This window comes from Mus musculus, chromosome 11 (assembly GCF_000001635.26).
Source record: "Mus musculus strain C57BL/6J chromosome 11, GRCm38.p6 C57BL/6J".
In the NCBI taxonomy this organism is placed as follows: domain Eukaryota; kingdom Metazoa; phylum Chordata; class Mammalia; order Rodentia; family Muridae; genus Mus; species Mus musculus.
The window spans coordinates 11,783,558-11,927,641 of record NC_000077.6 but is presented as its reverse complement, the minus strand read 5'-3'; the positions used below and the strand labels follow the sequence as shown (position 1 = coordinate 11,927,641).

General features: G+C 43.3%; 2 protein-coding genes, 2 long non-coding RNA genes and 1 other non-coding gene across 16 annotated transcripts; 3 read left to right on the top strand and 2 right to left on the bottom strand.

Annotated features, from left to right (window-relative positions):
* The first annotated feature begins 13,893 nt into the window (after positions 1-13,893).
* On the top strand, positions 13,894-14,021 carry Gm25058. The gene has a single exon (XR_003949915.1).
* Positions 14,022-29,497: 15,476 nt separating this feature from the next.
* On the top strand, positions 29,498-113,541 carry Ddc (dopa decarboxylase). Of its 5 annotated transcripts, none has more exons than NM_001190448.1 (15): positions 29,498-29,630; positions 46,992-47,200; positions 51,284-51,397; positions 54,389-54,508; positions 62,614-62,748; positions 63,848-63,991; positions 80,940-81,006; positions 88,150-88,244; positions 91,833-91,900; positions 98,464-98,540; positions 102,774-102,793; positions 105,349-105,447; positions 108,250-108,351; positions 112,214-112,431; positions 113,125-113,541. In NM_001190448.1, exons 2-14 carry the CDS (start codon positions 47,000-47,002, stop codon positions 112,412-112,414), a joined length of 1,443 nt encoding a protein of 480 aa, NP_001177377.1. In that variant the 5' UTR covers positions 29,498-29,630; positions 46,992-46,999; the 3' UTR covers positions 112,415-112,431; positions 113,125-113,541. The 5 variants fall into 5 exon arrangements, with proteins under 5 accessions (NP_001177377.1, XP_006514552.1, NP_057881.1 ...); XM_006514489.2 differs by lacking the exon at positions 29,498-29,630 and adding an exon at positions 30,484-30,503; NM_016672.4 differs by lacking the exon at positions 29,498-29,630 and adding an exon at positions 37,234-37,304.
* On the bottom strand, positions 42,321-59,519 carry 1700042O10Rik (RIKEN cDNA 1700042O10 gene). Its single transcript, NR_045178.1, has 4 exons — positions 59,443-59,519; positions 56,486-56,678; positions 44,563-44,685; positions 42,321-43,002 (listed from the first exon to the last, which is right to left on the bottom strand). It is a non-coding gene; the product is annotated as an RIKEN cDNA 1700042O10 gene (long non-coding RNA).
* Gm51937 lies at positions 81,827-91,288 on the bottom strand. 3 transcript variants are annotated; one of them, XR_003949846.1, is made up of 2 exons: positions 90,476-91,288; positions 81,827-89,473 (listed from the first exon to the last, which is right to left on the bottom strand). It is a non-coding gene; the product is annotated as a predicted gene, 51937 (long non-coding RNA). The 3 variants fall into 3 exon arrangements; XR_003949847.1 differs by having other exon boundaries at positions 81,827-89,033; XR_003949848.1 differs by having other exon boundaries at positions 90,569-91,288.
* A 5,117-nt stretch (positions 113,542-118,658) lies between the features above and the next one.
* On the top strand, positions 118,659-127,354 carry Fignl1 (fidgetin-like 1). 6 transcript variants are annotated; one of them, XM_030246214.1, is made up of 3 exons: positions 118,659-118,747; positions 121,427-121,683; positions 124,579-127,269. In XM_030246214.1, exons 2-3 carry the CDS (start codon positions 121,667-121,669, stop codon positions 126,638-126,640), a joined length of 2,079 nt encoding a protein of 692 aa, XP_030102074.1. In that variant the 5' UTR covers positions 118,659-118,747; positions 121,427-121,666; the 3' UTR covers positions 126,641-127,269. The 6 variants fall into 6 exon arrangements, with proteins under 6 accessions (XP_030102074.1, XP_011242039.1, NP_068691.2 ...); XM_011243737.1 differs by having other exon boundaries at positions 118,669-118,757; NM_021891.3 differs by having other exon boundaries at positions 118,680-118,747; positions 121,427-121,546; positions 124,579-127,354.
* Positions 127,355-144,084: the final 16,730 nt, after the last annotated feature.

Sequence of the window (144,084 nt, the reverse complement as noted above, 5' to 3'; positions counted from 1 at the left end):
AAAGGCACTGACTACACCTTCCAAAGGACTGAAGTACAAATCCCAGCACCGACATGGCAACTCACAACTGTCTGTAACTCTAAGTCGGACAGTCTCACCTAGACATACATGGAGGCAAAATGCCAATGCACAAAACAATAAAAATAAAAATTTTTAAGAAGCCCAAACTCTCAACTGTGGACTCCTTTAAAATGAAAAATAAATTACATACTTTCATTTTAAGAGGAATGAACCAGGACATAGTCACAAACAAAGCAAAACCAAAATTCAACAGTGTAAATTAAACCCTGTAGCTCACAGTTGCGAATCTGGGCTGCACCTTCACAATGACCTCTCCTGGCCTCACAGTGCCAAGCCTCAGCTGTTCTCCGAGACCCTGCATGCCTTCAAAATCAGGAGCACCTAGGAGACTCTTACACATCTCGAAATTCAGCTGCCAGCATGAGATGAAACCTTGGTACTCTCTAGGCCACAGTATTTGTGTGCTAACCCTGAGGAAAGAATTTCAAAAGATTTCACCTCAATGATACTAGTCTCCTCTTAATACTGGTTTCCTCTTAACCATAGCTGATTTCTCAGCTCCAGCTGACCCGCAGCAATCGTCCAACTAAAGCAGCAGTCTCAACACGTGGGACATGACCCCTTTAGGGTCGAATGAAACAACCTTTTTACAAGGGCCATGTATCAGATATCCTGCATATCAGATATTTACATTACAATTCATAGCAATAGCAAGACTGCAGTCATGAAGTAGGAACAAAAATAATTTTGTGAGGGGTCATCACAACATGAGGAACTGTGTTACAGGGTCAGCATTAGCAAGCTTAAGAACCACTGCAGTGAAGCAAAGCTTTCACTCCAGTCGTCCTGATCTTGTCTTGATCCTGGAGGACTGATTCGGCATCCCTAGCTGACCACACACTCCAGAGGATTACTTTAAATCCGCCACATGAACTGCCCTGCTAGGGGCTCTGAGAGACACTCAAACTTCCTTCTGAAGTTTCACAAGCCAGGCCTCCATTGTCTGAACTTTGTAGAGCATTGCCTTCTAAGCTCCCACAATAGCTTATTAGGCTCTGAGAACTCAATGGCTTTTCCAGGCCAACGTTCTGAACACTTCCACAATCAGCACTTCCCTCCCACCCTACACCCGGATGATGGGATACGGAACATGGTCAGATCTGCCCCGGTATCAATTGATGTGATAAGACTCAAAGCAAGACCAAAAGCAACTTGGGAAGGAAAGGGGCTTTTCCAGTTTATAGTCATTCATGAAGGGAATCAAGGCAAAAGTTGAAGCAGAGACCATGGGGAAACACTGATTACTGACCTGCTTGCTCTTCCTGGCTAACCTCAAACTCGGAGATCCAGCTCTCCACCTCCAGGTCTGCCTTGAAGTGCTGGGATTAATAGTATGCACCACCACCACCACCCAACTTGTCTGCTTTCTTAAACAACTCAGCACCACCTGGCCTGAGATGGCAACCCCCATAGTACAATCCTGAGATTTGCCAGAGAAAAACCAGTTTCACTATTTTGGGCAGCATTTAAAGCAAGCTTTATTAAATATTAAATACTGACCAAGAGGTGGACTTGGATCAGGACCACTCCCTGGAATTTTCCAGATCAATGGCCTCATCTATAAGCAGTGGCTTCTAAAGGCAAACCCATAAGCCATGGTGCTTTCCCATCAGGCTTTGATTGCTTTCTGTTATTTTTCCAGAACCACAACTCCCAGTATTTCAGGAAGGTACCTGGTCCTTTGGCAGGTGGAGCTTACAGGTTAATTTTGGGCATTACAGATAGGCCCTCCCACATCAACCAAGGAAAAGCCCCACAGACTTGTCTCTAAGCCAATCTAGTGGAGGAATGTTCTCAGATGCCTCTAGCTGGTGACCATAACAAACTAACTAACTAACTAACTAAACAACCAACACTAGCTTTATGTGTCATCCCATCATCCACCACCGTGGTGTGGCTGCTATCAGAGCCCTGGAGAAGCAGTAAGATGAAAGTGAGCCAAGTGAGCCATGCCAGTCTCAGCCCCAGAGGGCATCCTCAGGATAAGTGGCAGATTTTGAGAAGCCATGAAAGACCTTGCACAGTAAAGGGAGTTGATATCATTTGTCCTTTTCTGATAGATTGTGTGTTTGTTTTCTGGAATACAGGGCACACCTTCCAACTATAGGTTTGATTCCTTGAACTAATTCATGTATTACTTCTGGGTGTTTTGTTGTTGTTATCGTTGTTTTGGCTTGCTTTAATTTGGTTTATTTTTAGTTTCTAACTAGTACTAGAGATGAAACCCAGCACGGCACACATGCTAGGCAGGCACTCGCTCTTCCACTGAACTATGTTTCCTTTTTTTTTGGTTTTTCGAGACAGGGTTTCTCTGTGTAGCCCTGGCTGTCCTGGAACTCACTCTGTAGATCAGGCTGGCCTCGAACTCAGAAATCCACCTGCCTTTGCCTCCCGAGTGCTGGGATTAAAGGGGTGTGCCACCACGCCCGACTTGAACTATGTTTCCAAGCCCTTAGTTCGGTTTGAAAGAGCTCAACTGTTTGTGTATTGGATCACTTTTCCCTGCTGCTCCTGGCATCTGCTCTTCCCAAACCCTTTACTGTCAGTTCTCCTCTTTGCTACCTTCTCAACTACTCCTTGATGTTGGTACACAAAATAAATCAGCAAGCCCTGTGACAAAGGGCTGTGTGGATAGCTCAAGGCGATTATAATGGCTCATCTCATTAAATCCTCTCTCCCACACGTGGACTCACACCTTCCAGATGGCTCTCCTGAAAGGCTTTCCAATAAATTTTACAACCGGAAAAACATTTTTACTTGGTTTTTCCATTGAATATTTATTAATCAGATGTCATTTTGGAGGCTTGTTATTTGAAATAAAAGTTATTGCCAGTTCTTTTAATAATAAAATCTGTTGGAATTATAGCCAGACCTCTGTATCAACCAATCTCAGTAGATTTAACTAAGCCTGAACTGAAAATGTTGCACTGTTGCTCATAGAGGTTACATGATATTAAATATTTATAGCCTCCCATTTCCTTATTCCCTATGGTAGGTATATATATATATATATATATATATATATATATATATATGGCAACCTTTATATTAGATACTATAAGTATTCTATTGACAATATTAAGCTTACAAGAGGATATATTTAGTGTATACACAGATATGATGTCATTTAGTATATGAGACCTGAGACTATACAGATTTGAGTATGTGCAGGTTTGTTTTATCTATAGAACATATTGAACCAATCCCCCACAGATAAACAGGGACAGTACTGTGTGCTTTCTCACATATACACTGATGTCTGTGAGGTGCAGCACAGAATGCTAAGGGAAGTAAGTGCAAACGGAAGCTCTGGGTCAGAAGGGAAATTCATCTGGAAGGTGAGTGATTAGCATCATGAAGATGAAGTCAGGCAGCTGTGGCGCACACCTTTTGATCCCAGTGCGTGGGCAGTAGATGCAGGTGGATCTCTGAGTTGGAGGTCAGCCTGGTCCATAAAGCAAGCTCCAGGACAGCTAGAGCTGCACAGAGAAACCCCATGGGGGTGGGGGGCAAAAACAAAAGAAGATGTGTGACCCTCTCTTCCCCTCTGTTAGTCACCAGTCTGCCAGGACAAAAGGAGAAGCAGGGGGCAGGGTACAGACAATGGAAGGATGATTGACTTCTGGGGTCAGCTTCAGCAAGACAGCTTAACTTTATTGGAAATGAATGAGGACTATATAGATTTGGGGAATGGGTAGGAAATTTTAAGATATATATTATTGACTAGGGTGGACACCTGGGAATGCTTCATTTATATGAAGAGGAACTCTTACTAGAAGATAAGTTGAACCTGTAATCTGGCCAGAGGCTATAGGACTTTCCTCTTGTTTGTTTGATTGATTGATTGATTGATTGATTGATTGATTGATTGATTGATTAATCTGGGGGGGGGGTGGGAAGGACTAACTGGTCAGAAACTGTACCTAGTTATCACAGGGTGGGAAGGGCTAATCAGGATTTATGTGCTGAATCATGCTGTACTTGCAAGAAGCTCTGTGCATAGTCATCTTCTAGATACAGTCACACCCTTGTGCTTAAACATGCTCTCCAGATAAGATCAGGCAGAGAAGAAACAGCCTTGCTGAGAAAAGGAGCCCTCCGTTTTGCACTGAGCTTGGACATGGACTGCAACCTTAAATAGCACGGCCTTCCAACAAAGATGGACGTGGCCAAAGGTGGTCTTAGACCTTGTGTGTTCTGTCCAATGATACCAGTAGCCCATAGAACTTCAAATTCATATTCCCACTAATTAGACAGTAAAAGAGGGCCATGGTATCCCAAAGGCACAAGACAAGAAAAACAAGAAAGACTCCAACTCAAAACAAGGTGGAAGGTAAGACCCAACCCTTGAAAGATGTCCTTTAGTGTCTACACACACAATATGCACACATCCATGTTCACCATACATACACACACATCATTAAGTAATTAACTAAAACCAACATAGTAGTGTGTTCCTGCAGTCATGACTCTAAGAAGATAAGATCAAGGCCAAGAAATTCTTTATCCTCTGCCCAAAAAGAACCCAAATACATAAAAGGAAAGCTTTAGCCTCTCAATTTCTCAGCTCTGTTTTTAGTTCTAAGTAGCAACATTGAGCTAGTGGCTGTGCAGAGAATGCAGAGGGTATACTCATCATCACAAAAGGGTCAATTAAAAGGCACCAGTCTAAGTGAGACAGTGAAACATAGAAGTAGCAATGGTGGATTGGAGTGAGCAGTAAGTGATTCATTGGAGAATCTGCCCACACTGTGACTTGCCCAGTTGTCCAGAAAAGCTCGGCTCTAGATTTGAGAGTAAGGACTTTCCACTTACCCATCCCATCCTACAGGCGAGACATGGCTGGGTCAGATTAATTCACATTCTAATGGACTACCTACTACCCGGATTCAACTTGGTCTTTTTACTCTCTTCTAATAAATGAATGACAACGCTTCACAGCATAGGTGTATATTAGATGCAAAATTCAACTGTTTGGGCCTCCTCTACACAGCTCTCTGAAGAAAAACAGCCCCAAAACATGCTTCCTAACTGAATGTCAGCCTTTCCAGAAGCAAGTGGGGAGCAGAGATCGAAAAGGTAAATTTTATATTTCTCAAGATAGGCACCTCTTCCCCAGGACTGCTATCCATGGGAGATCTCTCCAGACTCAGAGGAGCTGAACTGTCTCCGTATAGAACACACTGGCCTGTACAAAGGCAATTGACATAACAGCTGGAGTGAGAGAAAAATATTGGCTGGCAGAACTTCCCAAAAGATGTCCTTGCCAAGGGTTGAAGAGATGGATCAGTGGTTAAGAGCACTGTCTGTCCTTCCAGAGATGCTGGGTTCCCCAGCACCCACATGGCCACTCACAACTGCTTGTAACTTCTGTACCAGGGTATCTGACATGCTCACACAGAATACATGCCATCAAATCACCAATACACAGAAAACAAAAGTAAATTATTAAAAATTTTAAAAATAAAAATAAATAAATAAAAGATGGCCTTGCCTTGGCAACTGCATTTGAAATAGGGATCATAGTCCAGGGTGTGGCTCAATGGCAGAGTGCTTCCTTGGCACCATAACATTCATCGATGAATTGAGTTAAAGCAGATTTGATGCTTCAAAAGTTATTTAGGCAGAGCATAGTGGTGTTTTCTGTTTTGTTAGTTTTGGAAGGCCAATTTACCTCCCCGGCCTCTTTCAAGTTTGAGATTCTTGATGCGTTTTGAATTGAGAAACAGGCACTAACCAATGAGTCTTTAATTTGTGCATAGAGTGAAGTACACTATTTTTAATTTTACTTACAATCTGGCTCCAATATACTATTGTGGTAGCATTCCACAACTGTAACAAAGTACTGAAGATAATAATTTAAAAAGAGGAAATGAAGCGGGTGGTGGTGGTGGTGGTATATGCCTTTAATCCCAACACTCAGAAGATAGAGGCAGGGTGATCTCAAAGGCTAGCCTGGTCTAACACACAGTGAGTTCCAGGGCAGCCAAGGGTACACAGAGAAATCTTGTCTGGGGAAAAAAGGAAATGGTTATTTGGGCTCACAGTTTTGAAGGTTTTACAATGAGCTTGGGTCAAACCAGTATGTCATAGAAGGGATGCATAGTGCCTCAATGAGGTTACCTCGTGGTGGACAGGAAGTGAGATCAAGTGGTAGGGGGAAAGAGAGAGAGAAAGAAAAAGAGAGGGAGGGGGAGAGAGAGAGAGAGACATTGCCCTTCAAAGAATTAACTTCCTTCCTCTAAGCCATACCTTTTAAGTTTTATAAGATTTCCCAGTTGGCTGGGGCCTTTGGGGGATATTGTTGATAATTAGCATGGTGCATTCAGTGATAACATATGCTTGGCATACTTAAAGGCCTGGGTTCAATACCTAGCATATTTTAAAGGAGTATGTAGGTCAAGCTTGCCATACTCCTGTAATTCCAGCACGTATGAGGCTGAAGCAGAAAGATCAAGTGTTTGAGGCTAACTTCAGATATATTGGGAGCTAGCGATTAGTCATACTGAAATGCATACTGAGACCCTGTCTCAAAAGGACAAAAAAAAAAAAAAAAAAGGAGTAAAGAGCCATATTAACTGGTGACTAGCAAAGGAACTCTGTGTTGGTCTCACTCATTCCTACAGCCCTAGGTACGAAGCAAATACCAGACTCTCGATAGTCCTGCTCTCTAAGTTCTACTCACCTAGCTCCATTTCAACATAGGCATCTGTACTGATTGGTTCTGTGTCAACTTGACACAAGCTGGAGTTAGCACAGAGAAAGGAGCCTTCCTTGAGGAAATGCCTCCATGAGATCCAGCTGTAAGGCATTTTCTCAATTAGTGATCAAGGGTGGGAGGGTCTATTGTGGGTATCGCCATCCCTGAGCTGGGAATCCTGGGTCCTATAAGAAAGCAAGCTGAGCAACACAGGGGAAGCAATCCAGTAAGCAGCAACTCTCCATGGCCTCTGCATCAGCTCCTGCCTCCTAGTCCCTGCCCTGTGTGAGTTCCTGTCCTGACTTCCTTTGGTGGAACAAACCCTTACCTCCTCAACTTGCTTCTTAGTCATGATGTATTGTGCAGGAATACAAACCCTAACTAAGACAGGCATCCTAATTCTAGCTTGGTTCATCTCCCAGGCCAGGCACACATAAAATAAATTCTTTAAAAAGCTGCAGAAGAAGAGAGTTTGTCTATGGAAGGCTGGTAACAACTATCTAAGTTTCCAGTAGCATGCATCTTCTTCACCTTTTAGGTATTAGTATGACTGAAGAAAACAACAGAAAACTGAATGCAGGTATCTCTGAGAAAGAGCATCCACTGTGATCAAGTTGGCTTTATCCTGAAGGGGCAGAGATGGTTGAAAATGCCTAAGTCACTCTGTGCACAGGTCCCACCAGGAGACAGCTGGTCTCCCAAGAGTGCTCTCACTCCCAGGTTCAGAGGTGAGATAGCCACTTTCCAATAACAGTCTAAAGTGGGACCGGCTAGGAGTGTACAGGGCACAGGAACAGTGGAGCAGCTGAAATGGGATCCTTCTGGTCACCATCTGTACACAGGTCCCGCTGGGAGAGAGCTGGTCTCCCTGGAGTGCTGACACAGGCTTACAGGCCGGCCCACGGGAAGGACATGCTCCAGGAAGAGACAGCAAGACGAACTAACACCTGAGATAACCAGATGGAGAAAGGCAAGCACAAGAACCTTACCAACAGAAACCAAGGCTACGTGGCATCATCAGAACCCAGTTCTCCCATCACAGCAAGTCCTGGATACCCCAACACACCAGAAAATTTAAGATTTGAATTAAAAAAATCACATCTCATGATGATGATAGGAGATTTTAAGAAGGACATAAATAACTCCCTTAAAGAATTACAGGAAAACACATCCAAACAGGCGAAGGAATTGAACAAAAACATCCAGAATCTAAAAATGGAACTAGAAACAATAAAGAAATCACAAAGGGAGACAATTCTGGAGATAGAAAACCTAGGAAAGAGATCAGGAGTCATAGATGCAAGCACCACCAACAGAATAGAAGAGAGACTCTCAGGTGCAGAAGATACCATAGAAAACATTGACACAACTGTCAAAGAAAATGCAAAATGCAAAAAAGCCCAAACCCAAAACATCTAGGAAATCCATGACACAATGAGAAGACCAAACCTAAGGATAACAGGTATAGAAGAGAGAAAAACAAAATTACAGAAGAAAATTTCCCTGACCTAAAGAAAGAGATGCCCATGAACATACAAGAAGCCTACAGAAAACCAAATAGATTGGACCAGAAACGAAATTCCTCCCTTCACATAATAATCAAAACACCAAATGCACAAAACAAAGAATATTAAAAGCAGTAAGAAAAAGATCAAGCAACATATAAAAGCAGACCTATTAGAATTACGCCAGACTTCTCGCCAGAGACTATAAAAGCCAGAAGATCCTGGGCAGACGTCATATAGACCCTAAGAGAACACAAATGCCAGCCCAGGCTACTATATCCAGCAAAACTCCCAATAACCATAGATGGAGAAATCAAGATATTCCATGACAAAACCAAATTTATACCATTATCTTTCCACAAATTCAGGCCTTCAAAGGAGTTTAATAAAAATAAAGTCACTGCATACCCAAACTTATGGGACACAATGAAAGCAGTACTAAGAAGAAAACTCATAGCTCTGAGTGTCTCCAAAAAGAAACTGGAGAGGGCATACACTAGCAGTTTAACAACACACCTGAAAGCTCTAGAACAAAAAGAAGCAAATATACCCAAGAGGAGTAGATGGCAGGAAATAATCAAACTCAAGGCTGAAATCAACCAAGTAGGAAAAAAAAAAAAAGAACTGTACAAAGAATAAACAAAAACCAGGAACTGGTTCTTTGAGAAAATCAACAAGATAGATAATTCCTTAGCCAGACTACCCAGAGGACACAGAGACAGTATCCAAATTAAAAAAAAAAAAAATCAGAAACGAAAAGGAAGACATACCGCCGGGCGTGGTGGCGCACGCCTTTAATCCCAGCACTCAGGAGGCAGAGGCAGGCAGATTTCTGAGTTCGAGGCCAGCCTGGTCTACAAAGTGAGTTCCAGGACAGCCAGGGCTGTACAGAGAAACCCTGTCTCAAAAAACCAAAAAAAAAAAAAAAAAAAAAAAAAAAAAGAAAAGAAAAGGAAGACATAACAACAGAAACAGAGGAAATCCAAAAAAAAATCATCAAACCCTACTACAAAAGCCTATACTCAACAAAACTGGAAAATCTGGGTGAAATGGACAATTTTCTAGACAGATACCAGGTACCAAAGTTAAATCAGGATCAGATAAAACTATCTACATAGTCCCAAAACCCCTAAGGAAATATAAAAGCAGTCATTAGTAGTCTCCCATCCAAGCCGGGCGTGGTGTCGCGTGCCTTTAATCCCAGCACTCGGGAGGCAGAGGCAGGCGGATTTCTTAGTTCAAGGCCAGCCTGGTCTACAGAGTGAGTTCCAGGACAGCCAAGGCTACACAGAGAAACCCTGTCTCAAAAAACCAAAAAAAAATTAATAATAATAATAAATAATAATTTCCCAACAAAAAAAAAAAGCCCAGAACCAGATGGGTTTAGTGCAGAGTTCTCTCAGACCTTCCAAGGAGACCTAATACCAACTCTACAAACTAATCTACAAAATAGAAACAGAAGGTCCTCTACCCAATTCATTCTATGAAGCCACAATTACTCTGATACCTAAACCCCACAAAGACCCAACAAAGAAAAAGAGAACTTGAGACCAATTTTCCTTATGAATATCGATGCAAAAATACTAAATAAAATTTTCACAAACCGAATCCAAGAACACGTTAAACTGATCATCCATCCTGATCAAGTAGGCTTCATCCCAGGGATGCAGGGATGGTTCAATATACGGAAATCCACCATATAAACAAACTCAAAGAAAAAAACCCGACATGATCTTTTCATTAGATGCCGAGAGAGCATTTGACAATATCCAACACCCCTTCATGAGAAAAGTCTTGGAAAGATCAGGAATTCAAGATCCATACCTGAACATAGTAAAAGCAATATACAGCAAACCAGTAGCCAACATCAAACTAAATGGAGAGAGACTTGAAGCAATCCCACTAAAATCAGGACTAGACAAGGTTGCCCACTTTCTCCCTACCTATTCAATATAGTACTTGAAGTTCTAGTCAGAGCAATTAGACAACAAAAAGAGGTCAAAGGGATACAAATTGGAAAGAAAGAAATCAAAATATCACTTTTTGCAGATGATGTGATAGTGTACTTAAGTGACCCCAAAATTCCACCAGAGAACTCCTAAACCTGATAAACAGCTTCAGTGAAGTAGTTGGATACAAAATTAACTCAAACAAATCAGTGACCTTTCTGTACTCAAAGGATAAACAGGCTGAGAAAGAAATTAGGGAGACAACACCCTTCACAATAGTCACAAATAATATAAAATACCTTGGTGTGACTCTAAGCAAATGGAAGATGTGTATGAAAAGAACTTCAAGTCTCTGAAGAAAGAAATTGAAGAAAATCTCAGAAGATGGAAAAAGCTTCTATGCTCATGGATTGGCAGAATTAATATAGTAAAAATGGCCATCTTGCTGAAAGCATTCTACAGATTCAATGCAATTTCCACCTCAAAATTCCACCTCAATTATTCACAAAGTTAGAAGGGCAATTTCCAAATACATTTTGACTAACAAAAAACCTAGGATAGCAAAAACTATTCTCAACAATAAAAGAACTTCTGGGGAAATCACCATGCCTGACCTCAAGCGGTACTACAGAGCAATTGTAATAAAAACTACATGGTATTGGTACAGTGACAGGCAGGTAGATAAATGGAACAGAATTGAAGAGGCAAGAATGAACCCACACACCTATAGTAACTTGATCTTTGACAAAGGAGCTAAAACCATCCAGTAGAAAAAAAAGACAGCATTTTCAACAAATGGTGCTGGTTCAACTAGCAGTCAGCATGTAGAAGAAAGCAAATTGATCCATTTTTATCTCCTTGTACAAAACTCAAGTCCAAGTGGATCAAGGACCTCCACATAAAGCCAGATACACTGAAACTAATAGAAAAGAAAATGGAGAAGAGCCTCGAGCACATGGGCACAGGGAAAATTTTCCTGAACAGAGAACACCAACAGCTTATGCTCTCAGATCAAGGATTGACAAATGGGACCTTATAAAATTGCAAAGCTTCTGTAAGATAGGATAAAACAGCAACCAAGGGGTTGGGAAAAGATCTTTACCAACCTTACAACAAATAGAGAGCTCATATCCAATATATACAAAAACCACGCCGGGCAGTGGTGGCGCACGCCTTTAATCCCAGTACTTGGGAGGCAGAAGCAGGCGGATTTCTGAGTTCGAGGCCAGCCTGGTCTACAGAGTGAGTTCCAGGACAGCCAGGGCTACAGAGAAACTCTGCTTCGAAAAACCAAAACAACAACAACAACAACAACAACAAAAAACAAAAAAAACAAAAAAAAAACGCAAGAAGTTAGACTCCAAAGAAACAAATAACCCTATTAAAAAATTAGGTACAGGGCTAAACAAAGAAATCTCAACTAAGAAATACTGAATGGCTGAGAAGCACCTAAAGAAATGTTCAACATCCTTAGTCATTAGGGAAATGCAAAACAAAATATCCCTGAGATTCCACCTCATACCAGTCAGAATGGCTAAGATCAAAAACTCAGGTGACAGCAGATGCTGGCAAGGATGTGGAGAAAGGGCAACACTCCTCCATTGCTGGTAGAATTGCAAGATGATATACAAACACTCTGGAAATCAGCTTGGCAGTTCCTCAGAAAATTGTACATAGTATTACCTGAACACCTAACTATACCACTCCTGGGTATATACCCAAACATATAGCAAGGACACATTTTCCACTATGTTCATAGCAGCCATATTTATAGTAGTCAGAAGCTGGAAACAACCCATATGTCCTTCAACAGAGGAATGGATACAGAAAATGTGGTACATTTACACAATGGAGTACTATTCAGCTATTAAAAACAGTGACTTCATGAAATTCTTAGGCAAATGGATGGAACTAGAAAATATCATCCTGAGTGAGGTAACCCGACCACAAAAGAACACACATGGCATGTACTCACTGATAAGTAGATATTAGCCCAGAAGCTTGGAATACCCAAAATACAATTCACAGGTGACAGGAAGCTCAAGAAGAACGAAGACCAAAGTGTGGATAATTCAATCCTTCTTAGAAGGGGGAACAAAATACCCATGGGAGGAGATACAGAGACAAAGTGTGGAGCAGAGACTGAAGGAAAGGCCTTCCAGAGACTGCCCTACCTGGAGATCCATCCCATATATAGTTACCAAACCCAGAAACTATTGTGGGTGCCAACAAGTGCTTGCTGACAGGAGCCTGATATAGCTGTCTCCTGAGAGGCTCTGCCAGTGCCTGACAAATACAGAGGTGGATGCTCTCAGCCAACCATTGCCTGAGAACAGGGTCCTCAATGGAGGAGCTAGAGAAAGCACCCAAGGAGCTAATGGGGTTTGCATCCCCATAGGAGGAACAACAATATGAACCAACCAGTACCCCCAAAGCTTCCTGGGACTAAACCGCCAACCAAAAAGTACACATGGAGGGACCCCTGGCTCCAGCCATACATGTAGCAGAGGATGGCCTTGTAGGTCATCAATGGGAGGAGAGGGCCTTGTTCCTGTGAAGGCTCAATGCCCCCAGTGTAGAGGAATGCCAGGACCAGGAAGTGGGAGTAGGTGGGTTGGTGAGCAGGGGGAGCGGGGATAGGATAGGGAGTTTGGTGCTACACTCTCTGGTCGAGTCAACTGGACAAGCCGAGAGGCTTAAAAGTCACTCATGAGGCAAAAGAGTTTCAAGGAAGCTCTCCTCCTGCAGTCTAGCGTTCCCTACCCATACAGTAATTTTTCATTCCCGCGTTCCATTCCCGCATTAGTCTAGTGTATGGATCCACGTACTCTCTTTCAATATCTTCCTATCATAAGTGCCTTTTAAGATTGAATTCTGACATAGCTAAAGCCGTCTGCCAGTGTTCCAACAGTCCTAGTTCGTCCTTAGCAAGACCTTGGGTTTGGAATTCAGTACTGCCCCTGGTATTATACTATCTCTTTGAGTAAAAGTTAGGTCACTGCCCTTCACAGGAATTTACCATCACTAAGGAAGAAAGAAGTTTCTGACCGTAGGAGAAACCAGGATAGATATTTAGAATTATAGCTGAGTTACACCTATATACAGGAATTTACAATGGTTTAGGAAGTAGATCAGGCTGTGGTTTTAGAGTATTGCATTATTCATGAGATGGTTAGTTAGAACGGAACTCCCTAGTTAGAACCATGACTTCGGTGTGAAAGCCCTTGCCCTAGGAGTGAAAAGTTCTCACACCTGGCTTCTAAGACTATAGCTGACCTTAGATAGAGCTGACTCTGTCTCAGTTATTTTATTGCCCAGTTCCTGCCAGTCTTTGCGTTTTCATTCCTCTGTTATGTGTAAGAGTCATTAAGCATCCGGTTACCTCATTTGTACCTTGCGGGTATGTCACCCAACTTCTTTATTGTCTTCTGCATAAAAAGTCTGATGCTTGATTTGGAAAATACATTCAGATTCCACACAAACTCTCCTGTGTGTGTTTTTCATTCATCCACGCTTTGCCCACCCCCGTCGAGAGACCCCGTTCCACACAGACACAGGGACCCAGAGAGTCTGCGACAGTTTGGGGAGAGGAAACCAGGAAAGGGGATAACATTTGAAATGTAAATAAAGAAAATATCTAATTAAAAATAAAGAGGCTGCTGGAGGATCAAGGAGGCTGAGTCTGATGAAGCAAGACTTTGTTGATACACTCCTCCTAGACAAAAGGGTGGGGAGAGCAGCCCGTACTGGAGAAAGCCACAGGGCTCACTGTGCTACCCAACATTTTCCAGGACAAATAAATTAATAAATTAAAGAGGCTGGGCGGTGGTGGCGAACGCCTTTAATCCCAGCACTTGGGAGGCAGAGGTAGGTGGATTTCTGAGTTGAAGGCCAGCCTGGTCTACAAAGTGAGTTCCAGGACAGCAAGGGCTATACAGGGAAACTCTGTCTTGAAAAAAGAGAACAAAGCAAAACAAACAAAAGAATGCATAAATCAATAGATTCAGTAAATTGAGTAGAACTGAAAGACAACAACCATATGGTCATCTCAACATGTGCAAGAAAAAAGTCCTTTGAAAAATCCAGCATGGTTTCATGTAAAAGTCCCAAGGAAAATCCGACTAAGGGGAACACAATAAAGGTTCAATCTGACAAGACCACAGCCCACATCTTAAATGGAGACAAACTCGGAGGAATCAAGAATGAAGATTCCCATTCCTCAAGGATGTAATCCCCAAGTGGTTGTCCACACTCCAGTTCGGGTCCTACATCCATGCACACACAGGAACATTAATTAGACTCAGTGGGTTAAAAAGAAAAAAAAAAGAAATTGGGAAGAAAAGGTTGGGGTGGGGGAGGAATAAAAAGGGGCCTAGCAGGGAAGGGCTAGAGGGAGAATTTGATAGAAATGCATTATTTGCATATATGAAATTCTCAAACTTCTTTTTCTAATAAAAGCTTCTTGATCCTGGCCTTCCTATCTAAAAGTGGTCCATAAATTTCCTTTGAGAAGCCGGGCATGGTGGCGCACGCCTTTAATCCCAGCAGGCAGGTGGATTTCTGAGTTCAAGGCCAGCCTGGTCTACAAAGTGAGTTCCAGGACAGCTAGGACTACACAGAGAAACCCTGTCTCAAAAAAAAAAAAAAAAAAAAAAGTAATAAACATTCTTAACATTTGAGTTAGGTCAAGATAATATAAAAACAAATCTACAAAAGTCTTTTTCTCAACCGAAAAAAAAAAAAAAAGAAAATACAAAACTTACAGCCGGGCGTGGTGGCGCACACCTTTAATCCTAGCACTCGGTAGGTAGAGGCAGGTGGATTTTTGAGTTCGAGGCCAGCCTGGTCTACAAAGTGAGTTCCAGGACAGCCAGAGCTACACAGAGAAACTCTGTCTCGAAAAACCAAAAAAAAAAAAAAAAAAAAAGAAAAGAAAAAAAAATAAGTCTTTTTCTCCTGTCACTTTCTTCCATGTCATTTCTACCTCTTTAATGTAATACTCCAAACTCAAATCTTTTTCTTTATGTTAACCTGACACCAGGATGTGTTATTCTTTGTTAAAGTAGAATATAAGTTCTCAAGCCAATTTACTTCTTAGGGACTGCTTCTTTTATAGAAAGTCCTCAATGTACATATGTACAATGTCTTATACTCAAATAAAATTTGTATGTTTTTTTTAAAAATTAAAGATAATAAGAAATGAGACAGGGGTATCTACTCTCGCAGCTCCTTTTCACTCTAGCACTTAAAGCCTTAACTAGAGCAATAAGGTAAGAGAAGGAAATTAAATGGGTATTGTTAGGCAATGATCTCAGGTCATGAGGGATGGAGTCAGGCTGTCCCAGGCAACAACTCCTAGCCATTGGAAACAGCTTAGCTCCAGCATGACTGTTCCATTGCACCAGCAGGAGCAATGTGCCCAGGTCTCAAAAAGATCCCACTCAGCTCACCAGTCAAACCATGAAAACAATTAGCCACAACCTTCCAGTAGCTATGCATATGTACCCCCCAGCCCCCTAAAAATGTGCTTAACTTCTAGTCTGAAGAATGTTTGTGGTCCCTTGATGTTACGATAAAACCACCTTGGCCTATTGAGATTGAGTCTATCTGCTTCTCTGCCTCATTTTTCTTTTCTTTCTTTTTTTTTTTTTTTTTTTTGAGACAGGGTTTCTCTGTGTAGCCCTGGCTGTCCTGGAACTCACTCTGTAGACCAGGCTGGCCTTGAACTCAGAAATTTGCCTGCCTCTGCCAAGTGCTGGATTAAAGGCATGTGCCACCACACCGGACATGCCTCATTTTTCTTACGATACACATAGGAAAAGAAGGTAAATTATCTCTAGTTTCAGATGATCTTATAAGTTCCATAAAATATCTCAAAGATTTCATCAAACTTCTAAAAGTTTAAGAAAAGAGGCAGGATACAAAACGTATCATAAAAAATCAGTAGCCTTTCTATAATCTAACAACAAACAATTTGAGAAAGGCAATGTGAAGGAGTTGCAGAGACAAAGTTTAGAGCTAAGACGAAAGGATGGACCATCCAGAGACTGTCCCACCCGGGGGTCCATCCCATAATCAGCCACCAAATGCAGACACTATTGCATAAGCCAGCAAGATTTTGCTAAAAGAACCCTGATATAGCTGTCTCCTGTGAGGTTTTGCCAGTGCCTGGCAAATACAGAAGTGGATGCTCATAGTCATCTATAGGATGGAAAATAGGGATCCCAATGTAGGAGCTAGAGAGAACACCCAAAAGCTGAAGGTGTCTGCAACCCTACAGGTGGAACATCAATATGAACTAATCAGTACCCCCAGAACTTGTGTCTCTAGCTGCATATGTAGCAGAAGATGGCCTAGTCGGCCATCATTGGGAAGAGAGGACCCTTGGTCTAGCAAACTTTATATGCCCCATACAGGGGAAAGCCAGGGCCAAGAAGTGGGAGTGGGTAGGTAGGGTAGGGGGGGGGGTATAGGGGGACTTTTGGGATAGCATTTGAAATGTAAATGAAGAAAATATCCCAAAAAAAAAAGAAAAAGAAAAAAAAGAGAGAGAGAAAGGCCATGTGGATACTCCCATTCACAATAACCTCAAAGAAGAGGAAGGGAAGAGGGGAGGGGAGGGGGGAAGAGGAGAGAAAAGAGGAGTTCTAATGGAGACATGGTTCAGCTGTTAAGGGGCTTCCACTTCCAGAGGATCCAACCTGGACTCCCAGTGCATGTGTCGGGCCACTCATAACTGTCTGTCACTCCATCCCCAAGGACCCAGTGCCTCTGGTCTCCATGAGCATCTGCATTCATATGCAAGCCCACACACATGCTACTCCCTCCATGATTAAAATTAAAATAACCCTTTAAAATATAAATCTCTAGGCATAAGCCTAACTGAGGAGTGAACGGTTTTAACAATGAAAACTATTAAGTCTTTGAAGAAAGAAATTGAGGAGGATAGTAGAAGATGGGAAATCTCCCATGTTCACAGGTAAGAATTAACTGGGAAAATGACCATTTTACAAAAGACAATTTATAGATTTGATGCAGTTCTAATAAAATTCTCATTATCTTTTTCATGAAGAGAGAGAGAGAGGAAAAAACACACAAATTCTGAAGTTTATATGGAAGCTCAAAAGACTCTTAGGTAGCCAAAACAATCCTGAGGGGGAAAAAAGGTTAATTATACCAGATTTCAAGTTATATTGCAGAGTCTTAACTATAAAAACAGCATGGTATTGACACAAAAACAGACATGTAAATCAGTGGGACAGAAGAGAAGATCCAAACTTAAGTGCACATAATTACAGCCCAATATTCAACAAGGATGCCAACATACATACACACTGGACGGAAGGCGGCATCGTCAACTATGGCACTGGGAAAACTCAGTATGTGGAGAAACTCAAATGTCCGTATGTAGAACAATAAAATTTGATCCTTATCTCCCATCCTACACAAAAAAATCAACTCCAAACAAATAAAATAATTAGTGTGGAAATGTAAAGTTCTGGGAGCACTCAAAGGAAACATAGGAAGTTCCCGTCAGGAAACAGACACAAGCAAGGACTTGCTGAATAGGACTCCATTCACATAAGAGTTAATGAGAACAACTGACAGGAGGGACTCATAAAAATAAAAACTTCTATACAGCAAATCAAACAGTTGAGTGAAGAAGAGTCCAGCAAAGTGTGTGGGGGGGGGAGGGGGAGGGCTTACCAGCTGTATGTCCAATGGATAATTAATATTCAGAATATATACATTAAAAAACAAAACAAGCCTGGCATGGTGGTGCATGACTTTAATCCCAGCACTCAGGAGGCAGAGGCAGGCAGATTTCTGAGTTTGAGGCCAGCCTGGTCTACAAAGTGAGTTCCAGGACAGCCAGGGCTATACAGAGAAACCCTGTATCAAAAAAAAAAAAAAAAAAAAAAATTAAGGAAACAGATTATCCAATCAAAAACTGGATTGTACATACAACCACTCTGGAAATCAGTCTGGCGGTTCCTCAGAAAATTGGACATAGTACTACCGGAGGATCCCGCAATACCTCTCCATAGTTTTATAAATAAATAAAAAATGCTACTAACTCAGTGTTCAACGGCCTTAGTAATCAGAAAAATGGAAATTAAAACGATTTTGTGATTTCATCTTACCCCAGTCAGGATGGCCAGGGCTATACAGAGAAACTATCTCAAAAACAAAAACAAAACCAACAACAAAAAAAACAAAGAAAAGCAAGCAAGCAACTGACAACAAATGTTACAGAAGTGGGTAAGGGGGAGGAAACTGTGTTTCACTATTGATGGGATTACAGCTGGCAGTAGTGGCACATGCCTTTAATCCCAGCACTTGGGAAGCAGAGGCAGGCAGATTTCTAAATTCGAGGCCAGCCTGGTCTACAGAGTGAGTTCCAGGACAACCAGAGCTATACAGAGAAATTGTCTCCAAACAAACAAACAAACAAACAAACAAACAAATGAGGGCAGCAGCTATGGAAATCACTGTGGAGCAGTCTCAAGAAGCCAGAAATAGATCTACATATACCCCATTCTATGTAACTTCTTGTGATACGCCCAAAAGACTCAAAATCCTACTCCAGAGACACTCTCAGCCATGTGCGTTGCTGCTTTATTCACAATGGCTAGTAAATTTAAGCGGCTTAGCTGTCCGTCTATTGATGAATGGGTAATGAAAACGATGCACATACACACAATGGGATTCAGCTCTAAAGAAAACTGAAACCATGAAATCTGGAAGTAAACGAATGGAACTGGAAAATCTATTACGTGAGGTAACCCCAAATCTCCAAAGCCAAACGCCACATGTTATCTCTTATTTGTGGATCTTTTTTTTTTTTTTTTTTTTTTTTAGATTTATTTATTTATTATATGTAAGTACACTGTAGCTTTCTTCAGACACTCCAGAAGAGGGCGTCAGATCTTGTTACAGATGGTTGTGAGCCACCATGTGGTTGCTGGGATTTGAACTTCAGACCTTCGGAAGAGCAGTCGGGTGCTCTTACCCACTGAGCCATCTCACCAGCCCTTATTTGTGGATCTTAACTCTAAAGTTTTCGGCTTGACTGGGAGAGTAGAAACTGTCCAGGCTGAAGAAAACGGCATTTCCCAAAATTCTGGCAGTTAGACAAAAGCCAGCATTCCTCAGGAACTTGTGAAACTGGTTCTCACTTGCCAAAAGGAGTGATTCTCCTTAACAGCAGCAAAAGGGAATGGCTCTGCATTAACACATGTCTGTGATGCATGTCGACAAATCAAGGTGTGTGTGTGTGTGTGTGTGTGTGTGTGTGTGTGTGTGTGTGTGTGCTTGTAAGCTCCCTCCAGTGTACTTGGTCTATACATCAAAGTACTCATAAATACCTGTTATAATATTTCAAAGCCCCCCATTCCAACTCACAGGCTCGCTTTTCTCCCAGGAACCCATCCATTCCTGTCTAATGTGGAGATTAGTCCTCCTCACCCTTCTCTCTGGTTGGCAGACAGCCTTAGCAGTGTAGAATAAACGTCTCCCCTGTTCCACCCACAGAGCAGCTATTTCCTGAGGACTGAGCAGCTATTTCTTTACTGAGTCCCTGGCATTAAGAAATGAGCCATTGGGGAGGCTGGCAGAAGAAGTGCTAGAGACAGGAAGAGTGGGAATATGTGCTGTGAAGTGGAAAACGGAAAAAACAAGCAAAGGACTTCATGGGGGGTGGGGGGTTAATACAGAGGGAGAGGGAAGGAGGCAGAATAAGGAAACCTGAAAAAGCCATAGGGAAATCTATTATATGATAAGCTTACTTAAATATATATGATAAATACATATATAAGTCTGTGAATCAATGAAGTCACCCCATACGAGGAATATTGCTTTCCCCAGGAACCATAGACTAATGTGAAAAAAGAAAAGAAAAAACAGAACCAGGTAAGGAACCACTTCCTTAGAGTAGTTTGATGTGGGAGTTAAAGAGTCACCCCTCCTCCCCCAGTCCACCCCCCACTAAACAATACAAGCTACTACTAGTGTACTTGGCTAACGCTTGATTTGCCTTCTAGTGCTCTGATAAACACCATGACCACAAGCACCTGGAGAACACAGGCAGAAATCTGGAGGCAGGAACTGAAGCAGGGGCCACAGGGAGGACCACCTTGCATGGGCTTGCTCAGTTTGCTTCCTTTTATAACTTAGGACCATAGGGGGCTACCCCTCCCCTACCTCAATCACCAATCAAGAAATTGCTCTACAAGCTTGCCTCCCAGCCAATCTCATGACAGCATCTTCTCAATTGAGGTTCCCTCTTCTCAGATGGCTCTTGTTTGTGTCAAGTTGAAAACCTAACACAATTGCCTCCCAAAACTGAAGTTACATCCCTGTTACTGAAGATGCTATATACTTAGATCATAGGACATAAGAAAAATCAAGCTGGTTCTGACCTAGAAGCCTCCTCCTTAGGGACCGGTACTCATAACATCAGAAGATGGATGCAAACTGCAAGGGCAGAAGAGTGCTTGTTGGCAATTCTACTAGGCTCCACCCAACAGCTACCAAGCAACAGCTTGCTCCTCTGCCTGCCAGGTGCAAGCCAACCTGGCATATAAGAAAAACTGCTCAGCCGGGTGTGGTGGTGCACGCCTTTAATCCCAGCACTCAGGAGGCAGAGGCAGGCGGATTTCTGAGTTTGAGGGCAGCCTGGTCTACAGAGTGAGTTCCAGGACAGCCAGAGCTATACAGAGAAACCCTGTCTCGAAAAACCAAAACAAACAAACAAACAAACAAACAAACAAAAAAACACAAACTGGTCAGCTACCCCAACTCCTCCCTCTCCCTCTCCTTCTCATTTCCCAATAGAAAAAAAGAAAGCATCTTCAACAAATGGTTCTGGTCTGCATGTAGAAGAACATAAATAGATCCATATTTATCACCCTGTACAAAACTCAAGTTGAAGTGGATCAAAGACCTTGTCTTAGGTTTTTACTGCTGTGAACAGATACCATGGCCAAGGCAACTATTAAAAGACAACATCTAATTAGGACTGGCTTACAGGTTCAGAGGTTCAGTCCATTATCATCAAGGCAGGAGCATGGTGGCATCCAGGTAGGCATGGTACAGGAGAAGCTGAGAATTCTACATCTTCATTTGAAAGCTGCTAGCAGAATACTGGCTTCCAGGAAGCTAGGACTAGGGTATTAAAGCCCACTCCCACAGTGACACACCTACTCCAACAAGGCCACACCTACTTCATCAAGGCCACACCTCCAAATAGTGCCGCTCCCTGGGCCAAGAATATACAAACCATCACATTTCACTCCCTGGCCCCCATAGACTTGTTCAAACACATGAGTCTATGGGGACCATATCTAGCCATAGCATAATAAAAAAAAAATACATTTAGTCCAACTCCCAAAGTCCCCATAGTCTATTGCAGTCTTGATAATGTTAGAAGTCTCTTCTGAGATCCATTCAATCACTTAACTGTAATCCTCAAATCAAGACAGGAAACCAGCTGGGCAAACTCTGCATCTCCATGTCTGATGTCAAAGTGGTCTTAAGATCTCCAACTTCTTTTTCATCTTTGTTGACTGCAAAAAAAGTTCTTTTCCTGTTCTTGTTCCACTCCCTGTTAGCAGCATTCCCCAGCAGATATCCTATGGCTCTGGCATCTCAAACATCTTGGGGTCTCCAAGGCAACTTCAATATTACAGCTTCTTTTTTTTTTTTTTTTTTTTTTTTTTTTTTTTTGATGTCTGGGCTGCACACATGATCTTCTGAGCTCCCCCAAAGGGCTTTTGTCACTTCTCCAGCTCTGCCTTCTGTAGCACTCTAAGCTCAGGTTGATCCACTCCATGGTTGCTGTTGTTCTTGGTGACCATCCTATGGTACTGGCATCTCCAATAGACTGGGGTCTTCCACTGCAACTAAGCTTCATCAGTAGCCTCTCATAGGCTCTCTTTTTAGTGCCAAGCCTCAACTCCTTTGCATGATCCCTTCAGTCCTGGGCCTTCAACTGCAACTGAGGTTGTGTGGGAATGTGTGATCTTTGAGAACATAAGATGACCTGAAAGACCTTGTTAGAATAGCATGCTGGAGACCTTCTGCTAGCAGGTAGTGAGGAACACCCTCTACCCGGAATGTCCCAGCAAAACAAGTTTTTACAAGAAAGCAAGGCTGGGGCAGATAATGACCAAGATGTTTCAGTTCTCTCTTCTTGAGTCTAAGATCTCACCTGGGGCCATCAATGCTGCTTAAGGAAGGCCTTGAAAATACGTTTATCTCAGGAGAAAGGAAAGGCTAGTTAACATTTCTAAAGGCAGGAATGAAAAGGTCACCTCCGGTCAACAAAGGGTTTAAACCAACTCGTTGTTACCAAGGCCTACCCTTAAACTGTATAAATAGTTTTGTGTCTAGGAGATTCCTGGTCGTCTCTGCCCTGATTGCAGGACGCCCCGACGTTTCAGATCACCAAACTCATGCTTATTGTATCGATCTCCGTCTCTGTTTCTGTGAGTGGGACATCCTGGACGTAAGGCTCATCCAGTCTTACAGCTGCACCTTCACCAATGGCTTTCCATGGCCTCTTACAGTGTTAAACCTCAGCTGCTCTTCATGACCCCTTCATGCCTTCAAAACCAGGACCACCTGGGTGACTCTTACACATTACCAAGTCCAGCTGCAGCAGGAGGAATAACCTTGGCTATCTCTAGAACACAGCTTCTTTGTGCTCTCAGAAAACACTTCCTAGAAGATTTCACCTCAGTGATGCTGGTCTCTTCTTAATTACCTCTAATTTCTTAGCTCCAGCTAACCAGCATCAATAGTCCCTGTAGTCCCTTCTGTTCTGGACTCTAAAGCCAGAGCCACGTGGCCAAAGCTGCCAAGTGCTGCTTGCTGGGGCTGGAATACACGCGCGCGCACACACACACACACACACACACACACACACACACACACATTCTATTATATTATCACTAGCATTCTGTTTCCCAACTCGTTCACTGCCTAACTGTGGCTGTCCTGGAACTTGCTCTGTAGACTGATTTTGAACTCAGAGATCTGCATACCTGTCTCCTAAGCACTGGTATTAAAGGTGTGGTCCACCAGCCTGGATTTAAGTTTTTCTTCACCTAAAACTTGTTCTGTTCTAGGCTGGCCTTGAAATCAGAGTTCTGCTTGTCTTTGCCCCCTGGGATTCAAGGTTTATGTTACCAAATCTAAACCTAAATTTAGCTGGGTGAGATCTTTCTCCAAGGTCACTACTCCCTTAATTCAATTTAATATTTTTTTTTCTTTTTTGGATTTTCGAGACAGGGTTTCTCTGTATAGCCCTGGCTGTCCTGGAACTCATTTTGTAGACCAGGCAGGCTGGCCTCGAACTCAGAAATCTACCTGCCTCTGCCTCCCGAGTGCTGGGATTGAAGGCATGCACCACCACACCTGGCTCAATTTAATATTTTTGAACACTGGATTCAACTCAATTTTACTTCTGGGTGCCCCTTTAATACTCTAACCATATATTTTATATTTTTCCTTTCTCAGCTTGTTCCTTTTCATTAAAATGCTCTTCATAAGAGTGAACTTTGGCCGGGAGTGGTGGCGCACGCCTTTAATCCCAGCACTCGGGAGGCAGAGGCAGGCGGATTTCTGAGTTGGAGGCCAGCCTGCCTGGTCTACAAAGTGAGTTCCAGGACAGCCAGGGCTATACAGAGAAACACTGTCTCAAAAAAAAAAAAAAAAAAAAAAAAAAAAAAAAAGAGTGAACTTTAGTAACCACACAACAGAATTTACACCAGGCTGTTTTGAGACTTCCTTTTTTCAAAACAATTAATCTAAATCTCTTCACTTTAGCCTCAGGCAGACTGTTAAGACAATGCAAAAAACAGCCACATTCACCAAAATACCACAAAACCTGTCCCTAGGCCACGTACTGAAATTCTTCTCCACTGAAACGTCTTGGGTCAGGTTAGCACAGTTCAAACAGGGAGAAGAAAGATGGTAGAAGCCAAGGGACTTCGACAATGCCTGAAAGGTAGTAAATTCTTAACAACTCATAATTCTCAAAAATTTGCTCACCAGCAAAAGGAGACCACCAGTCAACCCCCAAACTTGTATGGGGGAATTTCAAAATGTCCCACCCACAGATGAAGAGCTACAGGCTATCAATTGCTAGAGAATGTAAATACAGCGTAACTCAGTATAGCAGGAGCAACTGGCTGCCTTTGGGAGTTGCCCTCTCTAGCTTTCTTTTTTTGTTTGTTTGTTTGGTTGGTTGGCTGGTTCAGTTTGGTTTGGTTTGGTTTTTTTCAAGACAGGGTTTCTCTGTGTAGCCCTATCTGTCCTGGAACTCACTTTGTAGATCAGGCTGGCCTCGAACTCAGAAATCTGCCTGCCTCTGCCTTCTGAGTACTGGGATTAAGGCGTGTGCCACCACGCCCAACTCTCTCTAGCTTTCTATAGTTACTGTTTAATTCTAATTTTCAGATTGGAACCCTCTACTTCTATTGAAAGAGATCACTTCTTGGCTGTGCATGGTAACTAGCACCTAGAATCCTGGCACCTGAGAGACAGAGGTAGCAAGATCCTACATACTACAGCTCTATAGTGAGTTCAGGCCAGCCTAGACTGCATGAGACAGAGAGAGGGGAGAGAGGGGGGAGGGAGGGAGGAAGAGAGAGAGAGCTATAAAGAGGGGTATCACCTCTTTATAGAGGGTTTGGGGCTTTTTTTTTATAGTAAGAAAGACATTATATATTGTGACAAAGGCTGCACATAAATGTATATACTTGAAACTGAAGCTTCAGAGAATAACATTCTCACTATTAAGTACAACATTCCTTCTTTTCTATTAAAAAAAATGCTGATCTTAAGACCTTCCAAATTGATTATATGACCACTGGTAAGCTAAGGCCAGCACACTCATACTAACATAGCCAGCTGGTCCTTGACAAAGGAGTCAAGGCAATGTAAACAGGCAAGCGGCGTTTTCATCCAGCAGAGCTAGGGCAAATGCACAGCCGCATGCTATCAGCCAATCAGGAAAGACATCCATCGGAGGCCTTTCTTTTTTCAAATTTTATTTCAAATGTATCACAAACTTTACGTCTAAATACAAAATTATAAAACTCCTAGAAGAAAATCCAAAAGCAAATCCAAGTGACCTTGGGTTTGAAGCCAATTTTTCCCCCTTAGTACAACTAAGAAAAATCCCTAAAAGAAAAAAAAAATTAGATGGACTTCATTAAAGTTGAGTTTCCCTGTGCAAGCACTGAGAAGATGTCTTGGTGAGGACGTGTCTGCCAGGCACCAATCCCAGTGTTCCAATTGTAAGATGGAAGGACAGGAGAATCCCTGGATGCTGGCAGGCCAGATAGCATGGCATACACATCAGCAAACAAAAGACACAGACAGACCCTGTCTGAAGATGGAAAGCAAGAACTGACATTCAAGGATGTCCTCTGACCCCCACACATGTGCCACTGCACAGGCACAGCTGCACTCATCTCAGATTTGATACCCTTGGCACTCCTTGTCTGTGCATTCAGCCAGGGTTGATACTATAGGGTGGTCCCATCCCTTCTACCCTGAACCATCTCTCTCAGTTAATCTGCACTCACAGCTTTGCTCCTGTAACACACACTGTGCTGTCACTGATGGCACAGAGCCCAGCCAACCCCTCTCAGGAACAGCGGCATGTGCTGCCTTCAGCTTCCCTAGGTCATGGCAAGGTCAAAAGACAGTTCTCAGACATCATCATGTTGCCAGCAGACAACGTGAGTAATGCTTGAAGACACTTACGGTTGTCACAATGATGATAAGTGGTATCTAACGAACAAAGTCCAGATGTGGCTGAACATCTTACAGTGCCAAGACAGCTCCCTTCAAACTCTCCATCCTGTCAGTGGTGCTAACGTGGTATTTTTGTGTGTCAGCGTGCCTGCAAAGACAATGCTCAGATATCTAGTACGGCATTATTTCTGAGTGTATCCGGGAAAGTATTTCTGGAACAAATTATCATTTGACTATGTAGACTGAAAAATGAATACCCAGCATCACCTTGAGAACCCAGGAAAGCACAAAGAGCATGGAAGGAGTGATAGTGCCTCAGTACCACGTAGGTTAAATGAGGGCAGAGAGGGAGTATACTGGGGATAGAAAGTTTCAAACAGGTAGAGTACTGAGGTGCAAGAGGAGAGAACCGGGAGTCAACTAGGATAAAACCGCTTAGTAACGCATTAGCTAATACGACAGTATAAAAACATAAAAGAGAATATGAAGACAGACATCCCACAGGACTAGACAATGCAGGTCCTAGAAGACGTGGCCCATGAAACCAAGTGTGAGACGCCTCTACAAGAGATAGGTGAGAGAAGTCTCAAAGGCCCTCAAAACAACACAGGTTCTTTCAGTTTGTCTTAGTTTTCCATCAGAACTATTTTATGAGACCTTACACAGCATACACCTCAGATGCAAGATGTAGAGAAATCAAGTTGGAGCTGGTCTAGAAGAATCCTCCATTGTGGTTGGCTCTCATGGTTTTAGATGGTGCTATGTAGAACTACTGTGCTGGTAAAAGCACCAAGAATCTAACCCATCTGAGAATTTAACAAATTATAATACAAACCTGCCAGGCAAGATATGTCCATCATTTAATTCACAGTATGGCTATTATGGAGGTAAAAGCCACCACTCTCTAAGTGGATTTGGGGCTTTCTATACATGTGGCAATCCATTCCTGATACTGTAAACCTGATCCTAACCCATGACTAAAGAGGTCTTAGACCTTGTGGCATCGTAACATAAGATGGCTGCTTAGATCAATGGACATAGTATCTGTTTATACCCACAGAGACACGATTGATTCTCTCTGTCTCAAATGGAGAAACCTTTCCTTGCAGAGAACTGAGGTAAATGCAAAGACCCGGGGTTGCACAAGACACTGAGAATAAAGGACTGTTGAGGGCTCAGCCTTGGATGACACATTTAGGCCACCTCTTTAAGGTATAGGGAACAGTGCATGGAAAGAGACGGGAAGACCAGAAAAGGCCAGAGAAGGGGGGAAAGGTTACAAAGTACAATTTTCTAAGCACGATACAGCCATGACAGCCAAGAACTCATAGCAGCTGTGTATACTAGAATTGGGTCTATGGAAGCTGGGCTGTCTAACAATCAGTCTGGAGAGGGGGAAATTCTTGTGACCCTAGCACAGAGTCTGCTGGTCTATTAGAAATCAGAGATTCTGAGAGAGGAAAACATGCTATCTAGTTGTATGCCTACTGCAAGGCCAGGCTCTGATGTTTGGTTCCAAACTCAGGATGATACAAATGTCCCTGATTAAACCCATGGAACACTAAACAAAACCAACACATCGAAAAAGGGAAAGAGATCTGTAGGAGAGAGTTAGCTGGGAGGGGAATCACATACATAGGGTCCATATATGAAATTGTAAAAGAATACAATGTACTAATAAATAAGGAGTGCCTACCCTCATCAAGGTGTCACACAACCCATGACATTGATAGCAAGAGCAGAACACATGGAAGAAGAGGGTAACGTTTCTCTCTCTACTTTAGCTGTGACACCTGTCTTCTGTCCTTAGATGGCAGAGCTTCTCATTCTGGAACTTTCTTACTCAGACTGTCTCAGTGATCTCCTATTTCCAGGCCCCTCAGAACTGAGGCTACATGTACATTTAAGCAACTCTCTTGTTATGTGAATAACATAATATTGCTGAGAATATTATTTTGGGGTGAAACTTTTTAATAAATGATATGTTCTTAATGTTCCTGTTCATATTGCTAAAGCTGTGTGCTTCTTATTATTTCCTGTCACATAATGTTATATTTCTGCTCATAATGTTATTTCCTGTCCAGACACCTCTTCTGAACGTGAAGCTCATATACTGAAAGGCCAAGCGGATATTTACTCTCAGATAAGAAGAGAACATCGGAAATTTAATTCCCAAAGTGAATGCTTAGTGTCTTCCATCTCTCCTGAGCCAAAGCTGGTCTCATAGGCCATGTTCTGTTACTCCATAACTAAATCTTCCACCTTTGGGTTACATACCCAAGAAGCCCATCTCTGTGGTTTTCCCCTTTCCCTGAAGCTTCCTGGTATGTGTGTGCACATGCCTATATGTATATGTATATGTATGTGTATGTGTATGTGTATGTGTATGTGTATGTGTATGTGTATGTGTGTGTGTGTGTGTGTGTGTGTGTGTGTGTGTGTGTGTGTGTGTGACACACATTCGAACAAGCATATCTCAAACCTATCTAACTTCCTTATCTCAACATTCTTCCCTCCTGGAGCCCTATGTTTCCCTTCCCTCAGGAAAACAAAAAGAATTCCACTCTACTTCCTCTTGCGTCTGGATTCCATACTGGAGTCACAGTAAGGTTAAAACATAGGGAAGGCAAGGGGAGTGCTTTCTGGAGTACTCTGATGCTTGGAGTGCTTCCTTTTCGTTCTTTTCTCCAAATATTCTTGGAGGGACCTGGAGTCTCCTCGGTGTCAGGCAGATTGTCCCTCAGTTCTGACAGTATGGTTCCTTGGATCCAAGCCCACTCCCACCACCTTTCCTGTTCCCCCTGTGGAACACAGATCACCCCATCCCCTAGCCTGGGGCAACTACCTCTGGTGACAGCCATTTTGTCCTCAGCTGCCTCGACTCAGTCCTTTTTCAGATTGCCCATACACATGCTCACAGTGACTCTGTTCTTTGTCCCCACTGGTCCAAATCGGCAACCTGCCTCGAAGGTGAGTGCTTAGTGCTCTGTGGGCTTTTCCTATGTGCCTTCTTAATGATACTTCCTTGGCTCTCCTTTATGCTCCAATGAAACTGTTAGCCTTGGCTTTCCTGAAGTTAATCAAAATCTCATCCACTATATGGTCTTCTGTATCACAAGTGTCAGTGGGTTGGGAAAGAAGGCTAGCAGGTGGATTCTGCCCATTGTCTGGCCCTAGAGACCCCATGATCAATTTAAAGGCTCTGGACAGATCTTCAATAAGACAGCCTTTGCCCAACACAGGGGTTGGAGTTATGAAATCACTTAGTAGGGCTAACACTAAGTGTATGAAATCAGGACTGTGTGAGAAAGCATTAGATGGTAGAGTTATGAAGTAAGAAAGAGCCAAGCTGTCAGGGCTTGTTGTGAATCAAGCTCACTGGGTGAGATTTCTTAGGAGCCCAAAGAAGGGCTACACGCCTTGACCTTTATACCAGCAGAAATTAATGTTTAACCAGAATACAAGGCTAAAATGTAAGGACAAAGAAATGGGTCAGTTCAAAGCATCGATGAGAGTAAGTTGCCCAAGCACCAAGTTCACAGTTGTGTCGCCACCTCCTCTTCAGTTCGCAGAGCTGGACAATCCCGACAACAGAGTGGACCTGTGAAGAATCCAAATTCCAAGCAAGTAAGTAGTATATTTTGTTGGACACTAGTTGCTGAAAAGGCACCATTCCTATTGTGACTCTTGGGCTCCACAATACTGAATGTGTGCTGAAAGGACGGCTCTCTTGAGAACAGGGATTGTTGATAACAAAAGGCTTCCTCTTTGCTGAAGTCTTGGCAAACTTTTCGGTTCTATTGCAGTTGCGTAGTTGGTTGCACATGTGTGCGTACATACAGGCAGGGCGGGAACACCCATGCAGTGGTGACACATGACTTCAGGGAGAAAGTTTAGTAGCAGATAAAGGAGACAGGGCTTCCCCTTCACAAGACCATGCGCAACAAAGTGGCATTAGTCGCTTCATTCCCTAAGCCTGCTCATCTGGGAAATGGCAGTTTTAATAGAACCTACTTTGCAAGGTTCCAGTGAAAATTAAATCCGTGCTCATGCTCCCAGATCTGAGAAAATCCCCTCACAGAACTCTGACCTACCTTAGAAGGACCCTTGCCTGGAAGACGCTCGGGAGAAGGCTGAGGAAGAAAAGATGGTCACATTTGAAGAAAGTTATTTGAGTAATCAACTCAATAATTTTAGTGTATTACTGAAATTAAATGACATTTTACTCCTTCAAGGAACAGTTCGTATAGGAAGCTATTGAAAAGAGTCCTTAAAAACTGTGATAAAGATGCTGGTTAAAGCGTAACTCTTCACAGTTGACAACCTCTGGCAGGTGTGTGTGTGTGTGTGTGTGTGTGTGTGTGTGTGTGTGTGTGAGAGAGAGAGAGAGACAGAGAGAGAGAGAGAGAGAGAGAGTGTGTGTGTGTGTGTGTGTGTGTGTGCGTGTAAAGACTCAGCTTTCTTTAAAGGACTGGCCACCGGGATTTTGGTCTTTCTCCAGTGAGTATATGGGCAATACAAGTGGGGTTTTTGTTTGTTTACTTGCTTGCTTTATGGGGGAGAGGACAAGGGTGGGAAGGTGGACCTGTGAGGAATGAGAGGGAGTGTGATTGGGGTGTGTGTTTGAAATTCCCAACTAAATAATAAAAATATTATGTTGGGGGAAGCATATAATACAATTCTATACACATAGAAGTTCAAACATGCACAAGAGATATTAATACGATTATTGGGAGAAATTAAAAATATGCCACTAGACCGAAAAATTCCAACATATCTTTACTAAATATCACTGTTTCTGTACTCATGAGGGATGGATCCTGTAACCCTGCAAAAATCAACACCCATGAATTTTTCAAGTGCCTTTTTAAAAGTGGTCTACTTAGGTTGCAAAGATGGTTCAGTGGTTAAGAGGACTGACTGCTCTTCCAAGAGGTCTTGAGTTCAATTCCTAGCTACCCTTTGGTGGCTCATAATCATCTTTAATTGGGTCCAATGCTCTCTTCTGGTGTGTCTGAAGGCAGCTACAGTCTGAAGATGAACTATAGTGTATTCATTTCTCTCTCTCTCTCTCCCTCTCCCTCTCTCTCTCTCTCTTTCAGACAGGGTTTCTCTGTATAGCTCTGGCTGTCCTGGAACTCACTCTGTAGACCAGGCTGGCCTCGAACTCAGAAATCCACCTACCTCTGCCTCCCAAGTGCTGGGATAAAAGACGTGCGCCACCACTGCCCGGCCAGTGTATTCATATACATAAAAAAAAAAAAAAAAAATCAGCTGGACGTGGTGGCAATCTGGAGGCAAAGGCAGGCAGATTTCTGAGTTTGAGGCCAGCCTGGTCTACAAAGTGAGCTCCAGGACAGCCAGGGCTATACAGAGAAACCCTGTCTCAAAAAAAAAAAACAAAAAACAAAAAACAAAAAACAAAAACAAAAACAAAACAAAAAATCAATAAATATTTTTTTAAAGTGGCCTGTTTGGCTTTCAACAGATAGTGCTTCCCATACCTGTGAATCATGTCTAGATATTATATAATACAGTGTGAACAGTTGTTAGTACTCTATAGTAGCCAGAATTTGCTATTTTGTGGGTTCTTTTTCTTCTACCCTTCTTCACCCTTTCCCCACCATTTCAGCTCCCGAATACTAGACAAGATAGAAAAAAGGATAGAAGGGAAAGGGGCAACCATAGGTCAACATACTACCTCTAACTGATTAGCTGGGTTGAGCTCCTTGGGGAAAGTTTGATCTTTGCCCTCAGGATATCTAATTTCTTCCTGTTGTTTCTTCTTTGTACATGAATAAACTGTGAACTATCAAAACCAACCAACAAACAACAACCTACCCTACCAGCAGAGCCCTAACATGTACATACCTTCTGAAAAGTCCCCACAATTCCAAATGTCACACAATCCTAGAAACTATCTGCCGCTAGCAAAAATCACACTTCTGCTTAAAACAGGAAGCAAACCTTAGCTGCTGTGAACAAGCTGATAGCCTATATCTAAGATTAAAACAAAAACATATTCTTATAATATTTCTGTGTTATTTTAAAGAAACCAAAATTCTAAAATTGCCACTAGACTTGCTGTTGAGGTTTGATCTTTTGATAAGTTTTGTAATGATAAATACTCGCCTCCAAGGCCTGGTTGCTCCTGGGAAGCAGAGAATCCACACGTGCAATGTGACCTTGCTCCCTAACTTAAAACTATTGGTTAAATAATGGTGCCGACAACCAATAGCTGGGCAGAAGAGACATAGGCAGGGTTTGGGGTTTCTGGGCTTGGGGTCTGAGGAGACCACGAGGAGAGAAAGGAAGTTGAAGAGAGGGGAGATGGGGTAAGAATGTAAAAATAATGGCCACAAGGAGTGGGTAATTGGAGCTACGAGCAGCCCAGACAAAACACAGTAAATCATATAGGGGGGTTATTGACAGGAAAATAAACATAATAGCATAGAGGATAGACATCTGCTCAGCTCTAGTGCTGATTAAGGCTTGTTATAAATTAAAGACCCGGAGTGTCGTTTATTCAAGAACTCAATACTCAAAGGTGGCTAGAAGCTCCCGATTGACATTAAGTGTTTTTCACAGTACTATACTGTTCAGGATAACGGCAAGAAGAAGCACGTGCTTGCTCAGTGAGATGTAATATTAAAAACATTTCTGACACACAGCAAATTCACAGTTGAGGATCCTCTACTCATATATGGGACCTTGCATCTAGCAAACAGAGCATCCCTGAAATCTAACCCCTTTACATCATAGTCAAGTATAAGTGAAAGAAAGAGGAAGAGACTGCGGCCCCAATATCCCATTCATGTTATCAGTGACCAAGGTTCAGGTAGATCCAACCCTTAAGCTTCCACCGCCTCCAAATAACACCATTTATGATGTGGGACTGTGGGGGGAATGGGGGGGGGGGGTGTCTGGGGCTCGTCCCATGTCCTCTGGGTCACTCCAGATCCAAACTACCTGTCAGTCATCACATCAACAGTTTTGAAATCTCCCAGGTTGATTCACTTAAGCATTTATTATAAGAAGAAGAACAGAAGAAAACCCAATACTGAATTCCCAGTTATAATTAATAGCAAAATGTTAGGAGCATTCCTTTCAATGTCAATAGGACCAGGTTACTTGCTAACTGCTTCTAATCAATATTGTCCTAAAGTAAAGGTTTTTCAATATTCTTTAGGAGTAAGAATTTTCGGGGTCAGGTGCCTGAGTAATCTGAAATTTTAGGTGTTCTGGTAGCCACATCTTAAAAAGTAAAAAGTGTATCACTATTACAAAGGAGTGAAAACAAAGACTTTTTTTCCCTTCTTCATATATAATAGTTTTCAATTATAGTTCAATTATAGTTTTACACTAGCATTGTTTTTGACGGGGAAAGGCTTCAGTTTATAAACAATCTATTTTAGCTTGTAAAATAGATTGAGCAGTTATTTGTTCAACAGCAGTGGCTGCTGTGTGTGAGAGCCCCACAGCCAGATGTATCTGGGTCCCCCATAAAGACCAGAAGAAAGTCAAATTGGCACACTCTGAGAAGGTATGACTGTTGACCTGGAAATCCACCTAAATTAATAAACATGATATTAAAACTTTAAAGATAAGTGCCAGGACAAGGGTTGCCCTATAACATGCTGACTCAACCCTATCTGTTAATCATAAACAGTTCCTTTCTCTGACTACCAACCACAAAGACATATTCACATGCCCATGAGAATCCTGAATTCCATGTCTCACAAACGCTTGTCCTGGAACATTCTGTAGACCAGGCTAGCCTCAAACTCTGAGATCCTTCTGCCTCCACTTGCCAAGTGCTGGGATTAAAGGTGTGTTCCACCACTACCCAGCTTTTTTCTTATTTTAATTTTTATTTATTTCAAAACTGCTCACCCATAGTTAGCAAGATGCTTCTCAAAGCTTCCCTCTAGTTTCTAGCTTCTGTAGTTTGAAGTACTAGTAAGAAAAAAAAAATCCAATCTGTCTATCTTTTATGGCTAGCTGAAAAAGCAAATCGTTTAGGAAATCCTTCTGCTCCAATATCATGAAAGTCATGCGTCTTGGTTTCTTTTAGAAGCTTGCCCCTACAGGTCAGAATGGAGTGAGGAGAGAATCCAGCTTTGTGTCCTTCCAAGTAGAGCACAGTTGTGGTGGCATCTAGCACCCCACCCGTTCCATTTTGGTCTGCAATGTGCACCTGTCAATTTTCCACACTGGGGCCTTTTTTTTCACCCCTTCTGGAATCTTTATTCTGCTTAAGTACACACAAGGCTATTTGCACTCCCATGCTCTTTCGTCTCTGAACTTCACTGGTCTTTCTTGGGCTTCTGCTTTTCCATTTCTATTTCAGAGTGAAACATGTGTTGGATTTTTATTACAGTGGCGCTGAGTCTGTTCACCTGTTAGAGAAGAATTCAAGTATTTATAACCCTGGCTGATCCTACTCCAAGCTGGCTTATTTCCATTTAGTCTCATCTTCCCTTGTGTCTCCCCAGAACCCGGCAGAGCTTTTGCCGGCTCTTGTTAGATCCGTTCCTCTTGGTTTGCTTCTGTTGTAAACACTGATCTGTCTGCTTCGATGTTATGCAAAAACTGTGAGTTCCCCCTCCCAGGCGCTGAAAACAGATCCCGGTACAAGATCTGGGACCTGCTGGCCTGACCTCAGTGGCTTTCCCTGTCACCCCATGTCTTTCCCTTTCTAATCTTAAAAAAAAAAAAAATCTTACATCTATGTATTCTCATTCTTGCCCGTCCAACCTGCAATTTACTCCCTGAGAAATGTCAATAAGAATTTCTACACATGAGCCTGAGACACACCCACACACTACTTTAAAGCTCAGAAGGCTCACTTTCACCAAGCACGATCCCCCTGTGATGCCTAGGTGTCCCCAACCTTTTCCCAGGCTATGCCATCACCTGCCTTATTTTGTTGACTGATTTCTTTTTTTTTAATAGAATCATTCAGGCTGGCAAGAGGGCTCAGCAGGTAAGAGCACTGACTGCTCTTCCAAAGGTCCTGAGTCCAAATCCCAGCAACCACAACTACATAGTGGCTCACGACCATCTGTAATGAGATCTGACTCCCTCTTCTGGTGTGTGTCTGAAGACAGCGACAGTGTACTTATTTATAATAATAAATAAATCTTTTAAAAAAGAAGAAGAAAAAAGAAACATTTTATATAATTTGGAGGTAGTACTTCCGTATATGTCTGCATTGAATAGTATTTAAATTAGGTTAAACATGCCTATGTCCTCAAATGTCTGTCTGCGGCTGTGTGATCTTCAGTAAGTACCCCAATCTCTCTGAGGTGTTATTTTCCCATCTGTAAATTGGTGCTGGAGACTCCTTTTCCTCATAAGAATATGGGCATATTGTTTCGGCTTCATGACAGCCTTCCCCACCTCACTGAGGCTTTCTCTAGTTTTCTAGGTTATCTGGAAGGTGTGTGTGTGTGTGTGTGTGTGTGTGTGTGTGTGTGTGTATGTGTGTGTGTGTGTTGCAAGGGGAGGTGTTGTCAGCCTCCTGCTCATTCAACAAGGCTCCCTCCCCAACCCCTGGTGATGGTCCCAGTTGCTGGGGTGCTCCATCTGTGCAGATAGACCTAATCTCCTTACCTCCTCCACTGTGCATATGGCTGCTGTTTGCAATGGTAGTGGAGGGAGCTGCCTGTGCCTGTGCTCTGTGCATTCTACTGTCCTGGAAGCCACTTCCACTGTCTCAAAGGTGCCTTTGAAGAGATCCTGCTGGGGCCACATCATGGAGAATTCCTGACTTTGGACTGTACTCCTGACTCAACTCTGAACAATGTTGTGTGTATATTATATATGCATCTGTGTTTGTGTATATGTCAGTATATGTATATGCCTGGATACATGTGCATTTTATGTGTGCATATACATGAGCACAGTGACTGCATGCATACATTTGTGTTGATGTATGTACAGACATGCATTCACATTTGTGTGTACCTGTGTGTGTGTTTCCTGTGTGCGTGTGTGTGCCTTTCTGCATATGTGTGCTCTATGTACATGAGTGTGTTCATTATCTGTTCATAGGTGTGTGTCCTCTGTGCATGGGTGGGTACCTTCTATGCATGTGTGTGTGCTCTCTACATGTGTTTATTGACTATCCATGTGTGTGCTCTCTGCATATGGATGTGTCTCTATTAATGTGTGTGTGTACTCTGCATGTGTGTGCCATCTGTTTGTGTGTGCCCCATGTACACAAGTGTGTACCCTCTATGCATATGTGTGTGCTGTTTGTGTGTGTATACTTTTTGTACATGTGTCTGCTCTCTTTGCATGTATGTATACTATGTTCATGTGTGTGTGCACTCTGTACATGGATATGACATCTATAAACGTGTGGGTACCCTCTATGCATATGTGTGCACTCTCTGTTTATGTGTATATGTTTTCTGTACATAATCTGCTCTCTCTGCATGTGTGAATACTCGGTATGTCTATGTGTGCTGTACACATGTGTGTGTTCATTCTCTATACATGTGTGCATTCTCTGTACATAACACGTTTTCTGTCAGTGTTTGTATGTATTCTCTGTGCATGTATGCCTCTGGTTCTGATAGAGGCTTCTGCATGGTGTTGCTGTTTAAAGTCAGCCCTTCTTCCACCCTTCCTTCTCTGTATGGCCAAAGCCTTTGTTCTAGATTCACCTGGTAATGTGTACCCTTTCAAAAGAAAACAAATTTAGACCCGTAAGCCCCACTGATTAGCAGAATGCATGGTCTGCCTTTTCTCATTCCTATCCAGTGGGTAAAAGTGTATAGAGCCCAACATGGTTTGGATGGTGATTGGCCAAAGGAACCAGTATTGTATTTTGAAGGAGTTGAGTGAGATTTAGGTTTGGCATTCTCAGTCCCTCACAGCCCCTGTATCAGAATTCCAGTGGATGGAATCCCTGCGGATGGATGAAGCAGGGCCTGAGCCAGGATTCGCCCCTAGAATGAAACCTGGGTTTTGAGTTGCCAGGAGCCATTAGGAGCCCTGGTCTTTAGTCTGGGTTCCACACAGTGACAGGGAACCCAGGACCCACTTCTGGGCCTCTCTCCAGGCCCCATTGTTCCCTCTGCTCTGCTGGGCTCCATCCTGTGGAGCAGGAGGCATACAGGGAGAGGGAGCCGAAGCTCTGGGTAAATAATGCAGAGAAAGCTGCTGATTGGCTTCGGGAGGCGGACACTTTGTCTACATAAATGGCAATCGCATCCTCTGTGTCTTTTAACTGTCACCAAGGAGAGAGAGAGAGCAAGAGAGCGAATAGAGAGGAGGCGACTCCAGCTGCCTGTGAGTACATCTCTTTGTCTACATGGCTCAGGGTCAGACCCCAGCACCCACTGCTGGTAGACAACGACCCTGGGGCTGGAGTGGGCGTCTGTGGTTGATTTTGGTCATGATGTCTTTCTAAGGATAGAGATACTGCTGGTTGAGAAGGCTAAGCATCCAACATGCACAGGTGACAGGGCTGCTAAGGGAACTTCCTGAGAAATTCGGTACCAGTCTCTGCCTGTCTGTTTTGAGTAATTTCTATAGGAGTGCAGCAGAGAATTAGGAACTTCTGATGGCTTTTTAACCCTTGCTATTTGAACTATCGTGGCAACATAACCAAGTGAGTGGACTGGCTTTCGGGAGACTCCTGCAGCTGTGAGATAGAAAGCAAGAGGCAGCTTTGGGACTGCACACCTAGGTGTGCCTTTACAGGTGACAGATGACTAACAGCATCCTCTGACACATTGTAGTAATCTCATTCCTAAAGGGCTGGGCACACAATGGATATTCAGTATCTGGGAGCTCTGTTATAAACAAGCAAGGCAGCTACAAGTAGAAAGGTGCACTCTTCCCTCCACATCCTCTTAGCTCCAGTTTCCAAGGTAACTTTAGTCAAATGACCTGGGTTTTCTTCTTAGTTGTTTTTTTTTTTTTTTTTTTTTTTTTTTTTTCTTCTTCAAAGACTTCCAGTTCAGTTCCTTGTACACAATTTCTTGTTAGGAAACACTATGTTTCTCCTCCAAAAACAGGATCAAAGTAAAGGTGACAATCTCAGGAAAGCTGGCCTCCTTTAGAACTTTGAGGGGTGCCAGAGAGAAACAGACTTTGCTCTGGCTCACCGCAAGCGCAGTCAGAGCCTGCAGTATCCTAGATCAGTGTATCCCAGGACAATGAAGAACTAGCAGGGACAGGGAATTTGAATGTCTGCAGAGAAATAAGACCTTGCCATCTCTGACAGCATCCTTTTCTTTTCCCTGGACACATGGTGTGTGGGCCTCTACACATGGATTGTACTAATGAGATAAGGAAATTTACATTCTCCTTTAAAACTTCACATAGCCAAAGAAGTGTCCAGGGATCTAATTCTGTTTGTTTTCCTCTCTTGGGGCTGTTGATTATCGTGAAGACTTCTCCCTGAACTTTTGCAAACTCATCTTCTGTCTGGTGTTAGGTTTGAGAAAGTGTCCAGGAAATGATTGCTCATTGGTATTTTAGAACAGTCTTAAGTTTCTTTTCTTGTTCCTAGGCATTCTGGCAGGAAGGCCCTCAGGAGGCACAGATGTACCTCATAGGCAAGTAGAGCAGGTTTATAGGGAAGGTTAAAATCCCACTGACTGAGTGGCATGAGGTGGTAAGGAAGTAGGTTTGCCTTTCTGCTGGGACAGGCCCGTGTATATATACCACTTTTGATATATGCAAGCGTATGCAAGCCAACTGTTGCTTCCTGTCTACTCTCTTCCTTCTGAAGGGAGCTCTGCTCTGCGGAGCTGATGTGCAAATGGAGGGAACAGAGGACAGCAGGCTAGCCCAGCCTGTTCCCATGGAGATGCACCTAAGGTAGTAGGCAGCCTGGTGTCTTAGTCCTCCTCCTGAAGCTACTCTTCTGTCCTCCTGTGAGTTAGGAGTGGCAGAAACCTAGTGGCAAGGGCTGGACCACTGCAACTGTACTCGGGGTTGCAGCTAACATCTCCATCAGTCCTGGCAGGAGAGCTGTTGGGGTCCACCTGTGCCTCTCAGGCTACAGAGACAGGGTGGGATACCCAGGTCAAGGGCTGATTGCGAAAAGGCTGGCTTCAGAAGGAGAGAAGACTGCGCCCATCCACACTTGCTGGCTCTGTGACTCGGGTCATCTGTAATAATAATCCTTATCTCACCTTACACGGTTAGATAAGTAAGATACTGTGAATACCATGTGCTTAACAGAAGGTTAGGAAATACCTATTTGTTTGGTTTCTTGGACAATATAATGTGACAACCAAATGTCAATGTATTCTCAGAACTGAATGTGGAAGAGTCTGAAATACAGGGTTCTTAGCAACACAGTGACAGACCAGCAACTGTGCTGACGAATTGAGAAGTCAGTGTTTACCATTGACCTCATTCTTGAGAGAAAATTGAGACTATCAGAAGCGGGTACCAAAGGGCACCAAATAAACCCACAGTGCCAGGTGTCAGTGTTTGCAAAGACAATAAACCAATATGAGACTATTACGGAGAGGCAGTCACTAGAACACAGACTGAGGGGGTCTCTAGCCTACAGGAAAGGCAAGTGAACTGTGAGACTTGGTAAACTATTGGCTATGCTCTGATTTTTCAGATAGGCATATGGAGAAAGTCAAATACAAACAGAAAAAAAAAAAAAAAGAAAAGAAAAGTGATCTCTCAGTCCCAAATGTTATCTTTTTTTCTTTTAACGTCACAAATGTCATGATTTTTTTTCTAGTTTTCTATAGCTTGGGTCACAGCATGGTGATATGATTAGAAATAGTATTTCCCCAGGAGAACAGAGCTGAAAATCATTACTTAAACTCTATACACTGTCAGCCAAGAAAATATTTAGATGCTTCATGGTTACAAAAGAGGAAATAGGAAGGAATCAGTGGCCCCTTTCTCATCTGCAGAAGGGCAAGGGTAGGGAGAACTGGCACACTGTGAGCATCCTGAGCATCATTACAGTTCTGTGTGGAGTGTGGAGTGTGGAACTGTGGGTATCTCACATGTTGGAAATGGAGTTCAAAGGACTGTGGTTTCTATACTTCCAAGCTCATATGTCCCATTTTACTACAGGACATGGTGGTTATAGGAAGTGAGACCTTGTGGGTGCTTTGCTCTGGAAGATGGGAATGCGGTGAACCCTCATTCCTTTCTCCATGGACACTGCAAGAAGCCAATAGTGTGAGCCTGGGATAGGCACCTCGCCTGAAAGCCAATGTGATTTCAGAATCCTAGCGCCTGCAACTTTATAAAACCATTGTTTGTGGGGTGTAAGCCACCTGGTTTGCCATGTCTTCTGCCGTGGCATAAATGGGCTAATGTGAAAGACTGGCTATGGTTACATCTCAACAAGTGCTGTCTAGGCTTCTTGTTTTCCTTCGTAATGAACGTGGCCTCTTACCAACGAATGTGCCTCAGAAGCCAGTATATTATATGCCCTGGGAGGCATTTGGGCATCATGACTGTGCCTGAGGCTCAGGGGATGATCAGGCCTCAAGTTCTGATGCCGCTTTAGGACACTTTTCTAGCGGTTGTCAGGCAATGGGCATTTGCAACATCTGTTAAGATGCTTAGAGCTCATGCTAGTTCAGTGGTAGTAGGAGCCAGAGCCTGAATTCCGCTAAAACGGGACCTTGCTAACAGGGTACTCTGGTTCAGTGGAGTGGTTCGGTTATACTGTTATTGACAGGTGACAAGACATCTAGTGGAAGGTCCTTAGGTCACTAGGATGTCCCTGAGAAGGAGACCGTGGGATCCTGATCTTTTTTTTTCTCTTTCTTTCCTGCCTGACCAGTGGCCAGAAACACATGCTACCCAAAGATAAACCCAAATCAGACATGAGCATACACTTGAGCTCTGAGTGCTGTCTCCATATTCCCTGGCTCTGACTTTTAGAAGATCTGTAGTTAGTGCAGGCTACTTCTCAAGACTGAAAAGGAAATGGTGGGTAGTTACAGACCGGCGGCAGGCTTTCCACTTGATAAAGGGAAGCTTGTGAACCATAGGGCAGAAATGCAGCAAGATCATGTGAGGGAGTGGCCTCTACAGCCAGAAAAAAAAAAAAAAAAAAAAAAAAAAAACCCATGTGCTGCTGCTGCTGTTGCTCAGTGAATTTCCCCTCTTACTTAAAACACTAAAACACCCAAATTTGAGTCTGGTGTAGAGCAGACTAGTCTGTGGTTTGTAAACATGGGAAGTGGAAGCAGGAAGAATAGGAGTACAAGACCATTCTGAGCCTCAATCTAGCCTGGGATGCAGGAGGCAAAGCAGAGAGAGAAAAGGGGAGCAGTGGGAAGGGGAGGGGAGGGGAGGGGAGGGGAGGGGAGGGGAGGGGAGGGGAGGGGAGGGGAGGGGAGGATTCTCACATCCCACCCCCCTCCCCTGCACAATACTTCCCTGCTGCCTAATAAAAGTTTTTCCTGAGTGCGACTGGGCTGCAGGCACTCAGCATGTAGCCTCTTTTCATCCTACCGATGGCACTCCTGGGGGTGTTTTCATGCCTGTTTGCCTTTGCAAAAATTGACAGGAAACCTTAGAAAGGTTGAAGGTTGAAGTCTCCATGGTAATTGAAGATGAACCCTTGACCTTGGATCACCTGACACTGGCACATACCAAGCCCCTCTTGAGTCAATTTTGACTATTCCTGTGCTTCACAGTTAACAGTGGGGGAAAAAACGCTGGCCAGAAAATTCATTTAAAAGCATTTCATTAGCCAGCATCTTCAGAGTCTAAAAAGGCTTAGGGGACTTTGGAGTTTGTTGTTGTTGAGATGAAGTTTCAGATAGTCTTTCTTCAAATTATTAGCAATTTCTCATGGCTAGAAACATTTCTTATGGTTTCGGATGGAAGCATGGAAATGTGAAATGGTAGGCAGGACCATGCATGGGTGTTTGGAACTTCTCCGTCCTTCCCTCGGCCCACAAGACCTTACACCCTGACACATGCCACAGTAGGATGTACATGTCCCTTCAGTGAAGCAGGCTTCAGATCCACAACCGGAAGTCTTCACCAAGGTCCCACAGAAGTAGAATTACTGTACTACCTCCCATTCGATTTGTAAGAATGTAAGTAGGGGCCTAGATTGGACTCTAGGAAACTGGCTATGGCAGAGGAGTCCAAGAAGAGAAATTGCAGAGAGTAAAAACTATAGCCTGGGCATGGTTAGAATGATCTGATCACAGAGCAGATGAGGGTGTGGTTGTGGGTGTCTCTACAGTAGCTATGACTCTACCAGGGATGTGATAAGCAGCTTTTTGAGACATCATAAAAGCACGGTTGGATCCAATATACAATAGAGCAGAAATAAAATATTTACAAGGCTGAACGGATTCATTCATTTATTTATTCACTTATTCTCGGTTACCAAAGGACAACAGTGGAACAGAAAGCTACAACAATAATAACTTCATAACTGAGGGTTGATTGGGGGTTCTTATCTTCCTAAAGCCCATGAGTATAGAACTGTGCTGACCGTCGCTCCTATGATAAAGCATCCAGGGAGGTGCCTGGCTCCCCACACGAGCACCAACCATGACAGGGGTTCCGTGCAAAATCTATGCAGTGCAGCTGCTGCCGAGACAAATCAGGTTGTGTCAACAGAAACCCTTTTAGGGTCTGGAGAAGTGTAGGCCGTTGGCCTTATCACCGTCTACATCTTCCAGCTAATATTTGCCCAGCTCGGAGCCATGAATATCAGACAGCTCCAAAATGAGCGTGAGAGTCTCTTGAGGCTTTGCTCTAAGTACCTTCTGCAAAGGCTTCAGTGGAAAATAATCTTCAAATAAATGACAGGAGGGTTTGAAAAGAATAAGCAGGTATTATGTTACTGTTTGACTAGGAATATTTCCTTCCATAGTGGGCTGCTGCATGCTTATTTGTTTTTCCCTGGCACATCCTGCTTTGTCCATAAAGCTGTGTTATTCCCAGGAGACAGACACCACTGCTGGGCTGGGAGGCTGAGGGCCTCTCTCAGCTTTGTAGAACGTTCAGATACTTCAGCTTCCTATAAAAAGGGATTGCAAAAATGGTTACTTTTAAAGGCATAGAAATCACACGTGAGGTTCAAATCATAAGGGGGAACTTGTGAGATTTTGACACATAGAAATTAAATCTCCTGCAAAAGCTCTTCATTCTGAGTCTTAAAAGTCAGAATAAAATCATCCCACATTAGGTCAGACAAAAATGAGGAAAACATCACAAAACATAAACAAGCAGATATGAGGGTAGAAGTTTTTTTGTAATGTGTTAGGATCCTTGCAATTAAATAAAAAACTGCCGGTATTTAGTGGAAGATGCAGTGAATAAGCAATTCATAAATGAAGAAATCCAGACGTGAAAGCAACATCTGAGCACTGGTTGATTTCAATAGTCAGAGGTAAAAGAGAACCATTCATGCTTAGGAGACAGGTTAAGTTTAAAATTAACCTCTGTGACTGTGTAGCACTCCCCATCAAAGGAGAAGCCTGATAAAACAGTGTGCTCAGAGAAATTTAGCAGTATAATGTAAAAACACTAAAGCCATATATCTCTAGAAAAATTGGTCCTAAAGAAGTGATCAAATGTTTTCCACTTTTCGGACTTTTTCAGTTTTTTTTTTTTAGTGTGAAACAAAAACCTGCAGAACAGGTAAGAGGCTTGCTTTAGAGTAATTATCAAAAGCTGCTAGAATACTTGCCTGTAATTCATAGGGAGCTACAGTTCAAGACCTACAGAGGCTCCCTGAAGCTAAGGGCAGAAATGTACCCTACGCATATGTACCTGGGCGGAAGCTTATTTCACAAGTAAGACACAGAAAGAAGTTAACGATAGCGAATATGCAACGGGAAAGTTATTGCGTTAGTACAAGGCTTACTTGGACAAAGAACTGCTGTGTTGGGACGACTAACAGGCAGGTAGTATATACAGGGGAGAAACACTGAACTAAAGGATGATTTATGTACAGGGTGACACAGAACAGGAAGGCACAGATGCCATTATGCTATTCAGATGAGTGCACAACTTAAAAATTGCAAGCCCTATATTTTCCATTCAACGTTTTTGGGTTGCAGCTGACTGCAAGTAACTTAACTGAAACCTCAGAAGAAGAAAACCGAGACAATGGGGAGCTACTCTAACTGACAATTCTTAGTAGCACTGTCCAAAGCTATTCCTATGCATCTATTCAATACAATAAATTGATAGTGGCGGGACTCTCATTACCAAAACAAAAATCTTGATTTTTTATTTTCAGTTAAGGAAAACGAGGGTTAATATGGTAGCAATTTGAGAAGTATGTTGGTGTATAGCCACTAAACATGAGTCAGGGTCTGTACGAATAGGTCATCTATTGACCCTGAACCTCAGCTCTGCATTTTGCCGTCCCCCCCACCCCCGCCCACCTTTTCCCACAAACAGAGCTGGAAACAGATAATGATGGTAATACTCAGCAAAGGAGGGGCACCGCCTGACTGTAGCCAGGTCCCAGTGCGTATGTAGTATGTCATCGTGAGAAGGCACAGGACAGAATGCATTTACCAATATGGTTTCCCTCCCGCCTCCTGTTGGGCTGTAATTTATAGCTTACCTTATGTATCACCATTGTCTCCTAAGCACTCTTGGCTGAAATGTGCACCCAAATGGTAACTCTGAAATGGAGGCTGGGTCATCTTTAAATCATGCCTGTGTGTAGTCCCTTTAGTGGAGAACACTGGAGGAAGGAAAAACCTGATCAGGTACGTTGTCCTTGGATACCAACTATCTCCTAGCTCAACATTAGTCAGCTTAAACCCAGTTTGACAAAGAAGCCCTGCCTGCAAAGCGGATATTGCTAGCATCTAATCACATGTATCTCATCTCTTTCCACCCTTGGTATCTATCTGATCCAGCTTGCTACTTCCCAACCCCGAGACTAACTCCTATGCTCTCAGTCATTTTTCTTACTCACTGGGTTTAGTGGGTGCTATCATCATTGCCCTTGGTTGTTTGGTTAGAGTGAGAGACACCTAGGAAATTGATAAGGCACATGTCTTGGTGCGTATGGGACAATATTACCAGAAACTCTTGGAGGGTGGTCAGTGAACTGACAGAAGAACTAGCTTTGCATCTGAGCAGCACCAATAGACTGGGTCAGATGAATCAAAAGGCCGAAGGAGGAAGTTCCACTGCCCTGCCCTAGCAGGTATCTGTTTTTTGCTGCTGTCCTGACTGGTGGACATCAGACTCTGGCTTCTTCCGTCTCTCAATAAATACCAACACCCAGTGACTCCCTGTGGTACCTCCAGGGCTTTGATTTCTGGTTGACCATTGGTGGATCCTGTACGGAGACTTCCGGTTTCTTGGACTTAAGTGCCAACTTGTTTCTAGTCCTCCAGCTTGCTGACAGCCATTGTGGGAAGAAACAGCCTCTGAGCATGTGAGTCAACCCAAAAAACCGCCTTTTGTAGTTAGAAGTATATGTATATGGTGGGCTTCACTCCTCCGGAAAGCCCTGAGTAATCCCCCTTTGGCTACAGCTCCCCATCTGTCCCTGGTGTTTCAAAGTTGAGGGCAAACTTTTTTCCCCTATGCAGTACTCTTGAATAAAAATCTGTCTTCCCATTTTAAAAAAGTGTCTGATGAATCATTTTGAACGCATTTAACATCACAAAATCTGTCCAGCCCCCCTCCCATCCCAGACAATGGGGAGCATGGGGCAGTGCTGGGAACAGGACATGAAGGTCAGCTCCAATGCTAATCACAATGGATTTGACTCATCCCCAGTACTTACTCTGATGGAAAATCCATCTTCAATTACAAAGCTCTGGACTAAGGGAGGGATTTAGAAATGTATCCTTTGTTTAGCTTTCAATTGTCTCTCACAAATTTAGCAACTATTCAGGAAAGACATGTTACAAATGGGGAGGACAGGATTCTAGCAGGTTGTCTATCTTTCTTGTTTTGCAAATACATTTGATTTTTACCAAACATAAGTTCGAGACACTCAGTTTCTCCAGCATGCTAACTTGTATCTGAATCCTCACTTAAGGCTCACTATGCCTTCCTGACCAAGCACAGAGCCAGGGAACTCCGTGAATCATCAGAAGCTCACAATCCCTCTGCGGTTGAACCAGGCGCTTCTCTGCCTTGTGTTTTGAGCTCTTGTGATGTAAATTAAGGGTCCTTTCGCCCCCTAATCTGTTTTGACCTCATCTTTTATATTGTTACTGTTTTTCTTGTGATTTTACTGTTTAAAACGACTCTCGAAGAAATGTACTGCAAAAAGATTTGTCTCATGATCTGCAGCCCAAGTAAGCCGCAGTAAGTGCCTGGTAGAAAAATGACTGTATGTCAGCTTCACTCAGACTTTTGGAATGTTGAAGAAGATAACGAACACAAACTCTTGATAGCTGCCTGTGTGTCTGACTTGGGTAATATAAAGAAAGTACCATCCTGATAAGCAGATTATAGGCAAAGGTGCAGGTCACCAGGAGATGGGATTCCAGGAAAAGACATATATCTCTAGCTTTGGACAGAGCTGTGCTGTCTTAGGCTCTCGGCTGAGCCTCCAGAGATTGTGGTCCTACCCTTACCCATTCTTCAGGGGCTGCCGTGGCCGTCTTCATTTCTCAGCTGAAAAGTGGGGCTCGAAGTGCAAGGCTCTCATTCAGATGGCTAACAAAGGGTACATACAGGCAGAATGTGGGCCAGAATGGGAACCAGTATTTGTCATTAAAGTCGGAAGGATCCATAACTGTGTGCTTCTTGCATTTTACTGTGATATTTTTATTTTTAAATGAGGGTGCTGTTCTGTCTTCTGCTGACTGTCTTGTGAGATGTGGAGTGGTCATTGTGCAGCACTGTGTGGATCCAGTGGCATGTCTATCTCATCCAGACATAGAAGGTGGCAAGGGATGCTGGGTTGGGGACTGAGGGTCTTTATGATATAGAATCTCTGCTCCCTGGACTTGCTCACCCCCCTGCCCAGTTCAGAGTTATAATGTTTTATTGGTTGATTTCTATTCTCTCTGTCGGCAGTTTTCAACATGGATTCCCGTGAATTCCGGAGGAGAGGCAAGGAGATGGTGGATTATATAGCTGACTATCTGGATGGCATTGAGGGTCGTCCAGTGTACCCTGATGTGGAGCCTGGCTATCTTCGGCCCCTGATCCCTGCCACTGCCCCCCAGGAGCCAGAAACATACGAGGACATAATCAAAGACATCGAGAAGATAATCATGCCAGGGGTAAGTGAGTATGGATTTGAGGTCAAATAACAGCTGGGCTTATGCCTATAAAGCACCCCCTGAAAGCTGTACTTCCAGTGTCATGGGGTCACCACAACACGTAAGCTAAAGAGAAACTACTAACCTCTGTTTTGCTTTCAGCGGAGACAGCTTAGGTTTAGAGAAGTTAGGTGGTCCATGAAGCTCTCATGGGAGAGTAAAGGATAGAGCCAAACTACATAGGCAGTGCAAGGGCTTTCTCCAAGGCCTCCAAGACCAGTATTTGCATCACCATACAGGGTTCCTAGAGGGTTATTCTTTGATAGCACGAAAAAATAAGCTCCTAGTGGTCGATTGCAAGCAGTTTAATTAATTACCCTAAATAAAGGTACTTGCATCGTTCTTAGATCTGCCAAAGGCTAACGTTCATGTACCCAGAAAATGTTTGCTCCATTTTGTTTGGGCATGGACAGTTGTGCACAGGTTCTGCCTAAGGGCACAGAATAGCTGAGCTATCCCTGATAGTCAGAGGGATCAAAGGGTTGCAGTGAATCTCAGTGCCCCGTCTCCAGAGTACTACTTTACCCAGCAAGCAATTTACCTAAAAGCCTATCCTTTAACATGGCCTTGAACAAATGGGTGTGACCCTGATCATTAATTCCTGAACGAAGTCTGGGCCTGGTGCTGGTAACACTGGCGGATTGCACACACCCCTACTGGGGCTTACTAGTTGTGACTTTAAGGTGACCGAGGAGTAGGCAGGAGGGGATCTGACAGAGTGGACAGTCTGCTCTTGTTTTCACAGAGAACACAGAGGCTCTGGGGAGGCGCATAGTCAGCCAAAGTCCTGGGCTTCAGAGGCAGCTCCTCGGTTCCAGAACATCTCTCATAGCCCTCGTCAAGTTTCATCTTAAGGAGATTTCCCATGGCATTTGTTCTTTGAATATAACTCAAAATTCTGGCTCTGGCTTGGGAGTTGAGCAAATAAACTAAGCCGTTCAGCATAAAGCCAGTACAGGGAGGCCTAGTCAAATGTCAGGCCAAGTAGGAATACAGGAGCGCAGTGCTGGAAAAATGTGCGGTCCTCCCGCAGGAGTCTGTGTTCTATAGGAGTATTTACTGTGCAGAGCAAAGCTGGAAAATGCAGAGGCTCTGGCATTAGCTCCCCAAGTTACAGATCCAGCCAGCCCCCTGCTAGCTGTGGTTAACCAGAAGTTAGGTGAAGAGTCTGTGCTGTGCAGAGCCAGTGTAGAACTATCCACCCCACACATTCTGTGGCTATTCACAGAGAGGAGAGCAGGGGAGTGCGCTTTCCAGTCAGGATTCACCCTGGGAGGGCGGCAGACAGTGTGGAGCCTCCAGGTACCTGAAAGAAACTGAGGCCCTGGGCCCCATCTGTGCCCTCTGGCCCTCTGCCTTTGTGCAGTCTTTGGCCTCTTCCTCTATGGGGCTTTGCAATTACACTTTATAAAGGCATTTCCGCAAAGACAAGCGAGTTACCACTACAGATGTTTTGGTTTTTATCTGAACATTCTTTTTTTTTTCCCTAAAGCCTCATGGGCCTCACTCCTGCTCTGCTGAACACATCACTCAGCCCGTGAAGTTCTCCAGAGCCTCCGAGACTCACTGTCAGCCCCTCCCTCCCCCTCCCTTCCTCCCTCCCTCCCTCCCCCTTTCCTGTTCTTCATTACCCTGATTTTCTTCCACTCTCACTTTTTTTTCCCCCTCTGGCTCTGTCCCACTCCCAGGCCTGGAGACAGACTTGCAATGAGCCTTGCTGGAATCTTCCAGCTTTTAATGAGCTATCCTAGTTGGCTATCTTCTTAATCGGGGCTTGCTCGTGCCACATAAAGGCCTAGTGTGGTTTTACTGAGAAAAGACATGTTTATATCTTTGCAAAGACTATGAAAAAAAAAAAAAAAAAAGCAATGTGTTAGTCAGCTTTCTGACCCTGTAACACAGCTGGAATGACAAACTTACATGGGGACAAGGTTCATTTTGACATGTAGTTTTGGAGGTTCAGCTGCAGGACTCCTTGGTCTTGTTGCTTTTAGCTGGTTGTGAGCCAGTACATCATGGCCGAAGCACACAGCAGAGGAAATCGACTCACTTCAGGGCTGGAAAGCATTGGGGGGGGGGGGGGGGCGGGGAGCGGGGGGGGGGCGGGGGATCGCCATCACAGCCTCCTTTGAGGGCACATCAGCAAAGGCCTCTTAGTATCTCCCACTAGTGCCACCTTGGGGTGTGAGCCTCAAACTTAAGGAGCTTTAGGAATTCTTAAGAGCCACGCCATAGCAAGATGTTATAATAAAGAATGTAGACGTGGCAGCTTCGACATGTCTCAAGTTTGTGGAGGTTGGGTTCAGATAAGGGCTTCTTAAGTTACAGAGAGCAGCTTTGTACCCCACAGTGGTAGGGAGCTAGCTCTGGTCTCCTCCTCCTCCTCCCCCACCACCACACTTAACGTCTCCCCTCTAATAGCTCCTTCTATGCCTGACACCCAATGCTCCTCACATCCTGCAGACCCCTACTTTCATCTTTACTTGAATGTTTACATGGAGTGATTTGAGCTCGCAGCTTCTATAATGACAGGATCTAGGCCCCTCCTGCTCTCAGGGATCGTCTTTCCTTGTACTCTGGCGAAGAATGAATGCTTCTTTTCCATCTCTGCCCGCAGTTCACTTTGTGAAATCTCTTCCCCAGGACAGGCATATCCTTTAAAAATATATATATATATATATACCAGCCTAAGACTGTGCCTCATCACAGAAATTTGTACTTTGTACAGAGGAGAGTTTCTGAGTACATGTTCCTTACACTGGAAAATATATCCTGATTTCAGAGATCTTAAAACCCTCAGAGTTTTGTCTTATAATCACTGAAAAAGAAACATTTATTTGACTAGAATCTGGAGGAGAAAAGTCAGAAATAGTCTCACCTGGCTAGCGATGCAGAAAGAAACATAGTTTCTGGTTTTGGGAAATCAGGAGTGGACCATTTTTCCAGAATCTTTTGATCAGAACCATATAAGCATTCTGAACTTTTCAGAGAGAAATGTTTCCTTAGCCTGCTACAAACCACCACACAGAAGATCAACTTTCAATATTTCAAAAGTGGAATTTTTTATTTAATGAAATTCGGTGGTGGGGTGGGATTTGTGTTCAAACTTTCCAAATGGATACAGTCCGTGCCCTCTATAAATTCTGGAATTGTTAGTCTATGATCAGTCTCATATCTCCTTATACGAGCCCAAATCCCATCACAAAGCCCCACTCTCATGATCTACGTACCTTGCCAAAGCCCTGTCTCCTAATACTGCCATTTGGGGCTGGAGATGTTGTTTCAACTTACACATTGCAAGGGAAAGACTGCTCATGTAGCCAATATTGGTCTGTGTGTCCTTACCACTATCCTGGTTCCCACCATCTTAGGGATTCCAAAGATCACCACCTATGAGGCTCTTTTCCCTGTCAGTCTGAGCTTTTCCACTGTACCTAAGTCAGGGTTGGCACGGAGTAGGTTGTTTTCCTCTTCTGTGCTAGAGGAAGCAGGGGAGATTGTGGCTATTATGAGAAACCGAGGTAGCAACAGCTCTTCTTAAAGGAACTGATTGTTAGATGGACCAGATTGTACAAGACAGTGGAAAGGGACAATACCCAAAAAAAAAAAAAAAAATTGTTTTTAAAAATTGGGTATTAAAAAAAAAACCAAAATAGACAAAAGCAACTGAATTTGCTAGGGCAGCTTTGAGAAAACCAAGCCTTTTGCACTAGGATCTCGGTTGTGTGGTGCAGTGCTTTCCCTGTCCAGAGAACCCAGGAAGAACCCAAAGAGGTATTGCTGTCGCTCCTACCTAGAGACTTCACGTGTTATGAAAAAAATATAATAATTCCTACATTATCTTCTGAAGACAGCATTTCCTTCTTGACTAGCAAAGATATTGAAGCACAAACAGGAAGTCTGTTTACTGTAATGATAATGGGGTGAAATTCAGACAGAAAGTATAGGATGATTGAACTTGAGAAACTCTGCCCAAGTTGCCTTCTACAGGTACCTTGAGGAATTCACCACTTTGTCCTAGAGTAACTGTCCTCCTCCCCACAGGTGACACACTGGCACAGTCCCTATTTCTTCGCTTACTTCCCCACGGCTAGCTCATACCCAGCTATGCTTGCAGACATGCTGTGTGGTGCTATTGGCTGCATTGGTTTCTCCTGGGTGAGTATCTCCAAGACACTGTGGTGGGGTCTATTCTTGCATGAGACGGTGATCCCTTTGCACACAGGACAGAAACAGGTGGCTCTGTCACCTGTAGGTAGCAGGGCTACTTTGCAGAAAGCAGAGCTTGGGTCCCAGGGAGGAAGTTTCTAAGGGAAGAGAAATTCTGAGTGGAATATGGGAGAGGGAGGAAGGAGAAGGAGAAAGATAGAGGGGAGAGGGAGGAAAGGAGAAGAAGCAAGGAGAGAGGAAAGGAATGGAGGAGAAGGGGGAAGGGGAGAGGAGAAAAGGGAAAGAAGAGAAGCGAAGGAAGAGAAGAGAAGGAAGAGAAGAGAAGAGAAGAGAAGAGAAGAGAAGAGAAGAGAAGAGAAGAGAAGAGAAGAGAAGAGAAGAGAAGGAAGAGCAGAGCAGAGCAGAGCAGAGCAGAGCAGAGCAGAGCAGAGCAGAGCAGAGCAGAGCAGAGCAGAGCAGAGCAGAGCAGAGCAGAGAAGAGAAGAGAAGAGAAGAGAAGAGAAGAGAAGAGAAGAGAAGAGAAGAGAAGAGAAGAGGATTCAGCATAGTACTGTTTTTTGGTTTCTATTTGTTTGGTTTTGTTTTTTTTTTTTTGTTGTTGTTGTTTTTAATAACCACTTGATTTGAATCAAAATCCCAGTTCAAGGTTGTGAAGCTTCCATTCCCCCAAGACCAGAAGATTGCTATGCACTCTGACTTTGGAGACGGTTCCTACCCTTGACTCATTCATCGGCCTCCCACCAGCCTACTGTCCAGCCTATCTGATGGGCAAGGAGGCAGAGCAAAAGTGCTAAAAATAGGCCCATGCCTGCCTACAGGCTACTCACCCCTCCCTGTGTGAGGTCCTCTTCTACATGGAGTAAAGACTTAGAAAGTTCCCTACTGAAGGCATCTGGCCTAGGTCTCCCTGAGCTCTGTGTCCCAGCTGTGTGCTTCAGGCAAGATTTGAAGCAGATGTCATTGGCTCTCAGGTTCTGAGCCTGCTCACTCCATGAAGAATTCCTCAAAGCCTAGAACTGTCTTGGGCTCTCTAGATAGAGAGTGAGTGTCTCTCATATTTGTGCCTTAGATTCTTGTGCTTATGAATTCTCAGCAGCCATCAGGGCCCAGCTGAGCTGACTGCTTTACCACATGGCACCTGATTTTCTTCCAGCTGGGATACTGAGGGGCTGGGCTAGTGGGAGTCACAGCTCATGGGAAGAGCTGAGATGGCCTTCTTGCTGAACTGTTGCCATTGCTCTTAGGTCAGGCACTTGGGGCCTTCTTCTATAGACCAAGCCTAGGATGAGTGTATCCTTTTCTTTCATTAAATGTTGTTGTGGCAGGTTTCATTGGTGTCATTCTGCTGCTCCAAAAGCCACTGCATATATTTGTCTGGAGACCCAAAATCAACCTCTGACTTATCTGCTTTTCTAGGATGGTCTTGGTTGAGGAAGAGCCTGACACAGAGGTTGTGTTGCTTGATAGCTGTGGTTCATAACATGGAATGTTGGCTCCTATACTGAGAATTAGCATTAGCTTGGCTGCAGTAGCACCCAGCAGGATGGGGATAACCATCTAACCAGCAGGGGGAAAGTCCTCAGTTCCTCTTGTCATCAATGTGTCATAATTCCAGAATGCACAAGAGCAGCCTGGTCACCATGTTGTGCCCCTTAGGTAAAGACCCAAAATAAATGGAGGCTCAAGTCACTTTTGCCTGGACCTGAGAGTACCCAGCTAGCTACTTTCTGTGTGCAATGAGAGGAGAGAAGCCAGACACCAAATCACTGGGGAATTAAAAGACTACATGAGATGAGTGGCTTATCTGATGTTGCCTAGCAGAAGAAAGTAGGCAGTACCTGTTTTCTTGGCTCCATCCTGCCCTATAAAATTTGCTCCTGGCCATGGAGGAGGGTCTTCTAGTAGACCTTTTTATATTGTTCTGTTATATGATCAAGCACACCGAGCACAAGCAGGCAGGCATGGTGCCATCCCCCTTACACCAATCTGGATGAATGAAAGAAGCTATATCTGAGACTGAGTTCAGGCATTTGAGGCCCACCTGAGATTGAAAGAGTTTAAATTTGGGTTTTAGCCAGGCATTGGCCCTAAACTCCTCAGGAACTGGGCTGCTGTTTCAGCATTAGCTCTTAAAGAACCATGGCTGTGTATGTGGTGGGCTGGGGAAGATGATGCATCCAGGGAACGCTCTCAGCTTATACCCTGTGACCTGTCATGGGGAGATGATACAATTGGTGGGGTAACTCAAAAGGGGCCCATAGAGGTCTACCCTCATGGATCCCTGATGGATCTCATCTGGAAGGAGATGAGGAAGAGAGAGAAATGTCTTCCTTGTAAAGCTCTGTCAGTGTTGTCAGGCCCAGGCTCTGCTTCCAGGCCTCCTGGCAGAGCCAACCCCTGAGGCGCCCTGGGATCTCTGGGAAATGAGAACATAGCATTGTCTCGATCCATTTTCAGGGGGAGAACAAAATGCTGTAGCCTGAATCCTTTATAAACATTAGAAGTCTACTCGAGGGTGTGAAGAACATGCTACTGGCATCTGGCAGCAAGGCCTGCTGTGTGATCGCAGCAGAGAATATGCAGCGGGCAGCAGGCATGCGTGAAACAGACAAGAACTTCTGTTCTTGGAGTGAACTTCCTTGTTTCCATCTAATCCACTCCCGAGACGACCCACTTTCCATCAGTTCACGAGCAAGGAGCCACACAGGCTGGCTGACCCGTAAACTCCCCCACCTCTTAATATTCTCATCGTGGGTTCAGGTTTCAACATATGAATGTGGGAGACACACTCAAATCCCAGAAACCAAGGGATTAATTCCCCACCAAGGGTGGATTTGGGGGGCAAAAATGTGAACTTTTTGTTAAATTGATCAAATAAAAACCACCAAAGAAACAATGCTTTCCTGTGTCACTCCTTTGTGCGGAGGCCAGCTGCCTTGTGGCTTAGCTGCTCACTTTCTCCCCCAACCCCCACTGCAGGCTGCAAGCCCAGCGTGCACAGAGCTGGAGACCGTGATGATGGACTGGCTGGGGAAGATGCTGGAGCTGCCAGAGGCCTTTTTGGCTGGAAGAGCTGGGGAAGGGGGAGGAGTGATCCAGGTAAGGCGGGGAAAGCGGGAAGGCAGACTTTTGGGAGTATGGGCTCCACAAAGGACCACAGCTGCAAACAGAAAGCGGCGCCCACGTTGCTTTTGGCCGTGCCTTTAGGTTTCTTCCAGAGAACAGGAAAGCCGGGGAAGTATGCTCTTGGAGAGTTGATGGAATCTGGATTTAGATCCTGGTGCTGTTTCCCATGAGCACTCATCTCCACTGGCTCTTCTGGTATATAGAACTAAAGCTAAAGCATAGGTAGATGTTGGCGTACCCATTGCTGACCTCCATGTCTAGGCACTTTCCAGACACACTGACTTCTCACTGTGAATTAGGCACTCCATTTGACAATCAAGGAAACTGAGGCCCAAAACAACTAATAACATACCACTCAGCTTCTTGCTTGGGAGTTACAGACCTTGTGTCTGTGTATTCTAGAACCTAAGGTCTTGCGGCCACCACAGAATCCTATCTTTACCACAAGTGACAGCTGTGGCCATGCTTCGATGGCTGTATGTGCTACTTGGCTGTATGTGTTATTTGTCTGTTTGCCAACAGCTTACCTAAGGCTTCTGCTATGTCTATGCATACATTTAATTCATTCTCTGTATTCATCAGGAACAACTGTAGAGCTTACAAGAGGGCACACAACAGATGCAAATGACAGCCGTGGTGAATTTTCCATTCCACCAGGATCTTCAGAGTGAATGATTGGAATTTATGCTTTTTTTTTTTTTTTTTTTTTAAGACAAGGTCTGACTATGTAGTCCTGGCCTGGAACTCACTATGTGGAGCAGGCTGGCCTTGAGCTCTGAGGTCCACCTGCTCTGCCTCCCAAATGCTGGGATTAAAAGAATGTCCCATCATGCCCTGGCAAATGTGAATCTTTACAAAACATTTTGTAACACAGACAATGAACTCCATTAACTCAGCAGCCCTCCTTATGTTGTTTTTCTCATGTCAAGTTCATGGTTTTAACACTGAGAAAGTATTACTAACCTTAGAATCAAGAAGTTTGTGTGTGTGTGTGTGTGTGTGTGTGTGTGTGTGTAACATATAGTTTTTTCAGAAGCTCTGATAAGCAGTGATAGCTCCACATATCTTATGGATGAGAGCACTGAGGCTGACAAAAGAATGCCTTTGTGGAAGATCACATGTCTGCTATGGACAAAGTAAACTAGGAAGCAAGACCCTTGTCTTGTTGTCCTGGGACTATTTGTTTTAACTTCCCATGTATTTTAACCTCCAATGTATGGTCTCTTTCTTAAGGGTGCTACATGCAACTTAGTGGCTTTAAATACATTTCTTATCCTATGGTTCTGAAAGTCTGGCCTAGGTTTTAGTGAACTAAAATCAAGACTGTCATCTTAAAAGCCCAAGGGGAAAATCCATTTCCCCCACCTCCTCAAGTTTTCTAAAGCCTTCTGGAATTCCTTGGCCTGCTACTCCCATCTCCACCTCCCAAAGCAGCTGCATTCCATCTCGCTGACCTTTCTCTCACTGTCATGTTCTGACTGCAGATGTGAAATCGGGTCTCCACTTTTAAGGACCCATGTGATAGGATTGGGTCCACTCCGATAATCCAAGGTAATCTTTCCAAGTCAAGGTTCTTAATGTAATCACATTAGCAAAGTCCCCTTTCCCCTGAAAGGTAAACAGTCTCTGTCTGGGAAAGAGGCCTGGCATCTTGGTGATGGGAGATGCAGCGCGTGTTGCATGCAGTCTGCAGAAGCTCCCAGAGAGGATTTGTTCTCAATGGCTTCCTAGCCTCTGCCCCTAGAGAGCCAAGCTCAGCAGGGCTCCAGTGGGCCTGAGAATGTAATTCTTGTTCATTCTAATGCATTAGAGTGGGCAAGCCAGCAGTCCCTGTGGCTCAAACCATTCTTTTTTAAAGTCTTTGAATATGTCCCTTTGTCATAACTAGGTCACTGTAAGTAGGGAAGCTGATAAAAATGAACTACTAGAGTTAGGGAGGCTGAGAGTCACCTGTAATACCAACAGTTGAGAGGAGGAAGCAGGAGGATCGGGGGTTCATGGCCGTCCTTGGTGAATTCACGCCAAATAATTCTGGGTCATGCCTCTGAAGACGGATCTGCTGGCTTCTTTATCCCTGAATGGCTGCAGACTCTCTCTGGACACTCTGACTTGATTGTCCTTGTTAAGGACGACAAGCATGCCCCTGGGACGATAAGCATGCACCAGGGTTAAGGTTAGGGTTAGGGTTAGGCCATTAGACCCTATTAAATAAATAAATAAATAAATAAATAAATAAATAAATACATACATACATACATACATACATACATACATAAATAAATATTACCATATGGATTTTATACTATAACATACTAGTACACACATACACATGTATGTAATAAGTAAGTGTACACATATGCTGTACCATAACTGAAGTATGAATGGATACTATGAACCAGACTTCTCAAAATGACAGCTGGAATGTTCTCGGGAAGTCCCAGTATAATTTCACAGAACTTCTTTTTTCTTTTCAAAGGTTGTGTGGCATGGTCAGACTTCCTTGGGTAATGTTACAAAAAGGCATGGCACAGATGCTGTTCTGGCTTGAAAAGGGGCTGCAGCACACGTCCCCAAAATACACAGTCAGAGATGTTTCTTCTAGGTGAAGCGCTGGTGGCTTTCCAGGTGTTGACGCTGGAATCCTGATTTTCCAGGGGCATGCTTGTCGTCCTTAACAAGGACAATCAAGTCAGAGTGTCCAGAGAGAGTCTGCAGCCATTCAGAGCTACAGAATCCAGCAGATCTGTCTTCAGAGGCATGGCCCAGAATTATGGTTTATTTATTTCTGGGCAAGTATCTCACTCTTCAGAGTAGGCCTGACTCTAGAGCAGATTTTTTACTATAACTCCACATCTTGGCTGAGATTTTAGCTTTGTTAAACCCTGCTACCTCATGAACAATACAGCTTTCTATCTACCTTGGGATATTTCCTCTTTTCTATGTTAGTGAGGAGGCCATTTCAACCCTTTTCAGGGGCTTGAGTTTCCATAGACTCAGTACCATTTTCTTAAGCTCTCTCTCTAAGCTCGCTCTCTCTCTCTCTCTCTCTCTCTCTCTCTCTGAATAGCTTCTTTTCCCCCCCTCTTTTCAGTCATTTTCTCCTCTATATTTTCGGTGAATTGCTCATGGTTTTCTGTGTATCACTGTAATTTTCCACATTGCCAATTTACTATCTCCCATGTCAATTTTGATTACACTTTCTTACTTTTAAAAATGATTGTGCCCTCTGTATTTATGGATAATGGGCACTCACTGTAAAATGGGAAAATGCAGTAACTATTTTAGAGCATAATTCTCTCTAGTCTTAGTCTAGTATCTCTGTATGTGTGGTTACATAAATTGAGATGATTCAATACATATATACAATGTTTTCTTATATTTTCACTGTTTAAATACTTTAATTTCTTTTTTTTTTTTTTTTGGTTTTAGACCAGGCTGGCCTCGAACTCAGAAATCCTCCTGCCTCTGCCTCCCGAGTGCTGGGATTAAAGGCGTGTGCCACCACGCCCGGCAATACTTTAATTTCTTACTACTATTACTGCTGTGTGTGTACACGGTAGGTGTGCACGGATACTCATGCCATGACTCTCACAGGGAGGTCACTTTGTGAAGTGAGCTCTTTCTTTATACCTTCTTGTGGGTCACCAGACTTAAAGGATAATCTCTCTTCCTATTCAGCCATCTCACTGGCCCTCGGCTGTTTTAAACTTTTTCTTAATTTATTTTTTCAGTTAGTAAACAAAGCAACGGGCTTCATCATAGCACTTTCACACACACATGTGAAATGTTTTTCACAAATATTTTATTCTTATCTACCTTCTTTCTCCAGCGCTCTCCCTCACACTTCTTGTTACTCTGTATTGGTCCTCCCCGTGCCCCGTCTTGTCCAAATATTTTTTTGAGAATATTATTGCTGTACAATTTTTAGGATGTACTACAATTTATGTAAATAACACATAAAATATTCATGCCATATTACACTTTTCAGTCCTGTGAGTAAGAATTCAGAGGACAGCCTTTAGGACAAGAGGCAACTGTCTTCCATCAGCTTCCTCCCCATGGCACATAAGTGCGCCACCAAGACCAGAATAGCACCACAGGAGAGAGCACTTTTGGGTCGCTTGTCATACGGTGAAAACAATTTCATTTTCGAGTCTTTATATCCAAAGACGAATCTTCTAGTTTTGGTACTTCTCAAAGAATTTTACAAGTAACAAAATTTATTGAATAACTATTACAAAACCGACTGTGTTCTAGCCTATTTATTGTGCTTTATATAATCAATTTTCATCCTCAAAATACTTATGAGGATTAGTTGCATTATCAACCTTAGTTTTCATAGCAAAGAGATTGAGGCTCAGACAAGTTCAGTGGCAGAAACTAAAGGCAGTGTGTAAAGCCGGTGTTAAGTATTATCACCAGCTTGCCCAGGCTCTCTGCGTGGGATAGAGTCTGGAGGTTTGAATGCTACCATTGGGTTAAACCACCTTTTCAGCGAAGACAATCTCATTTTGAGAAGTCCCAGCCTTAGGTTAGGACTAATTCTGGCATCTCTCAGCCCAGGCTTCAACAAAGCCCTGGTGAGCTCAACCCACTTAGTTTGGGTTAGTAGAAAGCAGACTTCCTTGTGTTTACTGCAGGGAGCTGGCTGGCCCTTTTCAGCTCATGAGGCTGATTGACTGTAATTTGTGAGGCCTTAAAGAGCACTGAGCCCAGTGACAGCCCGCAAGGCAGTCTGCCTTATCGATCCCCTCAGAGCTGTAATCACAGCTTAGCATCCGCGCAGCAGTGGGTGTCTGAGCCCAACGGCACACCATCATTGTGAGGCCGGACAAATGAGACCTGCAAAATGGGTCTCTTAATTGGGTTTGAAAGCTCTTGTAGAAGAAAAGCTGCCAATTTCTTACCCTGTGTGAGGTGACATTTGTAAAACCTAGAAGATGAAAGGACCTTTCGGCTCAGGGCATCAGCAGCCCTGAGCATCGACTCTCCAAAAGGTCCCTCCCACCTCAGAGCAGGCTCGCCATGGCAACCTTTGTCTGCCTGAAGCAAAGGCATTGGCGAGCCACACAAAGACGTGGGGGTAAACCGGTTCCAGGTAAACGAAGGAGCAAGTGTGTGGGCTTAGCTCGGTTGCAGCTCGGGGCTGTTCAACCCCCAAGTTTCTCAGTTTCTCAGCCACGAAGCACAATAATCAGCGTGGGCTCTTCACCTCTCTCTCTCTCTCTCTCTCTCTCTCTCTCTCCCTCCCTCCCTCCCTCCCTCCCTCCCTCCCTCCCTCCCTCCCTCCCTCTCTCTCTCTCTCTCTCTCACACACACACACACACACACACACACACACACACACACACACACACACAACTTTCTTGGTATAAAAGAAAGAAATTTCTGTCAGAATATGGAGAGCACCCTTCAAGTCCATAATGAGCTACTCAGAATAATAAAGGTGTCCAGGGCTCCGAAGAGAGGGCAGACAGAGTCTCACTATTTAGCCCTAGCTGTTCTGGAACTCGCTATGTAGATCAGGCTGGCCTCAAACGTTGAGATCAGCCTAACTCTGTCCCCTTCTGAGTGCAGGGATTAAAAGTGTGTGCTACTACAACCACAATCCACGTTTTGTTTTGTTTTGTTTTGTTTTGTTTTTTGAGACAGGGTTACTGTGTGAAACAGAGCCCTGGCTGTCCTGATCTTACTTTGTAGACCAGGTAGGCCTCGAACTCACAGAGATTCTCCTGCCTCTGCCTCTGCCTCCGCCTCCGCCTCTGCCTCCTGAGTGCTAGGATTAAAGACATGTACCACCACACCATGCTCCCACAATCTACTTTTTGTTTGTTTGTTTGTTTTGTTTTGTTTTGTTTTGTTTTTTGTTTTTTTGAGACAGGGTTTCTCTGTATAGCCCTGGCTGTCTTGGAACTCACTTTGTAGACCTGGCTGGTCTCGAACTCAGAAATCCGCCTGCCTCTGCCTCCCAAGTGCTGGGATTAAAGGCATGTACCACCACGCCCGGCCACAATCTACTTCTTAATAGACAGACCTTGAAAAACAGAATGTGGCCAGAGTGTCTGAAATAAGCAAGCCAGGAGAGAAAAACAATGGGATGCACAGGGGAAGTGGGAGACGCAGCGTCTGTTTTCACAGACTTGAATTTCCTGAAATGGCTGCCAGTCTTGTCGGCCTTCTTTAACGTGGTCTGAAACTATGCAGGACGACTGTTGGAAGTACAGCCCAGAAGGAAATGTGTGAGTCACTCAGATGCTGAGTGAAGACCATGGTCTGTTTATCTGAATTCATGCATTACAGCTACAGAAATAGGAATATGTGTACCTAGCTTGAAAGCTCACCCCACTCCTCAGGGAGTAGGACTTGATTCAAAAAAAAAAAGGTAAAAGCAGTAGATGGGAAAAATCAAAGTGGGAGATTGTGATTGATGAAGGGGGCAAAATATTAATAAGAAAAATTTTCACCTCTACACAATTCACTGTATATTTATCTGGAAAACTTCATGTCTTAAAAACTTTCAGAGTCAGCAAAAATCTGATGGGTTTTTCCTGAGACTTGTCTCCCAGCGAAGCTGAGCGCAAATGCTAGGAAGTACCAAGAAAAACCAGACGGAGCCTCATTTTTTTTTTTTTTTAGATGTATTTATTTATTATATGTAAGTACACTGTAGCTGTCTTCAGACACTCCAGAAGAGGGAATCAGATCTTGTTACGGATGGTTGTGAGCCACCATGTGGTTGCTGGGATTTGAACTCCAGACCTTCGGAAGAGCAGTCAGGTGCCCTTACCCACTAAGCCATCTCACCAGCCCCGGAGCCTCATTTTTAACCATACCCAAGTCTTACTGCAAATCTGGTGGGATGTTACAGAGGCCCATCTGAAGATGAAAGACATTAAAAAAAATAGGATTCTTTTACAAATTATATGGGATAAGTGATACAGTGGGCTCTGAACCCATTTCTTTACTCTCAAGTTCAAAAGATGAATCACATTCAATATTTCTCCACTTTGCTGAAGCATACTGTTGGGATTTCTTGCACTGGTTCACCAGGCCTGCTATAACAAAGAACGGAGCAAAAATGACTGAAACAGCATATTTGTTGCTCCCGAGTCCCCCATGAAGGCTGAAGGCCAAGACCAAGGTGTCAGCAGGATTGCTTTTCCTGAGGTTTAATCTTGAGTTGCTCACTTCTGCCTTCTCAAAGTCTCACCTCTATGTATGTCATGTCTGCTGCCTAATTCCTTATTCTCAGGACACCATTCAGATTGGTTTTGGGTCTACCTTAAAGATTTAATTATTACTTAAAGGTCCCCTTTGTCTCTCCTCCCCTCCTTACTGCTTCCTAATATTCTTGCTTCTTACCTTCTTTTCTTATGTGTATTTTGAGACCTTCTCAAACTGTAGCCCTAACTGGCTTAGTACACGTTATATACCCAAGTTGGCCCTGAACTCACAGTTATCCTTAGCACTAAGACTACAAGCATGTAGTGTAAAACGGTGTTTGGCTTAAAAGGTCCTATTTCTATAAAGTGTAGGACATTCTGAGATGCTGAGGTCTAGGGATTCAGTATGTGGATTGCAGGGAGGGAGGGAAGGAGCACAGTTCAGCCCATTACATTAAGGACTGGGAGAAACTTTCCAAGTCAACCTCTGCGTGTCAAGGAAAATGCATTCCTATGTTATAAGCAAATACAAATTGTTCTGTCCACATGCATAGGAACACAGAGCAGGGATTGGGCAGGTTGCCCTGGATCAGTCTCTTCCTCTGATGGAAGTGGAGACAGTATGTCCCAGACGGCTTAAGGAACCCATGAGAGAACACCTGCAGAGTCTTGTATATGCTACAGGATCAGAGTGCTAGCTCACTGGGACATAATATGGATAAAACAATGTCAAACTAATTACAAGAGCTAAACCAGCCCCTGCAGATGTGAGATGCAAAAATGAGTGAATTTTGCAATTTCTGGCTCAACTTTTAAAGGAAACTATGGACATAAATAATATGTCTTCCAAAAGTTTAGACTGGGACTTCTTTGCAACATTTCAAATTTCATTTGGCCTTTTTCTCTTGGATTCAGGGAAGTGCCAGTGAAGCCACCTTGGTGGCCCTACTGGCTGCTCGGACTAAAGTTATCCGCCAGCTGCAGGCAGCCTCCCCAGAGTTCACACAAGCTGCTATCATGGAAAAGCTGGTTGCTTACACATCTGATCAGGTGAGTGTGCTGGTGTGGGCATTGGCCCAACACCCGACAGCCCCCACCTCCCACCCCCATCCTCCACCGCAGAGCTGAATCCAAGGAACAGTTAGCATCACGTCAAATCCAAAAGCTGGTCCTTCGGGATCACAAGGCAGAGAAACTCCTCAGTCTATCGTGGGAGCTTGATAGATCTAGTCAGAAATAAAATACACATACTGAGAGCCTCCGCAACTGGCTGGAAACCATTTCTGTAGTGTGGAACTGCTCAGTGCCCCTGTGGCCTGCCTTTAAGGCTCCACTGTGGAAAAATTGGAAGGGAGACTCAACCCAATGCCAAATCCTAGCTTTGTAAATCATGTACATTCTCAAAGCCTACTTTTTTTTTTTTTCCAAAAGGGATAAAAAAAAAACATCATGCCTGCTGTGAGCACTCAGCCCAGCCTGTGGCTTGAGAGGACTGACTTCGAGTTCACTATAATGCTCATAAAACCCTACAAATAGAAGAAAATAAAAATTTAGTACTTTTAGCTCACTTATTGTATTTACTTGACTTTTTGATCGATCGACTGTTTCTATCGTTTCTTTTTCTTTATTTTATCTTGTTAGTTTTTTTTTTTTTTTTTTTTTTTTTTTTGAAGGGTAGGTGGGGTCAGGGGTTGAAATGGGTTTTCTCTGTGTAGCCCTGGCTGTCCTGGAACTTTCTAGACCAAGCTGGCCTCAAACTCAGAGATCTGCCTACCTCTGCCTCTGAAGCGCTGGGATTAAAGGAGTGTGATGCCACCATCCAGTATATTCTTTTATCCCTCAGCCCTGTTCGTCTCCTTTGGTGTGCAAATTGCTATATCCTTGAATCTACATGTATTCAAAATCACACAAGTGAATGAAAAACTTAATCGATGTAGAACCGATACTCACTCTGGCAGTATTTGATTCGTTAGACTGGAAAGCAAGGTTCTAGGATGGAAACAAGTCCAGGAAAGGAGTGCTTTCAAAAAGGAGGAGGGGAAGATATCAATTCTACCACCTTCTTGGGGCATCAAGAGCCCAAAACAAGTGCTCTGTAGAACCTGTGACTCAGATTCCATTCGTGACTTACTACTCACTCTTGTTGCAGGCGCATTCCTCTGTAGAAAGAGCTGGGTTAATTGGTGGAATAAAGCTAAAAGCAGTCCCTTCGGATGGCAACTTTTCCATGAGAGCTTCTGCCCTTCGGGAAGCCCTGGAGCGGGACAAGGCAGCTGGCCTGATTCCATTCTTTGTAAGTTCAATGCTCAATGGAGATGGCACTGTGGGGTCCTCTGGGTCTTGTCTGGGCCTAGGGTAGAGTTTGAGGGGTGTGTGTTCTGGGAAGAGGTAGTCACTGTCTTCTCTTGTAGTGACTTGAATGAGAAATGTCCCCCATTAGTGCTAGTTAGGCATTTGACCACTTGGTCCCTAGGTGTTGGCACTATTTGGGGAGCTTAAGGTGGTACAGCCTTTCACTAGGAGTGAGCTTTGAGGGGAAAAAAAAAAGTCCTACACCATTTTCAATTCACTCTTTCATCACACTCAGAACTCAGGATGTGAATTCTTACCTTCCTGCCCCTCCTGCAAAGCCCGTTGCCTGCTGTCATGCAGCCCCTGCCATTTAGGACACCAACCTTCTGCAACAGGAAGTCAGATACACTCTTCCTTCTTTGTCTTGGTCACGCCAACAGAAAAGTAACTAAGATTCTCCTCTCCAAATGATGCCTCAAAACTTATAGTCACACAGGCAGCCCTGGTCAAAATCAGTGGGTCACATGACAAAACAAAATGACTGTAAGAAAGACTTGTAAAGAGGAAGGTGAGATGTCAAGGGTAGAAAGGAGATAGGAGGGAATGGGGTGTGAGAGTAACCAGAATGGTTATAATGTGTATGAAAATGACAAGGAATAAAATTATAGTTTTAAAAAGAATAACTGCAGGCTTTCCTGCCCGGGTTTGTTGCTCTTAGCAGATGCTAAGAAGGTTGGTTCATTTGTGTGAGGCTTATGAGCAAGCAATAAATTTTCCCTCCAAGGTAAAAATATCTAACAAGCCAAATGGCATGCAGGCTCTTTTGTGTCTAGATATGCATTCTAGTGGGGGATGCACCTGGAGTCTGGGAATTGTCATGTTTCTGACATAGCCACAGCAGTATGTTCTGCCTGGGACTAATATGTCATGTTTGAAGCAATTAGAGTGTCATGACTGTGGCTCTGTGGATATTCTGTCTGGCTACACAGTATTACCCAAGGGAGCTTTAGGAATGCGGACTCTGGGCCCCTTTCCTGTAGAATTTTGGAAGCCTGACCACTGGTAGAACCAGGCACATTAAATAGCAAGAGTCTAGTGTGCATCTGGGTTTGAAAAAGATGTTTTAAAAAAATCTCTTTTAACCTTTTTATTTTTCAGTGTTGGGGATGGAACCCAGGGCTCACAGGAGGAGCCTTAACACCTTGTGTAGGATACCTGCATCCAAACCTTTCTAGTAGTAGTAGTAGTAGTAGTAGTAGTAGTAGTAGTAGTAGTAGTAGTAGTATTGGTGGTGGTAAACTTATAGGATAACAACTTTCCATGTGGATTTTAAAAACACTCCCCAAAGCCTGGTCTACAAAGTGAGTTCCAGGATAGCCAGGGCTACACAGAGAAACCCTGTCTCAAAAAAACAAAACAAAAACAAACAAACAAACAAACAAACAAAACAAAAAACAAACCCAACCACTCCCCAGTGTCAAGTTATCCCTCCCATCCCTCCCTCAGCTCCTGCTTTACCCACACACCCTTTCTCTCCCCACCATGGAATTCTTCCTGTTCCATTATTCTATCCACCTTTGCAGCACATGTATTCTACTATCCTCTCATTCTTAAGATCCTTATTTCTCCCTCTCTCCTTTAGTGGTCCCTTTCTACCATTCTAGCTTCAAGGTAAACACAAAAATCTAAAGATGGCAGCTATGGTCCACATAGGGATGATTAAATGTGGTGTTAGTCGTTCTGGGTCTGAGTTATCTGACTGCATCCACTTGACTGCAAATTTTGTTTTTCATTAAAGTGGAATAAAATTCTATCGTGTGTATAAACCACATCTTCATTGTCCATGTGATAGCAAATAGATAGCTTATTTTATTTCCTCGCTATTGTGAATAGAGCAGCCATGAACATGGATGAGCAGTTATCTCTGTGTGTGTGTGTGTGTATGAATATATATTCTCTTTAAATACAATACTATATATTATATATGTATACATAAAACTATATATTATATTTGTATATATAACAAATATATATTCTCTATATAGAAGACTATATTATATATATATATATACATATATATATATATATATATATATATATATAAGAATATACATCTGTGTATATATAAGACTCTGCAGCTATAATAGGCTATAGCTACAGTCCTTTGGGTATATGTCCTAGAATGATATAGCTAGGTCACAAGGGAATTCTCCTCGTTTTAGAGTAAGCTTCACACTGATTTCCATGGTGGCTGCACCAGTCTGTACTCCAATCAACAGTGAGTGTTCCTATTTTCTCACTCCCTCAAAAGCATCTATGGTCATTTGTTTTCTTGATCTTGGCCATTGTGACTGGGTTAAGGTAAAATACCAATGTAGTTTTAATTTGCATTTCCCTGGTGGCTAAGGATATTTCTTGGACATTTGTATCTCTTCATTTGAGAACTCTCTGTTCAGTGTTCAGCCCACTTTTAATAGGTTGTGTTTTCTTGATAATTGGGTTTTTTAGTCCCTTTTATATTCTAGACACTGGTCCTCTGTCAGATGCATAGCTGGCAAGGACTTTCTCATATTCTCTATGCTGCCCCTTCACTCGGGTTCCAGTGGAGCATGGAATCTTTTTAATTTCATGCTTGCCGGCTTGTCGACTGTTGGCTGTGTTTCCTGTACATCTGAGTCTATATCCTGAACTGTGCCTCTCATTGTCCCCTCTAGATATTTTGGGTACAGCATTGAGATCTTCGGTGCATTGAAAATCGATCTTTTTGGAAGGTCTAAAGTAAGAATAAAATTTGCTAGATAAGACGGTACTCGTAGCCATCTGATTTTTGGCAAAGATTACAAAGATAAAACCTACCCTGGAGAAAAGACCACATCTTCAACAAATGGTGCTGGAATACCCAGAAGTCTCAGTTCTTGATGAGGGTGGCTTGCGGTTAGGAAATGCTCTATTTTTCTCTAGCCCTTTATGTTTATCTAAGAACACCCCAGGTAAGCAGTTCATGACTTGCTCTTTTTAATTTTTTTTTTAAGATTTAGTTTTAAACCCACTGTAACAATTGTTACCCAAGTTTTCCATTTACACCCAAGCTAATTGCTCATAATTTTAAATGTTATCTACCATCTAGGTATTTATTTTCTGTTTGGCCCACTTCTTATATTTTTTTTCTTATACTTGATTTTTTTAAAGTCGGTTTTATATTTTTCCACCATCCTCATTTTATCTTGTTATTTTTTTTATTACAGGTCCCCAACACCTTTTGTGTAATTATTTCATTTAAATCTACATGTATTTAAAGTCTACTAGGTATTGCAATGTTACAAGAGCAACATAAGTCTAGACAACTCTACAATATCTGTTTCATTAACATTCACTTTATATATATATATATATATATATATATATATATTTCTTATTTTCTTCTATGTGAAAATATTTAGAATTTATCTTAGTGAATAGACAGGGTGGTCTGCTAGTTTTATTTCTATGAGAATATCTTTATTTTCCGTTTACTTTGGAAAGACATTTTCCAGACCTAAAGACAGAAAGGTGCTTTTGTTTTTTTGTTTGCTTGTTTGTTTGTTTTTAAGATTTTCATTTTATTTTGCATTTTGCTTAATATGGTCTCAGCATCATTTGCTTGTAGTGTCCCTGGAGGCCAAGGTCATCTGTTCCAGATGGTTGTGAGTCTTCTTGTGGGTGGTAGGAATCAAACCCCAGAGCTCTAGGAGAATGGTCATTGCTCTTAAAGATGTAGCCATCTCTCAAGCCCCCGCTTGTTTTATATTTTGAGCTCGCAGTTCAAGTGCAATGCATCAAGAGTAATGACTGCATGCACACTCAAGTTCAGATTGGCTTCTCCACGTTTGGCAGCTCAGATGTCCTTTGAGGGGTATGGTCTTGCCTACAATTACAGTGAGTTAGCACAATCAAGACAACCCCCCACAGGCATTCCCAGAAGCCCATCTTGCAGGTGATTCCAGATCCTATCAAGTTGAAGATCAACACTAAATATCACAGCTGAGCATAAATGCTAAGGGGGAAGCAGATACCTGTTCACCGACTTTCCTCTATGATTTCTGGTGAGATGTCAGTTGTCAGTGTTGTTGTTTGCATTGAGATAATGAGGAAAGTGACTTTCTTCTTCCCAATTGCTTACAGTATTTGTCTTTCCTCTTTACTTTTGGGCAGTTTCACCATGACACAAAGGTTTTTGTTGTTGTTGTTGTTGTTTTGGTTTTTTTGTTTTGTTTTTGTTGTTGTTGTTGTTTTCGAGACAAGGTTTCTCTGTATAGCCCTGGCTGTACTGGAACTCACTTTGTAGACCAGGCTGGCCTTGAACTCAGAAATCCGCCTGCCTCTGCCTCCCAATTGTTGGGATTAAAGGTGTGCGCCACCACGCCTGGCTGACACAGTTTTTTATACTTACTCTATTTCCAATCCATGGGAATAAGGTGGAATCTAATATCAGTCTTGGGAAATACCCATTGTCTTTTTCTCGTAGTTTAGTTCAATCTGTTTCCTCTCCCCTTTCTTTCTGGGGCTATGGTTACATGCAGTTACATCTTTCTACTGAATGTCAGGGACCTCATAGACTCATCTCCATGCTTTGTGTCTTTAAAAACGAAATATATAGTTCAGTCTGACCTACCCATATTTTTCCAATGTTCTCTTTAGCTTGCCTAGTTAACTCATGAAAACTGTCATTTTAATTATAAATATTAAATTTTTAACTTTTAACTTTGAAACAATTGTGGGTTCATTAAAATTTGCAGGGGCTGGAGAACTGGCACATTGATTAAGAACATGTACTGCTCTTGTAGAAGACACAAGTTTAGTTCCCAACACCTGTGTCAGGTGGCTCATAGCTGCTTATAACTCCAGGAAAATCGAATGGCTCTGGCCTCTGTGAGTACCTGCACTCATATGCACATACCCATACACAGACACAAGCACATTATTTAAAATAATAAAAGAAAAAATTTCTTAAGATTACAAAATTAAAACAAAGGCATCCTAGACACTTCCACTTTCACACCCAAGTGTTAGGGTATGTAATGTTAGGACCAGGAAATTGGCACTGGCTTACTGTGCTTGTACAGTCCTGTCTTTATAGTTATCGAATCCTCTAACTACCCTCTGAGTTAAAACGCTGAAATGTTTTGGATGAAATGAAAGGATCCACTTTTCTGCTGCTCCTTCCTTTAATCTCACCTTGTCTCCCATTATCCTCACAATCTGTTCTGTGTTCTAAGTTTCCGTTGATACTGGGGATGTTATGCAAATGGGTCATATAGTCCATGAAAAGCTCAGAAGGACATCTTTTCACTCACTTTTGTGCCTTTACCATCTGTCTAGGTCCTTTCAGCTGCTCTACCACAGATTTGATACCAAGCTGTGTAGCTCACTACTTGTTCATCCACCACCTAGTGAGAAATACTTTAGTTGCTCCCATTTTCCACCCATGCACAGACAGCATCTGTGAACATTAATGCACAGATATTTGATTAGAGAAGTACTTCCATTTCTTTGGGATACTTTTTATAAGAAATTAATAGACTGCCTTGTCGTCCCACTATTCTTATTCTATTCATTTATTCTTGGTTGTAGTTCTATGGATAGGGGTATAATAACATCTCCTAGGGACATAATAATCACTTCTCTGGTGACTAACAATGTTAAATATCTTTTCATGTGGATATTCGCCATCCACACGTTTTTAGTAAAATGTGAAATTATTTTTTAAGTGTGTGCACGTGTATGTGTGCGTGAGCAGGTGCCTTCAAAGTCCAGAAGAAGGTACTGGATTCCTTTAGAGCTACAGTTAGTTACAAGTGGCTGTGAGCTGCCCCATGATGGTTCCTAGAAACTGAAATTGGAGCCTCTGCAAAAACAGTATGTGCTCTTAGATACTGGCCATCTTTCCAGCTCCTGTGTTGATTCTTAATTTTTTAAAAAATTTTAAATATATTGTTTTTATGAATTCACTGAGGATTTTGTACAATGCATTTTGATAATATTCACCCCAATTCCTCTCCCTAATTATTTTCGGAAATTACTCACGTCTCCCTACCCACTCACAAGCCTGTGTCTGTTTATATTATTATTATTTTATTATTATTATTATTTTAAATAACCCACTGAGTCTGTTTTGCATTGTCCAGATACTCATGGGGGTAAGACCGTCCAGTGGAGCACAGTTGACATATTAGGGGCCGCACTCTTAAGGAAAGCCGACTCTCCTCCCCCGGCAGTCATCAGTGTCAACCCTGGGTTGATTTTTTTTTTTTTTTTTTTTTTTTTTTGTAACAGATTGATTTTGTTAGAGCAGTTTTAGGTTGCTGCCTTGACAGAATACCTAACAGAAATAATTCAAGGAGGAAGGAATTATTCTGGCTCCTGGTTTAAGGAACACAGGCTATCAAATGGCAGCAGGGGCTGTTTGGAGGGCAGTTGGAATGTGAGGCAGCTGTTAAATCACATTAGCAGTCAAAAACCAGAGAGCTGAGGCTAGAAGGGAGCCAGCCAGGAACCCATAAGGCCTGCCCCACAATGACCCACTTCCCCTAGCTAGGCCCCATGTCCCAAATAGCCTGCCACCTTCTAAAGCCACCCCGCCATCTGCGTGAGTGTTGAAATACATGAGCCTGTGAGGGACATTCCACATTCAAGTCACAGGGCAGGCTCGCAGATTAAAAAATAGAACAGAAAGTTTCCATGCTGACTTGCATGTTTCCCAGATGTCTTCTCACAGGCTGTAGCCTGTTGTTCTAGTCTCTGAATTTGGGTCTTTTGTCTTTGGTGAGACAGATATCTAATTTTAGTGAGGTACAATTTATCCATTCCTTCCACAGACCAGACCTTTGGTGTTACACATAAAAGTTTATTAGCCAGTACAACGTAAAAAGACCTTTCCCTCCTTGGAGTAGTGCTAAATACTATTAAGACACAACACAACACAACACAACACTATCAGTGTTAACAAAACAGTCTTTAAGTACTCTTTGTTATGTCCCTTTTCTCATAATCAAACATGCAGAAGAATGGCCCAATTTGATTCCCTAATTAGCAGTGTTAGATTCTCTCTTGCTGCCTTAGCTGCAACAGAATTGTCAAATCAAAAAGTCAACTCCCCTTATGCCAGTGCCAACCATTGAGAACAATTAGTTCACAGACACCCTGAGAAAACTAAAGACTGCCATAGTTGATTGCCCCAACTAACTGAAGAATATAGCTTCAGTCAGGCAGTGCTGTTTGAAACAGTCCATGCCAGCCTATTTGCTCTCCCAGGCTTCCTTCCATAAACTATATCTCTATAACTCTGTTACCATTTCCACGTAGGACAAAACGAAACCACCACACTGGCCTAGCAAAGAAACTGCTCTGACTGGTGGTAAAGAGACAAGGTTGTGATTGATCCAAAAACAGGTCTCAGTGGGTGATTGGTGCTAAGAAGCAAGGTCGTATTGCTTCAAAACAAATGGCAGTTTCTGCCTTAATGCCTCTTCTCGGGTTGTACTCTCCGGCTTCCCAGCTCACTAAGTCTATCAGCCTCGATGCTTTGTACTGTGCTGCCTTCCCTGGTGTGGCCACATTAGGCCTAAGAAAGGGCTCTCTCCAGTGGGCTTTCCTTTTAGTAGTGAGGCTGAGCAACAGAAAGAGCAGAGCTGCCAGGATGGCCAAGGCGGCCGAGTGGCAGAGGCAGCGACAGCTGAGCAAGTTGGCAGGCTGGGCGGTGAGGGAGGCAAGGCAGCTGCTTGACAGCGGAAGAAGAATCGGATGAACGGTCTGAGAGCTGCTAGGGTGGGACACGAAGGACTGAAGAAGAGAGACAATTTTAGTGAGGTGCAATTTATCCATTTCTTCCACAGATCAGACCTTTGGTGTTACACATAAAAGTTTATTAGCCATTACAGTGCAAAGGACCTTTCCCTCCTCGGAGTGGTGCTAAACACTATTAAAACAAAACAAAACAGAAAACAACGCTCTCAGTGTTAATGAAACAGTCTTTAAGTACTCTTTGTGATGTAGTGGGCAGCTGAGACCAAAAAAGAAGAAAAGGGCATAAGGTGTCAGAAAAGAAAAACTGCAGGCCCTGCTTGCCAGAGGAATTCCAGAGGACTGTCAGGTCGTTAGGACCAAGGGTCTCAGAGGCCCCGGGGCTAGCATGGAAACACTGGCCAGAGTGTGGGGTTCAGGAATCCCAACTTCCTTGGCTACACAAGATTTGTGACACTGGTGGCTGTCAAGAGCTGAGAAATCCTTATACTCCTGCTGCCCACAAACTTCAACCCTAATTACAAGCAAGGGCTGAAAAATGCCAGCTTTCTAGGTTTACACAAGAGCTGTAGCACGTACAGGGCTCAGAGTCCCAATATGCAAGGCATGCATGAAGACTGTAACACTAGAAGGTACCACCTGCTGCTGCTCCCACCTGCTCGCTGCCATCACTCAAGGCTGCAAAACACCGAGGGAAACAAAGGGGCCCACAATTTGAAGGTTGTCTCCTTGGCTACACATTATTTCTGTATAAACAGAACAAAAGGACTCCAGCCAACTGATTCAACACCATGACCAGATAGATTTTCCTCAGTGTTACATTTTAGGCGCTTTGTAGTTTCCTACGGTATACTTAAATCTATAATCTATTTTCAGCCGAGTCTTGTGAAAGGAGTGAAATATGTTTAGAGTCCTTTGAGGGTGTGCATATGTGAGTCTTGTGATGGGCCATTGTTCCAGAATGGTCTGTTGAAAGACTATACTTCCTTCATTAAACAACCATTTCTCCTCCTTTAGCCACTGCCTGGCTTACATGTAGACCTATTTCTGGACCATTGGTCTGTTGTTGTTTTTTTCCTGTTTCTTTCTTTGTTTCTTTTTAAAGATTTATTTGTTTTATGTATATAAGTACACTGTCCCTGTCTTCAGACACACCAGAAGGGGGCATCAGATTCCATTACAGATGGTTGTGAGCCAGTATGTGGTTTCTGGGAATTGAACTCAGGAACTCTGGAAGAACAGTCAGTGCTCTGAACTGCTGAGCCATCTCTCCAGCCCTGTCTTGCTGTTTCTAAGACCATGCTGTCTTGGTTATTTCAGATTCATTTGTTATTATTTACCACGAGACTCATGGCTAATATCAAGTTGAGAACGTTTTGTATAATCCTGTTTGCCCAGAGGTAACTTTGCTTCAGATCATATATGATGATACATTTTTAAAAGATTTATTAATTATATGTAAGTACACTGTAGCTGTCTTCAGACACACCAGAAGAGGGCGTCAGATCTCATTACAGATGGTTGTGAGCCACCACGTGGTTGCTGGGGAGTAAAGGGTTTATTTAACTTACACAGCCCAGTTACAGTCCATCACGGAGGAAGTCAAGGGCAGGGCTGGAGAGATGGCTCAGTGGTTAAGATCTCTGGCTGTTCTTCCTGAGCAACTGGTTCAATTCCCAGAACCCACCTCAGGCAGATCACAGGAAACCTGACACCCCCTCTGGTCTCTGACACACACATATCCACATATCTATGTGTAATTAAAAGTAAAAAAATAAAAAAGCCTTCAAAAAAAAATGGCTCTGTGCCTATGAAAGGAAGTCAGGGAAGGAGCTCAAGTCAGACACTTGGAGGCAGGGAGTGAAGCAAAGGCCACGAGCAGTCCTCCTTCCTGGCTCATTCCCATGGTTTGCTCAGTTTTCTTAAACAATCCAGACCATCTGCCCAGAGGTAGTATTTCCCACAGTGAGCTTAGCCCTCTCACATCACACATTAATCAAGAAAATGCCCTCACAGACTTGCTTACAGGCCAATTTGATGGAGGCCTTTTCTCAGTTGAGGTTCCCTATTCCCACAGGACACTCCCTTGTGTCAAGTTGACAAAAAACTAACCAGCACCCTCTCAAGTTTCCTGCATTACTGTGTTCAGTTTAATTTTTTTTGTAATGAAATGTTTACATTCAATATATACATTGGGCTTGTGGAAAATGTGCAGAAATGAGAGGTTTGTGAGCACAGTTGTTTCTCACTATCCACAGGATATTGTTTCCAGGAGGCCTGTGGATGCTCAAGAGCCTTAGAAGAAAGCCCATGGCATTTGCATATAACCTTGGTACCTTCCTACATACTTTAAGTATTTCTAATTTCTAAAACAATGTCCACACATCATATTATTAAAGGATTCAGCACATGGTACTCTATGCCCAGCAGATTAAAGTGGGTTCACTGGAAGTTTCTGGAATTTTCCCCTAATATTTTAAAGTTTTCACTTTTAATTGAAAATAGAGTTATTTTTGTATGATATATTCAAATCACAGCTTCCCATCTCTCATCTCCACCCAAATCCTCCACCTCTCCACCCTGCCAATTCCACACATTCTTTTTTTCTGTCTCAAGAAAACAAACAGGCAAATAAAAAAAGACAAGAAAGAATAAAATGAAATGAACAAACTAACAAGTAAGAAAGAAAGACCATAAGAAATGCACACACACACACACTCAGAACACACACACATACAACACATAACACACTCATCTACCTTAAAAACACAAAATCACAAGCCATAATATAAAAACAAGAGGCCAGTAAGACTTAAAAAAAAAAAGTCCAAACAAAGCAGTATTAGACAAAAAACCAAAACAAAACAAAACCAAAAAGAAAGAACGAACAAACGAAAGAAAGAAAAGAGAAACAAAGACAGATCACAAAAATTGTATACATACACATACACACATTCACATACAGACCACACACATAGTCACACACATACCACACACACCACTACACCACACACACACCCCTACCTTAAAAACACAAAATCAGCTGGGCATGGTGGCGCATGCCTTTAATTCCAACACTTGGGAGTTCGAGGCCAGCCTGGTCTACAGAGTGAGTTCCAAGACAGATCTATACAGAGAAAACCTGTCTTGAAAAACCAAACCAAACAAACAAACAAACAAACAAAAACACAAAATCAGAAGCCGTATACAAGCAAAAAGACCAGTAAGGCTTAAAAAAAAAAAAAAAAAAGTCCAAACAAAGCAATAGGAGAAAAAAACCCAAAAAAACAAAAACAAAAAAAACCCTCCAAAAATACCTTTGAGTTCATTTTTATTTGCCATCTGCTGTTAGGCATGGGGCCTGCCCTGAAGTGTGTTTCATATATTCAGTGAGACTCCTTTGGAGAAACTAATTTTTCCTTTGCAAGCAATTTTTTAAGTGGAGATAGATCTTTGGCCAGAGATGGGAGCCACCCCTCCATCTCAGCTCTGGCATCTTGTCTGGTTTGGATCTGTGCAGACCGTGTGCGTGCTGCTGCGGTCTCCATCGGTTCATGTGTGTATCAGTCCTGTTTTGTCTGGAAGACACTGTTCCTTTGGTATCGTTCAACCCCCCTGGCTCCTACAATCTTTTTGCCTCCTCTGCCATATAGTTCCCTGAGCCCTGAGGGCAGGAATTTGATGAATACCTCCCTTTTAGGACTGAGCAGTCTCTTATTCTCTTCACACTGTCCCATTATGGGTCTGTGCATTAGTTCCCATCTACTACAGGAGGAGGCTTCTCTAATGATGGTTGAGCAAGACAGTGATCTATGAGTATAGCAGAATGTCATTAAGAGTCGTTTTATTGCTCCATTCCTATAGCTGAACAGTAGTGTTCAGTTTTCCCCTAAGTCTGTGGTCTCAGATTCTTGGCCACCCAAGCAGTGTCAAAAGTGGGTTCTATCTTGTGGAGAGTGAATTTTTCCTAGTATTTTGATTTGAGGTTGTTGGAACCCAACCTAAAATCAAACCTCATATACAGAGGGTCAACTGTATTCATGTGCTCAACTGAAGAAATTGGCTGAGGGGAAACGCAGGAACATTAAGTGAACACTGCACAGCTCATTCAAATAAAGTCCTGTATTTATTCAGGAGGGGAGAGAGAAACACTATTCCATTTTTTGAATTCTGCTTTAAAGACCCAAATTGCAAAAAAATATATTAGAGGATACTGTTGCTGTTTTGCAGACAGAAACCACAGATATCACCAGTCTGATGCGTTGGCATAAAGAGAAAGGTCACAGTTCATTCATGCATTCATACATTTAACAAATGCTTGTGTCTCAGTGTACCTTGTACCAACTCTGAGGATATCTGACCAGTCACAGTCTATTTCCTCTTGGAATGGTTTCTTGCAGTAAAGATACAGATATGCCTAGTCTTTGCACCATTTCATGATAACTACATTTACAGATGAAAGTAGAAGATGCAATCAGCTTTGAAGAGGATCAATAATAATGCCTGTTGCTAAGCAACTCTATACTAGAGGTTGGACAGGCAGGGACTCATGGTGCCTTGCATTTTTGATTAGAGAATAAGGACTGATAACATTCGTCAGGGTTAAAAAACACAGCCTTTTTGGAACAGTACAAATGGTTTGTTATTTCAACATGCAGCTTGGGACTATCCAACTGGGATACACCCTCCTGCCCCAGATGGGGAAGGGGTAGTAGCTAGGCCTTGTCTTAGTTTTCTAATGCTTCTTAGTGGTCATAAGTATTTGGTGTGTGCATGTGTAATGGCCACATGCGCCCTCCTGGGATAAGGGTGTGTAGCCTTCACTATACCTCAAGAATTTCAGGCTTCTCGAGCTGGAGACCCACCCCCAAGAATAAGAGGCATACTTGGCAGAGTTTGAGCAAGAAAGCTGACTCTGTCCTTCCAGGGACTAGCTTGAGTTTTATGATAAAGTTTTTATCTTTCTATTTTCTTCATGATAGTTGGCTTCTCCAATAAGCCAACTTAATAACATCAGCAAAGGGCAATGCCTGCGAGGCATATATGTGAGGAGAAAGGGCTGGTGGGGTTCGGACAACAGGGGAGGAGGTCACACAGGCTCTGTCACCAGCAGGAAGGCTGCAGGCTCTCAAGATAGAGGCTTGCTCTGCCTCCTGCCCCCTCCTGCTACACAAATGTGATTAGGGCTCTGCAGAGCACACTGAAATCAGGTTAGTGGCACTGAGTGATGCTGAGCTGGGGTAATCAGAGCCTGGAGCAGAGCAGGTGCTAGCTTTAATATGGCTTCTGAGAATGAGGACAAGCTGACTTGTAGCTCCACAGCACGTGGACAGGCCATTAGAACACTGCCCGTGCAGCCCACTTCACTGTCCTTCCTTCCTGCCCTCCAAAGGTGTAGCTATTGGTATCGCTGTTATTCTGTCCCTGCCTGTGTGCTCTTGGACAATAAGATACTCTGGCACCTTCCTCAAGTTAAGTATGAAGCAGGGATTGTAAGCCTATCTAAGGTCATTGTGATGAGGTCTCCAGAAACAGCCAGCAATCGGCCCTACACCAACAAAGCACTAAAACCAGCCACTCATTTTTAGTCTCCATCAAGGCTCCTTGCAGAACGAGGCAGAAAGCTATTGTTTATGCACAGTTGTTTCGAGCTCATTACAAAGAAATCAATAATTGCTTGCAAATTTAAGAATCAACGTTTATGTTTGACCACAAGCTCATCTCAGGCGATAAGCAGTAATCATATTTGGCAGACGTCCCCCTCTAAACTCTGTGCACTCAGTAATAGATAACAGCTGATTTTAACAAGCAAATGTTTAACATGTATGAATTTAGCAGCAGAAATTGTTGTTCTTAGGCCAATTAGTGTTTAGAGGAGAAAATGAGATGGAGCGAAACGATTGCTGCACTGCAGATATATCATTTCTAAGAGACACAAAATGGAGACAATAATGCAGTATTAATATTTCAGGCCAAACTGTGTTTACTGAGACTGCATCATTTTACCCCGAATAACACAAAGTGTTTTAAGAGTCATATGATGAATCAACCCAGTTAGCCGGATACCTAAAGCAATGCATTTTAATATTCAGTTAAATATCAGGATCAAATTACAGATACCAGAGAAAAATCACCGAGGCCCTGAGGCCCACGACATGACTCATCTTGTGCAAATGAGGCAAGTGTGGAAAATGTTGATGCATGAAGTGAAAAAACTGATTGAGATATAGGGGAACCCGAGGCTCCAGGGAAACCTGGAGCCTGAGAGTCTGGAAGCCCACTGGTACCTCTCGTACCAGGATTATCTTGGTATGTCTCCCAAGGCAATACAACTGAGCTTCACATCTAAGGCTTTTATATTCTCCTCTCTCTCTCTCTCTCTCTCTCTCTCTCTCTCTCTCTCTCTCTCTCCCTCACAAACACACACACACACACACACACACACACACACACACACACACACACTTGTTTTTTGTTCTTATGAGACAGGGTCTTCTTTTTTTGAAAATATATTACATTTATTTATTGTGCCCTGGAAATCAAAGCCAGGTCATCAGGCTGGTGGCAAGAGGCTTTATGTGCTGAGCCTTCTTGCCTGCCCTGAGATGCTCTTCCTACATAGTCTAAACTGACATAGTCCAAACCTGAGGTCCAGCTGCCTTCACTCCTGAGAGCTACAAGGGCAGACCCATGTCACCTCTCCTGGTCCTCATTGTCTACTTTTCTGATGTTCTGACATCGTTGGGCGAAGATGTCCCAAGAGGGCTTACCTATTATGAATCAAGACTAGGTGGCAAATCCACCACTCATATGCCTCTGTGAGATTCTCGTGTCAGGGGGCTGTCTCCCTGACATATTTACCTTGGAACCAGCCAGGTACCAAATCATTACAGGCAGTCTAAGCCACTAAAGTTACCCAAAGGTGCCAAGAACCTCCCACAAACACAGACTTCTAGATAAGCAGCAGGACTCTGGCAGTCAGGTGAGATACCCACAGATGCCAGGTTACCTGGAAAGAGAGCTATGATCTCACTGGGAGGTCGGTTTGCCTTTCAGGGCAAACTATAGGTGGTCATCTGTAAAAGGAAGCCAGAAAGGCCTGGAGATATGAATTTGGGTCCTGCAGTGTAGTCAACATTATTGGAGAGGGGGACTTGACACAAGGGTGAAAACATTGTTCAAAGAGTGTGGTGTAGCACCACTTCTGGGGAGACTTGAACAATCACGCACCCTTGGCATTTGGCATGCACTTGACATAAGGGTGTATGAAATTACATGTTTCCATCAAGCCTGAGGAGAACACTCACTATCCTAACAGCATGATCTCTGCGAACCCGTTTTCATAAACAAGATTGTTTTTCTGATCACCTGGTGTCAGCTCAGCAAATACATTTCTGCAACAGCTCCATGTCCAACAAAGTGCAAATTACAGAGCAAGGACATTGAAGCACACACCTGAGCAATGTTCTGGTGTGTCTTAACTGACCCTACCGGTGGCTCTCCGAGAACTATTCTACTCACGCTTGCATACATCTTATGTGACCTCAGTGCATGTCCTCTCTGGTGTGCTTGCTCTGTGTTTTATACACATTCACCGCCACCACCACCAAACTGGGGAGGGCTGGGGGGTCTAAATTCTTTATTCTATGGAAACTATGTTCTTAGTGCCGACAGATACAGCTGACAAAGGAATATATATAGTATAGGAATAACTACCCATGTGACTGAATTACCTCTTTTTGACCCAAAGCACCGTACTCTGGAAATCTTTTGTAAGTCCAGTATGGGCGACCATCCATGAAAACCAGCAGTTCCTAGCCTCACAGCTCAGAGCTCAGATTTGTGTATATTTATGGTGTGTGTATGTGTGTAACTATTTCTGAGGAGACTTGAACACGAATGTACCCACCCCAGAGTGGGAACACATGACAGATTAAAGCAAGACCACCATCAAAGTCCAATATAGTGAACCCATGAGTTTTACTGAGTAAGTATACTACTCACAAGAATATGGGTGAGGGGTTGGTTACAGGAATAGAAATTACTCAAGGCAACTGTATCACCAAAGCCTCCCCCAGCTTAAATGACAGCTGGAATCCTGGTGCATAGGGAAAGCAATAGGCTGGAGTGTCCTTTTCAGGTAGTTCGTTGGTCTGAGCCTCTTCCTGGCAGCTCATCTTGTCTGAGAGTTCTCTTAGAAGTCCTTTCTGTTTATATATGCGTGGAGATGGAGGAGCCTATTGAATCTGGCCAGTTTTAAGGACTTCCTGAAGCAATTGAGTTGTTTACTTCCTGAGCTTAAAGAGCTTGTCTGCAGGGTGATATGTTTGACTTCGCCTTAGAACTTCCTGTGTCTTAAGGAGCATCCCTCCAAGATGGATAGTTTTATCTTGGAGAAAATTGCTGCACAGCAGCGTGTGTGTGTGTGTGTGTGTGTGTGTGTGTGTGTGTGTGTGTGTGTAGACCACAGGAAGACATTGGTGTCTGTATTGTGTTCTCTACCATACATTTAAAAAAAAAATTACACACACAGACACACACACCCACACACACATTATGGGTATGAGTGTTTGGCTTGTATTTATGTATGTGTACCATGTTTGTGCCTGCTACCCACGGAGGTGAGAAGGAAGCATTGGATCCCTGAAATTGGAGTTATTGACAGTCTTGAGCAGCCATGTGAACTCTGGGAAGCAAATCTGGGTCTTCTATGAGAGCATTAAGTGGTCTTAGCTGCTAAGCCATCTCTCCAGCCCTTCTACTACTCTTTTAGGCAGGATCTCTCACTGAACCTGAAGCTCACTGTTTTGGCTAAACCAATTGACCAGAAAGTCCCTAGCATCCACCAGTGTCTGCCCCTCCCGTGCTGGGTGACAAGCTTGTGACACCGTGCCTGGGTTTTATGTAGGTGCTGGGGATGTGAACTCAGGTGCTTTTGATTTCACAGAAAGCACTCTGACCCAGTGGGCCATCTCCCCAGGCCACAGTTCAGACTTCTGTTCATAGGTTTCTTCTCTTTATCCCGTTCGGTATCAAACGATTAAACACACATTCATGGGTTTCCATCTCCATGTAAACATTCATTAGCATTGTACCTGGGCTAACCACTGGCTGCGTTACAACAACAGCAACATGGGAAATAAAAGGGTTGTTTGTTTTTTACCTCCTAGGTGGTCGCTACACTGGGGACCACATCCTGCTGTTCTTTTGACAATCTCCTGGAAGTGGGTCCCATCTGTAAGTATCTAATTCACTCTTCTTTTTGAAAAGTATTCTTGACATGGAGTGGAAAACAAAACAAAAACAAAAACAAAGCTGGGCGGTGGGGGCGCACGCCTTTAATCCCAGCACTTGGGAGGCAGAGGCAGGCGGATTTCTGAGTTCGAGGCCAGCCTGGTCTACAGAGTGAGTTCCAGGACAGCCAGGGCTACACAGAGAAACCCTGTCTCAAAAAACCAAAAAAAAAAAAAAAAAAAAAAAAAAAACCAAAAAACTAAAAACAAGACATGGAGTGGGGAGTTTATCCAACCTTTCACTTTGAGGGATGTTCATCATCAATAATTCTAACCATCATGATTGGCATATCTCGTGTTATATTTACAACAATGTAACCCCATTGGCTTAAATTCACAAACTCAGAGTTTGAGTTAACTAAACAACGGCTAAGCTTAACAACACCAATATATTATGAAAGGGAGAAAGTGTCCAAGCACTTTGTGCTAATATAATGTTTAGGATATGGTGGCCATATTAAGGAAACTAAGCTCTTCAACATTTGGAACAACTACCCCCACTTGAAGGTCCTGTTGCATGCGTGACATACACACAGCATGAATTGTTTGTGCTTGAATCCAGTCTTTAGTCACACCCACTTTAAAGTATCTTTGTTTTTTTAAAAGAAAATAAATTACTGTAAGCCAGAAAATGTTGATGCATGTCTTTAATCCCAGCACTTGAAAAGCAGAGGCAGGCGGATTTCTGAGTTTGAGGTCAGCCTGGTCTACAGAGTGAGTCCCAGGACAGTCAGAGTTGTGTTTCAAAAGAAACAAAGGAAAGATAGACAGGCATAATTTATTGTGCTGTGCTATGCAGTGTGACATTTTCAGTGAGGGTAAACACCAGTTAGAATGCCATGTGTTACTTCTGAGATGTGTACAAGCAAAACAAAGCTTTCCCAATGACTGCCTTGTGGAATGATAAATTTCTCAGACATGCCCATCAGTAAGGAGCACATAGCTGTTCATATTGATTTAGCAAATCAATGCTTTCAAGCTAAACTTCTACAAAGAACACTCAGTTTCAGATAATTTCCTGGGCCTCATGCTTGCCTCCTTCCTCCCTAGATGAGGACATTTTGTCTTTCTCATCGAGACTAGAATTCTGTTTTAGCTGCAAAATGAAGAAATGCCTGTGTTTCCAAAGTTTCACCTTTGATGCGAGCTCTGGGAACTCAGCAGGCCTTGGAACTGTTTCTAAGGCACCAAGGATATATCAGCCCATGAAACTCACCCTTCTCTGTTCCTCAGGGATGTAAAGGCTCGGGTGGAGCTGTCCCTAGCAAGCTCTCTGACCTCAGCCCTTCGACTTGTGCCAGACATCACGCCACCTGCTTGGCATTTGGCTTCATTGTCACTTCGTGTGGGCCAAGCACGTTTCCCACCTCTCCTAACCCCTGATTTACTTGTGGTCTCTTCTTCGGAAAGACTTCTTCTCCCTTGGGTCATTGTTCCCTGGCCAGCAGGAGACAATGGTGGATGTGGGGGCTGGCCATGACCTTAAGCGGCAGGGAAGCTTAGAGCTTACAGCTGCATGTCTTAAATTCTGACCTTCATTTTCCCCTATCAAAAAATTGGAAAGAAAAACGGTTCTCATAATGGTAAAACAGTATTTCCTTCACAGTGCAGCTCAGGGGAGTTCTTGCAGACAATAGGCTGTAGGAAAGGCATGTACTGCGTGTAGTACATGCTTGTACTGCCAGGACCGTGAGGCTAATCACCAACCGTGAGAAGTGGGGTGGACACAGCCTTGCCATTCACTCAGGATTTGGCTCCACCTGTTATGAGCTATGGCACAGCTGTGATTATTACTGGCTAACGGCAGCCACACACAGCAGGCTGAGAACACACTGAACTAGCTGGCCATCCGCAGTATGGCTGTACTGTGGGCCTCGTTAGCTGCAGACCTTCACAAGCTCAGCCAAGCAAGTCGAAGTCCTCTGACTCAGATGTCAGGCCAAGGACTGAATGTCCTGGCCAACAGCCGGCTGATGTCATTCCCCAGGGCTATCAGATTTAAAGCACCGAAGTCTTCTGCCAGATAGAGACTACACGGCTGCTATCCCTGAACTCAATCTGGCTCCCCACAGGAGCAGGAAGATGACAGCCAGCAGGTGGCCCCTGCCATTAATGCTCACAGTGCTGGATGAGCACAGCTCAGGCTGCCCTGCTGTCCTGCAGCTCCCTCTGGCAGGCGGTTCGGGTGCTGTGGGCAGAGCCCGATATGCACTTTGCAGTTTGAGTTCAAACCCAGGGATTGCTCTTAGGACAGTGTTGGGGGTGCTAACAGGCCAACACCTACCCCTTTCATGCATGGCCAGTGTTCATCAGGGCAATAATACTAACTGGTGGTAGCGTCTTATAGTTAAGCCTTTGTAACCCACCGTCTCTAAGCCAATGCCTTTTGTTTGCTGGGGGTGGAAGGCGATCAGCGTTTATTAAAGAGAGAATAAGTTATAGCAGATGGATAGGTGGCAGCCTTAGGTACACACATGGGGACACTGAGGAAGGGGAATAGGTATACTATGGCCTGCCACAGCTTCATCCCAAGGGACAGAGGGGCTTGCAAGGAGGTTGTACGCCATGGTTACCCTGGCCTGACTTCTGCATAATGAGGCATCCTTTTAGAAAATAGATTGTAGTAGCAACAGGAGGCCAATGGCTTTAGAAGCAAAAGGTGGTGGGTGTGGCCTCAGTGGTAATGTGCCTGACATATGTAACTCCCTATATCTGGCTGTTGTGTGTTCATGCTACATCCACATAACTCCTACATGTGTATGTGTGCTGGAGAGCCTGGATGATGGGGCTGGTCTTAGCCAAGCATGTAAGATGCAGAACACAGAGGCATTGTCAGTACTGTCTCCCTTCCCCTTAGGACCAGGAGAAGCCCATACAGAAGCTTCTAAGGAGCATTTGTGAGTTCTTTCTTGTTGGAGTTTGGAGTTGATCCAAGTTGCAGACTTCTCAAGGCGGTCCTTGCGACTGAGTACCCTTGTTTAGACACTAGCTACAACCTGAGGACTCTTCAAACTCCTTTAGACCCCATAAGCTGCTAAAGACTCTAAAACTTACTGAGAACTGTCTCACAGGGATGGTTGAAGATTAGAGATTAAAATCAGCCAAGGAGACACACAGGACAGTCTTGAAGTGTGAGCACACACAGCTTCTGGTGAACTCTGAGGAGTCACAAGGGCATGAAACACTCTAGCCGTATATAATATATAACTATATGCTCTGAGTAACGACATTCCCCTAGAAGGCAAGGCTCTCTAACCTTTTGCTGCTTGTTTTTGTGTAGACTTGGTCCTACTCAGACCCTCCTGGAAGCCCAACTAGAACCTTTAGAGATCAACTCCCCCAGAAGTGAAAATTGCCTGGTGTCTCCATCACTAATCATAGTATCAGACTGTCTGGGGCCAAAGCTCCAGGAAAAAAGAGGTCTATAGGTCATCTCTCAAGAGCAGAGGTTAGATTTTGCACGTAAACTTGATTCATCGTATAGAATATTTTCCTACCTACTGAACCAGGTTTATGGGTGACACATTCTAGAGTGGCTTTAGCTGTTCCCCACTTAGTTGTTGAGACTCAGAGTGAAATGTCTTTCATCTAGGTGCTAAGAAACAAGCTCTGAGATACCTAGGGGTGCAGCCAAGTGGCCTGTTTTCTTTTCAAAAATCATGCCCTTCTCTCAAGGATGGAGGATATGGGATAAGCAACAGAAGGGTGTGAGAGAAAAAAGAAGCCTAAATAGCCTTCTAGACCCTAGTTTCCCATGCCAAGGTATGAGGGTTTCTTGTGGTTGACCCACGAAAACTCTCCATCTTGTTTTGTCTCACCCCTTCATCTGATATCCTGAACGGAACATAAACAACGGCATCTAAGGAGCTATGTTAGAGGACTTCAGCCGAAAAAGCAAATTCTATAAATAGAGGTCTATGTGGAACCCAAGCAGCACCCATGGAAAACATGACATCATCTTGTTTCAGTCCATTTGGGATGCTCCACACAACACCACAGACCCCAGAGTGTGTAAATAACAGGAGTTCACTATTTAAACGTCTTGTGTGTAGAAAGGCAGGAGTAGGGCACTAGTTGATTTGTTGCCTGGCTAATGGGTAGCACTTTCTATGTATAATCACATGGTAGAGGATACGAGCAATCTCTCCGGTGTCTCAGGATTCCACCATGATGATCTGGTCACTTCCCAAAGCCAATGGATCCAAAGGATTTAACAGACATTCAAATTACAGTGTGTCTTGTCTTACAAAGGAGTATAAAGCTCTGCCAGTCTCATGGTTAATCTGAGTGATGGCTGTGATGACCATCCATCACTCATATCCTGTTGCTCCTTGGGGAGAGTCTTGTGTTATCCTAAGGCTGTGTCTCTTGCTGCATCCCACTGTGGGGCAGGGGAGGGCGTGTGAGCACTTGGTGAGTCTGACACCTTCACCCTTGCTTCAGATGACTTGGGTTTCTTGTTGTATCTTAGATTTTGATGGTGTTCTGGCAGAGTGGTATCCACAAAGTTTATGATTCATTTGACCTTGACTTACCAAGAGGTTTAATTTGAAGAATAATTGAACCAAAGCTTTGGAATGTTTCTTACATCCTTTATCAGCAGAATTCACAATGACTTGTTTTTCCTCCCAGCACACACATTAATGATCATCATGTATGGAAAATCAGGGGTGGTTGGGTCATTCTGTATGAATACAAGGACAGCAGGCTCTTCACCTGTGCAGGGATAGCTGCCTGCTATCTTCTCTGTAGCCTCAACCTTCCTATCTTAACTACCTCGTGACTATATTTGGTGCTTGAACTGTTTCTCGTGGTGTGTTTTTCCTAGATAAGATACAAAAAAGCATTACTCACCTCAGACAAGAAACTAATTAAAGGCCCAAATTAACAACTCCACAAACATCCGGCTTGACTGTACATCGACTGTATTGGGTTATTTACAGGCATTTGGGTGAGAAGTTGCTCAAAGGAACAGGGATTGCTCAAGGGCAGCTCCATCACTGAAAAACCAAGCCCAACTTAACTGACATCTCACAGAAGCTGCACCCTGGAGCTTCCAGCATAACTTGTAGGCAGCTCTTCTGGACAGTCTCCTTTCCTTAGCAGCCATTGTTATTAATATAACTTTGGGAGGCTGGGTAGAGTGGGGTGCACATTTTATAAATTTTGTAAATTTCAGAAACTACCAGAGATCGTTGAGTTTGTTTACTTCCTGAGTCTTCCAGAGGCCTCCCTCTGGCATGGAATACTTGTTTCAATTTATATATTACTATACCATACATGAAAATTCAGGGTTTGTTTTGTTTTGTTTTGTTTTGTTTTTTTGAGACACAGTTTTTATGTGTGACAGCCCTGGCTGTCCTGAAACTTGCTTTTTAGGCCAGGCTGGCTTCAAACTCATAGGGATCTCTGCCTCTGCCTTCCAAGTGCTAGGATTAAAGGCCTGTGCCTTTAATGCTCTGCTTGAAAATTAATAATTTTCACTGACTTCTAGGTGATAGAATAGGCAATTTACGAGTATTATTTAATGTATACTCAAAGCTGTATCTACCACCCTTACCCTCAGAATAAAGCTTAGGCTACATGACTAAGGGCACATATATGCTTGCCGAGGAGGCTTTCTCATCCTCAAAGAATGTGAGCACTCTATCTTTAAGGCTCTTGTGTGTGGTGGTGTGGTGGGGGAGAAGGTTAGTGATGATTGTCAACTTGATAGGATCTGGACTCTTGTAGGAGACACACCAGGCACACCAGTACCCTAATTTAGATTAGATTAGCTGCTGGCCAGACCTTTAGAGGATTATCTGGATTAAGTTAATTGAGGTGGAAATCCCACCCTAAAGTGGTAACACAATTCTCTGAGTTAGAGTCCTGCACTTCATTAAAAAATAGAAAGCTAGCTGAGGGCAAATAGTTGTCATTTTCTGCTTCTTGGTCATGGATTGACCAGGATGACCTGCTTCAAGCTCCCATTGTCAGAACTCCTCTATGTTGAACCTCGTAAAGCCAAGTAAAACCGCTCTCCTTTAAGTTGCTTTTGTTAAGGTATTTTATCATAGCGAGAGCAAAAGCGGGAAAATTTAGTTAGGAAGCGTAAGTCATTTATGACACAAGCCAACGGTAGTTTAAGATAAATTACCTAAGTTTGTGGTGGACATGGAAGAGGCAGAACAATATAAGTGTATGTAGGGTTCTCTAGAGGAATGGAATCTATCAAATATATGCATTTATATCCTATACACACATCTATACACATATATGTTATAAAAGTGGGATGTATTAGATTGTCTGCAATGGCTGCCTCTATGTAGAGACACAATGAACTCAGTCACTGCTCAGTCCAGGAAATGAATGCTCCAGAGGCCCACTCTACGGCTGAAAACCCAGATAACTGAAAAGTTTCTGGTATTGAGTCCGTGGGGGAAGGCCGAGGAAGCTGGAGTGAGATACTAACAGAGAACAGCACCAAGCGATAAATGCAGCTGATTAGGAGATACCATCTGAGGCAGGAAGGTGACCGTGTTTTTCCTGGGACCTCTTTCTATGCATTGGAAGGTGCCACCCGCTTTCAGTGTGGGTCTGCCATCCTTGGTTAACCCTCCTTAGAAACATCCTCACAGACACGACAAGACCTTTGCCTTTCTGAGTGATTCCAAATCTGGCCAAATTGACCACTAAGACCATCAGAGTATGGGTCATGTGTCCTAAGGCTGTTTCTGAAAGGAGGACTTGAAAAGAGGTAGCAAATACAATGAGGGAGTGCACTCACGGTGTGTGGAATGAGGTGGATGGAACTTAGAAGAGAATGTGGGTAAGCACAGTAGGGGAGCTATGCTGGCCTCAGTACTATGTTCAGTGGTGGCTTGTGTGTCCCCCATTTGCTAAGCACTCTCTGGGCAGCTGATGTGTTGGCCAGCTGTTGGTATCTCTGTCTTAAGTTTTAGCCCCCTGATGGGAGGGTCTTTTGGAGATCCAGCTATTTGTTCCACAAGTACTATTGATAAGCTATATGTAAGTGGTATGTATGCTAGACGCACAAGGTTGGGGTATGTCCAGAGGAGAACTCACCTTTCCCTTCTGATGTTAGGCAACCAGGAGGGTGTGTGGCTGCACATTGACGCTGCTTACGCGGGCAGTGCCTTTATCTGTCCTGAATTCCGGTATCTTCTGAATGGTGTGGAGGTGAGTAAGCTGTTCAGTGAGGTCTTTTGTTTTTGCACTGGGAATCAAACCTACTGGCCTCCTGTGTACTTGGCTACCACTGAGCAACACTGCTACCCAAGGTCATCAGTGAAATCTCCCTGTGTAAGATTTGGACACCCCAACTCTTATTGCTTCGGTTTATTTCAGCAAACTACTTTCTAGCCAGTTGCAATGGTTATTAGAAATGAAATGCCCCCGGGGAGCCAGGAACTTTAATCAGGGAATAAACGTGTGTACTGTTGTTGCAGAGGACCTGAGTTTGGTTTCCAGCAGCTACTCCCATAACTGCAACTCTAGGACACTGGATGCCTCTGTCCCGTGCACTCCTGCACTCCATACATGTACCTAGACTGTGTCCCCATACACATAATTTTTAAAAAATGAAAATTAACTTAATAAATACAGTACCTCAGGATAGGGGCTGAGGACATTCCAGTCATGCAGCCTGACTTTTGAAGCACTCCTGAGGCAGACAGCTATTTTCCAGTTTGCTACAAATCCTGGGTAGAGCTGTGCATCATAGGTTAGACTTGTACATATAAAGCCATAGAAAAATATTTATGAGTAAAATAAAATTGCTATGCATTCCAGTCAGACAATAATTTAAAACGTCAACCTGTAATCCTCTACGATCTGGCTCAATGAGTTGCTCACGTTCTTCTCATATACCTGAGTAAGATGGGCAGTCACAGTGGCCAATATTCCACAGAAAGTCACCAATGCGTTCTAAATGTCCCGTGGACTCTTCTGAAAATTGCAAAGTGTATCCTGTAACCCCAAACGAAACTCTGTCATGAGAAGTAACAATCAAAGCAGTTAGCCAAGACTCTACTCTCCCCAGAGCTACAGAGCATAAAACAGTGCATACTTAACAAACTTAACACAGATGGGCCCTGTGGTCCATCTTTCCAGACGTGGGCAGAATTCTACTGTTGGGCTATCCACAGGCTAGGAAGCTCTTCCACCTGGCCACTAGCAGATTCATGTCCCGAAGAACCCCAAGAGGCCTCCTGTAGAACAAGTGTGTCCAAGGGGGGGAGATGCTAAGTTTGCGGAGTCAGTGCTTTAGCCAGACAAGAATTGCTTTCTTCTTGGAAGAAGAGGTTTCCCGAGGCTTCACTTTATAAGGGAGGCTGGATCAGCAAGCAGGCTTCACCCTTCCAGACTGGGATGGCTATGCGCCCTTGGGCAGGTCAGGTATCCTCCATCTATCATAAAGTAGATTTACCAGTGATGACTCCTTTGTGCGGTTAGCCTTAGGAGTGGCTGCGTTAATCACACTTAAAGGGTTTAAGAAGAGTGTGGTGCACAGGAAACTGAGCACGCATTAGATGCTTTCATTATTTTTCACCAGGGCTTATAGAAAGTCCCCCTAAACCTCTTTCTGCTTGCATGTCAGGCTTGCCGATCAATTTTCTAATTACTGTTTTGAATTCACATAAGACTGTAATAACAGAAAAGCGACTGTCAAAGGTATGGAATACAAATTGTCCCATCTTTGAAGAGAATAATCCCCCTTCTTGCTGGTGAGCCAGCAGCATTGTGGTTTCTATGTCCACCACAATCACTCACTCTCTTACGCAGTCAGTAGTCCCTTACTGAGTATTTCATACATGCTAAACTGGAATCCATCCTTGGAGGTAGAAAGAGGTAAAAAAGATCACTAAGTACTGGGGTTTGTGTTAACTCGTGGGAAGCTCTGATCCTATGACTGTAATGCCAAACCCCTCACTAGTTTTGTGGATGTTTGGGTCTCGGAAATGATTGATGGTGTGTGACGTTTCTAAACCAAACTCCAACATCCAGTGTGCTCCAAAATTTGAAACTTCCCAAGCCCTGAGACCATGCCAAAGTGGTAAATTCCATCCCATGAAGCTTTGTCTCGTACATAGAAATTTAAAAAACACTTAGTAAAATAACCTCCAAGCTGCGTCTTGGGACACTTACATTTCATGCTTAGGTTTGGGTCCTGTGGCTAATACTTTACCCTGTATGTGTAAATACTTTTAAACTTAAAGAAGCATTTCAGATAAGGGACAAGAAACCCATTTGACCTTCAGCATAGTGGAGGCAAGAAGGGCCACACTTCGCCTATGCCTTTCCTGTAGTCCGGCCTAGGCTCTAAGTTTGTGAGTTCAGATATCCGGTTTAAGATTTCCTGATCTACCAGTGCTCATCTTCGGCCTGAACTGACAACTCAAAAGTTTCACCTTTCACAGAGGGGTGCTGGACAGTCAGACCACCAGGGCGATGGGCACCGCAGCCAGATCCTATCAACAGCAGACACCATTCACAGCACTCACAGGGACAAGGACTCGCTGCAATTTTTCCTCCATTAGTGGTACAGCTCTTCCTTGCCTGGCTGAGGGCTCGGCTGCTCCGTGGTCAGATAAGCGGCCGCAATATCCTGCTGTGGCCCGACCCTTGCAGATAAGGGCCGTCCTCTCTGTCAGCGCGAGGAAAATATCACTGTACGGTAATGAAAGAAGTTTAAACAGATCAGCCCCAGTGGAGGGAACTAATAAAATCCCCAGCAAACAATGCTCCGCTTTAACCTTTTGTTTCCTTTTATCAACAAATGAAACTTGCTGTAATTTCCTGTCTCCTTCTCAAAATTACTTTTTTTGAAACCTGGGAGGAAATGAATCGGCACCTCCAGCTTGGGTCCATATGGAAGTTTGCTTCGGCTGACTCCCGTGTCTATCACTGACACCAATCGGACCCCTTAGGGCTTTGCTACCTCCTCAGTGAGGGTCCCTGGAATTAAATAAAGAGGAGCACCCGCAAAGCCTTGGGAAGTTTGAAAAATGTCCCGTTAGGAAATCGGGGTAGACTGAGCCTTGTTTCTATCTAAATTAAGCTCTGAGGCCAAATCCCCGACACTCAGATGGACCGGTTTGCCTCTCAACAAAACCCCGGGGCCTGCATTTGGAAAATGGCAGAAAGCAGCCTTTGTGAAGCTCTTGGATTTGCGAGTGCACAGCTGAGACCCAGGAGCCTTCTAGCTGTTGTTGGCAGTTGAAATCTATTTTCTCCTTGAAAGCATGGTCAGCAAAGCTGCAGTTGTTATCTGTGACCCTCCAGCCAAGAAACTAGCAACTGTTCACTATACTTAGACCTCATCTTTAAAATTGAGGAGGAAAACCCTTAGGTTCATGGAAAGTATGATCTGGTGTCATGCTGGCCAAAGAACCTTTAGTTAAATTGAAAAAAAAGAGGTGGGGGGGACTTCTAATTACCTTAGATTAGTTATGAGATTTTTTTTTTCCTCTTTCCTGTCATCATGATGACATGTATATCCTGGGAAATTTGATGGTTCAGGACAAACTATTTGTGGGCCCAATGCTCATATTCTGGACATGGTAGTTATAAACTGAATATTCTGGATTTCCAGTGCTTTGAACTCTCACGTGAGGAATCTTGCGTGATCTTAGAGCCTGGGACCTAAAACGTGAGTTCTTAGAATACACAAGGTCTTACTTTCTCCCTAAAGAGCTATGAGTAAATTGTCTTGTTTTGCCGTTTTTTAAATTTTTTTATTTTATTTATTTTTTTATTCCTTTACAGTTTGCAGATTCCTTTAACTTTAATCCCCACAAGTGGCTTTTGGTGAACTTTGACTGCTCTGCCATGTGGTAAGTTTCTCTGTTGTTCTGGTCACCTGTGGTGGCCCCTGAATATGTGTCGGCAGAGAGGGAGGCCTGCCTGCCAGAGCACATCCAGGGCCCCCTGAGAATGGAGGTAGTGGTTACTTAGCCTACCGTTTGCCTCCATTTCAGAGTGCTGCTGGAATTCTTGCTCAACCTCCCTCTGCCTGTAAACTTTTATCTCGAGTGTATTGTTGCGACAGATTAGCTTGAGGGACGAGCAGGTGGAGACAGGCGACCTGCCATTTGACTTATCTCTCATGAGCAGACAACAAATCCCAGGAAATTTCAGTTCTTATATTTAATTCTCTTGCTTCTGTGTATTTATTCTTAGATTTATCATCAGTCTCTTGGTCTAACTCTCACTTAAACAATCTTAATGCTTAAGAGTACTTGCTGAGAATAAAGTACCGCATCTTTAAAATTCTCTGGAGATTCTTAGAAACAATGCAGTAATCACTTTGGCTACACTAAGTAAGAAAATTAAGTTTTAAAATCAAGTGGCAGAGTACCACATAATGACACCTTAAGACACAATGGCTGGGACCAATGCAGGGACAAATGAAACTTGTTTCTTAAATTAAAAAAAAAAAATCAGGGTAAGAAATTGATTAATCACTCACGTGACCAGGGGAAAGCTTTTGCTTGAATTTTGTTAGTATGTAAGGTTAATGTTTTCAATATGTTTACTTTGCAAAGTTGCTCAGTGTATAATATAATTAAATGAATGATATTTTACTTTAAAACAGGAAGGGGCACAGCTCTCACTCAATTTAGACAAATGTAGTCAAATCCCTCAGTTTACCAAATCAATGTATGGTGTTTGTGGCTTATTTGCAGTCCTTTAACTGATGTAAAATCAAATTCTTTCCTGTCACATCTTTTCACCCCAAATTTTGATAACATTTTACTAACATTATTTATTAATTTGTGGTGTGTGTGTATGTATGTGTGCTGTGTAGTGTGACATATGTGTGTGTGGTATGTGTGTGTTGTATGGTATGTGTGTGGTGTGAGTGTGTGTATGTGTGTGAGTGTGTACACGTGTGTGTGTATGTACAGGCACACACAAAGCCGTGGAGTATAAGTCATAGGGCAACACTTAGATGTTAGCCATTTCCTGCCATCTTGTGGGGTCTGAGAATAGTGTTCACTTTAGCCAGGCCTGAATGCAAGAACCTCCACCCTCTGCATTATCCCACTTTCTGTTACTATAACAAAATACTGAAGAGAATCCACTTAAAAAGAAGAAAAGCATTTGGGTTTACAGTTTCAGAAACTCGAGTCTATGGTCATTAGGTTCCATTCCTTCTAGTTTGCAGGGAGAAAACACATGAGGGAGAAACTGTTTGCTTGAGGACACCTAGCTGAGACACCAAAAACGACAGGAAGGACCTTTGTCCCTATTATCACTTTCAAAAGCACAGCTTGACATCAGAAGATTTCCAATTAGGCCTCCTCTCTGGAAGGCCCTACCATCTACAAATATTGCTATAGGTTGGAGACAAGTGTCTTCTGGGCCTTTGGAGGGAATTAGTCGATTCGAGTTGCTCTAAAACACCAAAGGCTCTGTCAATAACAAATTTATTTCTCACAATCTTAGATGTTGAAAATCCAAGATTAAGGCCCTGGTAGACTTGTTATGTAAGTTAGGGTTCATTTTCTTGTACACAATTCCTTCTGATTGTGTTTACCCCTAGTGGAAGGGGTGAGGGAGTCATCTAGTATCTTTTATAAGAAATAGTCAGAAATTCTCTTAACTAAGACTGCATCAAGCAGGGCAGTGGTGGCGCATGCCTTTAATCCCAGCACTCGGGAGGCAGAGGCAGGCGGATTTCTGAGTTCGAGGCCAGCCTGGTCTACAGAGTGAGTTCCAGGACAGCCAGGGCTACACAGAGAAACCCTGTCTCGAAAAAGCCAAAAGAAAAAAAAAAAAAAACTCTGCACCACTACGACCTAATAAACCTTGAAGTCCCCAACTTCTAATTACTTCAGGATTCAAATTCAACATTCGGATAGCAGCTAAAAGAAAGTTCATAGTTCATTTGAGTCTGAGCAGTATGAACTTAAAACAAACAAAAAATACTTTATACTCTAGTGGTCTTAGCCACGGACTGCCAGGAAATAAAATAAGAACAGATGCAAGCTAAGAAACTAGATAAAATAGTAGGCGACAGAACATAAAATGCAGGTGATGGCGGCTTCAGGGTCTATGATTGGGAAGCTGTCGGGGGCGGGGGGTGGGGAAAGGCTTGGGGGAAAGATGGAGAGAGAGATTTGGGTGTGGAATGAACAGAGGAGAAGCTATGAGGAGGAAAGGCGCTCAGGACGCCATGAATTGGCTCTTTCATTCACTGACAGGTTATTTATGACAGGGAGGTCAGGAAAAGGCCCTTTGGGGAAGTGACATTTGACCAGACATCTGAATAGGGAAAGAACAGGCCGGGGTGAGAAAGTGTGTGTGCACGTGAAGGCCCCGCCCGAGGTGGAACAGACAATGCCTACCTCAGAGTTGGTTGAAAGAATTGCAGGTTATTCAAAAACCATTGGAAAGTGGTTTTGAGTTTGTTTCAAATAAGCTACTCAATTTAAAAATTGCTACACGTGCTTATTTTCAAAATGCTATTCTCATATTCAGCATGGTTCAGAGCTGAGGAGCCCTGGGCAGGTCACTTTCAGTACTTTCAGGTTCGACACAGCCTTACTAGGCCGCTTATTCAGCCAAGCCTGAGACTCCCCAAAACGGAAACCCCTCCGTTGTTCACAGCACGGCTTTTCTTTAAGAAGGACTGGTGCCAGGGTAGGTGGCAACAACAAACTTTTGCCAAGAGCCAGCACGCAACTGAGTTCTCCAGACTCAAGGACAGAATTCTGTTTTTCTCTGGTCCCCATGAGAAGTGACAAAGAGCTTGCCACAAACAGACATCCTTATGCCAGACATTTACTGCAGTGCCAGGGTCTTTGCTTAAGAACTTTACCTTCTAAGCAAATGCCTGTTATTTTTTGCAGCACTTGGAGGCTTATCTCTCCCTCTGAATAGCTCTGCGGGTCAGGATTGCTGCCCTGTTTTATGGGTAAGGAAGCTAGAGCTTAAGGCTTAATCCAGAAATACGTGGTGGTATGCACCTACAGTCTCTACCACTCAGGAAGTTGAGATAAGAGATTTACTTCAGGCCTGGAGTTTGAGACCAGCTTGGGCAACAAACAAGATTCCTTCAGAAAGACAGATAGAGAGATAGGTAGAAAGGGCTGGGGGCAGAAGGGGGAGGGATTTTTCTCTGGTGAAAGAGTTCAGAGTGATCCTTATCAGGCCGGGTGGACTGATGTCTTAAAGTGCTGGCTTGAGTAAAGAGTAAGAAAGAATCCTGAAGTTTGTGCATACCACCTAAGAGCAGATACAGGAAGCAGCTTGTAGCTGACACTCCCAGGCACAGAGATGTGCTCAGGGAATGCAGGGGGATCATTCATCATGGGCCCAGAAGAAGCTGAAGAAAGGGGTTGTGTTTTGGTGAAGAGGGGCCAAATTAGGCAGTCATTCTGCTTCAACTTTCACTCAAACAGTTCTTGACTGTGTTTTCTCTCTGAACACTACAAAAGGCCCTGAATTCTAGCCCAGAAAGTACAGCCTAAAGGCAAAAGGTCACTAGCTAGACACAACATCTCCATCCGGCATTTCTCTGCCCAGCTGCCTTCACGGAGGGGTTCTGTGGGGCATGCTGGGGGGCTGGGAGGCTGGGGAGGGGGCGGGTCCCTCTGAGTGTTTGCAGAGGGCTTTAGGGGGAGGTGGCACCTTTTAAGGTGGTGGCAGGGAGTCACTCAGAGGATGAAATCCGAGAACGTTTTCAGTGATCTTTCTCGTACTGTCCGGAACATCTATCTACTGAATAATAATTTTAAAAAGTTCTCTTGCTAGCCCTCATATCCTTGCAGTAATGTGTTCTGCTCTGTCAAAATAAAGCAAAACCAAAGTCAGGCAGGCAGGAGATCTGTAAATACAAAAGCTCCAGGTGGCCAGCCCGCAGACGCTGCAAAATGTGACACAAATCAACAGTCCCAAGTTAATCTTTTACAGGTGTGTTTTAAGATTTAACTAAAACAAGAAACAAATATATATATATGCTCCCTGATTTTTTTTTAAAATTGTTTGATTGGTTTGGAGGTGTTTTTGTTTGTTTGTTTTGTTTTCCTCTGTCTTTTGTTTTGTAATCTTTGAAATAGAATTGTCTCTCTTTTGTTTCATGAGATTTCTCCAACTGTTTGCCCATAATGTAACATAAATATGTTGGTTGACTTCTTTAAATATTAAAATGGACAAGATAATGGAAGTTTCTGAAACTGGCAATCACTATAGCATAGCAAATAGTTTCTTAATGAGTTCATTATTTTGTTCATAAGCTTTTACTGCTCATTTGATCTTTGGACCCCTTTGCGTGGGGCTTACCGTCCTTTTACTGTCAGAGCTGCCGAGAGGATCAACAAAGCCAGATATCACTCGTTGTCCCATGTCCCGTGTGCTTAGATAAAGGATCTCAGGAAAGATGAATAAGAGAAAATAGCTCAGTGTAGCTCAGGGATTGCTCCTCAACTAACACATTCAAGGTCCTGGACTCATTCCCCAGCACCACCGCCGAGGAAGCAAATAAATAAGGCACACACTGGTCATTTGTAGCTGCCGATGGAAGGATTTGGCTGCAGAAACTTTGGGATTGTACGGCAAGAGGAACACGGTCAAGAATGTCCACAACTACACATACAAAAACTTCTTTCTTCCAAACCTGATTTAAAAGTAAATAGAAAACCCCCAAACTCATACATCAGGCCCGTAAAATATTCAACGTCAATTCAATCACAAATGTAGTTTACAGGAATCAGCAAAATGTCACTTATGTTATCAAGTTAGTTTCAGAAAATCAGGTGACGATCCCAGAAAGAAAAAGCATAGGATAACCGCACAAACTTAGATTTTTGAATTCTCGGTTAATAAATCTCTTCTGTACTGTCTGTCTGTCGTGTGGTATGATCTCTTGCAGCAGTCCTTGGCCCCGGTCTGCTTGCTTAAGTACTCTTCCACTGCAAAACCCCTTCAGTAAAACCCAGCGGTGTTTAACAAAATAGTATAATGGTCCAGCATGAGTGTATTCCAGATGTGTGTGTGTGTTAGAATGTTAGAAAATGTCATTTATCATGTTAAAGAAACAGTTATTCTCTTGCTGTCTTTTCACCCGCTTCCCCCTCTCTCCCTGTCCCCCTTCCCCCTCTCCACGTGCTCATGGTTGGCCTCTTCTCCCCCCCCCCCACCCCCCTTCTGCCTTTCTCTGTCTCTACTACCCTCTCAACTCCTCTCCCCATGCATTGAATAATTTGTATTCTATATAAAAAGAAAGAAAGAAAGAGAGAGAGAGAGAGAAAGATAGAGAGAGAGAAAGAAAGAGAGAGAAAGAAAGAGAGAGAGAAAGAGAGAGAGGAAGGAAGGAAGGAAGGAAGGAAGGAAGGAAGGAAGGAAGGAAGGAAGGAAGGAGAAAAGAAACAGTTGTCACAGTAGGTTCAGAAAGGCGTTAGGGTAAAATACCCCTGCTGGATAAAACCAAAGGCATGTGCCACTCACTATGCCTGGCCCTAAGCTTGAATATGTTTAAAAAGACTTTTTATTATTTATTTGTTTATTCATTTATTATTTAACATGCATGAGTGGCACTTGGATGCAGTGTCCAATACAAAGCCTCTTAGTAAAAAGTAGCCAGTCCCATCAATGATCAGAAATACAAATGAGGCTCACAGAGATGGGCTGCTGATGTGGCTTACTTAGAATGAACAAGGCCCTGACTGTGATCTCCAGAGCAGAAAAACAAAAAAATACGGCAAAATCAACACATAGAAAGCCACACTGAAACAGTACCGATTGCTGGAAATCAAAGGCAAAACCACAAATGCAATACCAAATACAAATCTGAAGCAACAGAAGCCAGCACAGTGTAAAGCCCAGGATGGTGCTATCTGTCCAGCAAGGCGTGTAGTCTGAGTTTTTAGGGTCAGAGCCTGGGCCCTGTCAGCACTAACAAGCTAGGCTTGCTCACCTACCCTCTATGTGCCAATTAAGAGACAATAATGAGTAATAATGATAAACAACAACAAAAAGTTTCCTCAGCGTGGCCACGTTGAGAAGAGAAACAAAGAGGTCCAGTGTTGTTCCACCCACATTTTCTGGGTCCTGACATGGAAATCAGGTTTAAATAAATAGCAAGGGATATGCATAAGTAAGCAGTCCTGGTCAATGTGTGGTCTAGCCCATCACGGCCCCAGCTCCACCGGCTCCTACAAAAGTGGTCTGACAAGTCCTCGGAACTGGGTGAAACCTGTTTCTGGGAGACAAGTTACCCTCTGGCTGGCCCTGCCTTCCAGCCTTTTCTTTTCCCAGCTTGACATTCCTGGGGAAATTCCAATCGGGGTTCTTAAAAGTCTGATAGCCAAAGGGAGGGGGTACAGGCGTCTGCTTAGTATATCTCTATTCCCGCTGGGGTTTGCAAACCTTATCTTTTGTTCTCTCAAATCAGGGTGAAGAGGAGGACTGACTTAACCGGAGCCTTTAATATGGACCCTGTTTATCTAAAGCACAGTCACCAGGACTCAGGTGAGCAGACAAACATGCCCACCGGTGCACTGTGATTAGGGTTTGCTTCAGGACTGACTTGGAAGACTGGAGAAGCCCATAGCACCTTCCTCAGGACTGGAGGGGCCCTGTGCTCTCCTGCCTCACTCTCGAGAAACTTCTATGCTGTGCTGAGTTGAGGGCAGGGGTTGGACTTGTCTGGCAGAGGCTCTCGCCCTGCCCCCAATCATCAAGAGCCTGAGTGACATGTGGGAGTAAGGACAGGAGGACTGCAGCCATCAGCCCCAGGACATGTACAAGCATGTCTTCCAAGACAGAAAACACTTAGAATAGCGACTGCGCCAGTATCTTTCCTGAAAAAGTATTTCCACAACATCCATCAATACCATAAAAGAAAGTAAAATTTAAAAAAAAGAAAAGGAGGAAACCCGGGGAGAGAAAGGCAATGAAGAGCAAGTAGGAAGAAAAGTTAGGCAGAGCTGCTGGATCGATGCATACTTCTGCATTTGGTGGGAGATCTGTGTCTGTGCCTGGAGCTGATTACCTGAGAGTTTAGGAGGCTCAGTGTCTGCACAGACTGCCTAAGGAAGAGGACAAGTGAGAGGGCAGTGAGAGAGAAGTAGTGTGTGGGGGAAGGGGGAGGGGGCACACAGACTCCTTTCAGAAGCCATAGCAGGAAGCCCACAGTAACTGGGGTGGCCTCTAATTAAGCCATGTGCTTCCCAGAGACCATGGCAGAAAGCAGACACAATGAGGTGTTTGAGCCACGGTGACGGTATAAGTCAGCCAGTCAGCCTCACCCGCCTGTTACTACAGTGAGATGCCTGAGGCGATTAACTTATGGTTCTAGAAGCTCAAGTAAAGATGGGGCAGCCCCATAGATGTGAACCTTTGTTGAAAGAAGCACATCGTGGTGGGAGCATGTAGAAAAACAAGTCCTCACATTACATTTTATAAGTTAGAGGGGAGAGAAGGGGAAAAGAAAAGCTGGTGGGCTCTCTCTCAGAGTCCATTTTTAGTGCACATCTCCAAGGACCTAAGACCATTCTAATGGGCCCTACCTTTTAAGGATCCAAGCACCTTCAAATAATACCACAGCAGACCTCCTCCTCTTCTTTTTCTCCCCTCTCCCTCTTCCCCTCTCTCTCCTCTCTCTCCTCTCTCCCCTCTCTCTCCCCTCTCCTCTCTCTCCTCTCTCTCCTCTCTCTCCTCTCTCTCTCCTCTCTCTCCTCTCTCTCTCCTCTCTCTCCTCTCTCCTCTCTCTCTCCTCTCTCCTCTCTCTCTCCTCTCTCTCCTCTCTCTCTCCTCTCTCTCCTCTCTCTCCTCTCTCTCTCCTCTCTCTCCTCTCTCTCTCCTCTCTCTCCTCTCTCTCCTCTCTCTCTCCTCTCTCTCCTCTCTCTCCTCTCTCTCCTCTCTCTCTCCTCTCTCTCCTCTCTCTCCGCAGGGTTCAGAGTTTCTCTGGCTGTCCTGGAACTTAATTTATAAACCACTCTGGTCTCCAACTCTGCCTCCCTTTGTCTCCTGAGTGCTGGGATTGAAGGCATATGCCACCACCTCCTGACTATAAACCACTTCTTTACAATCACTATCTGCTGAAATTAGAAGTTAGAGCAGTGGCTTAAGGTACTCACAGAACCTTCCTGGTACAGAGAGATGCAGGGGACATTCTGCCACTGTCTGTCTCCTCATTGAATTCTGGTATACAACACAGCCGAATTCTTTAAAACACACACACACACACACACACACACACACACACACACACACACACAGGACCACGTTCTATGTGCCTATTATCCTTCTTTGTAGGCCACAGCCTCCAGTACAAAATCATGAGTGTAGGCTGGGTTCTGAATGGCACCAAGAGAGCAGAAATCCACATTTCCCTGACAGTATTTCTGCTCAACTGTGTAGCCAAGGATGGTGTCTCACACTTGTAACGGTCTTGCCTCCGCCTCCCTGGTGTTGGGATTACAGAAATGTGCCACCACACCCAATTTATGATTCTGGGGATCAAGTCCAGGTTTTCATGTATGCTGGGTAACCATTCTACCAACCGAGCCTTTATCTCCAGCCTGAGATTTTTCTATAACAGAAAATGCTGACTTCTGCTGCCAAAAGTAGGAAATCATTGCTCTCACTAAGCAGGCTTTTCAGATATAATCTGTGTTAATAAAGATCTATTTTGCAAAGTGGAAAAAGAGTCAATGTAACACTAGATTTCCTAATTCAACATTCCAAATGCAAATATTTCTGTATTAGTTACTTTTCTGTTGCTACAATAAAATATCACAAACCAAAGCAACTGAGAAAAGTGTTTATTTTGGCTTACAGTTCCAGAGGGATAGTGTCTATTGTGGTGGGAAAAGCCTGACAGCAGGTAAGACTAGACAGGAACAGATCACAGTCTCATCCACATACAGGAAGCAGAGAGAATGAGAACAGGAAGCAGGTGAGACTATAAAAAGCCCACCCCTAGTGATGAAATATCTCCAGCAAGGCTCTGCCTCTCAAAGGTTCTATAACCTCCTTAAACAATACCACAAACTGGGGACCAAGTGTTCAAATCTATGAGCCCATGGGAGACATTTTTCATTTAAACCACAATTGTCAATATATTGTATTTCTCACAGTTTTAAGCATTGCCTGATTTTATTGCTTTAAGGTTTCATTTACAAGCTGCCTACACCAAAATAAATCATGAAGGGTTAAAGATGTAGTAGGCATGAAAGACATAATAAGCAGTCCACAGTGTGTAAACAGCTGTAATCATAGGAACTTGCTGGTGTAGAGGAGTTGCTGGCATTGTTGCTGCCAGCTCTAAGTGATTGTACAAGGAGCTCAGGTGTTGAGGCCAGTCTCCCTTCAACCCCAATGAAACAGACTCACAAAGAAGCAGATTTCCACCCATGTGTGCTCTCCTCTCGCTCTAAAAGCCACTGTGCCTAAATCCTTCTTAAAGCGGTCAGTGTACCTTCCTCCCACCATGTTTCCTGAAATGAGGAAATGCTCTACAATTCTGTAGATGGCAGACGCTAACCCACAGCGGGAAAGATGACACTTGAAAGATGGCTCATCTGGCAGAACTACCTTTTCAATTTCCTTTAGTTCCACACAACAACTAGATTAAAATAGCTGAATGTGACTAACGGTACTGTATCAGATAGCTCAGGCACATACACTCTGAGGCGGCGACGTCAAACATTCATTTTCACTTATGAGTCATGTAGTTATGGCCAGGTACCTTGGGCCTTTATGAGTCACTATCAGGTTATTTTTTGGCACCATGCCACTGACATCAAGTTTGTTTATGAGCTCCGTTGCTGGCAAGAGGCTCCAGAGAAAAGGTCAGAGTGTGGGATGGGAATTGAAGACCCTGTCTCTGAGTCACTCAAAAGATAGGCTGAGACCAGTAGTTATGTATGTCCCCAACATGGCTACTTTATCCTCGTTAAGAAAAGACCTAGACTTTCCTGATTCCCAGTAGAAGTCAAATAATTACTTCAGAAGTCCTGGATAGAGAATGTGAACCCTCCCTTGCAGTGCAGTGCACCGTGGGTATGTTAGGTGTTCCAGCTGAAACTACCATGCTACAGTTGCTATTGCCTAGAAAGCAGGGGTGTGTGCAAGCTGCAGCACGCTTTGCTTGGCCTGCATTTCTGGGAGAGATTTCCAAGGTGCCTGACTCCCTATTGTGCCCAACAGGGCTGCAGCCAGCCTTTGTGTTTTCCCCTAGTCTGTGTCCAAGACACTCTAGAAACTGTGGTTTGTGACTCCACACAGGGCTCTCTTCCCCATGCTGTCCTGGGATCTAGGGTTGTAGGCACCAGAGAACATGAGAGTGCTAAACAGGCTTTTCAGAACCCATGTGGGAGCACTGAGTCCAGGATAAGAAGGAATTTGACTCAGAGTGTATAGAGCAGCTGCTCTGTGCCAGATGCCAGTCAACACCCTTGAATATGGAGATGAGACGACCCCCCCCCCCACCTCCTTATTATTTGAATCATTCTTTGTATCACCAGCTCCATTAACAATTCAGCCTTCCAAATGTGTCCTGGGCATCCTGCTTTCAGGGACTCCCCTTGAGTCAGTTACCTTGAATGAGCCACACAGAACACTTAGCCCTAGCCAGTCCTTGGATAGTTTCATGTCTGCCACAGAAGTCATCACTTATAAGCCTGGAGGAAAAAAGGATACCTTTTCTTCTAATGGCCTCTCTCTAATGGCTGCTTTTTGTCTTTCTCTTTTCTCCAGGATTCATCACTGACTACAGGGTAAGTGAGTGGCTTTGCCCATTGTAATCAAACTCTGAGGTGCCAAGGGCTCCCTACTGTGCTGTTGCTGTCACACACACACCCCCACCACATTCCGGAGCAGGAGGCCACAAGAGGCAGCTTCTAAATGTGTTCTGACAGACATATTAGGTGGCTTTGCCGTAAGCATCTCTGCCACGTCCATCAAGGGTCGGTCTTCACAGCCCACGTGGCCCTTTTTTCTGCCTTCTGCCTGTACTTGGGGCAGCGTCCTGGGGAGTGCTAGGGCAGAGTCAGAGAAGAGCCAGCCTCTTGGACAGGATCGTAGTCTTGGCAGTCTTTCCTCTACTCACTTTACTTCTTTCTCCATTTTTTTTTTTTTTTAATATTCACCACAAATGTTTTCTGGATTTTGAAAACACCAGGATGTCCCAGCTTTGCTCTGGAAAGGAATTTGGAACCGCAAGTAATGCTGGGAGGTTTCTTCCAAGAATAGAAGCCAAGCCGGGCTGGGAACATGAGGGGCCCACTGCATCTGCTGTCTCTCTCAGAACACGAAGGGGCCCACTTCATCTGCTGCCTCTCTGACTAAAAAAAAAATCTGACCTGGCTTATTTGCTGGGTGGGGAGGCGGGTGTGCATGGTGAACACAAGACACTATCAAAGCATCTTGTCCGAAGTAGTGTGTCTAAATTCTTGGGGCAGTATGTCAGCCACTGATAATAAGGGGTAGCAGGATTGCCTCTCCTAGACACAGAGTACCCTTCCTTCTTCTGATGACAGCTGCAGGCTGGCAGGTGCAGGTTACCAGGGAATCTTCATCCTATCTTCTCCCAGGCCAGAGTCTCATGGAAGCTTGTGCTATGGGGAAAAGCTAGGACTTGTGCAGCTATGGGTATGGCCAAGAGAACACTCCATTTTCTCCTTTAACTTTGTACAAGCTAGCCCTATTTAGGATCCAAGTTACCTTTTAGAAAGCACAATTTAAGGGATACTATAAGAATAATATTAAAAGTAGTTTGAGGATAAGATCACTTAAAATCTTTTCATCCTGACACTTCTGTGGGCTTTGGATTTGTATTACTCTTGTGGGGGGTACAAATGCCAGACTTTTGAGAGGAAAAGCTCTACGTTAAACAGAGCTTGGCAAGTCTGTCAGCAATTGTCAGCAGACCCTCCATTGTTTTAAGTGAACTTGGCATGAGGTCAGATGTCCCCTTCCCCACAATGGTACTTAAACTGTGCAGAAGCAAAATGGAAAAACAAACAAACAAACAAAAAAACCCCGCACATCCTATGGCCTTATTGTCTCATTCTGATTTTATATACTTGGTAAAAGTTGCAGGACTGCTGCATAATAATTCAGGAAAACCAGAGGCCTTCATAAAGAAACAGTTTAATAATAAGGAATTAAACTAGGGAGTAAAGTCTGATGGCGCACACCCTTAACCCCAGAACTCAGGAGGCAGGGGCAGGAGGTTCTCCTAGCCTACCAACCTAGCCTACTAAGTCCATGCCAGCTGGGGCTACATAATGAGACTGTGCCTCAAACAAAAAGCAATTATACCATAGGCATACAAGTATAGGGGAAACAGCATATATACATTTGGTGTTGTCTCAGATTTCATGATTCAGGGAGGAACGACTGCATTTAAAAATAAACTCTGTGTTCCTAGAAGCAGCACGGAGCTCACTCTTAATTGTAGCTAAAGCTAATTCTTAGTGGGCTCTGTGATGGTAGACAGCGGGCGAGTTTAGGGTGCTTTTCCCAACTGTAGAACACCACCCAGAAGGGAGACTGCGCTTTCTCTCCAGGAGACTGGAGCCTCCGGACTAGATAAGAAGTAAAGAGCTCCCCTCCCCCAGCCCGCCCTTTGTAAGCCCAAGTAAAAGAATTTCAAAGAAAGCCAGGAAGTAGTGCAAGGCCATCCTCCCGACAGGCCTGTGTCTCATGCCTGCCCTTTCCTACGTGCTTTTATTGCATTTCCAACCATCATCCATCACCATCAAGAAGAATGTGAGGAGCCAGTGTGAACAGCCTGTCAGATGACCGTCTGGAAAAGCTAGGAGAAGCAGAGGCAGGCTTCTTTGGTAAAAGGGTATTAGGGGTCACTCCCCAGAGGTCAGTGAGACAAAGGCGCTGATACTGTTTCAGAGTGCAGCTTCAGTGCATCCAGGCAGAGAAAGGCAGACACACAAGGAGTTCAGCACCCTCTCTCTGCCTGGATGACCTCCTGCCCCCTCGGAAGCTGCCTAGGGCAGGACCACATCATTCCTATTTCTTCCTGGAGTGCCTCCTCTGGGGTGTACTCAGCAGACATTTGTGCGTTGAAAATGGTAAACTTCAGTGCCTCTCGTTCAGTGTTTCTTCTGTCCTCATCTCCACAGGATGTGAAGGCAGCTTCTCCCTCTCTTCTCCCCAGCTCACACAACAAGTTGTACGCCTTCCCGGCTGGGAAACGGCCATTCTATAGGAAACTGGCTGCTTCCAGAAGAAACCGGCTGACTGGGAAGCTGAAAAGGAGCCTGGCTGTTTGCACTGTTCTCACTGACGGGTTCTTTATATTTTATTTCAGCACTGGCAGATCCCACTGGGGCGACGATTTCGCTCTTTGAAAATGTGGTTTGTTTTTAGAATGTACGGAGTCAAGGGGCTGCAGGCTTACATCCGAAAGGTGACTGCCTTCTTTGTTTATCTAATGTTCTAACGGTCGGTCGTAGGAAACTCAGAAACGAATTCAGGTGTCTTTGTAAGCAAACACCATCATGCATTGCCTAACAACAGGGATAAGCTCTGAAAAGTACATCATGAGGCCCTTTCATAAACATGAGGGCATCAGAATTTTCATATACAAGCAGAGACAGACAATTTCCTAGAAGGGACAGGCCTTTGGGGACAGAGGAATGGATGTGATAAGTTATTCTCCCCCAGTGAAACGAGTCAATTCAAACCAGGTTTGAATAAAGGCAGGTTTCTTGGGAAGCAGCTCTGGGGCGAGTTCACTGGTCCCAAGGAACGAGGCGCCACGAGGAGCGAGACAGAGGGGAGGGGGAAGAGAAAGCGAGAAAGAGCATGCGCGTTCAGGGAGAGAGAATGCAGAGAGGGGGGAGTGAGGGGGAGCGAGAGGCCAAAATGTCTGGATTACATAGGAAAGAGCTTCTGGGGGAGGGGAGGGGAGGGGAGGGGAGGGGAGGCCCAGCCCGGGGCTGGAAAGTTCAGGCTGGAAAGAGAGTGAGAGCAGCCATGATCTGCTGTTGTCTGAAAGAGCGTTTTTTTTTTTTTTTTTTTTTTTTTTTTCCTTAAGCACAGCGTTGGAATCAGGCAGTAGTTTGGGCCTTTACGATTAAGGCACTCACAAACTGGTTCTATGTATCTTCTAAGACACTTTCATTAGAATATAGGTTATCAGCTCCAGGAAGTTAATTAAAAGCAGTGTGTAAATTTAATGTTTTCCACGTATCCATCCAGCAGTAATTTTGACGGAGCAATACTAGTAATGAGAGCATAATGTTTTTCTCCCCCACTACCGCCAAACAAAATGAAATAAAACAAGCAAGCAAACGAACAACAGCAGCAACAACAACCCAAACCTCCCAAACTAAGAAAACCTTTGAGTTGGTTGGGATAGATACCATCTAGTCCTTTTGTCTCAAGGAGGCTTTCTGGGCAGTATGGAACTTCGGTTCCAATAAGCCACCCAGTCACTATGATGTGCCTTAAAGTAGCTTGAGGAGCCGCTTATTATTCTAAGTCCTACTACCCTACTTTTTTTGTTTGTTTGTTTGTTTCCAGGCTAAGCCCTGAGTATGAGCCAGGACATGTCTACCCATTTAGTCAGATGCAGAGGGCCCAGTGACTTCAGCTGAGTCCTTTCTAAGCCACAACATCATCTTGATGAGGCAAGCATGCCTGTGGTTTCCAGCCTGTGGTGGTGACAGCTTTCCCCTTAAGTCCCACTGCATTACCAGATGTGCAGCTAAAGGCAGGGGCTGAGTGTCTCGGGCCCTCTTCTATGACAGGATGCAGAAAAGCAGTTGTTAGAAGAGTACCCGTGTCTCTTCTAAACTGGCATCTGTCCAGGTCACAAAACTGTTGTAAGGAAATGTATGCAAACATTGAGCAGTGTAAGAAGCTACACAGGGGAAAGAACTAGAAACCTAGAGTGTGTGTAGATTTCTAGATAGTCCCTGATCCAATTGCAAACGGGATAAGGAGGGTGAGTCAACTTGTGTGTAATAAGAAAGAAACCCCAAGTGGTTTATCAGTCAAAGGTGGTGATGACTCTCAGTTCAGGACAGCTCACTGCGATTAGCTTGTGCCAGGTTAAAGACACACCACACCTCTTTCTGGAAAGGCCCCAATCCAGCCTTCACAGGAGACCATAGGAATGGTCAAAGATGGCGTTCCTAGGCTTGAGCTAATTGAAGAGCATTTTAGTCCTGAATCTTTGGTGCCCTCTGGTGGGAAGACTTGAGACAATTGCTTCTGTGGCATCTATGACCAAACAAGCTGTGTGTGCTTCAGCTCCTCTAAAGGATGGGCCTTGTGGAAGGTAGTGCTGGATGCCAGGAGGCTCCAATTAGCTAAGTGTGCCCTTGGAGAGTGAGCAAATGTTCATATGTGGTTTTAATCAGTTTTTGAATTCTTTAAACATCTAGAGATTAAATAAGTTGGTGTATTCAATGCGATCACATAGCGTTTTCTTTTTCCTTTTAATTATTTTATTATTTTGGAGCTAGGGTCTCAGTATGTAGCCTTGGTTGGCCTGGGGCTCAGTATGTCGATCAGGTTGGCCTCAGGCTCAGTATGTCGATCAGGTTGGCCTGGGGCTCAGTATGTCGATCAGGTTGGCCTCAGGCTCATAGAATCTTCCAGGTGCTGTGATTACAGGCACACACCATCACACCAGAGGGGACACAGCTCTTGAATGTGGCAGGTTAGGGTGATTCCTGTCTGTAAGTTGGAATCAGGCTGGGATCACTATCCCATTTACTGCAGAAGTGATACCCCAGTGTACACATCAGATGCAGCTGATGTGAATCTCAGCTGAGCCCAGGTATGACTGAGGCCTACGCTATGACACTTGTTCTTGCAGGGTCTCAGTTTCCTATCTACAAATTAATAAAGCTATCATGAGGAGGTCAAGGTGGCCTTTTTTTCTTTTAGAATCTTCAACTACTTCTTTATAATGTTTATTATAAAATTATAAACGGAAGGGGGTTAAAACATAGATCCATGGACAGAAGAAAATGAGGTTTTTTTTTTTTTTTTTTTTTTTTGAGGAAGCTGGAATCCTTGTGGTATAGGGCAGATGAGTTTCTTCTCAACCTATGTGGGAAATGCTGGTGAGGATGCAGGACATTGCTCAGCGCATGTGAATGACTAATAGATGTGCAGCCCTATAAGGTACTGGGTGGCCAGGGTTAGGCTAAAGTTGTGATGAGAAAGACAGCAAGTTTCCCTTCCCTTTTTCCAGCACGTGGAGCTGTCTCATGAGTTTGAGTCACTGGTACGCCAGGACCCTCGCTTTGAAATTTGCACAGAAGTCATTCTTGGGTTGGTCTGCTTCCGGCTAAAGGTATGTTATGCCAGTGTCAGCCATCTTTGTTTTTGTTGAACACAATAAAGTATTATTCAGGACATCCACAAGCAAAGTTGTGTACCAGTTGCCAAGGGCTACAGAACATGACCTGTGGTGCTAAGCAGGCCGCGCTGGCTGGCTGACTGGCCCAGTAGACTCTCCTCCATGGACTTGCTGCCCAGTTTCCTCTGATGTGATTGGATGCTTTCCTCTTGACCCAATGCCAAGAGTCCATCCAATACCTCTGGAACTGTAATCCTCTGCTGAGTTGCCTGTGGCCTCAGTAACCAGGTCACCTGTGGACACACAACATCAGCACATCTGGGAACCGGGTTGATAAACAAACCCCACTGTCCTAGTCATCTGGCTATATATACCTCCACAAGATTCCTGTGCAGAGCGGGTACCTGAGTTCTGTGTTCTCCTTGGGAGGGAAGCCTGCCCAGATCGGCACGGGAGTAAGCTATCTTTGCAGAGACTTACACAACCATGTTACTCAAAAGGCCCTGCTCATCACTGTCTTATAAACGAAACCAGATGCTCTGGCCGTTACTAAGATGGCTTTTAATAGGCCAACAGTTTTATGTTTTGTTTTCTTCCTCCTCGCCTTCCTCTCCTCCTTTTTACAGTACTGAGATGGAACCCAGAGCTTCACAGATTCAGGACAAGTTCACACTATGCCATAATACCAGAACCTGCCTCCTTTTTCTCCCCTTTTAAAAACTAAGAGAAAAGGGCTCCAAGATATTACCCAGGCTGACCTGAAACTTGCAATCCTCCCAAGTAGTTGGGTCTGCAGACACATGCCACTACACTTGACTGGAAGTTTCTGAATCAGTTCAAAAGGTCTTCAGGAGACCTCCTTGTTCAAGCTTAGACAACAGTCATGAGAAGGAGCAATCTGGGATACATCATTTTCATGCTGTTGCACTCCCTGTACCACCTCCTTCCCTCATCTTGATTCTTAAAGGTTTGAGATAAGATCTAAGTTTGGGAGATTCTAGAAGGATCAATCACAAGCGTTATGGCGTGAGTGCTAGAGAGGAGCCCCATGCTTTCTGCAAGCATGAAATGTAATGTCTAAGGAAGATGTATAGAATGACCAAGAAAGTGGGCCATAGGTAGCTTGTGTGGGATGCCTCAAGTATATGTCTCTGGAGTTCGGTGTGTGGAGCATGGGATATGACAGGGCTACCAACATTGGCATTGGTACTGTGTTGACTTCTTTGTCCTCCAAGTATTTGTTTTCATTGCAGTGGGCTGCTGCAGTAAGATATTTTCAGTTTTGTAGGATGCTTATATTTTAATTTTAATGGTTTTATTGAGATATAATTCATGTTGGCCTTTAGCTTATACATTTGAGTGATTTCTGGTTGTGAGGTCATCACCATAATATAATTTTAGGACCTCTTTGTCTTCCTTAAAGACCTCTGCATAATATCGCCTTTGTGATTGTCAGCTTCACTCTTGATGTGATGTTGTAGTGAAGGCTAAGATATTGGTGGATTTGTATCATTTAGGATTATTCCAAATACACTTGGCCTCAGATTTTGCTCCTTCTCACATGCATGGTAGTGTGCACAGCCGTCACACACAGAACCCTCCAGACTCTTTGGCTAAGAAACTTTTCCTTCTGTGAAACTTTGTTACCTCCTTGCCACGATTGTGCCTTTTTTATTAAGGAAGCATGTTAGCCAAACACCATTTCTTTTTTTTTTTGCCTGTATAACTATATTGTGTGATTTGCCACCTTGTCCTTGTCTTTTCCAATTTGATGAGTTCAAGAAGCATATACTGTGGCTGCTTACTTATTAAGACAGAATCTCATGTAGCCCAGGCTACTCTCAAACTGGCTATATTAGCCTAAGACTATCTTGAACAGATTTTTTCATCTTCATTCTCAAAAGGTGAGGGTACAGGTATGCACCACTCTGCTGACTTAAAGTAGCATCCATTATACAAAATTCATTTTTGTGGCATTGGGGATTAAAACTAGGGTCTCACGGGTGCTAGGCAACTGCTCTACCACAAAGCTATACTTTCTGGCCCTTGTGGCCCATTATTAGACATAAAGTATGAGGCATTACAATGGCATAGTTACTCCTTCTTCCCTGGCCAGGCTCCTTTTATCTTACTTATCTTACTTTTGCCTTTAAGAAAAAGTATTTAGAGCTGGGCGTGGTTGCGCACGCTTTTAATCCCAGCACTCGGGAGGCAGAGGCAGGCAGATTTCTGAGTTCGAGGCCAGCCTGGTCTACAAAGTGAGTTCTAGGGCAGCCAGGGCTGTACAGAGAAACCCTGTCTTGAAAAAAGGAAAGAAAATGTATTTAGGGCTGGAAAGATGGCTCAGTGGTTAAGAACACTGTCTGCTCTCCCAGAGGTCCTGAGTTCAATTCCCAGAAACCACATGGTGGGTCATAACAATCTGTAATGGGCATCCAATGCCCTCTTCTAGTGTGTCTGAAGACAGAGACAGTGTACCCACATACATGAGATAAATAAATAAATAAATCTTTTTAAAAACGCATTGGATCTCATTATAGATAGTTGAGAGCCACCATGTGGTTGCTGGGAATTGAACTCAGGACCTCTGAGAGAATAGTCAGTGCTCTTAACTGCTGAGCCATCTCTCTAGCCCTACTTTTGCCTCTTCATTATTGCATCTCTGATCATTTCTGTTTGCTTTCTGGTCCTGCTTCTTGGAAGTGCTTTCTAACCTAAAGCAATTGAAAATAGCACACAACTTTCCCCTAAATAACTGGCTTTTGTTTTTTGTGTTATATGAATTTCAAGTGTGTGCTCTCATATGTGTGTGTGTGTGTGTGTGTGTGTGTGTGTTTATCATCCTTCCTTGAATAGGACCTTATTGTCCAGTCACAGCATCTATACCAACAATATGAATAGCCTGTAGTTCTCTCACGTATAGTGAGAGAAAAGATTTTCTTAGATGTCACACTCAGACCTGAAGCTAGAAGCATGTGAATCTGTCCAAGGCCAAGAGCAGTTCTCAATATCCAGCAGGTGTTCAGCTGTCATGGTCCAGGCAGAGGTAACACTTTCCTTTCCATGTATCCTCCTACCTCTCGACCCTTAAAATCCAGAATAGTGGTCTAGCCTAGCAAGGGTCTTATGATTAGGGAGTGAAGCCTGAAACCAGCCCCTGGTACATTTTGCTAGACGGAAAGGCTTAGCAGCTTGGAAGCCATTTCATGACAGTTATACAAAGGAGTAAAGAAATAGGCAGAGAACAGCTACCAGCCTGTCTACTTGGGGCCCAGCTGGAAAGTGATGGCTGGCTGTGTGTTGTTTGATAAGGTCCTCTTATCTCTGGTTAGTCATTGGGAGTGGAGGGCTCTGGCCTCTCTGTCTCCAGCTTGTTGACTATTTTCTTTCTAGAGAAGCTGTATAGAGATTATCCATAATCCCCCATTCCCGCATTTACAAATGCCCTTTAGAGATTCTTCTGGGAAACAGCTAGCCTTGCCTGGGGTGCTCCATGGTCTCTGTTGTTGAGACCTCCCGTGGGTTCCAATGTATCTAAAGCTGCTCTAGTGTACCAGAGACAGGGTCACATAGTTTATCCTCATCTATTTGCTGACAGTCCCTCCAGGGACCTTCATCTTTCTTAAACAAACTTGGAGGATAAGAAGGTCAACTTCTGATAATACAGATTGCTGAGAAACGCTATCACAGGGAGAAGTTATCTTATAAGTTCTTTAAGCCCATGTTAGTCATTTCATCAAACTTTCTGCCATCTTACATGTAAAAGAAAAGTAAAGATGGTTTCTTCATTGTCTACCGTCTCTAGGTGTTACTAGACTTTGTGTTATACGATGGATCTGCTTTCTAATTCCCCCAGGGCTCCAATGAGTTGAACGAAACTCTCTTACAAAGAATAAACAGCGCCAAAAAAATCCACTTGGTTCCATGTCGTCTCCGAGACAAGTTTGTGCTACGCTTTGCTGTGTGCGCTCGCACTGTGGAGTCTGCCCACGTGCAGCTGGCCTGGGAACACATCAGTGATCTAGCAAGCAGTGTGCTGAGGGCAGAGAAAGAATGAAAGCAGAGCTGCTTCAGGTAAGCTAGCTGCACCAGGGACATCTGTTTCCTTGTGGAGGCATCAGGATTCCAGCTCAGTCCCAGCATGGCCACTTAGTGCTGAGTGGCTGTGCAGTGAGGAAGAGAAAACTATCATAGTCAGTCAGGAGTGGCAGAAAGAATGTTATGTGCCATGATTCTACAGAGTGAATTTGTATTCATTTCTGTGGGCTTATATACAATAGTGTATAGATCTTGCTGTATACTTTCCCTTCAGATTTCCCCAAACAGCACTGACCAAAGCAACTATCCAAATAAGCTTTAGCTACATGAAAACAGTAAATGGGATTTTCATGTGACCGTCAGGAAAGACCCAAAGTGCGATGGTAAGGAAGGGCAGGCAGGCTTCTGTGCTGCTTATCAGAGAGGAAGAATCACAGCCAGAGTAATTTATAAAATTTATCACTAGAGATGTTAGATTGGTAACATGAACTCTTTTGTTAAAATGATCTATTGTATTGGACACTGCAGAAACAGTGTATTCCTTCTCTGAAGTCAGTTTAGAAGTACAGAAAATTCTAATTTTTATTATTTTATTTTTGTTTCTGTAGTATCGGGAAAGGAACAAGGATCTTGGCCTTCTAGGCAGGTGCACTACTACTGAGCTACATTGCCAGCTCTCCTTATTTCTAAGTTAGCCTCTAAGTTCTTGCTATTTTTTTTCTCCCATAGAGATCAAAAGTTGAAAAGAAGTTTATCTGAAAACTGGAAAGAGAAAAATAACTACCACTCCGTCTTCGTGAAATCATGATTACATGTGGCGTCATGTGTGTCTCCAACATTAACCAGAAACCTCTGACTGACTTTTTGGTGACTTATCAATGAAGAAATATTTTCTGTATTGTCCAGGGAAAAGTATTTTCTGTGTGGAAAGCTATTGTCAGTGGCTCTAGCTTCTGTTCTTTGTGTGGCCGTGACTTCTGTTGATAATAAGATGTCTTTGTGCTCATAAGGTCATTGGTGGCAGGATAGGCTTATAGAAATAGTTTCCAGGGCAGTCTTTGGTCTTACCTTCAGAGTATATCTATGGCTGTTAACTTATCCTCTGTGTGGCTAAATACTAAATAAACAACCTATGTGCAATACTAACTGTATTGAGTAAGCGTCTTGTTTTACACTGTATCAGACTCATTCTTGTGAACTTGACTAACCCTTTCAGACACTTGGTCATCATGTGTTTAATGAAAGCCTGGTATATGTCAGTCACTATTCAGAATCATTAACAACACTCAAGTTCTGCTTAGATTTCATGAGTTCAATTTCTAGGTATTTACTCAAATAATCTCTGATCTTTATATGGAATGATTCTGATTTTAGAAAAATGTTATTTTTTTGTAGATTTATTTTTAATTGTGTGTGTATATGTGTGTGCGTGTGTGCATGTTGCACAAGGAGGCCAGAAGAGGCCATTCTATCCTCTAGAGCTACAGTTATAGGCAATTATAACCCTTCTAATTGTGGGTGCTAAAAACCAAGTGGGTTTTCTACAAGACCAGTGTGCACTCTTAGCTACTTAGCCATCTCCGCAGTCCCAGCATAAGTGTATTTTGGTCCTTTGGAGACTTTAGAATTGTCAACGGCATTCACATGAGGTCCTTGTGTTACTAACAGGTATGGTCGTTTATATGGAGTATCCACTTGATAGGATCTAGAATCGTCGAGGAGACATGCCTCCAGGGAATTTCTAATTTAGGTTGCATATGGCCACACTCTGAGAGATTATATTGATTATGTTACTTGAGGTGGTGAAAATCAGCCCCCCGGTGGCATCTTCCCTTGGGCTTGGATCCTAGACTGCATAAATGGGAGGTAGGGGTTATCTAAACGTTCTGAATCTTTAGGGAATAGAGTCTAAGATCTCAGCTTATGTTCAAACCCAGGAAGGGTACAGTCTTGTCTAACTACGGCTCATTTTTAGTGCATCCACTGTCTTATTAGAGTTTCTAGTGCTATGATAAAACACCACGATCAAAAGCAACTAGAGAAGGAAAGGGTTGATTTGGCTCCCACTTCCACATCACAGCCCATCAATGAAAGAAGTCAAGGAAGTACTCAAGGCAGGACCTGATGAAGAGGGCATGGGGTAATGTTGTTTTACTCAGTTTGCTTTCTTACAGTAATGAGGCCACATCAGTCCAGGGGTGGCACTGCCTATAGTGAGGCCAGTCTTCCCATATAAATCTTCAATCAAGAAAATGTCCCACAGGTCAATCTAGTGAGAGCATTTTCCTCTTCCCAAATGACTCTAGCTTTGTGTCAAGTTGCTAGCAGCACATCCCATCTTCTTGGCCTTTCTTCAACATGGTGCTCAGACACCAAAACACCCAGCCCTAGAAACAGGAAGAAGCGCTTCCTCCCAGTTAACAAAATCATACACCCGCACTTACTCTATGCCAGGTGCTGCTATCCACATTTAAAAATAGCAACTCAATACCTATTTAAAAAATTCCATAGCTGGGCGTGGTGGCGCACGCCTTTAATCCCAGCACTCGGGAGGCAGAGGCAGGCGGATTTCTGAGTTCGAGGCCAGCCTGGTCTACAAAGTGAGTTCCAGGACAGCCAGGGCTATACAGAGAAACCCTGTCTCGAAAAACAAAAAACAAACAAACAAAAAAAAAAAAAAAAAAAAAAGGAAAAATTCTATGAGGTAAGCTGCATGGCAGTGGGGGGTGGGGGGTGGGGGTTGGGATTTGGTGCTTATGGGACAAGATCCATTTATCTTCCTGGGTAAACCTTGCCTTTGATCCCAACTATACATTATTCAGATAGAAGTCAGTATTCCAAAGCCAGGCAGGCATAGTGCTTTAGTGCTTTACTGCTTCCAGTGCTTAGAAGCCAGAGGCAGGTGGGCAGATCTCTTGAGTTCAAGGCCACCTTGACCTATAAAGCGAGTTCCAGGACAGTCAAGGCTACACACAGAAACCTTGTCTTGAAAAATCAAAACCAACCAAACAAAAGCGAATTGAGAATGCCGGGACGCGTAGCAAGTGCATTTAAATCTGTGCCTACTGCAGTTGCTCACTGGAGCACAGTGACCTCTGGTGGCAGTGATGCGTGATGCTAGACCTCAGGTTTTCACTGATTCCAGGCACTTCAACCTGGAGCTGAGAAAGCCCTAGACTTATCTGGACACAGCAGACAGCCAACAAAAGGCTTATCCTGGAACATCTCTTGTTTAGAACGTAGCAGAGAAAAGGCTTCCTGGAACTGGAGATCCAAGTCAGGCTGACTGAATACGAGTCAGCACACAGAAAAGGCCGAGATAGAAGGACCTGGGAAAGGGATATAGGACAAGACCCCAAGGCAAGGCAGGATTGAACTTTTAACATTGATTGAATCCAATCAATGGCATAAACTCAAAAATGGTATTACTGGTATTCTACTCAGAAAGTTCACATTTGAGGAAACATGGTACTTACCCAATAGCATTTTGGCCTAATGATTGCTGTATTAATTTTTTTAAATGAATAATATAAATTCCCAAATATTAATAGTGTTTACTTCTTTGGTATCAAAATCTGTTTCTTGAGCACTTCTCTCTGTGTGCCATAACCTACCCTTGTAAAAAGTAATGGGAAAAACAATACAAAATTACTAGCAAAGTAAGTTGCTTGCATAAACTGGTAATATTTGAAAAGGTCTTTTTAAAGAAACTTGTGTTGTTCCCCAAAGCAGACATGCAATAAACAGTCACAAGAAGAATTATGGCATGACCCCATAGCCTGTTCAAACTAGAAGCAGAAGAGTCCACACATGGACCAGTTTTTCCTAAACACAGCAAATTCACAGCAGCCAGAGGCCAAACTACCTCAGCTTGACTAAGTCTGCTCTAACCTCACAAGAGAAATGAGCTGAAGTGAGCTGAATCAACCTGTCAGCTCCTTTCCGACAGGCTCGGCTCCCTGCGTTACGAAGCTCACCCTTCTGTTCCTGCCCAGTACCGGCTCTTGTTCTGTTTTGTAGAGTGAAGGTTGCCCCGTTCGGGAATATAAAGGCTAACGAGAACTTTGTCAGACTTGTTAAAATTCTGCCTCTGGTCGTAGGGGAGAGCACCGTCTAATGAAAACTTTTCATTAGGACTGTATGTTCCATTCATGTTAGACTGTATATCCGAGGAATGGCTGGCTACATCTCCAATCTTCACGGGTCCTCTTTCACCAAGGCATGTTTGAAGTGGATTTCAGGATCCAACTGTACTCGGGGAATCTCAGAAAAAGAGACAGATTTAATTTTGTCCCATCTTCTTTCCTATCTCTACAACAGCCCACTTCTCACATTGCTTACAAACATAGTTTTTTTTTTTCTTCCCTGAGACAGGGTTTCCCTGGCTGTCCTGGAACTCACTTTGTAGACCTCTGGCCTCGAACTCAGAAATCTGCCTGCCTCTGCCTCCCGAGTGCTGGGATTAAAGGCGTGTGCCACCATGCCCGGCCAAACACAGTTTTATAAACACTTATTATTGTGTGTTTGTGGGGAAAGGACATGTGCCTAGAAGTCAAAGGACAACTGTGTGGAGTTGTTTTGAATCCTTCCACTTTTTCGTGGGTTCTGGAAGCCACACTAAGGCCACCAAGGTTGCACAGGAAATAAATACCTTTACCTGAGACATCTTGCTAGCTTACAAACACAATTTTTCTGGCAGAGGATGCATATTATTTGGGATCATTTTATTTTCTCTGATCAAAACAAATTAGCCAGCTGAACTGTAACAAGCATTGTCTGAGATTATGGTTATAAACTCATAAATACATAAACAAGAAGAAGCTCTCCCACCAAGGACCAGTTCTGTCTGCTTAGGTGGCAATTTCTTTCTTGCAGGTCCAATAACTTCTGACCATGAAAATAGAGTCTATCAAAAGCAGTTTGTGTTCTCGGTCAGCAAGTTTACTACTTGCATAGCTTAAGCCTTAAACTCTTCCACAGTAGACACTGGGTTGTGAGCCTAACAAAGCCAATTTAAAAAAGACGGACGCCAGAGAATAATGTTGCTTTTTGCAGGATTCCTGGTCTTATAAAAAAATAATTAAAACAAAACAAAACCCAGACTCAGTAGGAAACCGAAAGGCAATTTTGAATTTAGGGGAAAAATAAGACAAGCTAGACATGTTGGCAGCCTCTGGAGGAGGCAGACGGATAAGGGGAAAAGAGACCATGCTTTTGGAGTTAAAGGTCAGAAAGGCAGGCAGGCTCAACAATGCAGGCCTGGGAATGGCTGCATGGGTAAGGAAGGTCTTCAGCCTGATTAAAAATGCCCAGAGCCGTAGAGCAAGCAGGGTTAGGAGTGTTGGTCAGTATTTGAAGGAGATAGGATGAATAAAAGAAAAGTACAGTTTTCCCAGTGAAAACAGGCAGGCTTAGCGATGAGGGTTGTAGACAAAGAAACCAAAAAAAAAAAAAAAAAAACCACCCAACAACCCAGCACAGCCCCCCTCCTCTCCCCTCTCTGACAATCAGCTCCCGACTGCTTGGAGCCTGACCCAATGGCTTGTTATGCCTATACAAACAATTAAGAACCTAACCCTTGGTGACCTCTCCCCAAATTGCAAGCCGTCTTGGTTGGTAATAGAGAGGTGGGGGTGGGGTGAGGTGGGGCCCAAAGCTATGAGGGGAAAGTTCCCTCGGTGACTCCAGGACTGTCCATGTTTTAGCTACCTACGATTAGTTTTTTTAAAAAAAAAAAAAAAAAAAAGCTCTTCAGTTCTTACTGGACCCCTGCCAGCTACTACTTCGGTAATCTCGGTATTCCGTCTAATGCTGGCTGTAGCCTTTGCTAAACCTTCCTGTATTCGAGTCTCACTATTTGATAGCTGCTGCTGAACTGGTTAAGGCCGGAGGGCGCCGGGGCGGGCAGGCTCTGGAGTGGCGGCCCGGAGGCTACACCTCCCCTTCCCCCTCCCGGGCCGCTTTCGCCCTCCCAGGGGACTCGTGCTCTCTACACTCCTGAGCTTTCTTTCCTCTCTCACTGCCTCTGCCTAGGTGCCTTTGCAGCACCTAGCTCGGCAAAAAGAACATATTAAGGCTGCAGTGAACGGGAAGCCAAGGGTTTGCTTAGATTTATCGCCACCGCGCGGGCTAAATCTCCCTCATAGAGCGCGGGCCGGAAACCCAAATTCCCGCGTTAAGGCCTGGGCGGTGACCTCAGGCCTTCCGAGACTCCGCCCTCACGCTGCGTGCAGCGCGCGCTCAGCCGCCCTTACTCTACACGCATGCGCAACGCGGGCCGAGCCGTCACTTCGCGCAGGCGCACTTCGAAAGGCGCGCTTTTCGGTGGCTGCGGTCCCGGCAGGGAGCACAGGTGGGCCCCGGTAGGCTGCTGTTCGCCGCTAAGCCGGCGGGCGGAGGCTGTGGTTGCCATGCCGGGTGTACTTTGGTTTTGTTTTCTTCTGTCCGTTCTTGGCCTCGGGTTGTCGGAGAGGGTGGCCTTGGGAAGCCCGCGGCCAGACGGCGGCTGGGGCTGAGGGACGCCGTTGGGCGTGACGGTTTGGGGTCAGTCAGCCACAGCTACCCCCCGCTAGGACTGCTGGGAATGCTGTAGCTGGTTTGCCACCTAAATGTACTCATTTTGAGTTTCGTGCTTTCGGCAATACTAACACAGGTGAATTTTCTCCGAAAATCAGAAATGCTCCAGCATCTGAACTTGACGCCTAAAATAACATCCTCATCATGAAACTTTTTTTTTTTTTTTAAATTCATTCCTGCTCAGAAAATAGTATCTACAGTTAACCGTCTGGTTATGTAGCTAATGTATATTTTAAGTATACGTGAGTTGTATTTAGAATGGAGTCCCCTACCTGATGTATGTGTCAATACCTAGAAATCAGACACACTCCTGACCCCGAGCAGTTGGACTAAAGATACTTTTCAGTTGTGATAACTGGTTCCAGGCCATACGCAGTCGCTACGGCCTGAGGGGGGAACCTTCCAAAGGGAAGAAATAATAATTCATAATCTATCATATTTCTAAGTTCTGGGGACCCTATAATGCAACAACCTGTCAGCTAAATAATGGTGCACGCTGTTTCTCCCCAGGTGACGACATAGCTTAAGAGATATTCTCAGAGTCACTGCTGAAAGAACAGATTATGTATTCAGAATTCAGGGCCTGGGAAATGGCTTAGTGGGTCAAAGCTGCCGAACCTGAGGACCTGAATCCCTAAGAACTGTCCTGGTAAAAAGAGAAAATTCAGTTCCTGCAAGTTGCTCTCAGACTTCCCCAATTTATTACAATTAATTAAAACTTTTATGTCCAGTGTCTAAAGCTAGGTCTTACAGCTTCAGATCCTGTGTTCTAAATTCCTATGCTACTTTGCCACTAGTAAACTAGAGTTCTGTAAAGTTCAAAAATGATGTCTGGAATATAGTAGGCCCTCCAGTTTTTAATCATTTTAGTGGATACCATGAACTACGTACTAAAGAAAATCTAAATACAATGAGAAGTAGTTCTTGTTTGCAGAAGCTTCCTGTCTAGTTTGAATGACCAAAACATTCTTAATCAGAAAATTAACAAAGTAAAGAAAATTGAAATGTAACTCGGTTGCCCATACTTTATAGATTTCTATCAAGCACAAAGGTTAAAATGACTTAGAAGTGTTAGATAATACGGTCAGTACTTGTGTCATTGAGCAACAGACTGTTTTGGGTTGTATGTAGTTGTGGGATATGACTGACTGGAAAGGAAGGAAAACTTGGTCGATAACTTCTAAATACAAAGATGGTGGTGGAAGAGGACAGTTTTTGGAGAATGACTAGAATAGGTGATTTTAGGTGATAGACTGAAATGAAGCTATAAAGATAATTATAATCATTGCGAACCTTTGTGGAGGATATTTTCCAAGTTACTTCTCCTTCAGGTTCTTTTTTTTTTTGAGACAGGGTTTCTCTGTGTAACCCTGGCTGTCCTGGAACTCACTCTGTAGACCAGGCTGGCCTCGAACTCAGAAATCCACCTGCCTCTGCCTCTGCCTCCCGAGTGCTGGGATTCAAGGCGTGCGCCACCATGCCTGGCTTCCTTCAGGTTCTTATTTCTGGTGTTGTATAATGGAGAGTAAAATAAGGTTAAAGCAGATGAAAGCAGGGCTACTTACTTGCCTCAGAACTGTTGATCCAGTTTCAATTTAAGTAACAGTTTGACTAGATGTTAAGTTTCCCATTATTATAAGCAGAGATGTATGCTTACCTACTTATAATGTGGTAAATTTTTTCCACAGCATTGTCAGAGATAATAGCTATATTAACCAGGAGTGGTTACCCTTTTACTCCCGGTGCTTCAGAGGCAGAAACAGGTGAATCTCAGAAACAGGTGAGGTTGAGGCCAGCCTGGTCTACAGAGTGAGTTCCAGGGCAGCCAGGGTACACAGAGTAACCCTTTCTCAAAAACCTACCACCATCACCACCATCAAAGCTGTATTAAATATAGCTCACATAGAAAGTATTGATTATTTAGCTGTACTTCCAGATAAATAGAAATTAAATTTAAAATGTAGATATTCTTTTGCTTTATCATAGTTCTTAGGGAACCAAATGGTTTTCTTAAAATTTTTTCATCTTAGTATCTAGGCAAAAAGTTGTACATTACAAAAGTAGTTTTTTCATTATTTAGTGGTAGGTTGGGCACATTTGTGTCAAGCTGTGCATGTGGATGGCAGGGGACTGCTTTCAGGAACCACGTAGGCCTGAGAACTTAACTTGGCAGGCCTGTGCTAAGCTCTCTCCTTGGCCCCATTGTATATTTCCCTAAGATTCTTTACAACAATGTGAAGGGGCTTATGAGACTATCTCAGGAAAAATCTGAAATAAAACCCCTATCTAGTAGACTATTTGGCTTATTCTTAGAGTTTATTTTTTATAGGTTTTAATTTTTAACACTGAGAAATGGGGGAAAATTTGGAAGATTTGTGCCATCATGTTTCAAGTGTTTATTCACGATAAATCATTAAAGATATGAAACATGTCACCATCTTTCTGTTCCATGCAGCTCATCCTGTGCTGATAACATCGAGAAGTGTTCAGTGCCTGGTAAAGTACATAGACCTTGCTTCACTTGGAACTCGGCCTTGATTTCTGCCGTTGGTCATAATCAGCAGAGTTCTCTCTAGTGAGTCAGTTCTTTAACTCTCTCAGCTCAATTTCCACATTTGTATAGCAGGGGTACAAGTCTTCAAATCATTTTCATAATCACCTGATTTGATTCTCACAATGGTTCCTTCAGAAAAATATGAACATCCAAAAATTGTAAGTGGCTTGCATAATATTATCTGATTTTTCTTAGAAAACAGCCTTAAGATTTAAAGTTTCATTATGGCATCTTCATACTTAGTTTTGACCTGTTCCCCTCAGTGCTGCCTCCTACCCACCTACCCTTTCCCTTGTTCCTTCCCTCACTAGCCCCTCTTGCCTTCCTGTTACCTGTCCCATTGCCCTATTTCCCTCCTCCCTAAGGATGTCTACCTCCTCTCATGACCACCTTTTGTTTCCATGGTCTACAAAATACATACGTAAATGCACACACACACACAACACACACACACACACAATTTCTAACGCTTTGTACCTTCTTATTACGTGAGTCATTGCTCTATTTCTCAACTTCCTAAAAATCACAACCTCTTCTCATGATCCCCTTCTAGTTCTGACCTACAAACACATATAAATGTGTATGCACATAAAATCTCTAAATCTAGATTTTGCATTCTGAATGTCTTATTTTGCATAGCGTAAGATTTTCAGTTGCATTGATTTACTGCAAATGTCAGGATTTCATTTTTCTTTCTTTTTTTTTTTTTTTTTATGGTTTTCGAGGCAGGGTTTCTCTGTATAGCTCTGGCTGTCCTGGAACTCACTTTGTAGACCAGGCTGGCCTCGAACTCAGAAATCCGCCTGCCTCTGCCTCCCGAGTGCTGGGATTAAAGGCGTGCGCCACCACGCCCGGCTCATTTTTCTTTTTGACTGCATAGAACTTCATTATGTATTTATATGTCATCATTGATGTACATTGAAGTTGTTTTGTTTTATGGCTGCTGTAAGTACTATAGTTATAAACATGGATACACTAGCATTTCTGTGGTGCGTGGACTTAGAATTCTTGGAGTATATACCCAAGAGTACAATATTCAGTTTTTTTTGAGCAGCATTTACATTGATTTTTCTAGTGGCCAAACAAATTAGCATTTCCACCCCCAGGGAATAAGGGTTTCTCTTTCCCTATATCCTTGACAGCATTTGTTTTGTTGATGACAACTATTCTGACTGGGAAATAGAATCTCAAGGCAGTTTTAATTTGCATTTCCCCATGACTAAGAATGTTGAACACTTGTGCAAGTATTTATTAGCTGTATTTCTTTTGAGAACTGGTTAGTTCATTAGCACAGTTTTTGATTGGAAGATTGAGGGATCGTTTTTTCAGTTTTTTATATATTCAGAAGGGTATGTGTGTGTGTGTGTGCTAATGAGTGTGTACATTGTGGCCAAAAGAAGGTGTCAGATCCTCTAGAGCTGGAGTCACGGGTGGTTGTGAGTAGTCATGTGGTTGCCCTGTCCTCTACAAGAACAGCAAGTGCTCTTAACTGCTGAGCCATCTCTCCAGCCGCCTTCACATTTTTGTAGAATCTTGTAACTGGTCTGGGGTCATAGCTTAGTCTTAGTGAAGTGCTTGCTGTACAAGCATAAAAATGAAAGTTTGATCCCCAGAGCCTATATAAGATATCTGGCTGGGAGGTGGTGGCACACGCCTTTAATCCCAGCACTTGGGAGGCAGAGGCAGACGGATTTCTGAGTTCTAGGCCAGCCTGGCATACAGAGTGAGTCTCAGGACAGCCAGGGCTACACAGAGAAACCCTGTCTTGAAAACAAAACAAAACAAAACAAAACAAAAAAAGAAATCTGGACAGGAAATATGGTGGCACATACTTGTAATCATGCTGTGGAGGACAGGCTGGTCCTTGGTGTTTACTGTCCAATCAACCTGTAGCCTACTTGGTGAGCTCCCATTCAGGGAGAGACCTGTCTCCAAAACCAGAGTGGACAGTGCTTGAGGAATCATCTTCTCCACCCCACAGGAGGATATTTTGGTTCTCTTGTATTTAGTAAGACATGATAAATGGCTTAAAAAGTGAGAGTTTATAGGAAATTCTGTTGGCTGCCGAGAAGACTGTTTTCCCTGTTAGATACAGTAGCCTGTAAGTATTTGTTGAGTCTGTTTAATCTCTGGTGTTGGTTAAGTCTGAAGTTTCTTTGTTGATTTGTTTGGATGACCATTCTCATGAGAATGGGAAATTGAACCATTAATTAATTTTAAGTCTTTTTGTGCATATTATTTTTTTTAAAAAAGATTTATTTATTATTATACATAAACATAGCTGTCTTCAAACACGCCAAGAAGAGGGAATCAGATCTCATTACGGATGGTTGTGAGCCACCATGTCTCGGACTTGAACTCGGGACCTCTGGAAGAGCGTTAGTGCTCTTAACTGCTGAGCCATCTTTCCGCCCCTGTGCATATTCTTGTACATACACCTGTGTGTGGAGGCCGAGTATCCATATTGGGTGTCTCCTGTTACCTGTCACTTAATAAATCCTTCCCTTCTTTAAGTTATTTATGAAAGCTTTTGGACAGAGTCTCATGTATCCCAAATTGGCTTTAAACTTACCATGTAGCTGAAGGTGGTGACCTTGAACTTCTCTTGCTGAATCTACCACCCAAGTGCTAGGATTATAGGCATGTATAGTTATATCCAGTGTGTGTGTGCTAGGGATCAAACACTAGGGTTCAGGCATGTTAGTAAGCAGTCTACCAACTGCATCACATTTCCCAAGTCCTTTCTTTGGTTACCTTTAAGTCCTTTCTGTTTAAACCCATGAATAGTTTCTCTGTAGGAAAATAACTTTATAAGTAAAACAGTTTAGCATCTATGAAATCATTTGGTTGTCCTTAATCTTGAAGACTGTATCATTGTATCTTTGTGTCACGAGTACTTGAAATATATGATTAGCTAGATGTTTCTTTGACAAATAATCTGTCTTTATAAATGAACCTTATAAATTTTATTGTACTTTTTTTTTAGTGGAGAGTTTTATACTTTTGTTTTCTTCTTGATACTGATTTGCCTTCAATTTTGTCTTGTGTTATAGAACCTTTGACATGGAGACGTCCAGCTCCATGTCTGTGGAGACGACTAGGTCTGTGCAGGTGGACGAATGGCAGAAGAATTACTGTGTGGTTACATCCAGCATATGTACACCAAAGCAGAAGGCCGATGCATACCGTGCACTACTACTGCATATTCAGTATGCATATGCCAACTCCGAGATCTCTCAGGTCTTTGCTACCAACCTGTTCAAAAGGTATACAGAAAAATACTCTGCAATTATTGATTCTGACAATGTTGTAACTGGCTTGAATAACTATGCAGAGAGCATTTTTGCTTTGGCAGGATCTCGACAGGCTGACAGTAACAAGTGGCAGTCTGGATTGTCAATAGATAATGTTTTCAAAATGAGTTGTGTACAGGAGATGATGCAGGCTGGCAAGAAATTTGAAGAGTCTCTGTTGGAACCTGCTGATGCATCAGTAGTCCTGTGTAAAGAGCCCACCGCCTTTGAGGTTCCTCAGCTTAGTGTTTGTGGAGGTTCTGAAGACGCTGACATATTATCCAGTTCAGGTCATGACACAGATAAGACCCAAGCCATTCCAGGGAGCAGTCTGAGATGTTCCCCTTTTCAGAGTGCTCGGCTGCCTAAGGAAACTAATACCACTAAGACATGCCTCACCTCCTCAACATCTTTAGGTGAGTCAGCCACTGCAGCATTTCACATGACACCATTATTTGGAAACACCGAAAAGGACACTCAAAGCTTTCCTAAAACCAGCACAGGACTAAATATGTTCTTATCTAATCTGTCTTGTGTTCCTTCTGGCTGTGAAAACCCTCAAGAAAGGAAGGCTTTTAATGACTCTGACATCATTGACATACTTTCCAATCCAACACTGAACAAGGCTCCTAGTAAAACAGAAGACAGAGGCCGAAGGGAAGATAATAGCCTGCCTACCTTTAAAACTGCAAAAGAACAATTATGGGTAGATCAAAAGAAAAAGGGCCATCAATCCCAGCATACATCTAAATCTTCTAATGGTGTTATGAAAAAGTCTCTGGGAGCTGGGAGGTCGAGAGGGATATTTGGCAAGTTTGTTCCTCCTGTATCTAATAAGCAAGACGGAAGTGAGCAGCATGCCAAGAAGCACAAGTCTAGTAGGGCAGGGTCTGCAGAACCAGCACACCTCACTGATGATTGTCTGAAGAACGTGGAGCCAAGGATGGTTGAACTTATTATGAATGAAATTATGGACCATGGGCCTCCAGTACATTGGGACGATATTGCTGGAGTAGAATTTGCCAAAGCCACAATAAAGGAAATCGTTGTGTGGCCCATGATGAGGCCAGATATCTTTACTGGATTGCGAGGGCCCCCTAAAGGAATTCTGCTCTTTGGCCCTCCAGGGACTGGTAAAACTCTGATTGGCAAGTGCATTGCTAGCCAGTCTGGAGCAACATTCTTCAGCATCTCTGCTTCATCGTTGACTTCTAAGTGGGTAGGTGAGGGAGAAAAAATGGTCCGTGCACTGTTTGCTGTTGCCAGGTGTCAGCAGCCAGCTGTCATATTTATTGATGAAATTGATTCTTTATTGTCTCAACGAGGAGATGGTGAACATGAATCTTCAAGAAGGATAAAAACGGAATTTTTAGTTCAGTTAGATGGAGCAACCACATCTTCTGAAGACCGGATTCTTGTGGTGGGAGCTACAAATCGGCCCCAAGAGATTGATGAAGCTGCCCGGAGAAGATTGGTGAAAAGACTTTATATTCCCCTCCCAGAAGCTTCAGCCAGGAAACAGATAGTAGGTAATCTAATGTCTAAGGAGCAATGTTGTCTCAGTGATGAAGAAACTGATCTGGTAGTGCAGCAGTCTGATGGGTTTTCTGGCGCAGATATGACACAGCTTTGCAGAGAGGCTTCTCTTGGTCCTATTCGCAGTTTGCACGCTGCTGACATTGCTACCATAAGTCCAGATCAAGTTCGACCAATAGCTTATATTGATTTTGAAAATGCTTTTAAAACTGTGCGACCTACTGTATCTCCAAAAGACTTGGAGCTTTATGAAAACTGGAATGAAACATTTGGTTGTGGAAAGTGAATATAGCGATTGAAAGGAGAAGCTGTTATCTAGTAGTCGTCTTTACCTTTAGCCTCGGAAGCTTGCTGTGCTACTTGTATTGTTTTGGAGTATATCCTGAATTCTGTGCCTCAGATTAGAATGATAACAGCTTGACTACTGACTGATATATTAGTATGTTGTATTTGCCTTCCAGTTATATAATATATAAACTCATTTCATTTAAATAGAATGACCTTTTGTTTCTAAGTGAATTCAAATTAGAACTTTAGTCTGGTAATAATAAACTTTGTTAGTGTAGTATTATTATTGCTTACATTTGAAACAGCATTGCATTCTTGACTTAGAGTTAAGATCTTACCAAAAGCTAGAGTGAAAGCAACAGGGAGTAAACTACCGTAACCCGTGCTGGCTTGTAACTTGTTTTGTGGGCTTTTTTTCTATTAAAATTAACTAATAAAAACATGTTAGAAATAGCAAGATGTAATCTTGTATCAGGCATGTAGCCTGCCTCAAAAGATAAGTGTGGCTTTTTTCAAGGGATCTGGAAAGTTTTCTATTATTGTTTTGTCTGATAATTCTTAAGAGCCTATTTCAAACTAAATATTTTTAAATTAAAGAGAATAAAAGTTGTTAGTTTGTTACCATTTTGACGGAGTTGCTTCATTTTGCTATAACTTCAAATTATTTGTTTTAAACAGTCCTGTATACAACATATATGTATATGATTTTACTATGCTTTTGTAGTCTGTTTGTTTTTCCCCTTCAACTGGTATGCAGCCATGGTGGCATGAAGCATTCTCCCTGCATGAGTTTCCACACAGCAGTGATATTGCGGGTCTGTGCCACCATGCACAGTTAGCCAGCTCCTTTGCTTTAAAGTTCAGCATCATTTTGAGTGCTATCGTAAATGACTACAGAAATCTTCCTTTACATCCTGTTTTGTTTGGTTCTAGATTTAACACAGGAGTTGATACATTTCTTTTGTGAATATGACAACATGAGATGAAATTTGAAATATTTTTTGTAACTTAAAAAAAAAAGATTTATTTATTTGGGAGCTGGAGAGATAGCAATTAAGAGCACTTCCAGAGGTCCTGAGTTTAACTCCCAGCAACCACATGGTAGTTCACACCATCTCTAATGGGATCCAATGCCCTCTTCTGGTGTGCCTGAAGACAGCTACAGTGTACTCATATTAAATAAATAAATAACATTATTTTATTATATGAGTGTTCAATCTATATGTACTCCTGCATGCCAGAAGAGGACATCAGATCATATTGTAGATGGTTATGAGCCACAATGTGGTTGCTGGGAATTGAAGTCAGGACCTCTGGAAGAGCAGACAGTGCTCTTAATTGCTGAGACATTTTTTTTAGCTCTGGAATTTGAAACACCTTTTTTTTTTTTTTTTTTTTTGGATTTTTTTGTTTTTTGAGACAAGGTTTCTCTGTGTAGCCCTGGCTGTCCTGGAACTCACTCTATACACCAGGATGGCCTAGAACTCAGAAATCCGCCTGCCTCTGCCTCACAGGTGCTGCCATCAAAGGCGTGCACCACCACCGCCTGGCTTGAAACACTTTTAATGAGTGAATTTAAAAAGTTTATACTTCGTTGTGGCTTACAGCCACCTATAACTTAACTTACTGGGGATCCAGTGCCCTCATGACTACAGCAGACATCAGGTAGAATGGTACACATGTATACATTCAGATGAAAAAAGAGAATCAATAGATTTTATTTACACATAAAATCTAATTTTTTTTAAAGTTTGTGCTTTGGTATAGTGTATATTGTTATTTTTCATCTACCTTTTATTTATACATTGTCGCTTTAAAACATTTTGCAGATTTCCCCTTTGAAATACATGAATGTCACATTAGAACTTAAGCTACTATTTTTAGTTTTTAATTTTTATTTATTTTTTTTCGAGTCAGGGTTTCTCTGTGTAGCCCTAGCTGTCTTGGAACTCACTCTGTACATCAGGCTGATCTTCAAATTCAGAGATCTGTCTGCCAAGTGCTGGGATTAAAAGTTTTTTAACCTTTCTTTTTACTTTCTGCATATGGGTGTTTTGCCTGTATGTATGTCCGTACACCATTTGCATGTAGTGATCACAGAGGCCAGAAGAAGGTGTCATATCCCTTGGGACTAGAGTTACAATTATGAGCTGTCATGTGGGTGCTGGAAATGAAGCCAAGGTCTTCTACAAGAGCCTCTCAATCACTGAGCTCCTTCTCCTCTTCTAACATCTTAAAACATCTCCTAATATCCCAAACTTTATCCATGATAGGACTTGAATATGCAGAGTGCCTCACAGGCTCTTATGCTCAATCATAGTGGTGCTATTTTGGAAGGTTACAGAAACTTTAAAGAGGTAAGACTTATTTATAATAAGTAGGTCATTGGGGTTCTATCCTTGGGTTCTGCTTCCTTTGTGTGAAGACTCCCCTGCCACAGGCTCTGCTGCCAATTCATCTTGAACACAACCTTCTGAAACAGAACCCAAAAGAATCTTTCTTCTGTGAAGCTTCTATCAGAGTTAGTTACAGTGAAAAATAGCTGAGCCCTTTACAATATAGCCCTGTATGATTTCTGTATAAAGATACTGGAAACTTGGATCCTTAGGTATTAATAAGAAGGAATTTCTTTTCTTTTCTTTTTTTCTTTTTTTTGGTTTTTTGAGACAGGGTTTCTCTGTGTAGCCCTGGCTGTCCTGGAACTCACTTTGTAGACCAGGCTGGCCTCGAACTCAGAAATCTGCCTGCCTCTGCCTCCCGAGTGCTGGGATTAAAGGCGTGTGCCACCACGCCCGGCTAAATACAGTTTTTCTTATCTGGAGCTTACTCTCTTTAGAGGTCACTTGGATCTTAAAAGTTATAGACAGTTACTAACTGCCCATTGGTGTTTTGATATTTTTGTGGTTTTTGTTTGTTTGTTTGTTTGCTTTTTCAAGACAAGGTTTCTCTGTGTAGCCCTGGCTATCCAGGAACTCACTCTATAGACCAGGGTGACCTTGAACTCAGAAATCGGCCTGCCTCTGCCTCCCAAGTGCTGGCATTAAGGCATGTGCCACCACTGCCCAGCTGATTTCATTTAACTCTGTAACGGTCTTAATTTTATCTTTTTTTTTTTTTTTAAAGTTCCCATCAACACTACTTGTCAATACTGACCCTGTCAATACTGACCTTTTTTTTTTTTTTTTGAGACAGGGTTTCTCTGTGTAGCTCTGGCTGTCCTGGAACTCACTCTGTAGACCAGGCTGGCCTCAAACTCAGAAATCCACCTGCCTCTGCCTCCCGAGTGCTGGGATTAAAGGTGTGTGCTACCACGCCTGGCAATACTGACTTTTTACTATTAGTCACCAACCAGAGGCCATTCATTCCCCTCTGTAGAGCTTAGTTTACTTTGTGTCTGGGAGAAATATTGTTCAAATATATCAAAAATATACACCTTAGAACAAACCAGCGTCTTCAACAAGTGGTGTGAGGAAAGCTGATATATGCACATACAGAGGATGCTTTTCTCATCCTGCACAAAACTATAAATGGATCAAGGACAATGTAAGATCTGAGATCCCAAAACTGCTTAAAAAAAGGCATATGCTTACTTTGTAATGAGATTTCCAGTAGCACAGGAAATAAGGTTTAACAATCAATACATGAGACTTAAGGAAACAAAATCTACTGTACAGTAGAGAAGATTGTGGATCAGCAGTCCACAGAATGGAAAGATGAGTGTAAATGTGTTGCCATACTAGAAAAGGAAAGAAAAATTGGTCTTTCCAAAATAGTTATGTCTTGGGTGTTTCTGTATTGGATTGTTGGAGTTCCCAGGCTATACTTGTAGTCTGCCTGTGGAAAGGCCAGCTAACATAGGTCTCGTAGGGCCTAGTCTTTAACTATTGCTCAGGCAGCAGAGCAGGCTGTGGCAGTCTTCAGTGAAGAAATTGCAGAGACTGGTCCTGCAGAGTTCATAACCACCAAGACCCAGTAGGAAGTGGAGCTTCCCACATGAGAATGCTTCTCGATTTATGAGCCTGTTACCTAAAAAGTGAGTTCATGTTGCTACCTTATTCCTTCTTTGGCAAAGCACTGAGTTTCAGGATACTTAAGAATTTAGTTCTGTTTTTACTTTGAAACTTGTTTACTAATTCATTTTTTTTTAAAGATTTATTTTGTTGATATGAGAACACTGTTGCTGTCTTCAGACACACCAGAAGAGCGCATCAGATCCCATTATAGATGGTTGTGAGCCACCATGTGTTTGCTGGGAATTGAACTCAGATCCTCTGGAAGAGCAGTCAGTGTTCTTAACCATTGAGCCATCTCTCCAGCCACCTTATTCATTTTTCAAGACCAAAACTCTCTACGGTCTATGAAGAGAAGTCTTTTTTCCACATTCCTCTCACTAGCACATAGGGGCAATCACTTGGGCCCACAGAGGAGATCATATTCACCTCACAAGGAGGTGAATATCTTGGGCTCACAGAGGAGATCATATTCATTCACTGCTGAGCAAATGAAAGACACTAAGCAGTCTTAACCCATGTCATTTTAAAGTATAAATTGATTTGTGTCCCCTATAAGAAAACCCTTCAGTGATTTTCCATTGAAATGAAAATAAAGTTCCAATTGTCCCTAGCCTCGAATATTTTATTCTTTCCTACTTTGCTTCGTCCCTTTGGCCAGATGTGATGATGTCACATGCCTTTAATCCTAGCATTACCCTGGAGGCAAAGATAAGATTGACTTACATGCTACCCTGATCTACATAGTAAGTTTCAGGCTGGCCAGACCTAAATAGAGTGTTTCAAAAAATGTTTCCAATGTAGGAAGAACAGTGGACAGAATTCTGAAAATGTACCAAAATCTTGAACCCTAATTCCAGCTGATCTAGTTACTGCTGGAAAGGGCTTTGCAGATACAGTTTAATGGACCTAAAGATGGAAAAATTATCCTGAATTATTTATATAAACCCAATCTAGTTGCATGAATCCTTAAAGCAGAACTGTCCTGGTTGGTGGGAAAAGAGGTAGTAGATTCTAAACTCACTCCACAGTGTAAAGCATGGGCTTAAGGGAGGCCTTAGAGCTGACCATAGGTCCCACACTCAAGACATCAGGCCTATAATGTGATATAAGGCAATACTTTAAGCTACTTCCAGTGACTATAGACTGGTTTACAGCAGAGAAAGCAGAGCTACCAGTATTGTGCTTTACAGAACTGAGATAACACTGTGTTGTGTAGTATACTAGACTTGGAACTTCTTAGAGCAGTGTAGTGTGAATGAAAATGTCCCCCATAGGGTAAGATATTTGAACTGTTGGTCCCCAGTTGGTGCTGTTTGGGGAGGCTTAGGAGGTACTAGCCTGTTGAAGGAATTATGTCACCGAGGGTGAGCTTTGAGAGTTTAAAATATCTATATTGTATCCATTTCTCTCTGGCTTGCAATTTACAGACATGAGCTGTCAGCTTAACAGCTCTAATCTTCCTTGCTTCCACTCTGCCATCATGAATTCTTATCCCTTTGGAACCATAAGCCAAATAAATTCTTTAGTTGCCTTGGTCATTCTATTTTATCACAGCAAAAAAAAAAAAAAAAAAACGTAATACTTGTAAGGATAACAACTAACATGCACCAACTCTGAGCACAGAATCAAGGGAGGATCAGAAGTGTTTATAAGTGTGTGTGTGTGTGTGTGTGTGTGTGTGTGTGTGTGTGTATGTATGTATGTATATATGTGTGTGTTGTGAATGATTGCTGGGAGTCCTGCCAAAAATGATCATTCTTACCTTGAACTCTGTTAGCAGATCTTGGAAACTGCCTTTGTAGTTAGTACTTCACCACCCTTTCATTTTGTGAGGCCAAGGCCATTGAGGAGACATTTAATGTACACAGTGAGAAATACATATATAATTTAAAATTTTCTAGGACCCACATGAACAAGTTAAAAGAAAGGAAAATTAACACACCAATGATTTCAGCAGATAGTGAATATAAAAACAGCTTACACAATACTGGATCTTTTTCTAGTACTGGGTTTTAGAAGCACAATGTATGCTTACATTTCCAGAGCATTCTCATCATAAGTCATTCTGTCAGGCTTTCCTTTATCTACCTATTAGCCAGGGTGGTAAAACCTTAACAACAGGAGCTGGAGTGGTGACTCACTGGATAAGGGCACTGGCCTTCAGAGTGTTTAGGTTTGATCCCTAGCACCCACATGACTGCTAATAGCCATCTGCAATTCCAATTCCCCGGGAACCCTGGCCTCTTGACAGTATCAGCCAGGCAAGTGGTATACAGACAGCCCAAAAGAGTATTTATAAATGAAGCAAGGTGTTTTCCTTTTGGTTAATTAACAATGAGGCAGACCTTTTTTTTTTTTTTTTTTTTTTTTAAAAAGATTTATTTATTTATTATATGTAAGTACACTGTAGCTGTCTTCAGACACACCAGAAGAGGGCATCAGATTTCATTACCGATGGTTGTGAACCACCACATGGTTGCTGGGATTTGAACTCGGGACCTTCCGAAGAGCAATCAGTGCTTTTAACTGCTGAGCCATCTCACCAGCCCCGAGGCAGACTTTTTAGAGGAAGATTTAGAGGGACATAGTTGACAAAGTGAGATGGTGACTGCTTGTTCCCAGAGGGCATTCATTGCAAAGAAAAATGGTGAGTAGGCATGGGCTCGTAGTGGGGATCCAAACAGGACCAGTAGAAGAAAGGGGAAAATCTAAGAGTTCTATAAAACATCCAACCTAGCTGGGTGTGGTGGTGCACTGCACACCTGTAATCTCCAAGGCTGCATGCAAGTGGGTCTCTTACATTTGAGGCCAGGACAGGTAAGAGAAAAAAAACCTGTCTCAAGCAAAAACAAACATAACCAAACCCCAAACCAAACCAAATAACTCCCACCCCCCAAACCATCTAAACCAGCTAGAGTCAGTTTATTGAACTTGTAGTCTGCAGGCCCCACCCTCCTAGAAGAGACAAAGCTTTGGCTTGTCCAGTACTCAGTCTCCTGTTTTTACCAGACATTGATTCATTCCGTTGTTTGTCCATCCCAGAAAGTGAGCTTGGGGATTCCTAGGGGATCTTTATCACCCTGCCCCATTACATTAAACCAGGAAATCACTTTTAAACCTTTGAAGGGCAAGGTCCAATACTGCGCTCTAGAACTGAGCTTCATGGGAACAGGCTGGCTTCTGCAGAGCTGCCTCATGTAAGAAGGCTCCCCATCTTGGTATTTCTACAGAGTTGGGCACTGACATCTAAAACTCGGCCATCATTAAGCACTGTGCTGCAGCCTGGGTACCCTTTATCCTAGACTAAGATCACGAGGCAACAGGAGTGGTACAGGCCTTGAATCCAAGCACTAGGGAGTCAGTATTTGAGTTTACACACACAGTGTAGTTATTGTTCACAATGGTAATGCACTCCATTTAGTTTAAAAAGAAAACAACACAAGGGTATTTTTAAGCTATTGGACATGAATAATTAATTTGTAAAATTAAAGGCATTTGATGTTGTTACCTAAGGGAAAAGTGGGGGTTGAAGTGAGGGTTCCTTTCAGAAATTCCTCTTAGAAAACACATTACATAGAGAAAACAGGGCTGAAAAAATGATGGCCAAACTCAAGGTGAATCTTTTTTTAAAAACAGGTTAAAAGTCTCCATGTTTTGCACATATATAATATTGTATTTCAAAGTAAACCTGAGAATCAGAATCCATAGCAAAAAAGTCATTCATCCAATTCCAGATTGAGCAAAGCAATCAAACCTGCTTCAAAAAGTAGCTGTGAGGCAAATATGGATTTCATCTGCATTTTAAGAAATTGAATGTTCAGAAACCCATTTTACAAAGGAATCTTTGAGCAAGCAACATATATGCATAACATTACATCTGTGACTACAGAAGTGGATAAATTCTATTTCATCCAAGTTTCTGTGAGCTCTCATGCCTCTAAGAAACGTTTTGGCTGTATGCACGCTTCTGACCCAGAGCAACAACATAACCCCCAATGCATGATAAGTATCTACATAATTTCACAGAATATCAAAAATTGCTGCAAAACGAGGGCATTATTACAATTTAAAGGAAATGATGCAGATAAATCTATTTTAATGGATACGCTTAGTAGATGCAAAATAAGTATGTCAGTGCTTCATTATTTATTCCTCTCAACTTGCCAAAATTAGAGTGGAAAAATGCACACTATCTACCCTAACATTGTATACAAAGAAGTGAAAAATTGTCTTCTTAGCCATGCTTGTACCTTGGAAAAACTTAGTCCTATGTGTAGCTGATTTCAAAGGCTCTGTTGTATTCCTCCAGTTGGCCCACATAATCTCATCTGTTTTAGGCATTGCCTAGGCAATCCAGTGCTCACCATGGGATGCAGTTCATAATTCCCTTTTGAATGAATCATCTCATTTCATAGTAGACTCAGTAATATCCTTTAAAAACTGTTAGACTAAACGGACACATCTGATTATTGCTGCCCAGTCAGAAGAGCACACTATGGCATGTACATGATGATATGAGGACTACTTGTAGGAGTCAGTTTTATTTTTTGACCACGTGGGCCTTAGGGGTGGATCAAACTTAGTGGCAAATACCTTTACCTACGGAGCCATTTTTCTGTCCCAATACGAATATGTGTGTGTGTGTGTGTGCGTGTATCTCTCTCTCTCTATATATATATATATGTATATATGTATATATATGGAAGGATGAGATGGTTATTTGTTCCCTCACCCAATTTTCTTTTTTAGTTTATTTCCTGTGACTGTACTCAAGACAGGTTCCCTATGCTGATTAAGATTGTAACATGTGAAGGACTGGAGAGGGCCTTATGCGAGAGGGGAATATGGAAGGGAGTAGGGAACAGCCAGCTCTTCCTAGACTGGAGGGAGGAGAAAGTAAGGTGTCAGGGAAGAAATACGGAAGGGCTTCACAGTTGTGTGCTGTTAACTTCTGAATAGTCTCCCAGAACTCGGTGGTCCTTTAGTTTTTGTGTGCAGTAACAGAATGCATATACAATAATCCATAGGGAAACTAAATTCCTCACACTTCTGAAGGCGAAGTTCAAGACTAAAGTTTTATATCCAGTGAAAGCTTTCTAGCTGCTTGCTAACGTGGTAGAGGCAGGACAGGGCTAGACAGCACCTGGAGAGTAGATAACAGCATGAGGGAAAACTGACATGGTGTCCTGCTCCTGGGACAATGGCATTAAAAAATCGTGAGCATGTAACACATGTGACCCGTCATCTAAAGTGTCTACCTCCTAATACCACCACCAAGACAATTAAAGTCGATTATGAGTTCTTCAAACCATAGCACAAAGGTATCCTATGAGTCACCCATGATGACTACCAAGGAGTCCAGCAGCATTCTTAGTAAAACTTGCAAAATGGAAATTTCAAAATAATTTAATCCCAGGCATCTTAAAGTTTAAAATAATAATATCAAGATAAAATGGAAGTACATATCTCACATAGAGTGTACAATTTACTTTTTAAAAAGACTTATTTATTTATTTATTATATGTAAATCCACTGCAGCTGTCTTCAGACACTCCAGAAGAGGGCATCAGATCTCCTTACAGATGGTTGTGAGCCACCATATGGTTGCTGGGGTTTGAGCTCAGGATCTTCGGAAGAGCAGTGTACTGGCTAGTTTTGTGTCAACTTGACACAGCTGGAGTTATCACAGAGAAAGGAGTTTCAGTTGGGGAAATGCCTCCATGAGATCCAGCTGTAAGGTATTTTCTCAATTAGTGATCAAACGGGGAGGTCTCCTTTGGGTGGTGCCATCCCTGGGCTGGTAGTCTTGGTTCTATAAGAGAGCAGGCTGAGCAAGCCAGGGGAAGCAAGCCAGTAAGGAACATCCCTTCATGGCCTCTGCATCAGCTCCTGCTTCCTGACCTGCTTGAGTTCCAGTCCTGACTTCCTTGGTGATGAACAGCAGTATGGAAGTGTAAGCCGAATAAGCCCTTTCCTCCCCAACTTGCTTCTTGGTCGTGATGTTTGTGCAGTAATAGAAACCCTGATTAAGACAAGCAGTAAGTGCTCTTAACTGCTGAGCCATCTCTCCAGCCCTCAATTACTTTTTAAAAAATATATTTATATGAGTACACTTAAGCTGTCTTCAGACACACACTAGAAGAGGGCATTGGATCCCATTACAGATGGTTGTGAGCCACCATGTGGTTGCTGGGAGTTGAACTCTGAACCTCTATGAAGAACAGTCAGTGCTCTTACCCGCTGAGCCAGCTCTCCAGCCCAATTTAATTACTTTAATAGATGTATACATAGTCAATGAAAGAAATAGTCTCCTTTCACTGAATAAAAGGTACTGCTTATTCTAGAGACAAATATGAGTGAATGACTGGGATCATAGATTTGATCCCTCCAAATACCATGAACTTTTTACAATAATTTAGCAAAGAAAGCCATACATGAAGGCACCTTTCAATACATTAATAGGTATTTCAGGTAGGGGTCTTATAACAAGATGGGAGAAATGCTGCTATAGGTCATGAAGTCGATGCTGACATGCTGACAATACTCTTAACTCTTTGAGTGCTGGAGTGTTAATACATTCCTAAACTTTTTTTTTTTTTTTTAGCCTGTAAGGATGTGAGCTCCAACACAGAGTGGGGCAGGGAATGTCTATTCAGCAGGCTCCAGATCACCCAGGAAAAATTGTCATCAGCATTTACAAAGAGCAACAGTCCAATTTCTTCACACCACTATCCAGTCAATCAGCCTTTGAAGACTTTTCCCCCTAGGATTTCTTTTGTAGGAATTTTTATTCACACACACACACACACACACACACACACACACACACACACACACCAGACTTCCTGTCACTGCGACCAGATACCTGAGCAGGAAAGATTTATCTTGGTAATAGTTTCAGAAGCCTCAGTCCATCGAGGCAGTGAGGACAGGGTGAAGAGCAGGTCAGTCATCTTGTGGCCAGGAAACAGAGAAGGAATCCCTGGAAAGCAATGGACGTTCTCCTTGCCCCCTTTATTCCACCCTGGCCCCAGCCTATCCATCTGCCATTCAGGGTAGCTTGAGCCGTCTTTGTTCATATCTCGAGCATGCCTTCACAGATGCACCAGGAAGTGTTCATCATTAATCTAAATGATTCTAAATCGAGTCAAGCTAACAATTACATCACCACAGTATGCGTCTCAAGTCAGAAAACACCTTTGACTTCTTTTGTAATTCTTTCTACTCACTGCACCTGACTCTCAAGCAACACCGGACAACTACTGAATTGCTTTTTAACATAAATGTTAGTTTGCATTTGCTAGAGTTTTCATAAACCACATATTGCAACCTCTTAGTTGATTTCATCAAGGGAATGCAATTACTTACTATGTTGGTGCAAATATTAGGGTTTTTTCCTTTCTTTTTTTAGTATCCATGATATGCACATAACACAGTGGACTTTTTGGTTGTTGTTTTTAATCCATGCACATTTGAAGGATATTTGGGGTTTTCTAGCTTACAAACATAATTGGTAAACACAGAGCTGAACGGTTAGTGGTAATTTAGGTGCCTATTCAAAAAACGCACAAACCCAACTAGGGGTTAAACTTTTTTTCACAGAGAAATGACATTAAAACGCTTATAGCACACGGGTCGGCATCATATACTCCAAGTGGATGTTCATCTTCCTCATAACTCTCTGGGTTGGTCTCACGGTGAAGTTAGTCTGGATAACGAGATGGCAGGCTCTAAACAGTGCTGAGGGTGTGTGTGTGTTTGGGGTGAAGAGAGTCCTGTGCACTGCGCTGTGAATTGATACACCTTTGCATTTCGTTTTCCCCTACAGCCACCCCAGAGACAGAAGATGCCCTTCTACTACAGCCACGGAGAGTAATGAAGCCCTCTGACAGCTCACCGAAGCTCAGATTTGCTCCCTTGGGATTTGAGCCCAGATCTGTTAACATCCCGTCATTTTCTGTCATACTCACTCATGAGTTGGTCAGTGTCACTGGCCAGTGTGGTGAGCAGCCAGCTCTTAGAATCTCAGACTGCATTCTGAGCTAGGTTTTTGAGATAGGCAGGCTCCACCTGCTCTGACCAGCAGAGGTCAGGAGTGTCCATAGGAGCAGCTAGAGGGTTCTGGGCTTCCCCACAGTCCCTGTGGGCCTGGCATTAACAGTGTTTATACAAGAACTGGTTTCAGTAGGCCCAGTTGTTGAGTTCTTAAGGTCAATTTCAAAAGCAAGGTTTTAATTTCAAAACTAACCCACAAGTAAAGGACTCTCACAAAGCATATTTAACTAGGTGGTAAGCCTGTGCCTGGCCTTAAAAGGCCGCGCTGCATTCCCAAGCTCCCTTTAAGACCAGTGAAATCGGCTTCCCTATCTTGCCTTCTGTTGCCACTAGGGGGCGAGCGCCTCTCAGATTTTCCCCGGCGCTCGGCCAGGGACTCTATCCTTCTGTGGAAAAAAGTTTGAGTTTTGGTAGGTACCCTTGCAAGGAATTCCAACCTAGATGTTAGAAATTTTCAGTCTATTGATTTGCTGAAAAAGCTCAGGTTTGAGAGTCTTTTTCGTATTTTAACAGTGAGTTTAGGTCCTTTAAAACTCATAACTTTGTTGTTGTTGTTGTTGTTGTTTTTTGTTTGTTTTTCTTTTTCGAGACAGGGTTTCCCTGTATAGCCCTGGCTGTCCTGGAACTCACTCACCAGGCTGGCCTCGAACTCAGAAATCCACCTACCTCTGCCTCCCGAGTCCTGGGATTAAAGGCGTGTGCCACCACGCCTGGCTTCATAACAACTTTTTAAAAATGATTTTATTCTTTCAAAATTTTATACATTTAAATAATGCATTTAATCATATCTATCTACTGATACCTCCCTCCACTCTCCCCAGAGGCCTTTACCCCATCACCCTACTCCTTTTTTTTTTTTTTTTTAAATTGACAAGCCCCGAGTCCTCTTAATGCTGTCCAAATGCAATGGGTGTGGGTCTGTAGTGGGTTCCTACCACAGTAGCCATCAACTTCTAATAACTCCTCCGCTAATGGGATCTTGGGGATGTCTTCCTCATTTATGCTGGAGTTTTTACTGGCTTACTCTTGTGCAGGTCTTGCACTGGTGTCCACAGGTGCTGTGAGCTGATGTGTTTGGCTGCCGTGTGTGGCGTATCCAGAAGCCAACATCTCCCAGCTCTGCCGACAACTCTTACATTCTCTCTGTTCACTCTTCTGTGCTGTTCCCTGAGCCTGGGACGGAGGAGGCTCAGGCAGGTGAGTGATTCATCCACAGCTGAGCCTGAGAGTTCATCATCCTTGGCACTGGCAGGGGAGCCTGCATTCACTACTGCTCACTGCATAAACCAAGAAAGTGGAGAGCACTGCGGATCTACGCGGTTGGCGTTGTGGCCTCTTGGTTGATTTTTTTTTTTCCCTTTAATGAGTGTGGAGTGGCCTTCCTTATCTGACTATATTTGGTTTGATGTCATTTTGTCAAATATTAGAATAGCTGTGCCTGTATGTTTTTTAGTTGCATTTCCCTGGAGTTCCCTTTTCCATAAATAAATTGCTTTATCCTAATGGTACTGTTGTCCCCCCTACCCACCTGAGTCAGGGTTTCTCTGTGTAGCTCTGCCTGTCCTGAAGCTCTCTTTGTAGACCAGGATGGCCTCCAACTGGGATATCCTCCACCTTTTACCTCCTGAGCACTGCAATTAAGGGCGTGTGCCCCCACAGCCAGCTTGACACTGTTTTTACTTGACGGTAAGTTGTGTTTATTGGACTACAGTGTTCCTTCCAGTATCCTCTGCAGAGCTGGCTTTGTGATCATGTCTTCCTTTAATGTTTTTTTTTTTTCATAGAAAGTTTTAGAAAGTGTTTTATATTCTTTAATTAGATTATAAATTAGTGGACTTCTATAAGGCTTCTTCATGCATCCTTCTCCCCATCACCCTGTTCCCATCCCTACTTGAAACTTTAACTATCCCCCTGTTCTCTTATGTTGTCCTAGGCCTATTATCTCTCTGATTTTATATTATATATAATATATAACATGCATATACATATATATTACATGTATACTTTTTGAAATGGGATCTCACTATGGAGTCCTAGCTATCCTGAAACGTGTTATATAGACCAGGCTGGCCAAAAACTCACACAGATCCTCCTGTGTTATATAGATCAGGCTGGCCAAAAACTCACATGGATCCTCCTATCTCTGCCTTCCAAGGCCTAGATTAAAGGTATGCACCATCACACTGGGCTTAATGGTATTCTTTTACTTGATCCATAAAGCCACAGATTTCCATATGGCTTCTACATACATCCTTCATTTTGGTGACGTTTAAGTGTCTGGTGGCATAGGCCTGTAATTTACAGTTGCTTGTTAGGCTAAGGAAGGGTGACTGCTTCACTTGTGACAATGCAGCTCAGGTAATAAGATGCTTAAAGCCCAGGTGCCATGCCTAACACCACACTCCTTCTATTTGCCGGGTGTTAGATTTCCAGCAGATGGGTTTCTCCTGCAGGTTGTCTCTCTAGTGGTGACATGTGCTTTGAATCCAGTCTGAGTGAACTGTTCTCTTCCAGGCCAGGGGGGTATGGTGGGAGTGTGGAGATGTGGGAGGGAGGGAGTGGCCAGCTCATTCAGCAAACACAAGCTTAAGGGCTCTGTGGAAGCACAGTCCTTAGCACAGAGACACTTCACTGCATTACCCTTGCTGGGGATTGCACCAGCACTGCCTTCATACCCTGAGAGCCATAGCCAGAATGTATTCATTGTGTTTTGGTCCATGAAAGGGGTGAGGGTCTTATAGGCTACACAGGTACTCCCTGCAGACCACAGGCTATCTAGGTACAGGCTTGGGGTTAGGGTGTTCTGAGTGTGAGAATGGCTGTGACTTTCTCAAATCCCTTTGCTGCAGGGACCTTGAGAAACGGGGTGTCATTCAGGGGACTGTGCAGGATGGCCATACTAGGAGGGCTTGGGCCTTAGGATGGAAGCTTCCAGAGCTCCTTCCTGCCCACCTCTGCAGCCCAGTGGAGCCAGAATGCTCTGTGGAAGGACCTGCTGCTGACTGTAGTCAGTGTGTGTTGCACTTGGTTGCTTGTCTTCAAGCAGAGCTGCCAGGACAGCTGAAGTTGCTGGGACAGAAGGAGAGCTGCAATGCAAATACCTCTGGGAGGCCCGTGGAGTCCACAGAGTGAATGTGTGGAAATCGTGGCTTTCACAAAGAACATTTCTCTAGCTGCAGAGGAAATTAGGCAAGCGGTTTCTCTAGGAGAAGCAGAAGCAAGTGGAAAGTGATTTGCCTTCCTTTCCTCTTTCTCCCCCGGGAGGAGGATGATCCTGCAAGAACTGCCTAAGAGGCCTTTGCTTCCCTGTTTCTACAGATCCCACCCTCTGCCTGCTGGCCATTAGAGTTTCTCTTTTGCAGGTTGCTAGCTGGTGGGAGGGACTGGAGGTCACAGGAACCCACCAGGGCTCTGATGCAGCACTCTGAGCTTCCAGGGTCACCTCCACCATCAGCACTTCGAGTGGGACTGGCGTGAAGCAGAGGACCTTAAGCAAGGGCCATTTTCCTCCCAGGCAGAGTAAAAGGTCTATTCGCAAACAGAAGCGAAAGTTGCTGCAATCTTTAAACAATGAGTTAGGATTAAAACAGAATACAGTAGTCCAGGATGGCTTTCTGGGAATCTTATTGCAAGGGCATGGCTTACTTTGGAAGGAAATTTGACAGGTATCCACCTTCTGTGCCATGTACTGTGCTAGACCCTGGAGAGTCCCAAGGAGCAAGGCAAACAGCTACCGATCAGCTCTACCTCACAGAACTTGCTACATGGATGGAAATGCTTCTTGTTTGTATGATCCAATGTGGATGGCAGCGAGAGCCACAGCCAGAGCCAGAGCCAAATCCAACTTATTGAACATCTAGAATGTTTGCAACCAAGAGGTTGAATTTCCAGTTCTAATTAATTTTAATTAAGTTTGAATAGCTATACTAAGTTCATGCCTATGGCACAGCATTGTTATAACAAAATTTTCTATTTGGGGAATGAAATGTTTTTCCCTGTCTTTCTGGCATCCCACGTTACAGTGATTGGATGCATAGCATCCCTGTCTCCCAGCATGAAGTAAAAAACTCAGATTGCTGTTTGCTTCTGCCAGGTGTGACTTTCCAACATTTCTGTACTTTATTTTTCCATGGCCTCAGAATATCCCAAAGCAATATATGTATATACCTTGCATGCACTATTGCTATGGTGAGAATTTATCACCCCTTGACCCCTTTTAATGCTCAGTATAATCTTGCTGACATTATCATGTGTCAGGCTGCCCACTGGGTCCTTGGGGTGGTGAAAGGTGTAGCTTCCACTAGAAGGGCGATCTTAGGTGTGAACCTCTTTTCTCTAAGGAGCAAGGGTAGTAACTCCTTTGTCACATGTTATTGTCATCGCTGCCACAAAAATATTAAGTTTTTCTCTGTGCTTGTCCCATGCAAATGTTCCTCTGATGACTGCATGTCAGTGACTTCGGGAAATCTTTCTGATCCTTCAGATGATAAGAGCTGGTTGATCCCTGGGTGAGACTCTGTAAGGAAGGCAGGGCAGTGAGCAAGGCTGAGTGATGACTTCTAGCAGAGGTCAGGCAGTTGGCTTTTTCCCATCATGGATATTAGGACAAAATCTGTGTAGTCCTCAGTATGACTTTGTTTGCAGCCACACTTTTTATGACACAATATTGGGACTAACAGAAAAACCAATTCTAGGATATGATTTAGGAGACGCTGATAGCAATTTTATTCTGTGTAAAGCTGAAGTCAGGTGTAATGGCTTACAGGACACAGGGCAGAATTCTGGAGGTCCTTGTGGTTCTGAGCAAGTTTGAAAGCTGAAATATGTTTTGACTTATGATTGATACATAGGTCTTGTACCTGTTGATTGGATGCAGTATGACATGCATTTATAACATGTAGAAGGATCAGATTAGGCCTCAGACATTTGTCACATTTATGCTGGGAGCATTCAAACTGCTCTTTACTGGCTGTTTTGAAATGGTCACATTTGTATGATTTTTTCAGTATGGATGTTGTCATGAGCAGGAGAGAACTAATTTTATCCTAAAGCTAGGTAAAAGGTTTTATTTAATCTAATGCAGACCCTCTCAAAGACATTTCTCCTTAAATTTCTGAATCTTACTTCAACTGGGAAGATGAGTTCTTGACCTCTTGTGCTGTATTCTGTTTGACACTTGACTGAGACTTCAAAAATAGTCTCTGAAGTCTAACAGAGACAGTAGTGCTAGAGCTTTTCTGTGTTGTTTTTCCACCCAAAACATTGCTTCTACTCTATCTGGTGTTCTGTCTGGGTGATCAGTGTCAGCTTGCTTTCTGTTATTATGACAAACATCAGGACAAACTCAACTGGAGAGGCCTTATCCGGCTTCCAC

What these genes read in the sequence shown, in the direction of transcription:
- Ddc (NM_001190448.1), top strand. Translation starts at nt 47,000, where the DNA reads ATGGATTCCCGTGAATTCCGGAGGAGAGGCAAGGAGATGGTGGATTAT. An exon ending in AGAAGATAATCATGCCAGGG is followed by an intron (nt 47,201 to 51,283) that starts GTAAGTGAGTAT and finishes TCCTCCCCACAG; the next exon opens with GTGACACACTGGCACAGTCC. An exon ending in CTGGCCTGATTCCATTCTTT is followed by an intron (nt 63,992 to 80,939) that starts GTAAGTTCAATG and finishes TTTACCTCCTAG; the next exon opens with GTGGTCGCTACACTGGGGAC.